Source organism: Cottoperca gobio, chromosome 14, assembly GCF_900634415.1.
Source record: "Cottoperca gobio chromosome 14, fCotGob3.1, whole genome shotgun sequence".
In the NCBI taxonomy this organism is placed as follows: domain Eukaryota; kingdom Metazoa; phylum Chordata; class Actinopteri; order Perciformes; family Bovichtidae; genus Cottoperca; species Cottoperca gobio.
Window position 1 is genome coordinate 17,111,269 of NC_041368.1, and position 144,179 is coordinate 17,255,447.

Here is a 144,179-nt window from a genome sequence, read left to right on the forward strand (position 1 = left end):
ACTTACAGCATGCTTACAAAATGAGATAAGGGGAATATGAGACAGAGAAAATATTCCACTATGTGATTTAACTGTGGCATTTGGACTCTGGCCCTTTAAAAATGGGCTCTATGAAAATCTACACACAAAAGAGATGGAAAATACAGCAAAGATAATATAAAGGGGCATCTGGCCGAGGAAAGGGATCAACACAGGAGATAAAAAAAACTCTGAAAAGGTCATGAGCAGCGCCCCAGTGGTCGAGAAAATTGCCAAAAAGAGCTGCGAGACAAATGCATCTTCAGTCAAGGGGTCAGATAAACAGCATTTGCGACATATATTTCCAAATGGCAATTAGGAGTTAGAGCAAGAGAAATCAGACCACCCACTACAGCACTAAAAGTAAACTTTTCCTTATTTCTTTTAGACGTTGCTTTTGCTTCTTATGGCATTTTAATTACAAGAAGAACCAATTACTGCGCTGTGTCATAATGTAATCTCTAATATTAGAGCGATGCCAACGCCCAGAGGAGGATAAAATGGACACTATTAAATATTGTATTTGTTCTGCTAGTTCAGGTAATCTCAGGAAAAAAATTAATAACACATAATTCAATTTCCATTTATTCCATCCATGAAATTCCATTCTCCAGTTAAAGACCATGTAAAACCTTAAGTTATTATAGTACCCAATGCGTCCTTATCAAGGTGGTGTTCATTCTTAAAAGGATTAGCTAATCTTGTAAAACTAATTCATGAACGCCCCATTCCTAAAATGACTTATTAGAATTATTTCTGCATATGAGTGAACTTTGACCGAATCTTCCCAATCATGGCTATAATTCTGAGCTTTATGTGCTTAGCAAAATCCAGACTGCTATAATGTTGGCTTAAATGTAACAGGAACACGCTCTACTATATACCATTTCACTTTTGTGACTATGAGGGACAACAGTAGCAGCATCATGTGGAACAGTTAACCGATTCTGAAGATGAAGTTGTGAACAGATTTGTGAAGAGCATTTAAGTGTTACTCAAGAAGTAAGTTTAGTCCGTGTTGTGATTATTACATCGGCCATTTATTAGATTCATATAGCATCGCATAAACATAATTACAAACATTGTTGCTGCCGATCCAAAGGGCTCTTGTGTATCCATTTTTAACACAAGTGACCCCAAAGGACATGGAGCTCCAAATGAATTGCCAATATCTGTTTGTGTTTAGTGCTAATTAGCTAATGTTAGCATACTAATACGCTAAACTAAGATGGTTAACGCTGTCCCTAAGTGCAGCCTCACAGAGCCGCTAGCCTGGCTGTAGACCAGGGGTGCCCAAAAGGTCGAGAGTGTAGTGCGGGTAGATCGCGGACCATAGATGATAGCCTACCAGCTCTAGTAGGAGATTTCGACAGCTCTGTCCGGAGGTAAGGGAGTTTCTCCTTGTCAATTTCTAACCGATCTGACCAACATGTTGACTGAGCTTAATTTAGAGCTGCAAGGAAAAGACAAAAACGTGGTCAACAAGATCAGCTCAGTTAATGCTTTCAAACTAAAAATGCAACTTCTGTCCTCAAAGCTGCAGCACCATGATTTGAGGAACTTTCAAAACTTCGCATCAGCGGTGGAGACCCAAGGGAAGGCACGGGCGCAACTTGACAGTGCGCGCGACAAACGGTTTCAAGACTTTGCTTTGTTACATTCATGTGCTTCCAATTTAGAGAAGATATTGAAGTTTGATTCACTCGCTTCAAAAATTGCCGCACTGTTTCACCTGAACTCCTCTGCAGTGGAGGGTGAGATGCTGACACTACAGGCTGACATTCAGCTGAAGAAATTACTCACAGATGAAAAGTAGCCAAACACGAGGAAATGTGCTCCCTCCTTGACTGCATTATTTGAATCTACTTATTTATTATGCGAGTCAGCCTTTTCCCACATGAAGATGATCAAGTCCAAATTCCGATCCACCATGACGGATGATCATTCGGAAGATTGCTTGAGGCTGGCTACCTGCAGTTACTGTTACTATGCAAACCTGGCTGACAAGCCAGTGCAAGTCAGGTAGTGACCAGAAATGTATTGAATTGTGCCATAAGGGTTCATGCAGTGTAGCAAGGTACGCCAACATATATTGTATATTTAAAGTATATTCAGTACATCTATAAATACATATATTTAGCATGTTTTAATACAGGTAGATCATTTTGACCAGCGCACCACAGCTGTAGAATCTTAATCTTGTTTTTCTCGCTGATTCTTGTCATGCGTTTCTTTACTGCCTGCTTTGTGTTTGCTGATGCTGCAGAAATTTGGCTTTTCTTCATCGGTGCTTCCTGGGTGACGTAAACCGCTTTACAGTGCAGACATTCAGCCACGATAGTATGCAACTCACATAAAGCACAAGGCTGATGCTCTGCATTTTGAGCATGTACTCAGTGTACAGTATGGACCTTTAGACCCTGATGGGAATACAGGCAGACGAACAGGAAGATACAGACCTTAACCTGTGGCGGTAGAGGTCTCAACCAAAAACAGAATGGATAATGCTTTCTTTCCTTAAGTGTTTCAGTCATGACACCCTCGAGCAGGGCACTAATGAGGGGAATCAGTAAGGTTTTTAATGCCCCAGCCAAATGGTTACTTCTCCGGTTGCGTCTCATGTTGTCGACTCAGCAAGTACTTCATGAGCTGTGAGATTTCTGGCTTTAAAACTCACTTTTTCAGCCTGATCTCAGATGTTAAGACTTCATTCCTAACTTTAACTTTTTTTTTTTTACATAAACGCATCTGGCTAAACTGCAAAACTACTCGCACAATAACTAATAACCTACTGTGCTCTGAGATCACACTGTGAGTGCAGGTTTTATTCTACACGAGGCAAAACAAATCTAGACATTTTTTGTTAGTATTCTGTTCATCTGTGCCTCTCTCCCAAGGGTGTGAGCGTTGACTTTGGCAGACCACTTTCACTGGAAGAGAAATCATAGGTTTATTTGAAGATGTACAAATAAACAGTGAATACAAACTTCTTTTTCCCAACAGTGTGTGATAAAGTAATTGATATTGCAAAGTACTGGAAGGTTTAAGAGAGAGAGAGAGAGAGAGAAGAGGAAGAGAAGAGGAAGAGAAGAGTGGATGATGTGGTGAGATATAAAATAATGCCGAAAGAAAGGATGAGAAAATAGATGTGATCAGTATCTCCACCAGAGACAAAACGCTTATTCATGCTGGGATAGACACATATCTCTTCAGCAATCCTGCTGTGACTTTGAGGAATCTTTGAAGACCAAACCAAAAGGACATTATAATCACAATGCCATTACACTTTCACTCTGTTTTCAAAGTGTTTTCTAGCTCTGAGTCACAGCTAACCTGACTAATCAAAAGAGACATGAAAGCGTTGCCCCTTTTGAACCAGAGTCATTAGCAGCAGCAACCTCAGGGGCTCAGTGCCATTGCAAACAGTGCACTGTCTAATCGCAGGAATAACGGGCTTGATTTAACCAGAATCCACACACACAGTCCGACAGTTGTGGGAAGTTTTACCCTCAAATTTTAGTGCACCGCTCTCTGTGCTTTGCTGATGTCACCAGCTGGATGTCTGCCTAATGCTGCATTCACAAGGATTCAGGCGGATTCAGACGGAAAACCGGATATTATTTTAGTGCATGAGAGCAGGACGATAAAATTAACGACAGTACCAATGGTTAACCAGATGTTACCTCGCTCCCTCATACAGGAACGCCTCATGAGTGATCTGGACGACGAGAAGCTAATAGCGTTGGTGCAATTTACCTAAAATGATATGATCCGAGCTTGAAATCCTCCCGAGATATTACAAGGAGTTTCATGCATTACTGGATGCATAATGCAATTTTAATTTATTATATTTTGAAACAATGGGACATTACTATAGCAACATATCGTCTTGCATATTTAGTTTTACCGACCTACCATTCTGTCGGACTGTTTCTTACGTGCTGTCCAAAAGGTGTTGGCCAGTCTTCCGTCGCCAGTCTGCCTGAATCCATGTGCGAACAGCTTAGCAGAGCTAAACCAGCTGGCACGATCACGCAGATTTGATGTCTTCAACACGTATTTTTCTGAAAAGTGGCCATTTATGAGACCTTTGCAGTAGTCATTGGTGTTCCTGTCATTATTTTCCCAGGCTTATTTCTTTTTCTTCCCACATAAAAAAGTACAGACGGCTATTTTAGTGTGTCTTCAGTCCAATTAGTTACAAGGGGTTTGTATAATTTGCTATTATTCCTCTTGCCGTCCCACGGTTATTGGTCTTTCAGATGGAAATCATTTCCTGACAGTGTGATGACACACCATTTCCACCAGGTCAGATGAGTTCCTGTGATTATGTAAATCACCAAGGTTGTGTGGATTGGGAGCTCACGCTGGTCAGGAGGTTGGCGAGAGGGATCAGTGCAGTTCAAGGTACTGTCAATGCCAACATTTTGAGTATGCATGTCAGCGTTTGTGTATTATGAACATAATATACATTATTATATACCTGTAAGTGATGCAGTAGTACTTAAGTAGTATAATAAATATAGATAGTTTATTACAGAGTCAATCACCTGCTTTCCTCGTGAGAAAATTGGTATTTCTGCATCAGTATCTTCATGAATGTTTTGGTCCAGCGACATCTGCTGAGAAATGCATTAAGTAAAAGTCAAATCTTAAACAGGTCGAGTCCAATTCCTTCAGAGAAAATAACAAAATATTGTTATAAGAAATAAGAAATAACCTTGGAAATGCACAGAGGTATGCAGACACCCTCGAGTAATAACTTTTATTTTTGCTGCAGAACTAGTAGCTGTACAGTAGGGGACATAAATATAGTAAAGCTACTACTTCTACTCTGCTTATTTCACAAAAATATCTTTGCTCAGATTTAAATATAAATCCTTTTTGAATGTCTTAAGGTGTAAAGAGAATGTAAATATGCATGAGATTACATATGGATATGATCTTTATCCCTCTTGCATGCTCACTCAATCTCTTCTTTCACCAGAAACATGTAAAATTGTAATAATAAGATTAGGTTGAAATATGAAATACACGCACCATTTGTCTCAGTGACGCTGTTGGCGTCCCATTTTCATTTTACCCGTGAAGATGGCATACAGCGAAAGTAGATTGATATTTGACCTAAAAACTCTATAAAGAAAGAAAACAATAATTCATAATATCATGGATAATTGACATTTTGCCTCACTTTCAGTCACCATAAAGTCTACATGGGAGTTTTGAAGCACTACACACACACACACACACACATTCACAATTTTATATTTATAGAGAAATCACAACTGCACAGCAGTGTAGCATTATTACAGATACAACTTACTCTCCATATATTTTACATATATAGTATGAATAAATGATCAATCCAGCCTTTTTCTTTAAAAAGATATGATATGACCCTGGCATTATATTGTTCTCATCTGAATCCTGTAGCGATATAATGACAACCTGTCTTTTTCCCCTCTGGCATTTCTGACCCACCCATGTTGCTCTGCATGCTTCTATTTCCAGGATATTTCCTGCATTATACTTTCCTTCACCACACCGAGGAAATTACAATTCTTTCTACACACGTTCACATATTGTGTTCTAGAAAACACATTTCCCTTCCTCCTATCAACCACACAGCAAGAGAGACAGGTGAGATCTCACCTTTTTCATTGGTTATTTCAAGAGCAGCACTGTAAATGACACTTTTAAAATGCCCACATAAAGACATTAGGTCAGAGGTCAAGTCAGATTTAAGATTTTTGAGGTGGCAGCAGTTTCATGCAAAATGGTGGAAAAGGAGAAAGAAAGGGAGGTGCCGGGGGGGGGGGGGGGGGGGGGGGGGGGGCTGATGTGATGGATGGGCTGACCCGAGGACCAGAAGGCAGTAAAAGGGCATGGAGAGAAAACGGAGGGAAGAAAAGAAAATGGAGAGGAGGGGGATGATACAGATACAAAAGAAAACCGGTGACGCAAAGAAAGGAGGGATGATGGATGGAAGGAGTGAGATAGAGAGGGAGGGACTTGTCCAATTGAATGCTGGTATGGATTTCTCCGTGTTAACAGAATACCTTGTCATGTCTTGCCTGTCTGAGGGCTAAAATCTATCAGATCTATAATCCATCATCTGTTGCAGAAATGACGATCGATACTGCCGCAGCTGGTGGCGGTGGCCTAATTAAAACGGTTTGTGCTTCTGAGTGAGTGAAAAGGTTACACTGAGTCTAAACAATTAGCTAAACAAATGTGAATGGCTCTTTTTTTGCGCTACAAGGTTGAATATTTGCAACCGAAAAGGCTTTCATCTGAATGACATCAAACTGCAAAGCTGCTTTTCAAGTGCTCATGATGCATAATATCAACCCAGTCACTCCACAGTAAAGATGGTTTTCCATTATGATTTCTTTTATTCCTTATTAGAGATTGCTTGTATGATAAAATATATATCATTAATGGAACAACTGTAAAGCTCTTTGTACCTCTTTAGTCTGAAAATGCTATTTCAGATAACTCAAAGTTACTTTATTAGGTGCACCTGCCAACATAAACCTTCAAATAAAACAGCCAATCAACATTGTACTGCTTCCAATAAAGCTTGCCTGCAGTAAAGCTGGTTTGATTGTTGACACTGTGTCAGATGTGTCAACTCCATTGCAGTTTATGAGTCTGCCCATTGAGACGGCGTTATATTGGACTGCATTAAACTTAAAGATGTCTTTTTTGTTACACTCAATAAAAGACTAGCAGAGCCAGTATTCATTATGTAGGTGTGTCAGAGAGTAGCTCAATATCTTGTAAAAAAAAGGAGATTTCCACACACTGCTCTTGAATTCAAGACATTAATAAATCAGTACATCGGCCCCTGCTGACCGCTGTCCACTGACAAAATGACATAGATGACCGGAAAGTTACACTGTGTCAGCAAAAACTGAACAATATAAGCTTCAAAATATTTATTGCAGGGCTGTTGTGTTACAGCTAAGTGTCCCTAGGAATTAAGTTAATATTGGATGAGTCACGATTTACGTCCAATGCCAATGTTTAGTGCCAATGCAGGAATGTAAGGTGCCCTTTATATAGCAAGCAATGTTGGGAATGCGGATGAGCATGTATCACTGCTATGCTGCAGAACGTAGAATGCGTCCTGTCGCAGACCTGAGATGACACAACCACCATCTTTTCTTACCCTTAACCATAGTTTATTAACAATCGTTCCCCTCCTGTACCTTAGTTGCCTTTGCACAGATATTATAGAAAGAGAGATTTTTTTTTAATCATTAAACGTAATATGAAAATGTATATGAGGGTAATAAAGGTTGTCTATTGGATTGCATTGCATTTTATGGAAGTACATACTGTAACACTGTAAACGGATAACTCAGTGTTTTTGCTTCAAACGGGAAACAAAGGAGCACTGTACAGTATGAAGTAAAACATGCTCTTGGGGTTCATTGACTTCCACAATCAATCATGCACTTACCTCTCATTTAAGCAGTGAAATGAATGTCAATCACACCCATTTACATTATGTTTAATCAGTGAATGTCATCAGTTCCACAACGGCTGAGATTTCTTATTTCGAGCACGACCTGGTCTCCGCTGTGAGCAAAAGTGTGAGAGGCAGAGGTGTCTGTGTCCAGAGCAATATAACTAGCTTAGCAGGCTTCTAAAAGGAGCTAATTAGAGCTAAGATGAATGCCCAGCGGGGGAAGAGCCAAGGTTAGGCCCCATCTGGCCCTGTTTCACACAGATAACAACTGCAATAGGCCTTCAGTCGCACCTAAAGATAGCTATGACCTATGCACATGACCCTATGATCAAGTCTTTTTTTCCATCACACACAACTAAATTGTTTTATTTGATGGTGTATTGCTTACATGTGCAAATGCTGTGCAGTGGGCTTTGCTACAAGGTCAACTAGGCTAACTGGGTTGCTCTCAAAGCCTAAAGAAGCAACACATATTAAAGCAGTTCTGAGAATGAGTTCATGGCTCTGACAGAAAGGTCATGAATGCTTTTTGTGTTTAACATGGAAATCCTAAATTAGACATACTAAACTTATTCTAGACGGAGGACTTTTACACAACGTACCGTATTTGTTCCCTCATATAAATGTCCCAATGTGTAACAAAAAGCCTCCCCTTTGAGTACTACTAAGATTTGAAAGAAGTCTCCTTTTATCTGAAAATGATGCTCTATAAATACTTGTCAGGCCATGAGGAGTAAAACAAGCCAGACTGGCCATTTGACTGGCAGCTGGAATAAAGGAGCACACATAATCACTGAGAAAGCGTCCAAGTGACCGTGACAAATACACAATCTGTAAAACAAGAACAGCGGAGGTTTTTATGGTGGGTGTTTGAACAGGGAGGCTGAAAACACATTTGTGTTCCTGCCAGCAGAGACTTGAATTCTCACACAGCCAGATGGCTGGTGTTGGGGCTGTCTTGATTTGTCTATCCCAGGCAGTTAAAATAGATAATTACACACCTTGGTGCCAGAAACTGGCAGCTACACATCAGTTGAAGTGCGTGAGTGTGTCTGCTACACATCGGTTTAAAACGAAATGACGCATCTAGCTGTATGTGGTTAGCTACACTTATTCTAACTTATAATAATTATAGGAAATATTCACAAATGTAAAAGGGTCTCAAAACACAGGTTTCAAAAAACATTCAAACATTTAAAATGTTTTGAAATTGCGATATACAATATGTGTAAGATTGAAACAAGCTCAAAATTCTTTGAATATTTGAGTTGACTAATACTGTATTTCAAGGATAAAATCCACAATGTCTCAACAACCAAACATATGAACTCAACATATAGTTGATATATATACATATAGATATGTTAACGGGTCTGAAAAGTGTGGAAGTGTCGATGTGGAAGTGCCACCTGTATTCTTTCTAATGACCAGCAGGGGGCAACTCTACTGGTCCACGTCCAATTGTATAGAAGTCTATAAGAAAATGATCCAACTTCTTCCCTAATTTATTACCTCAGTAAACATTTTCCTAATGTGTTTATGGTCTCTCTTGCTAGTTTTAGGTCATCTTCAATACAGCATCAATATGCAGAGCAGCAGTAGTCAAAAAAACTATCTACAATACCTTCAATAGAAAAATAGGGGGAAAAAATGTACAATACGTTGCCTTAGGCAGGAAGGAAAGAGAATCGAGCCGTCAAACAGCACATTAAACCACTGCAGGGATAATCTTCAAATGAAAGATATGTCTAAAAGAGGGAAACACGGGTCCCATCTGTTTTTTCTTCCTACAACAAAGGGATTAAGCTATTTTTCATATTAAGCATTGTTCATCTGAGCTCCAGTTTTTTCCACTTCAAACTGTTAGCAATCTTTATTCATGGACGCTGTAAAGCGAAATCAGGCTGCGGGTCAGACATGCGTGTCTCCAAGTCTCCCTATGTGGGGAAACAATACATCCTAATAAGTGACTATCTAGCTGCGAGCACCATCTTTACTATGACTCGTGCATCCCAGGATCTTTATAAGAGCGGAACCCATCGAGCTGAAATGAGCTGCAGGTCAGGAGGTGTTTGGCGTACTTTCCCTGTGGGAGACCGTACAGAGCTTAATAAATGACTTGTTAGCCAGAGGAGGAATCTTATGAAAAGGAATAGAGCGGGGAAACAGCCCATGAGTTCACCACGGTATTGTGCAAAGATCAGGTCTGTGGATAACGAATAAATGAGAAGCTACTGAGAAAATAAGGAGAAATAGGTCAGAGGACATCATATTACATAGGTAGGCTGTATTTTGGAAATGTAATCATTTTGTTGTAGCTTCGTGTTCCAGATGCACTAGAATAGGAAACTTTTTTTTTTAATCAAGAATGTGCGTTAATAAGGAGGTATTTTTTAATTACCATTTTTTTTCAACAATTGCAGGACAAGCCAAAAAGAGGAAACATTAGTATCCATCTCAACAGCACCACGGGTTAAAGCTTAGATTCCCCCCCCCTCTAATGAGACAGCATGTCACGGCCACGCCTTCTGTCACTCCCTGTGTTTCCCCTGTGTCGCCTGCTTGTTTCTCTCACTGCGTATGTGTCTGTGTTGTGGGCGTGTCGCCCCCCTCACTCTCCCTTTATTGCAGTTCAGTCAACTCACCTGCTCCAAGCCTCACTCCTGCCATCCATTAACTCATCAACTCAGCAGTATATCAACCCCAGTCTTCAGCCACTCGTTGCTAGATTGTCTACTCAGCTACAGTGGTAGTTTGCATCTCTGGCTGCTTGAATTGGGGATTCAAGTACATTTGCTTGTGTGATTTTTAGTATTAACTGTGCTACAGGATCCCTGGCTTCCTGTCCACCCGCCTGCCTGCTATCTGCTACCCACTTCACCCTCTGCCTCCACGAGCCGGATGTTCTCTATCCTCCGTCCCCTTTCCCTGGAAACCCCTTCAATGAACCCCCCACCTATTGCTCCAAGTTTGTGTCCTGCATTTGGGTCCTTCCCTTGTTGCACACGTGACACAGCATCTGACATATCACCAGTCGACCCACTGCTCTGTCTCAGTTCTGTGCGAGTCTCAGACGTGAATACAGCAGAAGGGGACAAAAGGCTTCCAGATAGCCCTGATCTGGACATCTGTCTTCCCAGGTGCGGGTCATAATGCCTCTTTATTTTGTAACTCAGAGGAAATAACTCAGCCAATTTTATAAGACCTTCAAGTTCAAACACTTCTTACGTCTCAATGGGCTTTTGTACGAAAATAGTTGCATTTCTACCCATTAGAGATGTGGGAAAACACTCCGAACAAGCTATTAATTAAAGTCTGAGTCGATGAATGTAAGGATGATATATTACTGCATATGCTAGACCACAGGCTGTGGAGCTAGAGGTTGCATTTTGATTAAAAATCTTCCTTAGTCGAGTGCCCAACTACTAGAGCGGGTGCCCAATGTACCAAGGGTGAGTCCTAACCGCAGGGGCCTGGGTTTTGCATCCAACCTGTGGCCCTTTGCTGCATGTCATCCCTTCTCTCTCGTCGCCTTTCCTGTCAATCTGCATCGGGCCTGTCCAATAAAGGCAAAAAGAGCCAAAAAATGAATCTTCAAAATAATATTCTCTGTGTGTGTGCTGTGTACATGTGTGTGACCATAAAAACAAAAAAGAGGATTCTTTATTCCAGGGTGCTACATACGTTTATAAAGTGCATTGTTTAAATGTACTTTTTCTCAACATTGTTTAAGCATTGTTATTATTTTATCTAATTAATTGATATGAATAAAAACAATACAATATGGTGAAATAACTGCTTTGCCATAACTCTACCGTACTTCCATTTCGCACCAACCGTCTCGTATTTCAAAAATGTATCCTTTTTTGAAAACAAATCCTCAAAGTCCGCTTACAGGCTTTTGCGGAGCCTTAAGCTGTATCACACAGTCTTCAATATCATATACTTATCGAGGTGCTGAAAACACAAATCGATTAATCAATTAGTTAAATAATCTACGACTGTTTTGATAATCCCTTAAATCTGCTTTATATCTGTGTAAATCAAATATATTTTGTTTTTGGACTGTTAGTTTGACAAAACAACCTATTGTAGGAGGATATCTTCTTGGAACGTGGGAAGCTGTGATATAATCAGCTTTCCATATATGTTCCATTCCTCTATCGCTTCTATCTGACATTTTATAGACTAAACGATTATTCGGTAAAATAATCAATAGATATTGATAATCATTAGCTGCTCCCCTAAATTATACTAAATGATGCATTAAGGGTAGTATATGATTGCTCTAGTTTATTTTATTTACTCTTGATGGATGCTTATCCACTTGTTTCCATTACGGCTGACGGGAGTCCTCAGTCTGCTATCATGTGATGTTATCTCCCTCAAGGTAAAATGTGTTTTATGCAGAAATGAATTGAGAACCGTGCTGTAGACCTGCTCCCAAACTTATTGGTGACATTTCTAATTCATGTACCTCGCTGCAGTCTCCCCGAGGACATTTCACTTCCTGTCTTTTATTGATATTTATGGTGTGATGCTGTCTGGGTACGGGGACTGTGACAGCTCACTCTCCAAAGCACCACTTGGATTGTTTGCTGCTGAGCGCAAAGCAATAATGTATTTGTCACCCGCTGCCAAACACCATACACTCCACCGTTCATCTTTTCTTGTTCTATTTTCTGAACAAAAAAAGCAAAAAATGTGTCCTACTTTCCCATGGCAGGTACAGAAATATATCGGGGATAAATCAGAAACTCTGGTAAAACTGCAAGTCATTATTACAAAAACAATTGGCTCGGTGTTTTCATTCATGGATGCCGAGGCTGTACATATAAAATGGTCTGGAATGATGTTACAAAAAAGTGAGGCACACCAAATAAATGTCACAAAGCATATTGAAGTTTCAATATTACATGAGCTACAGTGAAGAATGGGCCAATGTACTTCCTCCCCACAAGTAGTCAAGTACACTATTGTTATTTATGTTTAAATTTCACCATGAAAGAAAATCATGTTAAGTGTAATTCCGGTTTATTTTCACAGTTTTGGCTGTCTTTCTCATTGTATACATCGTTATAACATATTTACCATAAGATAAAGTGGCAATACACAACATTTTTTCTTTAACTTATCATTACGGAGTAAATGTTGATTGCACAATGTAATGGCTTTATAATAATGACACCGTCGGCAGTTTAGGATGGTTCCCTGGAGATCCAACAGCGGTACCAACAACAATACCACTTAGGAACAGTTAGGTTATACATTTCTCCTTTAATTAGTAAGATCTAGGAACAGAGCAAGAAACACAAGCAGTAGTAAGACCGTTTTTAATCAAACCCCAGGCTAGCGTAGTTACTTGGAAGAGAAAATGAAGCCGAAACAGTAAAATTATAACTATCCATTATAAACCTTTCATTTCTATTGGACCTAATAGCTCAAATTATGATAATACCAAGAGTCCTTTCAGAGTGGAACTGTCAGAAAACAGCATTTATTATTGTACAGTTGTTTTCCTTTAGTGGAAAAAAGGAAGAAAGAATTGGGCCACTGGGCGTCATTTGACCTGCAATCCTGAGCGCAACACAATCATATCAAAGCCCAGAGATATTCCTGAGGGTTTCATTAAAATATCCATCACGGTTTCCCAGCTTTCTGGTTAAACTTACCATACCTTATACCAGTATTTGTGTGTTCAGTTTCCCTGCCAAATTATATATTATTGAGGACACTTTGATTTAACAACCACACATACTGGCTAATCGTTGGACTGCTTTCTTGGACTTTGTTGTACTGATGCCACCGTGTTACCAGATGTCGGCAGTTGCTTTATTGCTTTGATGAGTAGTTATAGCAGAACAAAGGAAATAAGAACCAGGGAGAAATAAACCCATATTTTCTGTACACTGTAGACATTATTTTACAGACTGAAATCATATTTGCCATCACTCCTTTCATACCTAACATTCAAGCAGGTTTAGGCTAAATATGACTGGTGAAAGGACTGTGCAGATCAATTTCAAATCTATGAAATCATGGACAGATTAAGTAGAAGGCTATTTATAGAGCGTTGTATAAGGGGGCTATTCTCTGTGCGCCATGGTGCATTAGTCACTAACAATAGTTGAAAAGAGTAGATTTGCTGGAGCACAAAGATTGGGACTTCCTCTGTGATGGCTTGAAGTGGAGTCAGACCCGTGACAATGGTGTCACGCCGGCGACCCAAGGCATTCAGATGGAGATCGTACGGTTGTGCCTTGTTAGAAATATTTCTCCTGTAAAAAAAATGAAGCCCTGTCAACAGAAATGCCTGCCCCGTCCCTTCCCGTCTCTTTAGGGTACAGACCTAATCACTGAATACATTAAATGTGATTGGTTGGATTTTGTGCAGATGCATCTAACCTCTATTACATCTCATTCCTGTAATGACTGAGCCAATTTAATTGGATGGATGAAGGCAAGATCTCTGCCACAGTACTCTAATAGTTATGTCCGATTTGTCACCCAGTGGCAGCATGAACACATCACAAGTTGGAGGCGCCTAGGGTTGCTTTGCTAGATAAAAAGCTTCCTTTTTTTCTGTGAGCTTTCTCAGTGTAATCACTAATAAACATAATTGGTGAATCTGGGTCCCTAAGGCAGTCCAGTCTTATATATTTACAAATCAAAACACTTTAAATGTCAAAAGAAATAAGCTTCAGTGTTGGTATGAAAAGACCAAAGACTAAAGCAGTTTGTCTGTTTTATTTAATTTCTGTCAAAGAAATTCAGACAGTTTCCAACAACATCTCTGAAAGCACTTTTCTTTCCAACCAAGTCAAAATGTTTCCATTTTCAGTTCCAGGTATTCTGAGTCTTGGTCTGTGATGTTATGGGGCATTTTACAGTCAGAATATTGCGTGGAAAAAGACTTTTTCACCGTTCTGCTATTTCTTTGTTGCCTAGTAATACCTTCTTGGTGCTGAAAGGATTTGACTGCCATCTCGTCTTTGATCTCCTGAAGATATCAGAACACACAACTGATTCAACATTTGCACATATTTCATGGTATTTGTTTCATTGGAGAAATATGCATTGTGTAGATAGTTGGGTGCAGATAACAACACTGACTTTTAATTATTTTGTTTTTTTTCTCTATTTGTCTCTCCATGTGACTAATTTCCCCTAGTTTTCTAAGCATACATCATAAAAGTAAAGCCTGTGCTTTGCCACAACAATTGGGCATGGCAAGTTTATTTATATAGGATACAAAAACATTAAAAGCATTAAGACGTAGTGCAAAAGAAACACATTATAAAACGGCATTAAATATCAAAAACAATAGAAATAAAAACAAACTAAAGTAGAATAAGACAGGTATAAAACACAATAATACAAGTTACAGTGCAGTGCAAGATATGAATAATTATATGATTTAATAGAAGGTAGTGGCAAACAGAAAAGTCTTCAGTCTTGATTTAAAAGAAGTGAGAGTTGCAGCAGACCTGTAGTTTTCTGGGAGTTTCTTCCAGATGTATGGAGCATACAAACTGAACGCCGCTTCTCCATGTTTAGTTTTGACTCTGGTGACAGAAAGCAGACCCGTCTTTGACGACCTGAGAGTTCTGGATGGTTTGTAATATAGCAGAAGATCAAAAATGTATTTTTGGCCCCAAACCATTCAATGCTTATGAACCAAACGTAGCATTTAAAAGTAAATTATTTGACAAACATGAAGTGAGTGTAAAGACCTCAAAACTGTGATACAGCAGCGTTCTGAATCAGCTGCAGCTGTCTAATCGTTTTTTTAGTGAGACCTGTAAAGACACCGTTACAGTAATTGAGTCTGCTGAAGATGAATGCATGGACAAGTTTTTCCAAATCCTGCTGAGACATAAATCCTTTAATCCTTGATATATTCTTAAAGTGATAGTAGGCTGACTTTGTAACTGTCTTAATGTGACACATTCAGGTCTGAGTCCATGACTACATCTAGACTTCTGTTCTTGTCTGTGGTTTATAACATTGCAGATTGAAGCTGAGCGCTGACTTTTAATCATTCCTCATTGGCTCCAAAAACAATTACCTAAAAAATTGAAGAATATTCTGATATATCCAATCATTGATTTGTTCAATGCACTTCCTCTGTGCTTGTATTAGACCACAGTCCCCTGGTGAAATGGTTATGTACATTTGTGTGTCATCTGCATAGTGACTTATTTTGTTGTTTTCCATAATCTGAGCCAGTGGAAGCATGTAGATGTTAAAGAGATGAAGCCCCAGGATGGAGCCTTGAGAAACTCCACCTGTCATATTTGTCCGCTCAGATGTGTAATTACCTATAGAAACAAAGTAGTCCCTGACCTTTTGGTAGGATTTAAACCAGTTTACTACTGTGCCAGAGAGTCCCACCCAGTTTTCGAGTCAGTCTAGTAATATGTTGTGGTCTACCGTGTCGAATGCAGCGCTGAGATCCAATAATATCAAGACGTAGATTTTGTCACTGTCTGTGTTTAAGCAGATGTCCTTGAAGAGCTTAATAGTAGCATATCTCAGTGCTGTGGTGAGGTCGAAAGCCCGACTACAAAACATCAAAACAGTTGTTTGGAGCCAAGAAGTTGTTCCGCTGTTAAAAAACTACTTTTCAATGACTTTATTAAAGAATTAAGAGGTTTGAAATGGGCCTATAATTGTTCATTAGTGACGTGTCTAGATTGTTCTTTTTAAAAAGTGGATTGATGACTGCAGTTTTCAGGGCTTGTGGGAATACACCTGAGATAAGAGACATGTTTACGATTTGTAGAAGATCTGAGGCCATGCAATTTGAATGTATTTGGGAAAAAGACAGATGGTAGAATATGTGATATGATATGATATGATATAGAATATGATTTCTGATGTTGTTTATTGTTCTTTAGATTATTATAGTTAATTGTATAAAATTGTGTCTGGGTATTTGAATTGATTTGAAGTGGACACAGGGACAGCACATATCCTGTACCTGATATGGAGGCATTGACTGCTTGTCTCATTCTTTGAATTTTGTCAGTGAAGAAGGACGCAAATTCATTGCATGCCCTGGTAAGTAAAAGTTCAGAAGCCACTGACGCAGGAGGGATGGTTAGTCTGTCGACAGTAGCAAACAAGGCACGTGCACTATAATTGTTTTTGGCAATGATGTCAGCGAAAAAAGGACCACCTTGCATTTCTCAGTTCCAGATAATAAAAGCAAAGTCTCTCTTTATAAATGTCATTATGAACCCGGAGATTTGTTTTTCACCATCTGCGTTCTGCCTTTCGAAACTCTTTTTTCCTATTCTTACCCGCATGGCATTTCCTCATGGAGATCTTTTCTTACCAGAGACAGTCTTCTCCTTGGTGGGTGCAATGGCATCAATACCATTTGTAATTGTAGAATTGAAAGGATCTACAAGCTCATTGACTGAAACTCTAGACAGGTCAGGTGTGGAAGAGAAATTCTGAGGGTCATACTTCCTCAAGCTACAGCCTGGAGCGCTGCAAGGCATTCTATTCCATTCACTGCGCTAATATTGACTTTCAATAACATAAGAGTCAGCAATGAGGGAAAAGCAATTCCCATTTCTATTCTGTTATTGCTTCTGACAAGATGAAATGGTTCCACTGACAGCTTGCAGATGTACGCTCTTCAGTAATGTTTTGATGGATGGACAGATGGCAGGGCAGATATTAACTCTATTTGTTATTATTATTTTTGGAGTGAATTGAATTTCAAAGTTAAACATAAAAGTTTTTTTTTAAAGACACCACATTTCTTTTAGATTCAGTCTATTCAATTAAAGTTGACTAAGGCCAAGAGAAATTAAGACAGACATAATTTTCTTCACCCTTAAATGCGTGGGCATCTCTAGAGACCCTGGATATCTCTGCGTTATGTAAGCGCACACCTTGTATGTATTATTGACAATAGCAAAGACAATTCACAATTAGAAAGAGGAAACAACTGAACAAACATAATTAATTGGCAGTTATCTACTAACTAATCCTTACATATTGATTAATTAATACAGAATCTCTGAGACTGTTTTCCAGTAACTCAAAAACTACTTATTAGCAATTTAGCTAATTACTGACCAGATTCAATCATCAAGTAATTTCTAATTAATTCTGACTCATTCGTACTCAGAATTTTGGTTTCCTTATTTTTGCTTAATTGTGGCTAGCTGAAATGTCACAATACATTGTTAAAATAACAAGTGCAACACAGAGCTATCAGATAAATGTCTGACTGACTGCACACAAAATGCAAAAAGCAAGTGTTCAGATGTGGAAAGAGTGTTTGTTTTGTTCACCTTTGACTTAGTAGCAGCTATAGAATGTGTGCTGAACAGTACCGAGGTAAAAGTGCAAAGGTTTACCTCTTGAATGCTATGTAGTAAAAAAGTTACTTCATGTGTTTTCACAATAAAAGGAGCAATGCAGCACGCTGAAATCATTGTGCAGAAGAAACGTGCCCTCATGCAGTGATTACAGTTTGTTAGGATTTGAGCTGACATTCATTTTGGATTTCATACCACCGTATTACAAGTTAGGGAACCGGCTTGACTAATGAGCTCTACGCATGAAGAAGTAACTCATTTGTCTACTTTCTCCTGTCTGCCCTGAGCTGCTGACCCTGGTTTGATGCTTGGGGATTTGAACGTCACTTAATCTCAACAGCCTTCACCTTGCCAACCTAACACAGGCCCCTTTATGCTCCCCACACAGCCACACTCAACGTTCAGGCTTCATACACGAAAATAACTGGACCGCCGTGTTGGCAGGTTCCAGTGTTCTCCACTATTAAAACCACGAGTGGCCTCTTTGGCAGTGGTTAACAGGTACCCATATAAAGAACAGGCTGTTTCCAGATCTCTCTAGTCAGACCCTTTCTACTGCATATTTCTGTTTTTATATGTTGGCTTTCAGGCTTCACACTTTGTAATCATTGGCTGGGCTTAATTTGGACATTGCTGTCACTTGCCCGGGAAGGGGAAAATGGTCTATTTTAGAGTTTTTAGACTGTTAGTTCATTTTCTACAACTGGGAGCTGAACAATGTGACTTTAACCCAGTTTTTTGACCCAGTAATAGTTCAGACAATGTCAATTATGAGTCAGACAATTGCTCATGGGGGTCAATACGTATGAGCAAGTCCTTTATATACTATATACATATACTGGTGTGAGGATAACTAAGGACATTTTAATTTATTTATTTTATTTAGTTGTGTTCTGTGGCTCGGGAGGTAGAGCAGCCGTGCACTAATCAGAAGGTTTAGTCCAGTCTACATGCCAAAGTGTCCTTGGGCAAGATACCAAATACTCTGATGGCAAGATACTGTGCCATTGGTGTGTGCATGTGAGGTTTATCCTTCCTGATGAGCATGTGCCAGCAGTGTGTGTGTATGTATGTGTGTGTGAATAGGTAAATACTGGCTTGTGTTAGAAAGTGCTTGAGTGGTCGCAAAGACTGTAAAAGTGCTACATAAATGTAGGCCATTTACACTTAATCGGGCTCCATGCTGATGCAAGTGATAAAATGACCATACAGGATCTTATAAGCAATATACCCTGTTGTGTACATAAGCCAAAGTAATCAGCTGGTACTGACAGTACACATACAGTACAGTACACACGTGTGTTTTTATTTCACTTTCATAGAACATTACTGAGTAGATTATTTTGGTTAAATTAAATTAATGACAAACAGTACACACTAAAGGTCAAATTCTACATTGACAGTACTGATCTAACATAATTTATTATACAATACAAGACAATACTGATCTGTGTGATACTGTATTTGTTTCCCAGCCATGCCATGCATAGAACAATTAATCACAGTGCTTGCATTAATGAGCATCCTCAATTAATCGCAACTATTTACGTAACCGAGTGTTACATAAATAGTCACAGCCTTGTAGCGTAGCTAACAGGGCCTGGTCACGACGTGTAAAACTAACACTAAATGTATCATGTGCTAATGCACATACACATTAATGGTTACACACACACACACACACACACACACACACGCACACACACACACACACACACACACACACACACACACACACACACACACACGCACACGCACACGCACACAAAACACAAGTTTGCACATACCTCGCTGATTTAAGAGATTTAAAGGTGATTTTGCACTAAATTAATGAAGCATGTTAGATTGAATTCCCACAGGGCACTTTAATTAACACATTAAATATTACAACATGGTGCAATATTAATGTCTCACACGTAATGCTACCCCCACCTACCCCCTCCGCAGTGTATGCCTAAAGGCTGACTTGTATGTGTGTGTGTGTGTGTGTTTATGCATGTACATAGGATATGTTTGTGTGCGTTTATATATATATGAACTACTTTTGAAGATTCATTTCATTGTTCGTACTAATGAGGTGTTGGAAACATGTTTCCTGCAGTTACAACAGACTGCCAATAACACTGCAGAAAAGGCGGCTGATTTTAGTTTTTAATTTAGTTTTGGCACTTGTGAAATTTGGCGTTCTGTCCAGACATGTTTCTGGAACACATTCTGTGGAATAACAATACGGTCCAATATCTAAGGCCTTCAAACAGCGCTAATGACATGCTTTCCTGATTGAGCTGTCATGAGCTGATTGGCTTTGTTGATCTGGAATCAGCAGCGAAGATACACAAGCTGTTGACAGCCAAGGCAGCCAAATATTATGAGCCAACATATCCAAAAATAAACCAGGTCAACAATGAGATAAAAATAGACATTAGTTTAGAGCGTGATTGAAGAATTTACTGTGTACTCTTACAGTGGCCTGTTTGTTAACCTTAGCCCTGCCAGTGAGGTTAAAGTGATATAACTAATCAGATTTATTTGTCTACATCTTATAAACTTTAAAGAAAACATTCAAACAATAAATTAACACCTTAATGCCAATATTACATAGCTGACAATGCTTTATGAAATGTGTCAATGAGTCGTAGCAACAGAGGCTTAGAGTATCTTATCTCCAATGTAGTTTTGCAAGACTTTAAACCCTCTAAGATGTGCTTCTTTAAATATTGACACTAAAGTGCGTCTCTCCTCTTTATTGTTTCCTCAATTAAACCACATTTTAGTCAAATTAAGTTGTAAGTTTGAATTCCTTTTTGATTTTCTTTGACTCAATATGGAGACATTGAGGAGAGATAAAGTTGAAGAACAAAGCGCAGAGAGAGATTCATCCAGCACATCATTATACCTTTATTAAAATACAAATTGGCACTAAGGTGATACATGATCCTGATGGCTTGAAAATAAGTTATGAGAAATATAATAAGTATTAAAATTCACAGGTACATCATTTAAATCAATGCAAATCCTCTGGCGCATGATGCCAGTGTTACTCTTTTCACTAAATTAATGATTTAAATTAAGGCTTTTAGACATTTTATTCAAACACGTTATTATAAGTTGCACATTGTCCTACATTTGACTGATACATTATGCAATCTGGAGTGCGCCACTGGGATAATTACAGACATTTTTTGTGTTTTAATTATAATAAATTAATATATTGATTAATCAAATTTCCATTTAAGTCGTGCATTAAAAAGTTAAAATAAAATTACTTCACAAGTAATTTTGTATTCTGTTTTTAAATGACAAATTATTACAATTGGCCCTAACTAAAGTGGAATTCATTTAAAATGCACTGTTTTCATTGCATTTATTTAACATACATGCCAATCATACTTAGTCTTACAATTAAAATGTCTCCTTTTAACATTCACAGTTTCCATTTCATCACTGCTTTACTGTATAGACGGCTCGCTGTAGTTTAAAGATGTGTCAACTAAAAATGAAATCTCCAGCCTACAGAGCAGCAACAGGAGCTGTGTTTGGCAAGCTGTCATAAGTTGCTGTTATCTGTCCATTCTGTTTACTTCTGTTTCTTCTTTGTGTTCCCATGTGTTCCTTTGAGATACGTCCTTGTAAGGTACAAGTGGTATTGAGGGAGGAGAGAAACTAGCAGATAAAAGAACACTCCCAATTTAAAAATGGCTTCTGAAATGATCAGCGTCTTCAGCTATAAACACCACTACATTTCACAGTGTGTAATTAATCAGAACTAAAAAACATCACTTGTGAATGTGTACTAAAAATGTAATCGATAACAACTCCCCCACTGCTAGGGGAATATGGAATACCAGAGATAATGAAACGTACAATAATAAACCTAAATCCTGCGGTAGACATAAAAGGCATAAAGGCTCCCTGCAGAGTTTTCTTGTAAACAAACACTTCATTATTTACATTCACAGTTTCTAATCAAAATGCATTGTGTGAATGATTAAGACTGTTGAATGGATTTCCTTCCTCATGAAAGATTTGCAAAGCTGAGTTATTAAATATTTGGAGATCTTGCTTTTTATAAAACATTCATGTTCTTCTTCCCTGCCTTCTGATGGTGCAGTGCTACAGCCACCAATTAAGAATAGTGTGAACGCGACGGCGAAATGTACATGTTAATAAAACACGAGATGCATAAAACTGGCACTCTATCATCAAAACACTGCTAGTGGTCACAAAGTTCAACAGAAATGTACAAATTAATCATCCCTTTTTGCAATCAAACATAATGTCAAGAGGGATTTTTAAATGACTTCTTTGATATAGAATTGATCTTTCGGGGGGAAATCTTCTTCGGTTCTTAAGGGTTGTATTGCTGTCTGTTTGATTGACAGTGGAGCCTGGCAGGTTGAGCCTCGGCAGGGGCACGGAGAGACAAAGTAAGCAAACTTGTACTGAAAGCTCTTACAAGCCACAGGAAGACATGTTTTCTGTTAGCATTAGCACTGAAAGGTAAGGACCACACCAAATGACTGAGATAACATTTAGGTTACATTTCTTTTAACTGTTTTGTTGAGCTGCAGCTAACGTTAGCAGTACACTTTCCTCTGGTGGGTATTTGGTCGCTTAAAGAAACAACTCAAGATGTGTCTTTGTATCTGAGACACGAAGGGGACCCACATTAGTGTTACTATTGTTGTGTGTGGCTCTTATGTTATGTCTCAGGCTGCTGAATGGCTTTCAGTCAGTGTTACATTCCTGCAAATACAGTTTCAAATCAAATCATTTGATTGACTGTATGCAAACAGGTACCTCATATACATAGAGGAAAGTTATCTGACATGCTGACTGCTAGAAAGTAATACATACGACCCCTGTTTTATATACATTTCTCCATTTTGGAGAATAATTAATTTTCTTAAAGGAATGCAAAGGACAGAGCAGATGTGTACGCTGTAGCCGAAGAAATAACATTTATTTCAGGTGTAGTTTAACCTTAAGAAAGGACACCTAAAAGACACAGACTGACAGAGAAGGTCAGGGAAATGTCACGTTCAACACTGAACAGATAAATAAATAGCTTAGCAGCTCTCTCATTTTGCAAAGCTCCCTGTGTTATGATTGCTGCTGTTAGCCCTCTAACTGACATGTCTTGTACTGTATATTAAAAAGCTTGCTGTATCTAATATGTGACTTTCATTGCACAGCATGACCTCAAGTAATGTTTAGCTCGGTTCAGTTCACAGAGAGAAAAGAGATAACACATTAAATGTCCTTTTACTAATCTTGCCAATGTGATAGTGGCTCCAGGACACAGCTGAAGCAGGATCAGCCTATTGTGCACAAAGGCTTGTACCATTCATTGCTTCACAATAGCCTGGCAGTGAGCATCATTCAGCAGTGTTGCTGAGAAAATCATCCCGGCTAGTGGCAACAATGGCGATACACACGGCTGATCTGATTGCAGCGCAGGAGCGCTCGCTTCCATCTGTAATGCTGGAAAACAGATCATGTAGCTGGAGCTCTTATCTTGGAGATGGATGCTGACAGGCTCCTCGCACTTCCTCCCGTTTTGTTTTTTTCCTCTCCTAGCTCTTAATTCTTTATTTCCTCCCCTGCACCCTCTCTCCCATTGCCGTCGTTCCTTTCCTCCCTCACTACCTACACCTGCCTCTTGTTGTCTTTATGCTCCTTCTCTTTTTTATTTATCCACAATTTCAGTGAATTATTCTGTTTTCCTCTCTTCAATCTGTACTCCTTCCATCTACCTGGCCTACTTCCAATCTTTCTTTTCCATCTTCTAACCTCTCGCTCCCTCCGCCCATTGCCTCTGCCTTGTTTCCCCTCCCTTTTCTGACCTTTCATCCAAATGTAATACCTGTAACACTCTTTTAACACCTCTCCCTCTCATTTCCATCCACGTCCACACATTTTTAGTTTTATCTAGTCTCTTCATCGCTGACTCAGACCAGATTTAAGAGCCACATGTAGCCCCCATCGCCTGATCTTGAGAAGATAGCTGATCCCACTGATGCTATTTTAAGCCTGTCATGCATGCTCTCCCTCCTCTTCCCTTCTGCTGAAAGCTGGCAGCGACAAAGAGGGACATGAAACATGCATTGTTACCTCACAACCAGAATTTATCTTCATGATTGTGACTTTGAAATCAGTATAATTAATCGTATTGTCAGGGGACAAGCCAGTTCGACAGAAATAGCAGATTTCTCTCCATATGCTGTTACTAAATAGATGATTTAATTGTCTTGAAGTTTTGTCCGAGGACTTGGAGTCGGTAGAAGACCAGTTTTTAATGGTTAATGTGGATTTGGTTAGCAGCTTGTGCTCCATTTCCATCTTGTTTGACTGATTAGTCTCTGGCCCAGTCCCAGTGGCCACTCTGAGAATTGAACCCTCATAGACTTTAATAGAAATGATCAGTGAAAGTGCCTAAAGTGGAAACGGTTGCTTTATGAAGATTAGGACAGTTTGAAATAATTATATTGGGAAGAGGCCTTTCCCTGGTCAGGTAAGTGCAGCTCCATTTATGTTAATAGTCAACATAATCAGGCCTTTATTATAAAAAAAGGACCAGCAACAGTACTTCCTGCTACATACATAACCTTCTTCTATGTATCTTGTTCTTGCCTGCTCTTTCAGTTTGTATTTTTTTGTTCATTATTTCTGCAGCGTTGCAGACTTACAGAACAAAAAGGGCTCAAAAAGTCTGAGTCCATATCCGATAATACACACAGTGCTTATTTTACTATATTACTTTCTTTCTCACCGTATGTTCCCAGTTTTCCCAATGTAGCTGTTCGATTGACATCCTTCGGCAGATGTCTTGCTTCGTTTCCTGTTAGTATAAAACCATAAAGTACAATCATTTATTGTATACTCATAGACAACACTTCACTTTGATGATAGGTAACATGGGAGCTTTGTGGTGAGTGAATACTATACTGTATAGTGTGTATATAAGACATCTTGTGTTTTTGTGTACTGTACTCACCTGTCATTTCCAAGACTGCCTCGCTCACCTACCCAGCTGACAGCTTCCCCCTCGTTGCCGATCACACCGGATCCAATCACTTGCCTGCACAGTTGCCTCTCATTTCCTCATTAGCCTCTCAGTACATACAGTATAGTGGGCACTTTACGCTTGTTATTTGTCAGGTGGTCCACCTGGCCTTATCACTTTAGTTGTCAGTTTGTTGCCAACTGTAAGCTTGACTGATCTTTGAGCGAAGGCTCCTAACTGTCTGCTTGGTCCAAGTTCTGTCATAATCTGTGACGAAGAAAACGCCAAGCTCAATCAATAATAGACAAGTTAAGGTATATATTATATTCATAATCATTTCATATTCATTTGTGATGTAGGATTGCTCCCTTCTTAGTCGACTAATTGGTCGTTTTGGTCTTAGGCGACTTGTCTTTAGTTGTTTTAATGCTTTTTTTTTCATTCTAAATGACTTATTTCAAAGAAACTTAAAGATTAGAAATGATTCTTTCTAAAGAAACTCAGTTTAACAGATCTGTCGATTAAATCAGCTAGTCACCAAATAGTATGAGTGTTTGTCGACGTAGATTTCTTGCCCTATTGTTCACTCGTTCACAACTCTCCATATCGTAAACACTCAATAGTTCATTCCACATAGTGAGAAGCAAATTAATATTTGAATCATCGTCATTTTCTGACATCGCTGATATGTGTAGAGTCGTACAAATGTCTTTTTTTGCACGTATAAAATGGGGAGTATTGCATTGTGGGATAGTGAGCAGAAAGACATGTCAATGGACTTTACTTTTTTCCTTCTATTGTGGGAATTTTTTAGATGGTGCATATTTCACCGACTATACTATAGTAAAGTATAAACTGGGCATTTTATGAAATATGAAGACATCTTGTGTCAAGTAAAAGCCTGATAGGAGTTGCAGGCATTTCATGTTAACAAATAGATAGATGTTCTGCAATCAGCGCCCAATAATATGACTATAAACATTCACAATTTGTAACAATATACAGTAAATCAATGCAGTAGTTTGCGATGACACCGTTTGTTAACTGAAAAGTGGAGCTGATCAGTCATCCGCTCATCTGTGAAGCATTAATCTCAAACGAATAATCAATTTTAAAATGTTACCATCCTTCTTGATAATGTGTCGAGCCCAGAGGATTAGTGACCGCCGCAGCAAAAGATGAGGAAAACTGTGAATGAATACAAGTCGTAGGTCGCTGTACAGAACGTCTTGTTTATTGGTTGTCGTCATACATTTTCAAAATGAGTATATGCTTTGTATCTAAAGATTCTCCGATGATTTGTACTGTCTCTAAAGGCAGACGCGGTAACACCTGGAATACAGGGCAACTCTCACCACAGATGTTTGGCTGTTAACCAACAACATTCCATTTTAATTTCTGAAAATCTACGTTTAATTTTAAGACCAGAAGAACTTTGATAGGCAGGTTTTCAAAATTCAATAATTACCGAAACACTATATCATATTTTCTGACGGATTCATGGTGAAAATCACTCTGTTTCGCAGGAGCTCGGTCACACTGCAGACTTTTTATTTGATAATGTTATACACCTGTGGAGGAACATCAGACACTATCAACACATTTGTGCTTATCTTTTTTTTTTTTTTTTTTTTTTAGTTTTTTTTTTTTTAATGTTAAATATCAGTTTTCGACATAATCGTTTTCACAAGAACAGACTAAGTTAAATCTGTTATATGTTTTGTATACCAACATGCTCACAATGTATCTGAACCATTTTTTCTTTTTCTTTTTAGTGCCAGAACAACATACATAAAACAGACGCCCTTTTTGTTTCAAACAGCATGTGCCAAGTCTACCGTGGTGGCATCAGAATAGTGTGATTTTCTTTGTGGGTCGCAGGCTCATCAAAGGCAAGAGGAAAACAACGGGGCCTGCAGTCATACAGCAGGCTTCACTTGCAGGGCAATGACTATAACTTCAGAAAGGAAAATCACAGACTGTCGTCGGGCACTCCAAGAAAACATACATTGACAAACTCAACATCATTTCAGTCCCTCTTCTTTTTGCACACATCACATTTGACTTAAAACAAAATTGCAGTCATTCTTTATCAATAAAATGTACATCATCTGGTGTTCTTTTTAGGCCCAAAGAACTGAATATCATCTCATGTGCTCTGAAGGTGAAAACTGGTCAGCTTTCTCTCTCATGACGGACACGTTATGTGTGGCCGTGCTGTGCATGTACGGTGATTATTAATATTTATCTCTTTTTCAAATACTTTGTTGTTTGTGTTTTTTTTTTTCTTCTTTATAACTTTATACATTGTGCAAAAACAGCTGTATTCTACTCTAGAAGGCCACCAGGTGTCTTGGTATTCATTTTCCCTCTTTGTCTGTTCAACAGCATTTCTAATCACGACTTGAGACAAATCTGTTTTTTGAAAATGCTCTCAGATAGATTTCCGTGACTGATCGACCTTGTTGTTGAATCATCTCAAAGTAAACAAACCCAGCACATTTTCAAAATGGCAGGCAGAGTCGAGCAAACACAATCCCTAATATCACTTCGCTTAAACTGGGCTGGATATGAACAGCACAAGACTAACTACTGCAGATGTCATAACTTTACAAAGAAATATGCAAAAAGCTATGCAGCAATTCTCTCTTGACTTTCACCTTTAACATAAATCCTGTTTATTCAAACTGTTTACTGTGTTTGTATCATTTGGCCAGATACTAATTGGACTACAAAAACACATTTTATGGGTAAAAGGATAACAAATATTGATACAGTATTTAACGTCTGCATGCTGTTCTCGGAAAGCTTGAAGAAAAAATCAAACGTAGGCAAACTATCATCTGGCCAAAATGCTCAAATTCATCTTTTTCCTCCTATATTCATAAGCGGTATGAAGACCGGCATACATGTAACTTTTAATCATAAGTTCTTGTTGTTTGTAACTGGTCAGCGTGTACTATCATTTTTTTTTAAACAGAAAATCTGTGAAGAAGTGAACACCAGGAAAACTAACAGGGAATACAATACCTGTACAAAGTTTTATATATACAGTATAGTGCAGTCAGTTTTGTTGTTACACGTTGTTATGTATTTACTCCAGCACATGGGATTTAAAGTGTGATGTGATCGTGATGTTCTGTCTCAGCTTTAACTTGTTACAATTTGGTTTGCAAATCATTTACTGTCAACTCTGTCAGGCCGATGCTGCAGAGGTATTCACTTCTTGCTGCTTTTAGGGGCTTCGTGCCTTCAGTCTGGTCCTTAGCAGTAAAGCACACTGATCAGTTGGATCAAGTGGCTCACTTGGCTGGTCAAGTGTTTGGCCATAACAAGTTGCCCTTATGCTCAGAATTGTTGTCGCGCTGCTTTCCCCCCTCCTTATAAGTGTGCGGAGAAAGGGCTGTGAATCTCACACTACTCACCCAATGTAAACACCTTCAAACACAGTTAGAAGCTGAAAGTCAGCACTTTCACCTCGTAGTCATTTCATTTCAAATCCAATGCTCTGCACAGAGCCAGAACAACAAGAACCACATCATTGTCTCAACACTCTCCAACTGCACTGGAGAGAAACAAACGCTTCAGGGTTACGGTTGAACAGTTTGTACCTTTTTGAGTTTTGAACAAACTGTTCTTTTTGTTTTGTTTTATAAGGCCTGAATATATATATATATATATATATATATATATATATATATATATATATATATATATATATATATATATATCTTTAGATGTATTGATTGCAATTCTGCATTGCTGAAATATCTTAGCACTGTCAGACAAATGTGCTGACATCCAGTTTATGACACGGTTTTCTCGGAAAGCAGGTAGCTTATCATTTGTTATAGTGGTAAATATATATAATATGTTATAGGTGTGTATTATATTTCCCCCCCCTTGTCCCTGATGGCCCAACACTCTAAGTGTTAAAACAAGAATGGCTGTATTACATTAGCGTCAGTCTACTGCATCACTAAAAACAATGTAGCAGCAGCACCTCATGGATTTGCATGTTATATACAGAGTATAATACCTTATTCTGTTTAGGTATGAGTTATGGTGTTTATTTACATATAATGTGTCAACTTCAGATGAATGACTTTAAAATGAAAATGTAATATCCCAGCAATGTAGAAAAATAAGTCGTATTCATTGTATTGATATGAGGAAAATGGTTGGTTTGTATCTAGCACCTATTGCAACCATATTAATGTGTACTATAATAAACCACAGCAGACATATGGGCACCACTGAAGATACTATAACTAGAAATGTCTCACCACCCATGAACCACTTGAATACATTATATGGGCAACATAAGGGCATTTGCTAAGCTATTAATTTAAAGGCCTTTAGATAGAAAAATAAGTATAATAGAAGATTTATTTTTCAATTGTCCATTTCTATTAACATATAAGGGATATTTTTGATTAAACTGATCTCTGAATAGGTTTATGCTGTGCATATTTTATTCTTTTGTGCGTGTGTGCTTTTAGTTTACCTTTACAAACTAAAAACCTTGTGCTGTGTAAAAGCTCTGATTGTTTATAAAGCCCATTCTTCTGCACTTTCATAAGCTGCAATAACAATAAATAATGAGAAGCTTTAAATCTGTGAAAATGCTTTCCGCAGCTTCCTCTTTTGTTTTCTTTTATTGTCATTCTACTACCAAGAAGGTCATTCTGAACTTCCATCTATACAAGTCACTTCATCACGATTCACAACTTTCTAACCTGAAGTACATCTTTCTTCGCATTTATCTATCACGCTATTCATAAATACCAAGATATTTACCTGAAGCTGCGTTTAACAAACACGGTTCTGAAAGCAGTTTACTAACTGTATCAACTATTTCCTTTTATGGAAGCATGAACTAAATCGGATCAAATTTGTCTCGTACTTTGAACATAATGACAGTTTCCTCCCACATTACTTTGGACAGCATGCTTTTATTTTTTTGCCCCTCACAGTTAAAGTTAGATTTTCTTTTTTAATATATTTGAATATTGTGAACTCTAATTCTCACTGCATCATGTAGTTGTTTTTGACAATTAGCTGTACAATATGTTGAATTATTTTAACATATGTTCTGTGCTTTACACACATCTCTCCTAAAACAGAGATTGTCATGTCAATATCATCAACTTGTTTAAATAAACAATAAACTAATCTGGCAATGATTGTGTTAAATGGCATTTATCATCCTATTTCTCCATTTAAAACATCACTAAATGTCTGTGTGCTTTTGTCATTTGCAGTGGTCGCCAATTTAATTAGCACTCATCATAATTTCTAAATCGTTCTGATAGTCACACGACTGTATAAGTAGTTTTCCTTGAATTGCACTGTTTTAAAAATAGCTGTCTGCCATCTGTGTTCCTGTAACCACATCACAATACAGAGGCGGGTGTACATAAATGCATGAATGAATAATGGCATTAAATGCGCGACCAGTTTATCTTTGTTAGCGGGCTACAATAATAACTGTAAACAAGAACCACATCTATCAGCTCTTTCACCGGAACCTATCATCAATACCTATCGATCACCGTGTCAGCAGTGAGGGTAGAGAGCATCCGTCTGTGTCGACAGCTCAGCTTGTGTAGCGATCTTGTCCCATTCCGTCTGTATTTACTGTCGGTGTCATATTGAGCCTGCGTTAAATGAACTCACGATTGATCACTTTCTATGTGGGAATGAAGGGATGGTCGTTTTGGTAAAGTAATTGACCAACATGCCTATGGTGTAAATGGAAAAGTGTGTGTGTGTGTGTGTGTGTGTGTGTGTGTGTATAGGTGTGTTACAATGTGACTTTTCTTTATTGAACCTCTCTTTATTGTACTTCCCCATGGTTTGGCCATCAAATCAAATCCTTTACTCTTTTACTTATCCTTCGTACAGTAACCTGGCAATTGCAAAAAATCAACGCAATGCAAGGTTGTGTTATTCACTTGGGCTACGTTTGCAATATAACTGATATTAGAAAGAGGAAATTAATTGTGCTGCTGATGAAATTGTACCTCCTCTCGCCTCAGAAGTGATCAAATGCTACCTTAAAATTAAGTAATTGACCTAGCTGTTTACGCCACCGTGGCAGCAGAGAGCTCTGGGTGTATTTATAGTGAGAGCACTGTCGGGACAGCATGAATTATTAATGGGTCCTGATGCAGATTTATCTGTGACCTCTAGGCCACCTGGGTGCGAACACACACACACACACACACACACACACACACACACACACACACACACAGACACACACAGACATACACAGACACACACACACACACACACACACACACATTCATATACTAAATCCAGTTGTCTTTGTGGACTAAAACTGTGGCTCCTGTGATGGTTTTCCAGGGAGATTATGACAGATGACAGTGCGTGCAGTCCAGTAACCCTCGATAACCCCCATTGTAGCCATGAGCGACCCTTCAGTTGGTTTATCGACGTCTTTCGTCCACTTGAATTGGTCCTCAGGGATAAATTATTCAAAGCTCTGAAGCATTCAGCAAGGTACAGCACATACTTACAGTACATACAGTTGGCCTAAACTACATACACACACATACGCACTACATACGTCAATAAGAGAACAGTCCGATTTGTATGCTTCTTACTAGCTTCTGTGTAGACTTTCAACCTACTGGCATGAAGGAAAAGTTCCCGCAAAAATTGGATTCGAATGAGTTTATTGTAATCTCCCTTTTGTTGCAAAGGTCATGATCAAAAAACATGTAAACTGATCCTTGGCCTCGTGTGTCTGCTCCCTCTGTCCTGCGTGCTGGCTCAGAGGCGGTACTTTCTCAGCAGGTCGGCTTGCCACATGTACTTCCTCTCGGGGAACCTCTCCGGGATCTTGATCTTGCGGAAGTCTTGAATGCACTTATCCAGCTCCTCCTCGGCCGTCATCTTCTCTTTCGCCGGCCTTTTCTTGCAGGTGCTGGTGTCGCGCGAGCTCGCCGTGAGCGTGCGAAGCAAGTCACTCTTGCGCCGCTGTTCGGACTGCTGGAGTATGGCGATGGGGCCCTTTTTCAGCGGCCTGTCCAGGGTTTGGACGTTGGCGTGGGGGTGTGACTGGCGGCTGACTGGGCCGCAGATGACTGTTCCCTGGGGTGAGCTGGCTTCTGACTGACTCTCAGAGCTGGAGGTGGAGAGCTCGTTGAAGGATGTGCAGCTCTCGCCCTCGCCGTCGCCCTTGTGGTTCTTGCAGCAGCAGTCGCATGGAGGGGAGGACCAACGTGATGGACCACCTGGTAAGATATAGAAGCAGAGAGAAGAAGCTAACATTAGTTCATGCACAGCTATTGTTTCCACCTTTTCTTCTTTTCTGGGTCATGACAGAAGAACGAGACAGTGACACAAAGAGAGCCACAATTTAGTCAGACAGGAGAAGAAAGGCAAGTAAGAAGCACTGAAGACAGACAATAAGAACAGTCAGCTGACGCCAAATGCCTATCACCTAGAACAAAGTGATGTGACATCACAGACATCTGGCTTGCTTCCAGTCTAATTATGGAAGTGAGCTGGCGGACTGTGTGACAAGCCTATATTGTTCAGAGAACTACCCTCATAGATCCACGCTGTCACATGAAACAAGTGGAAGAGCTAAGACCATTTGCAAACACACATCGAAGGTCCAGGTGTACATGCTATAAATGTACTTATACAGTAAAACACTGAAGTGCTTCTTTTTAATGAAGGAGGAGCCACAGCAGTACAAATTTAATCATTCTTAACTTTGCAAAGTTTTTTAACTGCACAAGGACATATTGTAGCAATATTGGTACAGATGAACAATGTCTATCAAGTTATTGAGGAATAGAGCCTGGAATGTGGAGCTTAATGCTGCCCCCATCACCAGCCAACTTATTCAAATCAACATGACTGGAAAAACAGTTTTAACCCAAATATAGATGTTAAATTGAAACATAAACTTCAATGAGAACCAGACAGTATTGATGTAGGGATGTGCAGGTCAATAGATGTCTATGTTACATACTGTTTCAGCTGCATTCAAATTAAAATTATATTTCAATTTATAACAGGTCCTAACTTAGATGGCTTAGATTAACAGTATTTAAGAGAAACAGACTTTGAAACCTTTTCTTTCCTTCACATTTTACCCTCTAAAATGTTTTGTAATTCTGTGCAATGCCTGGAATTGAAGTGGCACAGGTCAGAGGAGAGTTTCTATTGAACTGCTTTTCTCTCAAACATACGCTAAGTAGACTGGAGTACCACAACGGCTTTCACCTGACCTGAAGCTCAGCGAGCAGGAATGTGTTTAGAAAAAGTTTTCAGTGTTGATGAAGTTGAGGCGGCTGCCCAGAAGTTGTGGCCTCGACCAATAACGAGACAAATGCAGTGATCCGCGATCACAGCTGAAAGGAATCAATTGCCCAGCCTACCCTCTGTGTGTACAGTGAAAGGATGAAAGACTCACAGGAAACAGTTCAGCACCACACCTCTCACTGCAGGAGGAAGCCATTTATTTTTCATGCTAACCTCCTGAATAATTGAAGATATATCTGTTGCTGATGGACTCCACTCTGTTTAGAGAGGAGAGGGATCAAAACCCTTGAGGCCAACACACACACACACATGTAACGCCCCCCCATTCTGATTTCGAGCCCCGCCTCCTCACACAAAAGCGCAGGCTTCCGCTTTTGATTCATCCTCTCTACTCCATCAAATAGTACCATCGTTTCTTTTCATGTGCTGCTCAGCATTCCACTTCAAACGAGATAGTGCAAGACTATAAATAATGCTGCTTAAAATAAATGCCCCCCCCCCCACCCTGCTTTTACTTCTGTCCTCAGCACCATATTTGGCTTGTTTATAGAGAGGCAGCAGAACAGGAATCCATTCATCCAAGCAATGTGTGTTCCTCGCAGTACCGCTCATAAACAGCGTATCGTAACTATATTTATGTGCAGTATAAATAGAAGAAATATTTCTTGGACAGCTTTGACACCAACTGTTATTCCAAACTGCAGGACTGCACGCACACACACACACGCACCGCACACACACACACACACACACACACACACACACGTACACACACACACACACACACACACACACACACACACACACACACATACACACACACACACACACATACTCACACACATACACACACACACCCTTTGTCACTTATAGCAGATCTGGATCTCTTTTAATTGCCACACTGGCATTTACAGCTTTTACAAGCACAGAACAAGAAATTACCCTATCATGTTATAATAGTGTGATTTTAAGGCACACACACACACACACACACACACACACACACACACACACAATTACAAATGTATCGGCCTCATGCTAAAAATAAGTGTTCGTTATACAGTTGCAAGATAGAGTACGTAACCCCATGATCTATGCAATTATGTCTCTTCCCAACCCTTTGTTTAGGGACACATGAGTTCATTTATGTCACTCTGAATGAATAGCTAGCCCCTCTGATCGATGAGACGCAGACTCGCAATTGGTGTTTTGAAAAATGGCCCCAGACTCCGGTGAATTGCTAAATTTGCCAGTAGCCAATCTGCCTGTCCAAATTACACTAACACGATGAGACGGCTAAAGCTGCTGTAACAAATGTCTTAAAGAGCCTCTTTTCTTTGTGTGTGTGCGTGTGTGTGTGTGTGTGTGTGTGCGTGTGCGTGTGCGTGTGTGTGTGTGTGTGTGTGTGTGTGGCCTTGCATATGTACATTTGATATATGGCTTTCTGATGAAACTTAGTCATTGTATCCACCTCCATGTTGCTCAGTACACTAAGTGTTGACAGTGACTTGCTGCTTTAACCTAACAGGTATTGTGAACAGCTATTAGCCTCGCTAACACTAAAGACCAGGGAGGGATCTGATTCATCAGTTTTGACTAGAAACATTTAGCTTGGTGACGAATTCTCTAGCAAAACAATTCAATTGAGGACACCACTTACAGGGACTTAAAAATCCAACCAATGATAACTGAGATTTGTAAAATAAGTCATTGAGTAGTGTCTCCACTCTCAGCTTTACACAGTGATACTTTAATTATGTTCCCAAAAAGATACATCAGTGTAAAGTGTTGCTGCTTCGTGGCACATGGAGTTATGTTAGTGGTAAAACCAATCTGCTAATTGAAGAGGGAAGAAAAGTGTGAATGGGAAGACCTGCGTTTTTCTCGTCGGTATTTAAATAAGGCCATAACTTTGATTTTGCTATACACAATGCAATATTTTCAACAGTGTCAATTTCACATATTAAGAGTCAAAATGTTTGCCTCAAACATAATATTTCAGGCAACCCCAGTCCAATCTTTCCTCGCCGTAATTTATGATTTGCATTTTGGCAGTGTGCTCTGGAGCTTCAAAATGTACACTGATGGAGCTACCATAATTAAAGGTCAAGGTTTCAGAGTCTAAAGGCTATAGCTGCCACACAAACGGTTTGATTTGAATTATTCTGGGGAGAAATGATGCATCTTATTACTGAGCGGCCCAAAGGGTGCCTGCATCCATCACTCTAGGTGAATATTTATAACTGAAAGTTTGCTTCTTCTTCTGCACCTGAGGTCATTTATACTGCGGGAACTATGTTCATTTCCCCCGCATCATACCTGGGCAATCCACTTATGTTATGTTACACTTACATATGTTACGCGCGACCCTACCTCAGATAAGCGGTAGACGATGGATGGATGGATCTTATGGGACATGATTATTAGAAAAGGACAAACGTCCTAGTGATGGTCATAGACGAGGTATTTTAGCTCTCTAAATGCCAGGAATTTGACAGTTTCTCTCTATGACAGGTAGGTGACACTACTGAATGATGCGCTCACTCAAAAAAATAACCGAAGGTTCATTGTTCATACGAGTCAGGAGATATCTTGGGGACGAGTGTGTCTCCACTTCCTGTCAATCACTCCCACGTGCATGTCAGGAATTTTTGGAAAGATGTAAAATAAATCACTGGAGGCGAGGAGGTGTCGCAGGAGGTGCAGGAGGTGTTCTGCACCCTCAAATGCGGAAACAGCAGCCCAAAGGAAAGAGAAGTGGGCTTGATGCTGGAAGGCAGCAAGCTGAAATCGGGACCCTCAGGCTAAAATTGGACAAGAAAGTGCTTCAGGAGCACTTGCCTTGAGTCTTCAGTAAGGCACTTAATCCCCAACCTGCTCCAGGGACTGACAGAAAAGACTGTGGTTGTACTGAGCTGCTCCTGGGTGAGATTGTGTTTAACTGTATAGATTTGAGGCAGGGTAAAAGCGCATTAATAGCAAACCTATAGTACCTGGAATATACAAAGATTCAGTCCTAATAAGTGATTTAGTCTCACATACGGTCATAAACATTTCTTCATTAAAATACACACTCCCTGACTGTGTTTGTGACGTATGTTTCTTTTATGTCTACTTTCAGATTAAGTAACAAAAGGTAAAGAAAAGAAAGAAAAACTTTTTTGTGGCTCTCTGCTAGTTAGTATGTGTTCATGCACATACATCAGCATGTATGTGTAAATATATCAAAGTGTGTATGTATGGTATAGCTTATGTAGCATGTTGAGAATAAGGTCAGACTTTCCTTCATGCCCGAGTGCATTATTGTCTGGTTGTCTGTGCACGTGGGAATGCGTACGTGTACATGCACATGCATGTAACATGTGAAAGATTATGCATCATAACCAAGAGACTGATGTAGGTCAGTTTGTATGCTTCACTGCAACTTCTTGTCCTCCACATACATCATACATGTTGTAGTGTGGCGTGTGTGTGCGTGTGTGAAGTGTGCACCAACAGCGTGTGTGTGCACGCCTGTGGTCATCCCTCAGTGTGTAAGTGACATTGGCCTTGGAACTATTATCTGTATGCCGTCGGGCAGAGAAAGGGAGGCTGATGTCAGGTGGGGTTCCCATTCGTGTCATCAGAGGTGTCAGACTGTCGGCTGTGCCTCTGGCCAGCATCACTCAGCGCACACACCCTCGCTTTGTGCGTGCGTGTGTGTGTGTGTGTGTGTGTGTGTGTGTGTGTGTGTGTGTGTGTGGCGTTACTACTGTAACGCCACACACACTACTGTACTGTATGTGCAGCAGCTGATTCATTTGATCCCATGTTGTTTCTCTTACAGGGAGGTGGGCAGTAGGTCTGGCTGAAGTCTAATGACTGTCACATGCTATTACAAACACACACACACACACACACACACACACACACGCACACACAATGCTTCCTGACAGGTGCTCCAGGCACTGATGTATTGATCTCAGCAGGGACCTTCACAACTTGTGTTAGCTCTGGCGAGTAAAAAGACCTGGCTGTCTCACACTCCACTCACAATTGAAAAGAATACACACACACACACACACACACACACGCACACGCACACACACACACACACACACACTAAAGAGATCACACACACACAATCAGTACAAACCTAATTTTATATCCACATTTATAACATCCATCATCTATCATTTCTTCACATCAGCCACTAATCAAAACCCTGACATTAAATAGAAATTGGAAAATGTCATGTTATTTTGTTGACTGTTACCACGATGGCTGACGTCACACTTAACATACCTGCAGAATAAGCAGATAGCAGAATTCTCTCGGGCGAGACTTTCTCTCCTTTGCTAGGATTAGCAGAATTTTGCCCCAACCACTGACCTATCTCTAACCATACTACCTATGAACATAAACATAAACGTTTGACTTGTGAAGTGTGTGTCCATCAGTACACACTGGAGGTAAGCACTGACTGAGAACATCAGGAAGCGTCTTTCATTGTGTTATCTTCTTGAATCCCCATTTTATATGAAACACCTCAAACAACTCATGCAGCACGATTCAACTCTTTTGTTCTCAACATATTGCAAGCAGACTCATTGTGTTGGGTTATTGTTGGGGAAAATAAATAATTATGTTTCGTTATTGAGTTGAGTTTCAAAACAAGGGAAAGGCTACAACTGATGGAGTGCGTGGTGGTCACGCAAACGTGAAAGGACTTTTGACACTTGACTGAGTAGATAAACACATGCACAGCATTCATTTCTCCGCTCTTCTCTCTCTATTTTTTCATTATTTTTTCTTTCCTTCTCTGTTTTTTTTCGTCTGCACTTTTCCACTGTTTCTCTTCCTCTCCCCGTATATCTCTCCCTTATCATTCTACTCCTAATGCCTGTATCGATGGGTTGGCGCATCAATGGAAGTGTATGGACGATTGCCTTCTGATTGATTTCTGTCATACAGCCTCTCAGCACTGGGAGGCTGTTCACCGGAGATAAATGATGCTGGCACAACAAAAGCAAATAAACCTCTTCTATCCATCACTCAGTTGTTTTCTGTGTCCCACCTCGACTCTGCCACTGCCTCGCTCCCTACACCTTCTGTCTCTTCCTCAGTCTCTCCCATTCTTATTCCGTCTTTCCCGCTCAGATTGAGGTTTCGCACTTCTTCTCTATCCATTAGTCATTTTCTATTTTTTCTATTTCCTACTTTATTTTTCAGTGTATTCTCTCTCTGTCTCTAACTTTCTGTTCTTCTTATTTGCTTAATTTCGGCAGCCCTAATATAAGGTTCTGTTTCCTTAACCTTTCTAATGCATTAGTTTAATCCATTTTTATAGTTGAATTTTTACTGAACAAACAACAGATTATATCATTTATAATTTCTGGATATAATACAATTTAGCTTAAAGATTTGTGTCATCTGATTCAAGCAAAAATAATGTAAGAACTATATGCAGTCCAACAGTTGTTACAAACCATCAACGTTTATTTATGATGAGGTGTTGCATTTAACTTCTTCTTCTATCCATCCCCCTGAACTGGCCTCTTCTCATCTACCTCTATTCAATCGTTGTGACACACTGTCCTCAGGTGGATTTATATGACATTTAAACACAATTCAGCATGTGGCTATAAAATACCAAATGAACATTTATTTCTCCCTCTAAACATCTATGACTCTGGCCGAACATTAACCTTCATCAGGCACTGCACCAAAGGTCAAGAGGCCCAAAATGTGTAATACATTAATGTCTGTGCCTACCTGTCAGCTGCTCCACATACAGTTAATTGTCCGTACAAATAGTTACCTGTCTACATCTATTCTATCAATACACAACAGTTGTGTAAATCCCTGTGTATGTATGTCCTGATATTGACTTGGCCTTGGTTTCATATCAATAATGCTGTACGTCCATGTATTTATGTTCTCTTGTCTTCTGGATAAGAATGGATCACACTATAGCACATAAGGTCTTTGTCAAAGGGTGCCATAACAACATAAAATGATCAAATATGAAGTACAAGCTCCAAATCATACATACAGATTATACTGTATTTGACAATCAGAATACTAGTGGATTTGATTAATTACCATAGTTTATTGAATACAATTGAAACTCAATAATTAATGGACTCAACCCTCATATGCTATTACTACAATCCCAAGTAGTGTTGCGATGATATGACTGAGTGTTTAGTCTGCACGACCAAAAACAAAATGAAAGACAGAAAGAAAGATAGAAAGAAAGAATGTGTTGCTCCCTTGAGCATCAGAGCGATGTGTAGCACCATAGAGAATCAATCAGAAAAGAGGGAAAATGAGACGCTGGCTGTACCCTGTGTGATTTTCTGGGCATATGAGTCTATTTTCTGGTTCAGAAGTGATGTAAAATGGATTTTATTTGAGTTCAAAAGCTCAGACAAATGCTCTCTGGTCCATAAAGTCAGTCTTATTTTATTGTTTGCAAAGAACCTCCTGCAGCACATTGACACAACTTGAAGTAATCACAGTTTAAACGTAATAAAAATGTGATAATGTGTTTATCTGTGAGGAGATTATCTTTTATTTTATTATATCTTCCAGGGCAAAGAGAGGTCAAAAGAACGGCAACTTAAGTTGGCAGTAATTTAGAGTCTTGCCCAAGGACGCTTCAGCATGACAGATGTTGCTTCAGTCAGGACTCTGAACCTGTGGGAGCCTGTTGTACATCTCAGCTGTCTGCCCTTTAGCTGTGGGAAGAAGTTTGGTCGGTCAGATATTGATTGAACTGTCCCTGGCCCTGGGAATGAATTCTAGACAAAGATGTCAGCTGCCAAATAAAAATTCAGCATATTGAGAATGCAAGAGGCGCCTGTTCCTAAGCAGATTGTTGGTTCCAGCTATATTTGCAAGGTTGGCATAATAGATAATGAAAATGAAGCATTTCTTATCCCTCCCCCTTCCCCTCTCTCTTCTCCTCCGTGTCTTTCTCTTAATGCCGCATAATTAGTCCCTCACAAGGCAGCGTGAAATCATGTGTTTGACTGTTCATCATAAAGCAGCCACTTCGTTTAAGCCAACTTGTTCTCAGCGCTATATTTAAAGGTGCAATGTGTAAGATATGGGCAGAATTTTAATTTAAAACATAAACTAACTTTATCAACAGAATGGGATGGAAGTGTTGAAGAGATATCTACTGAAAATGAGCACGCTAGCTGACTAGCGTAACTGACTACGTCCTGTCTTGTAATACCACTTGTTCCTCTAGAGGCGATAGTGAGTCACTGTAGTGCTAGTTCTCCCTCAGTCAGTCTAGAGAACAAAAAAGTAAAGCTGCCCTGACACGAGCGGACTGGATGACTTATCAATAATACATCCATGATCCTTGTACATTTGATCGTTTGTTTAGACTAAATTCAAAAAGGCAGAAACGAGAAAACAACTCTCACCCTCGCCTTGTCCTCACTGCCGCCAGGAGAGACGTTAGAGCGCTAAGAGGCTCTGGGAGACGGACACACCTCCGTTTGGCAGTTAGCAGTTTGAATTCACCCAGAATGGATCTAATCCAGGTGGGACTCGTCGCTTGATGGACAAACTTTCTGTTGCTTCCATTACAGAGGTGAGACCCAGCGCTCCACTAGCCCGCTGTGACACCAGTGCTGGGGGGATTTCGCCGACCTAATCCGAGCCTCCACAGTTGATAACTGAAGATCGCTCCCCCGCTGTGAAGCAGTAAAACTCAAGTCGTTCCCTCGTCTCTGCCACCCCGGACCCAAGCCAATAAACAAACTATCAAAACGTAATGTTACACGGACCGTACAGCCCCCAGTTAGTGCCACAGTAAACACACAGATGGCTCAGCCACACTAGAAGATCATAAGATAGCAGGTGTTACTTTCACTGGCTCTCAGAGTTTCCGTAGTTGGATGGGTGGCTGGGAAATAATCGTATCAACACGAGAAGAGAGAGTTAGATATCTATAGAATACAATGCAACAAAAAAGAGAATAACTTAGAATACACTACTACAACCTAAATATAAACATATGACAACATACTATAGGAGGCGTTTTCAATATGGCTGTATTTAGAGTGTTTAGAGCCAGTATCAGAGGTGAAATGTTTCCCCCTTTTCTCTATTGAGTAGGTGGCTCGGTACACGCTGCACCTTTTTAGGGGTGAGTGTGCTCCTGCATTCACGCTTGTTTTGTTTTGTGTGCCTGCTTGAGTGAAAATGCATCTCTTCCCTGCAAGCAGGTGTTACATTTTGCTTCCGAGAGTGACACTGTGTGGTGACAGGAGTTTCCATTTCTGGCAGCACATTTCTTTTCATCTTACTGTCTCTCATTCTTTCTGTGTATTGATTTTCCCCACACATCTTCCACCCCTAGTGTCTTTACTGTAAATCTTAGTGTTGCTTACGAAGCCACAGTAATCTAAAACAGTATGTCTATAAATGTATGCAACACATGCCAATGCATGTATAATTCACCATGTTGCAGAGGCACACTGGCAGGCTTTTTTTCCCCTTAGAGATTACAAGAGGTACTTTGGCAAATTGGCGCACGTTCTGAGAACAAATGTGATACCACTGCACACTATTAGTGGCAGGGGAGGTGGAGAACAGAACGAGACGAAGAAGCTGCAAAACAACATATAAGCTAAAAGAGAGTCGGTCATTTTCTAAAGTATGCTTTAAAGTTCTAGATGATTTGAACATGAAAGAAAATGTCCCATTAATGTCTGACATACACCAGAAGTTCCCTAATTGTAACGATGGGGACTTGCATAGTTTGAAACTCTTCAGAGTAGCTGTGCTGATGCAGACACAGTGACATTTTCCTCTTGAAGACCAATCCTGCTGATTACTAATCAAGCCTCTTCTCGCAATTTTCAAAAAGTTTCCGTTTCAGAGTTTCTTTTTGACAGGCACTAGCCTCTGTTGGTATTCATTAATAATACTTGCAAATGATCACTTTCAACCTAACGAATCCAGACTGCTAACATTCATCATGATGCAAATTAATAATCCTTCTCTGAAAAACCACCAACTCTGGTCTGTCTCTAGCAGCTCACACTGAGCGCCAGGCCCTCAGCGCTCACACTGTTACTGTTCTCCTCCAACATGTATTAATATAAGCAGGCTAATTAAAAGAAAAGTTGTAAATATGAAGTCTAAAGCTGTAGCATTTCTTCCATAAATTGTAGAGATGAATTAGTAGCTTTTTCTCCTTATTTGGTCATTCAGAATACATACATACAAAGCAATGTCACAGCCAGCAAGACTTGTTGTTATTGCAGAATAATACATGGTTATTGCAGCCATACATAAAATATGTATTGATTATCAATAAACACACAATTGTCTTGCATTGTTAGTTTGTATTTTGGCTAAGGGGTTCTGTAATTTTGTCTCCATATCTATTCACAACTATCCATCAATCAATCTTACATCTAATATTTCTCCATTGCTACTTAACCCATCCATTTATTAATTATATGTTTATCTCTTCTTACATCTTGATCCCTCAATGAATTTGTGACAGCAAATATTACCTAAAATATTTGTAAGAAGAATGATAAATACCAACAAAACATTGATGCAAATGGTTAAAATGAGAGTTTACAAAATGCTGTTGAAATTATAAAAGCGGGTGAGAAAAATCTATAAATAGCAGTTACAGCATCTCCATCTGCAGTTTACCTGGAAAGTTCCCTTTTTTTTTTTTACTGATTTCAAATATTCATGTGTGAATGTGACTATGTCCCCCATGGGCAAACATGGGTGATTAATGGGAGCCTCTGACCAGGTGATTCTTTACAGTGAGAAAAATAGAGTGGTTTTTAATCTGAAAGCAACCAAGCGAGCAGCCTGAAGCAGCTCGAAATGTTGGCAGCAGTCGAAGGAAATACAGACCACACATGCAGCAGAGTGCTGCGTTATCAATAAATAACATGACTTCACTCTACAGTCGGGGTGGAAGGTGTAAAGAGAAGAAAATATGGCAAGTTCTAAAAAGCGGATTTAGCCAAATTTCCACAACTAGTATTGGTATGATTTTGAAACATTATTTAATTGGGGAAAAAAGCTAACCAAAAGTATGATTTATGTGGTCGTGTTAAAATGACAAAACATTAAAAAATAAAACATGTACACAGAAATATACACAGTGTCCGGTGATAATTTATCTATAATGTCAGCATCAACAAACTGTAATCGGCAAACAATCGCACAAGCATTATCACTGCCCAGCAGAGCGCTCACCAGCCACTATCTCTGTTCCTCTGTCACACACGTTCACTCATTATCCATCTGTTAAACACACACACACACACACACACACACACACATACACGCTTGGGAAGGTTACTTTCAAAACTGTAATTGCTTACAGATTACTGAATGTTTCCTCATGACAGTAATAATCCCAACACTGATGGTTTCAGTCATATCTGGAGGTTTGCAATTCTGTTTGCAAACTCTGGAGTCTTAGGTTAAACGGTGCTCTGTTTCATTTTAATTCCACCGTTATCATCATCTGCAGGATTTATCATCCATTTTTCATCTTTCATAAGATTACTTCATTAATTCTTTTTTCTTTTCTTTTTTCATCATTAGCAAAATCAAGCCTTCTCGTCTCTCATTCTTTTCCTTCTTCCCTTTGGTCACTATCAGTCTCATTTTGTTCGGTTTCCATCATCAATTCTCAATCAATCTCCACCTTTTGTCTGCTCAATCTGTCATCTGACTCCTGTTACCCTCTCTGCCGACATAATCGAGTGCCTTTGCAGACTGCTCTCTCTCTCTCTTTTTTTTTCTTTCTCTCTCTCTCTCTCTCTCTCTCTCTCTCTCTCTCTCTCTCTCTCTCTCTCTCTCTTCATAATAACAATAATGAGTGTCAGCATTGACCTGCCCCTTAGATCCATGAACCAGTACCCAGTATAGTCTGTAAATGATGCACAACTTCAATTACATACAGTACGAACCCTCCTCAATATATAAAAACCATACTTCCTCAGAGGGCCATGTGTCAGTTATACCTACATAGTGGTAGTAGTAGTCTTGTATTCAACAGTATGCAAGAACATGTTCAACACGAATCACAGCTTCCCCTTCTCACACTTTTAGACATCTTTATCCACGAGACTGCGACTGACTGGTGTTTTTGTTTATTGTCATTCTCAGTAGGGAAAAGACACTGTTGTGCAGCAAAATCCCGGGAGGCAGGCTGTCTCTAAGCGGTAATGATAATACTATGTTCTGTTAATTAAGTCACACATCTTGTCCGTTGTAATGTAAGTCAAAACTTTCAAAACACTAGTGATGGCAGGACTGAGCCGCTTGTAACTACAAGGAGGTGAATGTATGGATAATGACAAAGGATTGTTGTTTGTTGGTGCTTAGTTTTAGTACTTTTTTTTTCTGTAATGGTATCTATGTCGTGTATGAACATGACAAATGTATTTTGTTGTTGGTGGATTCACTTCCACAGGAGATCATGAGTAGTCAACCACAGCCGCAAGTGGCTCCTTGAATTTAACAACTCATGGGACGGGCACTAAATTCCCCTGAGGAGTCTGCGACCAGACATCTCAAGTGCCTGAGCAGCGAATACGTCGACCATTTTGTGTCCTTGTGTGCCGACATGTTCATGCCTGAGGAGACGATGAGAAGTGGTGGACTGTCAGGAACAATCCAGGCAGAATATTAGATAATAATAAATTCTAAAAACAAATTGCCAAGATGACTTGTACCGCACCTCTGAATCAAAAGAAAGTCAAAGACCAAAGTTTATATCCAACATAAGCAATTCTGGATTTAGACAGAATCAATGTGGATGTCCGGGATGGATGGTTGGAGTGATGACAACATTGACTGAAAAGTAGAGGAATCAAAAGATTAAGAAAAGGCTGTTGTTGCCTCTGAAAGGTATACAGACTGAAAGGCGTCTGATCAATACAACCTTATCATGGTGTTAAATCCTCTCACGTCCTGGCAGAACTCTCTGTACTTGGCCTCTTTATCTCTGATTCCATCATGCTTTCTTTTTCTCTTGATCTGTTTTACTCTTTTTAAGCGGTCGGCCACATGCTCCAGAAATGTTTTCTCTACCGAGAGGAAGAGCTAAAAGGAAACAGATGCTATGAGCTCTGGAGAGATTTGGTCTTTTCAATTTAGGCGTTTAGGCATGGTTTTACAACGACACCAACTTCTGGTGTTGTCGATCTCCCTCTTTAGTGCTTCATCTCGTGCAGGCAGCTGTGAGAGTGCATGCTTATGAGAGTTTAACATCTCATACCCATGAACTCTGCAAGAACAAAACAATAAATGAACTTGAGAGTTTCTTTTCCCATTTTTCATTCCCCTCTAAGCATGTACTCTATGTTAAGTGCCTCAGTCTGGAGCGTCATCTGTAAAAGGCTCATCGCAGTTGTCCCATTTTACCTGGAGTATTCCCAGCAGGCAGGGTTTAAAGGGAACAGCACAGGACAGGATGTACAAGAAAAAAGCATGGCTGGTGAACCAAAAGCAATAGGATATTCCCTGAGGGGAAGTGACATTCTTTAACTAAACCTACTGTAAATCTCTACATGTTGATGCTTTCTCTTTCTCTGTCTCTCTCCAGCTACCGCACTAAGAGGCCCCTTTGTTCTTCATTTTCTCATTTATTTTGCAGCTTTTCATTTCTGCTTCCCTGCCAGTCATCTATTATGTTGCCCATTTGCAGGCATTTTGTTAAAACTAGAGACATTATTTTGTCTCCCTGTGTGGTCGCTCCGTTTTAAGTCACCACTGATTACGCTCGAGTGCCACTCACGATGAGATGACAAACGGCTGAGAAATGACGGATAAAAGAAAAAAAAGAAACAGCTTGGGCAACTAAAATCCCCATCATGCAAGTGGCTCTAAGTAATGTGTGTGTGTGTGTGTGTGTGTGTGTGTGTGTGTGTGTGTGTGTGTGTGTGTGTGTGTGTGTGTGTGTGTGTGTGTGTGTGTGTGTGTGTGTGAGAGAGTGTTAGTTTGCCTGTCTGGGCAGTTCATCAGTTTTACGCAAATTGTGAACAAATGGGTGTTCAACATTATTTCAAACATCATCATGTAGGCCAGATCTGATGGTGATAATGTCAGTTAGCGCAGTGACAGAGCCGGACTGCTGGTTACCAACCATGGCAGTTCAAAGGCTGCACAGCTTTGAAGCAAACAGCTTTGAAATAGAGCTGGAACAGGAGCGGTTTTGGAGGACTACAAGCTCTGGACAGCTTCCCAGGGGCCTCATTAGGGACTATGCATGATGGGTAGATGGAGGAAGTGGGGCACAGCAACCAAACACACAGACACAACACAAAATCACACACACACAAACACACACACACACACATGCCGTTTCTCTCTGTCTTGCCCACACACATTCATACATACAGAGATGCAGCGAGGGGCGAGTGAGAGTCTTTGAGCATGACAGAGTGCAAAAGTAATTGGCAGTAAAGTGATGTGCTGTGTGCACCAAGCACCATGCAAACCAGTTCAGACAGATACAAAGAAAAAACATTTGAACGTGTCACTTGAAATTTCTTTACAGCAAATGCCAAAGGAGCTCATTGAAACTTAAATGTTTCGTACGCTATGTTGTTATTTTGTCAGTTTAGTTAATTCATTTCATGTGTTCTTGTGTGTGTTGATGGCTGCGCACGTGTATACATCTGTGTGTGCGCGTGTGTGTTGGGCCATTAGCTACAGCAGCTTTGGCTCATCGTGACTTTTAGAGCTTCTCCAGAGTTCAACTCACGCTAAGTGTCATTAAGGCACTCGTCTTTTAACGCAGCTGGCGTGTGTGTACGTTTCAGTTTGTGTGTGTGTGTGAGTGAGTGCGTGCGTGCGTGTGCATATACTGGGAGAAGGCTGTTTTTTTCCGACACACTACATTTAGCTTTTCTCCAGCTGAGTGACGGAGCTCCATATGGTGTCTCTCAGTTTCTACCTCACGCACCCATCACAATGTGTGATTTATTCTTTTTTAATAGGCAGGTCCCCATACACACACACACACACACACACACACACACAGACAGGACACACAACTCATTAATAATGCGGTAAAAAATAAAAGTAAAACAATGTCCCCCTGAAAAGTCACCATTTTCCTTTGAACGACCACATCCGTGAAGTCAACAGAGTAAGCAAATACCTGCTTTCTTACATACTGTCAAGAAAAAGTAATACTTTTTCTAATAAATGACTTGAAGTTGTTTTTGGCTCAGCAAGATGAAGCATGAGTGTTCAGTACCATTTGCTCACAATGTCAAAGATTAAATCCAACCCACATAATCATCTGTTCTCTTTCACACATAATCCATGTCACTCTTCACTTTCAGATATACTTGCTAAAAGACGTGTGTGCGTGAGTATTTCTTTGTTTGTATTTAAACAGGTTTCAAGGGAAATTATTTAAAATGAAAACTACTAGATTAAGACAAAACAAAATCTGGAAACTAAAAATTAATTTGTCCACTGTGGCTAAATATGTTAAATAAATAAAAAATGCATGTGCTAGTACAGTGCTGTTTTGTAAGTTAGTGGCTGAAGATGGTGAGCTGTACACTGTCTGTTAATTGATCTATATAGCTTTACTGTATGTGCAGACTGACTGCAGAGACTCTTTTATCTTCATCTGCGACTGAGAAGAAAAACAGCTCCGAGGTATTTTATGCCTCAAAGCCGCTCGTATAGTTTCCAGTCATGTGCAGTGTAAAAAAGACACACACACATATACTGTATATTCAAATGCATGCTAATGCATATATACTAGTTATTTCTGGCATACAGATTCAGTATACACACAGTTTCCCGCAGGTAAACTCCAACTGTTCAATAACATACAGCCGTTGTCTTGTAATGAGCACAGATGGCGCAGTAGGAGGGTCTGTATTCCTCTCCTCCTCACCAGGGGTAAAGCCATTTACAGTACCTCATACTACTCCTGGCAGCAGCAACATACTCTTAGGGAGGCAGACAAGCAAAACAGCTTTTCTGCTGTTATCAAGGGAAAATCTGGACATGATGACATGTGACATTGTCTGAAATATAGACCCTTTTTCACAGAAGGCATTTTGACATGTCACAGTTGGAAGCACAGGTGTTTATAATAAGTGCTGCTTCAGGTTCATTCGCATGAGTTTTGACTCTTTTCATCTTCCTCTGCAGTGGTTTAACGGCACATGATTGGATAATTAGCGCCACTAACTCTTTATCGCAATACCCCCCCCCCCCCCAAATCCTTTTTTTTTTTTACTTTAACAAACATTTTAGGGATAACACTTCAACCTGCTACAAAACTAAGCAGAACATGACTTCCACGACGGAACGATTTTCTCAAACTTAGGTAGATTTATTGATGAAAAACGTCCCTTACAGTCGTTTGTCTTTCCGCTTTGTTGATGTGTAAGAGAGAAAGATGAAGCTTGCTAAGGCTCGTCAAAAGAATGCAACGTGAATGTTGATTGCAGCAGACAGGTGTCCGTGGCTGCGTTTGCATGTGTGCTTGAAGGATTTCATGTGCCAGATGTCAGCTCCCTCTAGCAATACTTGTGTCTCAGCAGGACAACACGGTGAGTGAAAATCTCTCTGAATCCCTCCGTCTTACTCTTTTACTGTTATTCTCTGTTAACCATATGTTGAGAACTGTCACTGGCCTCGAATTCCAAACACAACTCCCACTCTACCCCTCAACTCTGCAGCCATCCAGCTGTCCGTGAGAGATACACCACGTCCCTAATCTTCTAATTGGTAGGTAGTGTCGGCCATTACCTGAGCGATGACCGAGTGGAATCGATAAGAGGCACAATGCTAAACGATGTGTCTCGCTGTTTCTCTCTCTTTCTCTATTCCTCTCTGTCTATTTCAGCCTTTGCCCATTTTGCCCTTTCTGTTTAAATTCACGGTATCCAAGGCAACAGCCATTCAATCTCAACACGGCGGTGAAATGAACACTCCTTTAATTTGTCTTTATTACTGCGCCGTTGTTCTTTTCCTCGTCGTCTCTCCACATTTCAAACGCTCTCCGTGTGAAACAAGCGAGCCAGGTTTGCAAAATGTGTCTCCGTGCTCCATCAGCTTAGAAGTAATCAATGGAAACCTGTTTCTCAATCAATGCCAGTAATTTACCCCCAGCAGCCCCCACCGCTCTTAAATGATGCATTATTCACTGTGTGTCACCGCATGACATAGAAAGGCCTGTTTGATAAACAGTCGTTTAATAGACTTTGATGACAGATGTGAATGGTGGGAACATGATGCTGGAGAAATGGAGAGAAGAAGTAATTTGAAATGAGCGAGCGAGGGGTCAGATAGCACATGTCTATTTAACAAAATGAGGATATTAATCTTTTAGCCAACAGAGATGGAGACAAACTGACAAAGAGACAGACACAGACAGAAGAAATTATGTCTGTGCTAGTTTCAGGACTGCTTATCATATTCTCTTTCTGCTCAACCCTCTTTTCAGTTTATAATAAGCACATGAATATCATCATCCTCATCATCATCATCATCGTGAACATCAGCGTCATCATCGTACAGTTTACATTCACTTTGAGGTAAATGCAAACGCTCTCAGCGTAGCACCTTATTGTGGGTAAACATTTATCTGTCTTTCTTTGCCATGCTGCACTTCGCACACACCATTTGAATAAAGGCACCTTCATTCCAAGCTGTGTGAATAGACTGAACTTTTTGGACCATTGTCACGTCTGAGCTTCTCGAATATGTTCATGCATATAGAGAAGAAAATGAATAAATTCCCCCGGGTAGAATTATGTAGGGTTGAAAATCTTATTTGAAGCCTGCAGTGAGCAGTCCCGCCAGATTATTCTCCTAAACGGAGGCAGAAAATGGTGACAATCAGTGATTTCTAGCGCAAGGCAGACATTTATAAAGCTCTGTCATGGTCTACCAAATACCAGTAAACAAAAAAATATAATAGATGATGGGTGAGAGTGAGGGGGGAATTCATAAAGTTTATGAAAATGGTTTCATCATGTGGTCAATATCTGTCAACGCTAATGGATTTGACATCTAGTCTAAAAACATAGTAAATATCATAATATGACCTTGATCTTTGTTTAATTAAATCTGGAGAAAAAAAACCCTCAGTCATTTAAATGTCAGAAGAAATATGAAAATAAATAGAGGTGGACTAACCAGATCTGCCGGAATTGGAAAAAAACGATTTAGTTTTCCGCTCCGCATTTACTTAACTTGAGATTTCATCAATCAATCTCCTGGTATGAAACAGCACCGATCCTTCATTACAGATTGTACTCCATATGTTGACGAAACAAACAAGCCAGAGGTGAAAAAGCGTACATGCTTCCCTGCTTTCAAAACAGCATGATAAATAGAGATCTTGAGCACAAGGAGGACTGTAAAATAAGCAGATTTATCCAATATGGCTATTTTAATTTTTTTTACTACCAGAATTACATTTAAACCGTGCATAATATCTCTGCAAGCTAAGAATAGTCTCCTTTATTTGGTACAGGCTGCTGAAATTCCTGCTTGCATGTTGTCTTTTAATGAGGACATTCTCTGACTTTCAGCCCGGTAATCTGTGAATTTTCCTGAAAAGCTCTTACTGTTCTCCAGACCAATTAAAATGGAGCATGCAAAACGGCCTCAAAGGGCCCCTTAGGTAGTCTCGCCCTGTGCTCGACAGGCTCTCTGTCAAAACTTATCTGGCAGAGCAGAAGATATTTACATATTGAGCACAGACACAGATATCATTATACTGATACTGAGCCAGTACTTCTGTATTAAAGAGAGAGAGCGGGGGGTTAATCACAGCGGCTGGATCAGCCCAAAATCACTCTGTAGCACTTGTAACCTACAAAAGCCCTTACTCCATTTTAAAAGCAATGTCACTTATTCAGCTGTACACAGGGGATTTATGTAGCAGAGCCCGTCAGATTCTGTATTAGCATCAGTGTTTAGAACATGCCGACAGAACGTGATGTTCAGTTCATTAAAGCTCGTGTTAATTGAGCTCTAATCGCCTTGTCAAAACTTAACAGTGGATAAATGTTGAGCTCGTGGTGAGTTGACATGTACACTATATATAATCTGCTTCAAACATTGTATTTTGTACATTACGCACTTAAGGTTTGATGTTTGATTGTCTAAATTATCCTCATTATACTTGACGTGACATGATGGATTTGAAGGTCACATTGCAGTTCTGTACTGAAGGTGCAGAAGTGCAATCAAACCTTTCAATCACGGCATTTCTAGCCTAGCTTAGCATAAGGGCTGGAAGCAGGGATAGTAAAACTGGCTAATAAAGTTCAAACTTTTTTTTGCTCAACTCGTACAGAAAGAGAAATGTCAAAACAACATTATATTATTTTATGGAGAGTTGTGTGTTGTAGTTGTTTCTTGGAGACCAACAGCCAGGCACAGTGACACAGTGGGGTTGCCAGGTTTGGTACCATTGTGCCTGTACAAAGACCAAAACGTTATAGCTTGATATACTACACCGAGGTACTAGGTGAAATAGCTCCAAACGTTCGTCTTCCAACAACATGTTCAACACTAAACATTCAAATGTTTCTATTTGGGGAGTGTCTTCAATTCCTTATCAGTAAAAGCATCTGTAGCATGATTCCAGAAAGCCGTAATCGAGACTACAGGTATTATAAAAAAAGGGATTTAAGTGTCTCCATGTAAAATAGGTAAACAGGCGGGGACTGCCGTCTACACACAGTCAGGCCTTCCAGGCTGATGGATGAAATGGCTTACAGAGGACACAAGCGGTGTGACATTGATGGACAGTCTGATATTGCCTCGCTAATCTTGCCTCCACTCAGTCTCTCACAAACTCTCTCTCTCTCACACACACACACACACACACACACACACACACACACACACACACACACACACACACACACACACACACACACACATTTCTGTGTCCCTCTCACTCCTCCATCTCCATCTCCCTCGTTCTTGTGTTCTCAGTTCTGCTCTGACTCATACTTTTTCTCTCTCTGCTCTCTCTCATTTCTCTTTCCTTACTTTATCATCTCTCACTTGTTCATCTCTCCCCACGTCCTTACGGGGTCTTATGATGTCTCATGTTCTGACTGTACTGCCCCTTGATCGCACTCTTTGCTCTGCCTCTCCCCTCAAGTCTGCCGCTGCTCTCTCTGTCCTTGTTTGCACACACCAACATGCTCACAAACACGCAGATTCCTATAATCAATTCACAAGATCAAACAACCGCTACTTTGTGTGAAGGACACGGGGGAAAGACTAAAGATGGAAAGAATAATTCACACAAACACACTCATATGCAAGCAAAATGTAGCCTATTTCTCCTGTAGTGCAATAGATAATTAATTACCACAAGACTTAAATCTATTCGTTTGCATTTGCGGTCTCACTTTCTTTCTGGTTGTCTCCATTTGCTTGTGTGTCTATTAGTCTGTTTGGCTAAATGTCAGTTCTGCAAGACATTAAAGATGCACTCTGTTATGCCCTGGTAGCTAGTTTGACAATAGTTCACCAGTTGGGTCGAATGGCTTCATGCAATGTGAAAGGTGTTGCTTGGGGTGACGAACCCACAGAGAATTATCACTTAACTCTACAGAACCGCAGGTGCCGTAGTAACCTTTTGAAAATGCGTTGCTTCCATTGAGGGGGTTTGATCAATATTTTCCATCCAAAATGGTCCAAACAATATATTTTATTATTTGTTATGCATTCTCTGTCTCTTGTGGTATGTTAAGAAAAACCATATCCTGAGTAAAGATTAAATACTATCATAAATAATCTGGTGAAGACAGCGGAGCATTCAGCAGCTACAGAGCTGGATATTTCTCTCGGGAGCTGGTGAAAAATAAAACGGCGATAAAGGGAAGAGACTGTTGGATTTATTCATCTGATGCCAAGAAACACGATTCCAAATGAATGTTAATGTTAATCTGTGTCTGCTGGACGTGTCAATAGGAAACTGTTGTCCATAACAACTTCATAAAGTGATATTATGTCAGTTTCAGCTTGTTCGCAGCCCCAATAGCAAAAGAAAGGAATGGAAAAGAAAAAGATCTTTGAGCAAATGTAGTCGTCAAGAGAAAATAAATCTTTTATGGTGTTTTTCAGCCACAAAAGAAAATCTTTCTGACATTAGTCACCAAAAGACAATGCTAACCAATGTGTGTTTGCTTCAGCCTTCAAAGGACGGCACCGCAACATTACAAAGAATGAAAAAGCAATGCTTGTACATGTTATTCTTTTGTAACTCTATATCCAGCAGATCATGTCATGCCATTGGTGCTTCCCATCTGTTACCTTTTGTTAATTACTGCGGTTTGTTCAGACTGTCTGCATGTAACATGAGGTTACCATCTGCTGCTATTTGTTGTCTTTAGGCTTCCTCCGCTTCACGCTAACGTTCCCACCCCAGCCAAGTATTTCTTTCCCCTAGAATTTTCACGAGGCTTTGCCTTGAGTTGTAGGGACACATTTAAAAAAGTGCATGGAAACAGTTGGACGTAAAAACTCCTTCATGGAACACACCACCGAGTGAGAAGAGTACAACAAGGGATGTGTGAAGTTTTGTTATTTTGACTCATATCTTGTTTACTTGCCCATTCGCATTAGACACGGGTAGCGTCAGGCACAGTCTTCCAAAAGCATCAGCCATGAGCTTGAGTCTAACCTGAGACTGAAGGTCTGCAGGCTGACTGTAGCCTGTGCCTGTCTCTGCTGTGAAGCACCTCGTCTGCTCCGACTTCCTATCTGTTGCCTGTCTGCCAGCTTGTCTCTCTGCCAGCCGATTAACCTGCATGCTCTTACTGTCACTTGTCTCTCCACATGCCAGGAAGTAATACTTTCTCTCTTTCAAAGAAGAAAAAACGCAGCAATATATGATGGAATATAATAAACACACAGCTAGGCCTAATCTTTTCCGCAGTTTACCTTTTTTCTCTCCTTTCTGTGTCATTTTCTCTTCCGCCCACATAAAGTCTATCACAACATATCTGTCCAACTCTTTTAACTACAGGGAATAGTGCTTTTTTTTCCACTGTGATGCTTTTGTGTTTGCCTTTTGTTTCCCCTCTTACCTGTGACCTCATTCACTATGTGACCTGGTTGTGCAGAAAATGTGAGTATTTCACCCAGCATGTGTTGGAGAAGTGGAAAATAGTGCAGCACTCTAGTGCGACCCGGCTACAGCCCGCTGTTTGATTACAGCAATCAGTCGACAGAGAAAGATGGAGAGAGTTTGTGTGTCCACGTGCACACATGGGGGGGTGGTGGGTCAGACAAAGCAGAACAGACAATCACAGAGGACTCTCAAACACACTCTTCACTCTACTCTTGTGCTCATCTGAAGAACATGTGGGACGAATATCAAAGAGAACACCTGATTCTCCTGAAGAGGAGATAAAACACCAACAAGAACACGTTGAATCCCTACTGGACCACCGTTTATTTCCCTGACTTTGTTTTGGGTCGCCCAGTGTGGGAGGTTTCAGTTTTACGTGAACACGCTCACATGCTCTCTGTCCACAAATCATTGGTTCCCAGTGATGCATTACTGCCCAACTCCAATAACAGCTTGAATGTGGAACACAGGTCAGGTAACCATTCGGGAATTTAAATTGCATCCACTATTGATGGGCACTGGTTGTGTACTGTCTGTGAATAAATGAATGACTGATGATGATGATTTATACTTTCCCGAAATGTACATTTCCCAAGTCATATCAACCTCTCATATCTCTGCACTGCACTGTTGCCGAAGTCCAGTTAACAGAGCTGCATATCAATTTGGATAAAAGACTTTCTTTAAAGGCTATTCTTAGATATCTGCATGACCACACTCGTTTGAAACGCACTAATCTGACCAAACGACTTTGTGAAGCGTAAAGAAGCAATGGAAGTTTCAGCGGTGAGATGAGTTACAAACGTCTGTTAGCAATAGTCTGTCTGGAAGCAGCACTAGAATCAGAATGACTGGATAATGATCTCAGGGACAGAGAGATTGATCCAGTCTTCCATCACTGTAATGGGAGACTACAAGATACCCAAACCACTCTGATTGGGCTCCCTGAAGAAGTGACAGCAAATGTTGGACAATTTCTCCTTCAGACATTAAAGGTCCCAGCAGAGACTTCGATAATGGAGGAACCGCTACATTAAACGACAAGCTCTTCAATAATTCCTGCACATTCCATCAGAAAGGTGCACACAGTTGCTGATGAGACAAGGGACAAGGGTTTTCACATCAAACAGCTGGATCCACAGGGATACAGATTCAGCCTCTAACCACACATTTAGATAGATGTGCAGGATTGCTAATGATAATTAGGCTAATTTAGCTGGAATAAAACGATAACTTCATCTGATCTGTCAGTTGATTTGGTAATAAACGTTCTTCTGCACACATAATTGGGAATGTCCTTGTGTTTATGCAGCTTGACAAGCAAATGGTGGATAAAACAAGCGTCTGATTATTCCAAAAACTCTGCACCAATCGTGGTATTATCGTGGTAAACATAAATATCCCTCCTCTAACTTGATAACCTAACCCAGAAGAGTTTCTGAAGTTACGTTCATATTCACCTAGTTATAATATCAGCATACGATGAGCATCGGTGATCCATTCACCTTTAGATAGTTGTCGTAAAACATTAGCTTGCATTAACTTTATATCTGTGAAATATTACCGTCTGTTTCCCTTTTGAATAACTTATCTTATTTGTTTCCTTTACCATCATCGTGTTACTGGTTGCCTACCAGGGGAGATTACAGGAAGTAGGAAGCATATCAGTGATTGATACTAGTCTGATACATTATTAATTAACAATCAAGAAATATGCATCTTATTCTCTAAAGTTCACCATGAATTACTTTTTGTTTGGAATCTACTTTTGGCTCAATTAGTCGCCTTCCCACACACATCCAGCTGGTCTAGATAAAAAAAAATAAAAACATGTTTTCACTTTCTCTACTCCTTGCTGTCACCGAGCTGAACAGATACAGGAAACACTGTACATCAGAGTTATCTGGTTTCCAGAATATCCAGTTATCCTGATTTTGAAATGAGTTTGATGATCAACTTCTTCTTCCAGGTGTTATGGGAATCTACTAAAGATAATGCATGTAATCTTCATGAATACTAACATAATGATGTAGGTAATAGCATCAATAATTAATCAATTACATACATATTTCATCTTTAAAAAGACACACACAGATGTTTTCCCTATGTGGTTGTGGTTGGTTTCGTCAGTGTGAATGAAGGATGATGTGTTAATGTCAGCTGCACTTTATCATTGATCCTAAATGGTGTCACAAAATGTAATTATTTCCTTATAGTTTTTCTACGATAACTTCAAAAGAATAGGCACCACAATAATCTGTGCCTTCAACAATCAGTGGTCGTGCCTATGGCACTATTGACTGAATAATTTATTTTCACAGGCATCAAATGCATATTTGTCTGTGGATTTTTTTGCTTGTGAATATATGTTGCATGAATCCTATCTAGCATTGTGCCGGGTTCATTTGCAATGCAAATTATTGTCGAGTTCAAGCTTTCAATTTGACATCAAAGACATGGCCGTTTTGCTCATTTCACAGAAAGATGAAGGTGCGTGTGGAAGCTTTCCATTTCTTTCTCTCATAATCACTATCTTATTAACATATACTTAGTGACAACAAAAGTAAGTGGCCTCCATCACGCTCTATTTGCTGCTGTAGCTCACACCATCACCTTCACCATCACTACCTTTGAACTAGCCAGATGCTCACATGAGTCTCATTTGCATAAATGCTTTGCAAACATCCTTGTAATATGCATAATTGATGCACAAAGCCTAAACAACTGCAGCTTCCCAATGAAAGTGAATACAAGCAAATTATATACAGACACCAGAACTTCTAAAATATTTATGTGAAACTAAAAATATCTTGTATACGTGTTTGGGTTGAGTGCTTCATGACAGACTCATTGTACTGTGTGTTGCGTACTACCTTTACTCATTCTACTGTATGTTTTATGGTTTTACACACTTTTTAAGGCTGTGTACTAGTTGTGTTTAACTTTCAGCTTTATAGAGACAACTGATTTTGATCCAGACATGTGAATAACATGTTTCCTATTATATATCTCTCAAGTTGGCACCTGGCACTCTAATTATAACACTTCTCTCTTTCTGCCGTTTCATATGGCTTTCAACACTCTCTGTACATCGTTACCCTTACTTACTGCCTCATGTCACATGTTCATGTTTATCACGCCTCTTCATTCACAACCTTGCTCATTTGTGCAGCAGCTTTTTTTCACCCCTTCACCGTCAAAGTCCATCTGCTGAGTCATTAATGACGGGCTGAAAACAGGCTGAGAAGACTTATTTTGAAAGAAATGTACGCCTGTTTTAACATGTGTTAAAGGTTGCTGCAGTGAAGACCAGGAACTTACGTAGTGTGATTACTTCCACCCATTAACATCATTCAGATAAAACGATTCCCAGCAGCTTGGCATTAAATATATTTGGATAGAAGCCTGTGTAGTAACATTAAAAACCTAATCTAACAGCTACTAAACCTGTTTCACAACTAATTGTTAGTTTTAACTTACTATATGGATTGTGAAGGAAAACTAATTCCAAACCCACTAAAGCAAACCAATTGCATGTACGATTGTATTGTTAATTCACTAGAATTGAATGCATAAGTAAAAAAAGAGTGTCCCTCTTCTCTCCTCATCTTAATACTGCCACATGCCCACTCCTCTCTGGTAAGCCTATGCATCACCCTGATTCCCCAGTACTGCAATAAATTATTTATTCAGAGAGAACTCTATAAATCATGTCAACCTGACCAGCATTGGATGCCTACTGAAAGAGAGAGAGAGAAATATGAACATGTGTGTGTGTGTGTGTGTGTGCGCAGAGAGAATTTGCTTCCCCTGGAACATTGTGACACCCGAGCAGTTAGCGTCAGTGTTGAGCTAACATCTTCCTCTAGAGAAAAACCTGAATGTTGAACAACGTAAGAAAGCCAAACATGAAAGTTTTCGCTGCTAATTCATAAAACAAGGCCAATGTAAAGAGCACATGCAGTTTTATAGGACGATAACACCTGCAGAGGTATATTGGAACGTGTGACAGTTTCAAATATTTAAACTACACATGAATAATTGCTATATTAAAGAGGAAGTTGGAAAAGGTAGGAGAAGAAGACAGAAAGGTAGGAACGCAAGCTAAGTAATCAAAGTTGAACGAGGCAATATTGATGGTGCATCTTTAGAATTAAAGGACTTTGGCTAGCAGAAGTAAGCTGCAAAGGCTAACTTAGCATGACATGCTAACGTTTACCACCACGACTGTGTGATTGCTTCACATGAGAAGCAGTGGAAAACAAATAAAATGAAACACAGTGAGTCTTGTGCATTTGCTCACTGGTGTTAAGATGACTATGTCTAACCTCCTCTCTTAATTTGAGTGGAGATTACTATACCTAACCACTTTATTATGTCCAGGCAGATAAGGTGAATGTATGGCATTTCACTTCGGGTAGATGGTATTTTTATCTTTAAAAGATGTCTTTATTTTTTTTTAAATCCTGTCTAGCATAGTTTTGAAGGTCAACTCTTCAAAAAAGGATCTAAAAGTTTTCTTGAAATTGCTGTGACAATTTGAAACTGTTTAAGTCTCCAGAGAGTACTTTTTTAAACTTTGGAACAAGCGCACTTAAGATGTGAGCCGGGTGACGGTTGATGACAGTGCAGCTCCGTCTGATTGGTGTCACGCACTCTGGGATTTTTGTCAATGCGACGGCAGTGTCACTGTGGCTATAGATAGGTTAGCGGAACTGAGACGACTTAGAGCCCTCGCTCCTCACCTGTCAGCACAGACACAGATGGCAAAACAGACTAAGAGAGATGTAGAGAAAGTGAGAAATTGAAAAAGGGCGTAGAGGCAGATCAGGTGGCTGTCTTTCAAAGTAAGATAAAGATAGATAGGCAGCAGGGACAGAGATGGAAAAGGGAGTGACTATGTCAGCCAAATGAGAACACTGCCATAATTGCGGCAATTACCATCATTAGTTTTGTACTCAGATTCACTTGGCTCATACTCTGCCCACACTCCTGCCAGCCTGCACAATGCCCCTAAAATAGCCCTGTGTTTTAAATTATGCATGGTGATAGAAATAGACGAATTGCAGCAGGACAATTCCCTTCCCTCTCACTGGCATATTGCTGCTTTATAACATTGGAAAACAATGAAAAAGGAGCAGTCTTCTTCTCAGGAACAATCACTTTTCTCAAAACAAAAAGTCCATTTAATAAAACATTTTGGGCCATTATGAGACCCTCATTAGGAAGCATACAATGTTTGAGTGGATACACTCTACAGTACCCACTTTTGATTTATTACTGGTAGAGGAGGTCAAGGATTGCTTCCTGGTTGGATGGGCTCTGGGAAATGGAGTAAAAAATGAAATTGTGTAGGAGAGTGATGATAAAATGTGGGACTGTTTGATATACCCCATCGTGCCAGTACTATTTAAATGTTTGATGGTTGTTTATTACCTACATAACAGCCTCTCACCGGTGTCATTACTAACGAAGTGCGCACCACTTCATGCTGTCATTCAGTTTCCAAATAACATAAAATCCAGGCTAGGTAACCCATAAAGAAGATGTTGTTAGAGCTCAGTAACGTGTGGGCTTTTTCAAACTTTTTCACTGCAACAGCTGCCTGCCTGGTAACAATGCTAATGAGAGTGAACCAAAATAGTAAACTTGCCGTCCGTAAAACCAAAACAATGACGCAAGATGCAATAAAGACAGCGTGACAGTCGAGTGGAGCTGAGTTGTCGTATAATTCACTATGAGGAGGCACCTTTCACATACAGTACACAGAGTCATTTTAACCATTGTTAACATAAAAGTATTGATTAGGGTACTTCATCATGAAAAAAACCTTCAACTAAACTAATCTCCATGATGTTTTGTGGCCTAAATGTAATCCTTACCCCTACAGCTGAACTAATAACTATAAATAATGAACAAGTCGTTTTCCACCACGATAACGTTTAATAACTTGTCATGTCTCAAGGCCTTTACAGGGAAAGAAAGGTGGTCATTGTTATAGTTAAGTTCCAGTAAAACACCCATTTAATGTTTACTAAATAATATAAATAAAATGTAGGACATCTGTAAAATCATTCTAGAGGTTACCAGAAAAAAATAAAGGAATTTCATGTCGGAGACGGGGCTTAACATTCACCATGTCTGAAATAATCCTGTAAAGTAAGCTTAGAAGGGAGCTGGCATTACTAAACTGAAATCTTAGATTGTTGTTTACCACTCAGTGTGGCGTATGTTGTCTCCTGTTGCGTATGACTCACACTGTTTTCTTTGCTTAGCTTGAAAACAGAGTTTCCCCCGGGACAATGTGAACATTTTGCATCCTGCTTCTTGTAAACTAGTCGTATCATTCTTCAGGCCTCTGCAGCTGTTTGTCACAGACGGGCAACATCACAGAGAATGGATTGTGGCCGCTGAAAGCACCATGAATTGTGCATCACGTGCAACCGCTATCTGCCCCATAAGGTCCGATTCACCAAAGATATTGCTTTAAATATGTTACAGTGCAAACACGCCCCATCATGGAGTTTTGCAGCTGAGTGCATTTTGCCATTTGTTTGCATCAGATTACAATTATCGATGTGGCAATGTATAAATGCTGCCTTTGCACAAAGACCACAGTATGAATGCAGAACTATGGCAGAGAGAAAAAGAAAAAGAAAAAGTTCAGGGTGCGAGCTACAGGTCCTGACTGATGAGGTACATAGGCATTCTTTAAAACTTTCAGGCAAGGAATTTACAACATGACAGAGAGAAACTGTATTTGGCATTTAATATGTCATGATCACTGGCAAGTCTGGGCGTGACGCCGAAATGCACTTCATTACCACCAACTCTCTGAACACGCTAGTAATTTCACTGTTATATTTATACAATTTATACTGTAACTGTATGTGGCTATAGTACTGATTTGTGTAAATTGGAGTGTTTTTTGCAATGAGGATCATCTGCATAGAAAGAGACCAATTTTGCTGCAAATGTGTGCAAGTAGCACAGGAGCATCGAGACGCTATATGGTTGGCAATTTTTCGTCCACCTTTAGGCTCAAAAGCCGTGCAATTCAGGCAAGTAAAGCAGCTTGATGAACCAAGTTTATTCTCAACGCGCTACTTAAAAAAATGATTGAAAGACATTTGCAAGTATTAACTGGAAAATAGCATGCACTGCCCCTCCCCCGAATGACTCATTACAGAGGACTTTTCAAAAAGAACAGGCTATGTATGTTTGTGTTTATATTGTGTTTTTGTTTTTTTTATTGCCCCAGCCTGTGCTGTTACAGCAGAGTGCCTTTCAAAGAGCGCTCATTAAGAATGCAAATAATGCTTGGTTCACTTCAGGACCAAGAGGCCTGAGAGCAAGGAGGGAGGCAGAGGGAGAGAGGTTTTCATATCCCTTCAAAATAGAGTGTGTGAGAGAGAAAAGGGAGGAGACAGGAAATAAATGGAGAAACAAACGTTGAAAAAAAAGGATCCAGCAAATGAGAGGGAAAAAAAATTAAAAATTAAAAAAGGGAAATGGGGGGAAATGAAAAAAAGAGAGAGAGGGGCAGAGCACACACACTTTAACACACCATTGGAATTGTTCATTTACAGAGGAAGTGGCTTAGAGGCACAGATATTGTGTTTGTAACGATGGCACCAATTTAAATTGCTCAAGGTATTTTCCATTTAGATGTACTGTGTATTCATGTGCTTCGCCCAGTTGTTAGTTCTGCGATATGAGACATGGTTCACTCTACTGTGTAGGTGCAGTATGTTCACTCTTAAGTGCCCTCTTTTCTGTGGTCATGCACCCACACACTCTTGATGATTATAGTGTTTATTAGTGTTGCTGCAAATGGCAATTCAATCGTTAGATACTGACTTCCTCACATCCTCTTCACCCACAGAATTATAACTTTTGTTGCTCTTGGCATTCATTTACATTCATCCATCCATTTTTTATACTTGCTCCTTATCTACTTCATGGTTGCAGGTTTTTAAATGTTTTGGATTCCTTTATGTGAGGCCATGGCAGGTGACTTAATATGAAAAAAAATCTCCTTTTCAGTGCTTGTGTTCATACGTTTTTTTCATCTGGAGTGCCGACCAACTCCACAAACTGAAATAAGACGACCCAGTTAGTGTTTTTGTGGGCTGCCTCTGTCAGAAATCATGGGATTCAACAAGCCATTCAGATTTTGCTTCCCTTCCTATGTCACACACAGGTTAATTAGAATATGAGTATCTCCACCCACAGCTGGAAAAGTACCTTTACAAAGGTGCGCTAATATTTTTCTCACAAGCCAATCTGAGCAGACTGGGCTTTTTCGGCAGGGGGCCTTAAAGAGACAGGTGCTGAAATAGAGCGATTCAGACAGTATGAGAAAGCTGAACCTGAAAATGAGCATATGTCCCCTTTAAATTCTGGAAATTGGATGTAGCACTAAGAGTGGGAATGACACTTTAAATGCAAGTCTAAACTTTAATGTTTGTATTTTAGTTGTAGTAGTTAGGCATGTTTATTGTATTCTATTTTACATTGTGTATTGCATTTAATCCTGTGTAATGCCTGTCAGTCAGTCAGTGGGCAAGAATACTTTGACCAAACTCTGAGAGCCGGTCAAAATACAAACTATAAAACAAACACGAAACATGGCTGTAATATTTACAAGCGAGTCAGGCAGCTGTACTTCTTCTCCCTCTGGTCTGAGAGCAGACTGGAGCTACAGTGACTCACTATCGCCTCTAGAGGAACAAGTGGTATTACAAGACTGGACGGAGCAGGGCTCGGCAGTTAGTTTGTTAATGTATTTTATCTCCGTACAAAATGCCGATACCTCTTCATATTCTGTTGATAATGTTAGTTCATTGTTTTAATGTTTTAATGTTGTGGCATATCTTACACATTGAACCTTGACGAAAGAAGAAATATCCTTCTAATTGTTCTCATCATACTACTCTCTACCTCTCAATTACTTTCTCGTGAACTCACTGGTTAATGTTTATGTGGAATGTAACCAGCCTTTCTAAATGGTATTTAAACTACTTTACGTCTCTTCGATGTCATTGCAACAAACAGTACATTGCAGTAGAGTATTTTCTGACTGAACTGCATTTGCTATCACATATCAGCAGTGTAGCATTCTAGCATCATTCAATCATTTTGACAGCAGACTAATTATAAAATGATTGCCAGTCTTTATCAGCCTATACACTGCATTGTTACAGTTGCCAGTGGATTTCACAGGAAATCTGATGGATTGATTCACAGAAAAGGACCCTGTTTATTCAATACATTTAGCATTTCTCACAAACGTTTCTCCCAAAACAAGATAGTGGAATGTGTAAAAGGCTAATGGAAAAACCCCTTTCCAGCTTGTTTACCTCTGATAGCAAAAGCGCAAACTTGCATAGAAAAAGTCATCTTTACAGCAGGTTTAATGGGACATTGTGTTAATTATAGAACATACTCACTCAGTGCTGTAGCACCACCAGACCTAATTATTTAATGTAAAAACAAATCCTCAATGCTTCACCCTTTAATTAAAGACTGCTTGTAAAGAAAGCACAATTACAAAGAAAACGTTATGTCTTTATTGGAATAGATTTACTTTCACTGCCTTGTCATGCTAAATACATGGTTGATATAGGACCTCCATTTGTGCAGGTGTGTGTGTTTGTGTGTGTGTGTGTGTGTGTGTGTGTGTGTGTGTGTGTGTGTGTGTGTGTGTGCACTTTACAAGCTTAGGCCATTTATCAGAAAGTGGCCAAGACCCAGATCAATGATGAGAACATTTAGAAAATTGAATGAGCTCTTCCTTCACCGGGCTTGAACATGAAAATTGATTTTTGTGAGGCAACTACTGCTGGTTATAATGATGTTTTCACTGCAGTAAAAGAAGTAAAGGGAGTGTGTGTTTGTGTGTGTGAGTGAGTGAGCGAGTGCATGCGTCCGTGTGTGTGTTGTGTGAGGGAGGGAGGCCATCGACTAGCTTCATAAGACTGAGTAAACCTACCACTGTGATTCGGTCTCCCCTGAGTCATCTTCTTGCTAACCTCTCCACAGCTCTGCCGAGAGGCGGGCCCTGAGCTCATCTCTAGCCCGGCACACTTGGGGTACATCTGCAGACACTGCCTCCACTGCTCATATAACATCCTCCTTGACCCCAATATGCTGCCCTGAAGAAGCTATCAGCGGACCTGGGGAAGCGAGGTTGCAGTGATAATGGTAAGCGTTCAGATAACACACCTGCAGGTTTGCTTGATGAGCCATGCAGGTCTTTTTTTTTCCATTTGTCTCCCCCTCTGTCTTTCACGCTTTTTGCCCAGCTGTAGCTCACTATCTGTTTGTCTCCCTCGGTTCTTCGTTCCGTCTTAGCTCTCTTCCCTCATATTCCTTCATTTATTTCTTTCCCTTTGTTCCTTCCTTTTTCTTTTGGCCTTGATGCTTACTTGCTTACTCCTTGTCACCAATGAGAGAGGTGGAATCAGAGGGGTTATTTTAGGACGCACTTAACCTTCTTAAGTTCATGTTTTCTGTTGATGCAATTAGTAAGGAGAGGAATGAAGCAACAGCTGAGCGTAACAGGAACACCATTTAAACAGCTGCCACTGCAAAGCTAGATATCAGTGTTTATGTAATTGGAACAGTGCGCCTTTGTAATTGGCTTGCCTTCCTCAGAATATTACAGGCAAATTGGAAAACTGACTAAAATACAAAGAGAAAGTAATAGGACTGTTTATAGCAATTATCTTTGTGTGTAATTCACAGTGGCACACAAATAGATGCGTTCTGATGCCTCTGCATGCAGTCTTTTATTTGGGTATGCATACAAGCATACAATATGTTTAGGTATACAGTGTACAAGCAGACTTAAATGGGTCAAAGAGCCGTTGATGGATGTGTAGAAATAAACAACACCACCTGAACTTCTTGCCTGTGTTGTACCAGCCTCCTCAGCTCACCTCCTGTGCTTCATCTCTGCTCTCCATAGATGACAGGAGCTGCTGACTCCTTTGGCATGCATTAGCATTCAGACAACCACCTTCCACCTTATCTGCTGTCAAAACAGCCACCTCTAACTTCCACAGAGAAACACTTTGACCACACATCAATGACAAGCCTCCTTATCATTGGCCTAAACAAGCTTGGTGCATGTCAAAACTGTGGACAGCGGGAGACCGGGAGCTAGAGAAAAGAAAAGGAGAGCGGCCTCTGCAGAGAGAGCCAGAAAAACCCGCAGAGAAACAGAGACAAAGTGAGAGCAGGGAGTGTATCTGACTGACATTTCTAGCGCTGATATTTTGCTATGTGAGGAGACCTAGAGGGAATGGAATTGGAGAATCGTCCATTCCTCCTCTCTACACCCACACATTCCCTCTCTAACATTTGTTTGGGGCATCTTCGCAATGGCTTGCCTGGACCAATCAGGCATTCATGGGGTTGAGGAGTTGTCATAGAGTGGCTCAGAAACACAGAGCAAGAAACGGAGACAGAGAAACGGTGCGAGACAGAGGGGAGAGAGTGAGAGACGGATTAAGACAAAGAGACAACTCAAGTGATGGCAGAACAATTGCGAGGGGGTCTAAGGGCTTGTCATGATGAAGCACACATCTTGTGTCACCGCAGGGGGCAGTACCAGGGCTGTAAAATGTGCAAACCTGCTATCCATAGACACTACATGGTGTAGGGAGAAAGCCTGAGAAGTGCTTTGGATGCCTTGTTACTACAACATGCCCAACAGTAGAACACAATGCCTTTATGTGAGAGTAAACAGTCCTGTCTGTCAATATCCGCTGTGTGACCACTGCAGCTCCACAGTATGTTCCCTCTTTCTTTGATTTTGAAACTCTGTTTTTTAACCCACTGCTTCTTATCAATCTGAATTAAATTGAAATGCTCTGTGTTAGTAGTATATTGACAACAACTCTCAAACTGATTGATGATAATATTACAGCAAGTACTTTACTTCCATGAACTTGAGGGGAGCACAGAGAGAGATTAAAAAAAGTAGATGCTGACTATTTGTCCAAAAAAACCTGAATCCTACACTTCCCATAATGCAACTCAAAATTATATTTATTTTAACGATGGTGAAAGGTATAATCATTCAAACTTCACCCCCCCCCCCAGTTTGTAACACAGCTTCCTGTTATTACTTTGTAATTTGCTCAGACAACCCTGGTAATATTCTCTCAGACTTGATATATCTCCCTCCAGAGCCACAAAAAACTTTATACAACAATTTTCACATGCTGAGTAGTACAAATTGTGATGAGTAAACACATTTCGATGTGTACAATCAGCAGAATTCCCCCTCTAGAAACCACACAGGTTGTCCACCAGAGAAATTGGAGCCAATCTCAGCTATGGTCCCCTTGTTTCATTGCTGCAGAATTATTTTATGTGTGTCCCAGAAAAAAGGAGATGCTCAGGCTACAATTTTGTATCACTGGGAAAACATCAGGACTGGGGGTCTTGTGTGTGTTGACTAAATGTATAATAGCCTTAGAAGCCAGACTCATGAAGACACAAGAGGGCTCTTATGAGACGTTGACTAACTGAATATGATCCTGTGTATGCAGAATTAATGTTGATGCTCCTTTTATTTGTTTTTATTTCAGTTGATGCTCAGCTGTCCGACTCTTATCATCTCGGCAAACTGCTGACGGTGATCAATAGATACAGCATGAGTTTTCCCCGGCCTATGAACCCCTTGCCTCTAAAGTGTCCACCCTCTCTTCTCTTCTCTTCATTTCTTCCCTCCCATATATGTTGTATCAGCAAAGTAAATATACTGGCGGTGATTGAGAGTTTAAAGGTCATCGACAGTCCTTGCAGAAACGTGCTAGGGGTGGGGGTGGAGGGCTAAATGTCATTCGCAGTGTAGCCATTGCATTGCCAGAGGCGAGGTCACGAGGTCTGATGAAAACAAATCCATCACTTTGCTGTCCGGGTAACAGGCCAGAGAGCTGAAGGGCTACAGGGGTGCAGAAGGGCTTTAGATTTTGGAGGCAGAGGGAGGCATGGGAAGGGATGAAAGGAGAATGTGTATGTGTGTGTGTGTGTGTGTGTGTGTGTGTGTGTGTGTGTGTGTGTGTGTGTGTGTGTGTGTGTGTGTGTGTGTGTGTGCTTGTGTGCTGGTGGAATGATGCTAAGCAAGGCTGAGCTGGCCAAAGAAGGCAGCAGGCTAGAGGATGTTTAAAGTAAGGGATGAAGAGGGATGGAGATTATCACAGCCTAGCCACAGTCTTCTGCCTGTGATCAGAGTTCTCTATGATCCACAATATGGGATAACAAGGGAAAACATTACCAAAAAACGCTCCAAAACACTATTCAAACACACGTTATATTTTCAGAGAAAACACATCTATGTCTGTCAGAGATCAAAGAGCATGGCACACATTCACACACACATTTCTTTTACATAATAATGCTCAATGTCTCAGCCCAGGGCTTTGCTAAGATTGGTTTATTACGCACTATTTAACGCTGCCAAGAGGCTTGGCGACATTGCAATTCCCATTGGACAAACAATGTCTGAAGGCAGTGCAAAGCGATTCTTCCAGTGATTACGTGTAGAACAGGACTGTTTAGATCAAGTGTGTCATTTCCAAATCAAAAGTGTTAGCAGTGTATTAGCTATAGGGTTCCACCAATAGTGTTTAAGATAGAAGTCTGATGCAGATAGTATTGTACTGAAGCTGCTGATTGATCAATATCTTAAATATTCATTGTTCTTTCAGAGAACTGTATTCTGGTCCGTGTGGAAAAGCCTCTGAAGCATCATTTTACATGAAGTAGGCTCCTCCCTGAAACCTGGCACTTCTTAGCCTCCACACGTGTAAAAGAATAGCAGTGCATGTTGTGGAAAATTGGAATCAATGACTTGCGGCCAGATTGGACCCTTTGGCGACGTGTGTTTGAAACCCCAGGTTTAGATGTTCTTCAACGTGACACTTATCTCTTACCATTGTCTACCAGCTGCATCTCTTCTGCATGTGCACTGTACAATACTTTGAGCTCTGACATTGCTGGAAGGCATCTTTGGAAAAGAGAATTTCTAGTGATCATTAAGGTATCCCATTATCACTATTGAAGGAATATGACTGTACATCTCTATGACCATTCCACAGAAAGCAGATTTATGATTTGTAAAGCATTCCAGCAGAAATGCTTTACAAATCATAATTATGAAATGTGTGTTGGTGACAAATGAAGGAGAGAAGGGGTTGTACAGCTCATACAGGAAGCACATGAAGGAATATAATACAGAGGCTTTCCTCACTGTTGTTTTACACATTGGTAAATAAGTGTGGATAGACCAAACTCTACATTTCTACAGATGAACTACAAGGCATTTTATTAAGTCAAAATCTACCTGCATAATCTTGGATATAGGCCTAAATGCTTAGTTACTCCGGGTGGCAAACTTCATTCTGATATCTGATTGGTCAAGAGTGCTGACTCCATCAAGTCCCAAGAAGTTTAGCCAGACAGTGTAATTGCTAATCGTTCAAGCTTGAGACACACCTAACAAGGCATGCCCTGCGCCTTGAGTACACGCCATTCTCAGAGGCTCTCTGACTATAGTGAAAGTGATATGCTGTCCCCTGATACCACAATGATGTACATCTTGCTGCAGCTTCTAACAAGCTAATGGGCTGAGTGTGGAAAAGGATGGAGAACAGCCTACACTCTGACGAGTGCGGATAAAGAAAAACCCAGAGAGACTGAGGTAGTGGCGGTGGTGAGAAGGAAATATGAAAGTGAGGGGGAGAAAATTGGAGACAGAAAGAAATGGAGTGAGAGAGACAATGTGAGCGAGATGAAGTGACAAAGGGGAAGAAATTGAAAGATTCTGAAGGAAAAATAAAGTGAGATGTGCAACAGTGTTAGTAGTAGTAAGAGAGTGAGAGGGATGAGGAAAGAAAGGGAGCGAGATAGAGAGGCAAACGGTAATTATAAAGATTGAAGTCGGGTGAGGGAGACACAGGAAAAAAAGAGAGATGGTAAAAGGAACTGAGATAGGGTGTTTGGGCGAGAGAGAAACTGTGAAAGCGCTAAGAGGTTGAGCGGAAAAGCCATTTAGAGCTCTAATCAGATTGCTATTGAATGTGCAGGAATTAGACTTTGGCCCCGAAGCCGTCTTGGCTACGACCAGACACACTCAGCATCCAACACCCAAGTACAGTTGGATCGGTGTCAGCCAGACAACACGCTGGCTAAGAACACCCCAGTAACCAGTCGCATGTGTGTGTGTGTTCGTTTGTATGTGTGTGTGTGTGTGTGTGTGTGTGTGTGTGTGTGTGTGTGTGTGTGTGTGTGTGTGTGTGTGTGTGTGTGTGTGTATGCACATGAAATTGGAGGAATACATTAGGATTGTCAAGTGAATCAATGCCGTTTCTGTGTTTGTGCATGCCTCTATGTTTTTCTATTTGTGTGTGTGTGTGTGTGTGTGTGTGTGTGTGTGTGTGTGTGTGTGTGTGTGTGTGTGTGTGTGTGTGTGTGTGTGCGTGTATGTGTGTGTGTGTGTGTGTGTGTGTGTGTGTGTGTGTTGTGCAATGAGAACACTCCTGGGGAGATTAGCGGATTATATAAATTAGTTTAGCGTATTTGTAATGCTTGTGTTGGAATGGAGATAAGACGCTAGCTGTGGAGTACATTGTCCTTAAATGTGCAGGAAATAACTAGAGTAACATGGAATTCAATTTATTCACCGCTCAGTGTTATTAATATTACAAAAGGGAGTCTTGTACAGTATGCATTTTTGCAAAAGACTCAAGTAAAGCAGTAGCAATGAATGAAAATTCTTTATGAATTCTGTAGTTATTTTTAATTACCAGATATAATGTTGCTAATGCTTTCTGTAAACGGTTGATAAATAAAGTACTTCTTTTCATACAGCACACTATATTATTGGTCATGTTCTGTAGCAGTAGCTGGAAGTGTTATTATTTTTGTCTTTTCCCTGTCTGCACAATTTCTAGGCTGACGACCCTTCCCATCATGTCCTATCTGTCTGAAGCCCAGCCCAGGACGGGACGCTCAGCAACGGGAATTATTTTCGACACAATTCACTGTCAGAGCAAATTGCTGCAGTGGGCTGAACTTCAGTATCGTGGATGATGGAAAAGGAGAAAGGATAATGAGGATACGGACACAATGGGAAAGACGGGTGAAGAAGGACAGACAGAGAGGATGATTGGGTATTAGAAAGCCACAGCTGGGCGTTGATAAGGACAGAAAACAAGCAGACATTTAGAGAAACATGGACGAAAGATTGGAGTGGCAGGTGAGAGAAACAAAAAGAGAAAAGTTAACAGAAGGGCGAAAACAAATTACATATAACCACAAGTGAGTAAGCAGCTTTGTTGATTCTTGTTCACTGAATCAACTTGTAGATTGACGGACAGACAGTTGGGGGTGTTGACTCTCAGCTATAGTCTACTTTGTTTCCACACTATAGCCGTTTGAAATTGACTGACTGAAATGTTGGTACATATTGTGTGTGTGTGTGTGTGTGTGTGTGTGTGTGTGTGTGTGTGTGTGTGTGTGTGTGTGTGTGTGTGTGTGTGCGTGCGTGTGTGTGTGTGTGACAGTGGAGGAGTGGATGGTGTTGAATGAGGAGGCGGTGTGCCGTTCCTCAGCATGTGAGTGAATGTGGGAACAGAAATACATCCAACTGATGAGATCTCAGTACGTTCTCTCTCTTCCTCTCTCTTCTTCTTTCTGTGTGTAACCTGACTACTTTGATGTGCGTGAGACTCTGAGGAAAAAACTTCAGCACCTTCCAAAGGCCCCAAACTGGGGAAGAAATGTTTGAAGAGAGAAGGCAAACTTGCTTAATGGTGTGTGGGTGAGTGGGAAGCACAGATTCTCGCTATAAAAGCGAAAGGATTTCTATTCTGTAACATAAATGCGGTGAAATCCATGATATAATTATATTGCTCATCTGAAACCTATTTTAATATTATCATTATGCTTGAATGTAACAGTAAATGCTTCACAATATGTGTGTGTGTGTGTGTGTGTGTGTGTGTGTGTGTGTGTGTGTGTGTGTACGTGTGCTCACACACCTCCCCACACACACATTCCGACACAAGATGCAGAAGGTTTGAATGTTTAGACACTACGAAGTGAGACAGCATTTGAATGTTTCAGCACCACGGAGAGAGACGGTTTGAATATTTCAGCACCACGGAGAGAGACAGAGAGCAGGAGATAAAGGAGCTGTGCTCCAATTCCAAACTACAAAGAAATTTCAAATGGAGTTTAAAGCATGTAGTGCATTCACATGGGTAAAAAAAATGATAATATGATGTCAGCGATGTCATCCATGCCATAAGACACTGACACGCTGATTTCACTGAGTCCCATTATAAAGCGTGAGAAGTCTGAACGTAGCATGAAACCTCAAAGATTTTTCTAGCACCAGCATCTTGAAGGAAATTAAAAGATGGAAAATAATTACCCACAGTACAATAATCTAGCATGCTAATAAGTTAATAGCCTTTAAGCATGAGAATCTCCAAAAAAAAGAAACTGAATTCTCAGTGTTCATTTAATCTAGCGCTCTTGTTCTTTCATCCAGCGTCGTCCATTAGCATCTGGGCTGTGACACGTATAAACATTTGCGACAGAAGTGACAGCATTTTACTTCATAGTCATTGTCTCATTTCAAATGAAAGGGTGTGGAGTACAAAGCCCACACGACAAAACAATCACTATCCTTTCAGGAAATGTAATTGACTAAAATAACAGCAATAGACATGTCTGTACTCCCAGAAGTGTGTTCTTATTATTAAAATTGACTATATCTGCATGTAAAGGCTACCAAAACGATAGATGTTATTCATTCATCTAATGAAGCATTGTGGTCTCATTGTGACTCAGATGTATGCATTCGTGCTGTCATGCATTCACACACACACCCTCCACAACACTTGACCTCCGTGCCAAATTTCAGCGTCCTCGGGTCCAAAACTGTGGCCACCAAAGGGAGGTAAAACATTCTGTGGACCGACTGACGGACATAGCGATCTGCCGGTCGCAGCTAATAAACAAGGAAGATAAAAGAAAGTAAGGATGTCTCTCTCCGGATGCCTCCTCTCCACATTGCTGGTTGTTAAATCTTTACTTTCCACTGATGTAGGTCAGCCTTCAGATCTGCCCCTCTGAAGTAAACATGAGTGGGTGATAACTTAAAGTTTCATGTTATGCCAGGTCGCATATGTCTAAGTTCATTATGCCTTCATCCTGCATGGCAAGTTAAGGTGCTTGTCCCTCTGGGGAGTGAGAGCACTCTCCTCTTGTTTGGGTCAGCTTTGTACTTCTATGTCCTGCACCTGTCCCCTTTGCCTTACCGGACATCTGCTTTGAGGCAGCGTGCTAAAGAGCACTGGACTGTCACTGAAGAATCTGCATCGCTGTCGATCAAAATGGGACTCTGGGTCCCTGCAACGCGGTCTGGTAACATTTGAAAATCAACACGGCATCATATCCTAGGAACATTAACTGTGACCTATAAAGGTTGAAAACTGTTGGCATCACAGTAACTAAATATCCATAAACTTTACATAAGGAGCTTTACAGAAAATCCTGTAGGGGCTTTCTCTGTGTTTCAGTTGTTTCAGTAAACATCTCATTAAAGATGCTATTTGTTGTGTATGTTGTAGCAAGAAGCACCAAGAAGCAGATTAAAAAACAATGGTACGTGTAAAGAAATTGTTTCAAACATGGTGCATTTAAATATCTTTTATACATTATATTTTTTTACTGTAGTTTACTGTGTTAACATGTTGTGAAGCTTTCTACATTTCAGAAGGATAATATTGTACTTTGTGTATTTCACTACATGTATCTGATGGCCTTAGTTACACTAGTTTACAATGACTGCTTTTACATTTTACTGGTAATTAATTAACTTAAATAATGTTTTTACTTCATTAGCAATTCTAATGACCACCAGTGTTAATGCTGCTCGTACATAAGATTTATATCACTGATTGTTGGCCAATGCAGGAAGCCAGGTGTTAGATTGCTTAATAGATGCAGTTTTTCAGGAAATGGCTCATTAGAAAATGTGCTGTCACCACCACGCCGTCTGTTGACGCACATTCTCACACAGCACGGCGAGGAGCTGATATACAAGTTCCTCATCTACATTATAGCAAACATTGAATTTCAAAAGTTTCCTTCTGTGCATTAAGAGCAAAGAAGACGTATTCCGAGACATGCTATATATCAACGTAAGCCTCAAAGCCTCAAACAGTCTTTCAAATCAAAGTCTTTGAAGTATTATAAACAGGAGTCGAAACAAAAGCTTTACTGTTGTCTGAATAAAGTTGCAGGTGACTGGGCTGCGAGACAGAATCTCAGTCATGTGGGGTTAAACATATCAAGCAACACAGTGACTCCTGCTTATTCCTTTTAAATGGGTCATTGTTCCATTTAAACTTTTCCTTGATCATAATAGCACCCAGTTGGTATTTCTAGTTTGTTTTACCCTCAGGTGTGACCTAAAGGTGAGACGGGTGGTTTCACTCAAGGTGCCCTTGAGCAAGGCACATCGCCTCCATTTGCTGCAGTGATGCTGCTCAGTAATGAGTTGTTGTTCTGGAAAACTCCCCAAGGTGATGGTATGAATATAAAGTGTTTTGCTGTAAAGAGCACGCTTAAGGAGGAATATTAAGATTAATTTCCTGGATAAATGAATGTTGCTGATTATAAAGGGACGACGGTTTCGCTCACTCTTCACTGTTCTAGAGAGAGGATTCACCCTCCAGTCTCAAAGGCTATCGGTGGTATTTTGTTTAAAAGAAATGTAAACTCTCTCTGTCTCTGCGTGTCTCTCTCTCCTTCTTGTTGAGAGCGGTGTCTAATTAATTAATAGCATGCAATTGCTTCCACCCAGAGTTCTCTATTGTGTATAACGCCAAGTCTCTGTAGCAATTATATTTCCTATGGTATTGTCAGAGAAATGATTGAGCATTAGCCACATAGCTTATTATATTCTTTTATGTGTTCTAATTCTCTCGGAAATTCATCTTCAGAGCTTTAATGTTGTGTATTATGTTAAGTGCTGGTGGCGTGTGCACGTGTGTTTTACAAGAATGCAAAATTAAACCTCAAATAATTGAAAACATTGAATAGATTATCACCTTATGTCATGTCCCGTCAGATTATTTAATGTTAAGTCATGTATTTATGTTATAGTTTAGTTCATGTTCAGTGTTTAATATGTCTCAGGTCACGTTATGTTAAGTTACCGTCACTCTTGTCTAGTGACGTCTTGTACTTCCTGTTCTGTTTTGAAACTCACCTTTCCCTCTCGTTCCACGTCACTTAACTTCCTGCCTTTGTGTGTTTTCCCGCTTCTGCGATCGTCTGCTCTGCCCCTGATTGTTGTCACCTGTGTCCCCTTACCTTATGTATAAATAGTCCTGTCTCCCCTTGTCTTGTGCCAGTTCGTCTTGTAAACTTAATTAAGTGTATGTGTCTTGTTAATGTGATTTTGGATTAAAAGATCTTTTTTGTTTGAACGTCGCTGTTTGAGTCGTGTATTTTGGATCCTAAGTGTTTTCTTTCTGCGGTTCGTGACACCTTATAAAGTTGAAATGGTAAACTTGTTGCCGATTGCAGCAGACTCCGGCATGATGAATGTAGGGTTTGATACTCGTCCTCCTTTTAGCTCTGTTTTAGTCCGACTCCTGAGAGACATATTCAGCTCTTTAGCTGCTAAATGTTCCACTATATTCACCAGCGAGTCGCTAACTTTCTCTCCCTGTTGTTTTTTTTGTTGATGAAAAACGCTGTCTGCTGCTGATAGAAAGCTGTGATGAGAGCCGTGGGGGTGAATCAAAACACTGAAGTTGCAGGTTGTAAAACAAAATCAATGAGTTGAAAGATAATTAAAAGCTTTATATTGCTGAGGGGAACTGCAGAGTCAGATGATTAGTCTTTGTGGGTTCTTCACTATGAGCAACACCTTCAAATGACACACAGTTATTTGACCCATTGTTACTACAGTATACACATTTAAATACTAAACACTACCTGTTGGATCATTCACTTTGCAGTCTCTGTGGTACAATGTTCATCTTTACTAAATGTGCTCTTCGTTCACACATCACCACGTACTGAGGGTGATGCATAGCTGTACCCCTTTTCTAACTGACGATGTCCTTGATAAATATATGATGTTGACAAACAGTTCAGAGTTAGCAGGCTGACTCAGTTATAGCCAAATTATGTACAAATGTGTCTTAAACTTCTTAAGCAATGATTGTTTTTCATGTATGGGTTGATTATGTATTTTATGCATTACCACTGCAAATGCAACAAAGACTTCTCTGAGGGGATAAGAAAGATGAAATTAAGGTATTTAGGTATAAAATTGAATCAAATCGTAGCACATTAGGAAATACTGTATATGCATATATATATATACACACACATATATATATATTTATACATATCTGTTGTGTTTTACCTATGTTTGTCAGTGCAGTCCCTGCCCCCAGAGCAGAGCAGGGGAGCTTCTTCACTGGAGGAGATGCCAATATTTTGGAAATTAATATTAGCAGACCCAGGCAAAATTAGCCCCTATTAAAAGTTACATTCCTTTTAGAGTGCTCAAAATAGCCTAATGCCAGATTGATTTTTAATATATGATCATGGATTTATGTAACAAGCCTGACGGCGCCAAGGGGCCACTGCCTGTGATCTCTTCTGACAATGCATGGCCATCTGGTAATTCTCCATTATTTAGGAGAAGTGCATAAAGTGCATTCCTCAGTTCGGTATGTATTTACTTTGAGCTGTAATAAACATCATGCAGCAAAGTCAAAGTAAAATGCAGAAGACATGAAGCACAAACCTGCAAATTCCATGCTTGACCGAATGCACCTTTGACAGAGCTGCTGTGAGACATTTTCACTTTAACTCCCTTAAATCCAAGTGACAGCTGGTAAGACTGGCCTTTAAGAGAAAAGCCTCATGTTCGGTCCAACAGCCTTCATCGAGTGTCGTTAAAAGATAGACTCTCTCTCATAGAGCACTCTGGACAAGATTATATGGAAGTTGTACAAAATGTCTCAAGCGTGTCTTTTCGTGGCACTATGGACTTAAACTGTGGCCTAACATTCATCAAATGTGGTCATCCAGTCACTCACCGACGTCAGGCAGACAGTCTGCGTATACAATCATGGGCTAACATGCAAATGAGTTTGTCCATTCGGGGCAGTGGCTTGTGTAGTTGTGTGCTTTTATGCAAATCCAGTTCACATGAAATGCATTAGTTGAAACAACCTTTTAGTTCAGAAGACATCACACGATCAGTAAATGCGGCGGTGAGGAGGACGCATACAGTAATTACAGCGTGCATGTTTCTTGCTGGCATGGACTGACTGAGGAGATAGGCTAACAGCATACAGAGCATTAGGTTCACTGTGAGATTTCTTTAAAAAAATAAAAGATCAGTACTCGCTCTTTAATTCATTGTACAAGCAGTGAATTTAATGGCCTACTTAATCAGTTGCCAATTACATGTGAAGCAACATGTCAAGAAATTGGAAATATATGAGAGCCGTCAGAGTGCATAATAGCTTTCCATTTTACCATAGCAATTTACTGATTACAGGTGTATGCTTTAGGATGAAGTATTGCACTGTTTCTACAGGACTATCAAATTCAATATCTACTCTCAATCCAATATCTGCCTCTTTCCCGGAGTCGCTCTCTTTCCTTACAGAGCACCTTGCAATCAATTATACAAAAACGGCTCTATGAATTAAAGAGAGCAGAACATGCTTTCCTATTCAATTAAATAATAAAGCACTCGGCACCATTGGGGCTGGCAGTTATATGATGCTTTTTATGATGCTAATGTGTATTTATTGCATAAGACATATTGTATTTTTGCATTAAAGTGAAATTATGTCTTCATATCTTAGCATTCAACTTTCAGTGAGGCGGAGAGCGAATTAGCTTGAGTTTAGTAATATGACTGTTAACCAGGTATTTTACTGGTGTTTTGAAAGCTTCAACACAATGAAGGCAGTCTGAAAATGCATCTGCAGCTTTCCTGACACTTGATTTATCAGCGATCAGCATGAATCCCTGCTGTTCACCTCCTGCAGCAGATGTTCACGTTTGGCTTTAGGAATTTGTTAACTTTGAACATGTGTGGCTGACGCTTGTTTCCAGCATCCTTTATTTTGTAGGGCTTGTATGACATTATCAGACGTTGTGTCTACTTCTGATTATACTCAAGCTTAATATTATGAGACACTGCTAGTGTAAGCTGTTATTGTGTAGTGACAGAATTTACACAAAACTGGTATACAAAAAAACATCTTTAATCATTCATTCAAACTGAGATTCTCCCTCAACAACTCTTTCTAACAGCGTGCTTCCTTATGTACCAGGCAATCATCCTTTCTGTTCATTTCGATTCTGGGCCCCCAAGGTGGATGCTGCAAAATCAGGATGAAACAACCATACTATACATCTCTTTCACTGTATGCTCTGAAGCTAAAGGTTCCCAGAGCACATTGAGACACACATAAATTCAATTCAATAGAGAATTCCATTTGGGACCAGGCATCTCCCGGAGCCATAAGCACTAGTATCATAATGTACAAAAGACACGGAGTACGTTTCAGCCAGAACAATCACGACTTCAAAGGCCCCCACCCTGAAAGCAACTGTGAAAAATCATTTTCTGGCAAACCTCAAGGTCATGCCTCTCTGAGAGGTTCTATACCAAAGATTTTCTTATGGATGCTTTCAGCCTGCCTTAAAATGAACACGGGTGAAAACAAGACTCATCAATTGCTCTTTTTATCTTCCCCATTTTCACAATGTCCTCCTGGATCCCTGATCATCAGGCGTACGAAGTGGAGGAACAATTTAAATCTTCAAGCGACCTTTGAGGGCAGTGCATAGATGAAGTTGTACTTTTCAAACTTTGTGACTCTCTCTCAACCGTGAATCAATGTTTCAGATGAGATGTTGTAAAGGTCATGTCTCTCAGGTGACCTGACAGTTGCCATTTGACAACAACTCTCTTGGTTACATACAAGTCCTTGCTGGTCTTCAACGTCTTCATATCTGTATGTAAAATGCGGTGTATAAAAAGGCAAATTTTGTGTATATTCTGATACATAAGGTAAATAGAGTACACATAGTGTCTCCTTAGTGGAGAAAGTGCTTCACAATTTGCCTCTAATTCACAAATTCAGTCTCACAGACTTATGGCAGCAGACCTACAAGGTGCCCAACCATCAGAGGCAATATGGGATTCAGTATCTTGTTCAAGGACACGTAAACATGTGGAAAGGAAGATCCAGTATCGATCAACAAATCAACATATTACTATGCTCTCTACCTCCTACAGCCGCTCCACTTATATGTACATTATATAGAACATGTACAATATAGACACACTGTTGTAATATTAGATAGCATTGTGTGTCTGTCTTTCTGTGTTAGTGCATTTGCATTTATGTCTGTCTCTCTGCAATGTACATGTGAATTCTTATATATCTATGTGTGTGTGTGTGTGTGTGTGTGTGTGTGTGTATGTATGTGTGTGTGTGTATGTGTGTGTGTGCATACAGTGTGTGCAAGTGTGCGCTGCGGAGTCTCCAGAGGCACTGCCAGCCAATAGCTTCCCTGTCAGAGTGCTGCCTTATCTGATGATCCACGTGAAGAAGCGGTGAAAGCCAGCTGGTGGTGAAAGCCACGAGTGGAAATGTCGCTTGATAATACCAGATCAGATCCCTCTCTTTCATAACACATGACCTTGCAATTTATGCTTCATATAATGCTGAGGATGCGTGAGGGAAACTTCCATGAGAGACAATTTATATAAATTGGCTTGGGCAGATGTTTGTGTGAACTCAAACAAAAACAACTAAAGGGTAGAAGTGAATGAGTAATTCTCTCACCCACTGCTGAGGTGCCTTTGAGAATTGCTTGTACCTCATCATAACAGCCCCAGTGGAATGTCTTTGATGCAAATGGCAGAAGTTTGTTTGCACCCAGCAGCTAATAAAACAAGGCAATCCTAAAAAGTTACAGCTGCCTTGGTGTTAAGTATTAAATAGAAACGGTGCACAACTTTCTTTTTTAAAGCCAGCCGGCAGAATTCAAAATCCCCAAGCAACTCTAGCTAGACAGCAACATCCCATCATGCACTTTGAGCAGCTAAGTGACAGTGAGTGACTGGTCAAGGAGCTGATGTTAGTCCAGCGGTCACATAATTCACAAACTAACAGCAGGTCAAACAGACTACACAGCTAAGCAGTTACAACGACTTTGAAAACATGAAATCTACAATATATCTTTTTTTGGAAATCTACCTTGACGTTAAATTTGTACAATAATTTTGACCTACAGTTACCTCGTGATTTCACTAAAAACACCGCGGTAAAGTTGAATCTGTGAATGTTTGATTTGTTACATTTTAAAATACTTTATTAATGTGACATCTTGAATAAGATATTATTAGATTGCATCTTTAATATTGCATCAGTGACATAATAAAATATGTATCCATACAGGAGAAACAAAATGAGCAAAAGTTGCAGCCAGTCAGTTCCAAAGTTGCTTAAGTCATCATATCCTGCCGTAGAGGCTTCAATCACCTGGCCTCGCCAAAATGAAGTCGTAGTGACTCGCATTTATCACACCGCAACTAAGTTGATCACAGGAAGTCCTCCGCTCAGCGTGAATGCACAAAGTCATCATTTCAGTTGGCTGCTAGCTGTGTGCAGTATATGAGAGGCATCCATTCACATTAGCACCCCACCCACTCATACCACATCACTCACACTCTCTCTGGGCTTCTCCATATTGATAATGGATTCCTGTCTTACCGTAAGCATTAGAGTGTGTGTGTGTGTGTGTGTGTGTGTGTGTGTGTGTGTGTGTGTGTGTGTGTGTGTGTGTGTGTGTGTGTGTGTGTGTGTGTGTACTCAGTAGTGAGCAATGTGTTCCCAAAATGTCCTGCCTCATTTTCTGGATGTTTGGATTGCAGCGTTGAGGGTTTTGATTTCAATATCAGGACGTCACCGTGACTCCTCCTGTGGTCATTCGTGTGTCTGACTCGCATGAAAACACATGAATTCATGCGAGCACAGGTGCAACCATGACATAGAGATGTAGTAAATGCAAACAGACAGGCCTGAAACATGACTGACACAATCTCCTGGTCAGTTATTTAGTGTATGATACAGACAGACGCACGCAGGCTGACAATTTCATCCTGAGATTGAAGGTTACAGTAGGAGCCATTGCTATCTGTGTTAGGGGGAAGACGGGGATAAACTACTGCCATAGAGATAGAATACCGACATGTTTAAGTTGCATTTAAAAGTCATTATGTTGGAGCAGTAACATAACACAATTCACAAAGCAAACCAACAAAAATGTACTTAAAGAAAGAAAAATAACAGAAATGCCCGGATATCAAACGATGACATTGTACCAGGGCCGTTGTTCTGAGCATACTTGTAATCAGAGTTGAGATGTGTCTGCATTTTTGCTAATAAGTCAAGTTCATTCTCAAAAGGTAATGGGGTCCACCACGGCTGTGGCTGTATAAAGCAGTCAGAATGAAGCAAGGATCTTGATTAAGCAATCAATGTGCTTTCCAACCCTTATTGATCGCGGGCTTTGTGTAGTGAGGTAGCTTCAGGTAGCATTTGTACTTCTTATTGTCAGACTTGTTATGTAACGCTTCTTTTTTTTTTTATGATCAAAATGTATGCAGCATCGACTTTATGCAAATTCATTGTGTTTTTTTTTTTATCCAGGTATTCTTTTTCCTCATCAAAACCTGGCACCTACATTACCCACAATGCAACTTGACCGCCAATCTCAAGTTGGAGATTTTATTTGTTTTACATTTGCAATAATAGTTTCCAAGACCTGTAAACAGACATGGTGTCTGAAATCAGCACACGTCCCCTTTAAGGAGCCACACCAAGGATCTCAGGCTACAGTACATGTGTAGGGTATGCAGCTATGCCTACACCTCAGAAATGTAGCTACACATTGGAGCTATGTGTCTTCAGAGAAACCATGTGGAAACTGCAAAGAATCGAGCATCTTGGGCTGCTTGTGTTTTCTTTTACATGTTTTAGATGACAACATCACGCAGGTTGAAGAAAGGCTTAGTAATCTCCTTTCCAGTAACACTAGACATCATTTTGTTCCAAAGTCACAACCTCGCTCTCCAGGAATGTAAACACAAGTTATTTCGGGGTGTATAAAAGCAAGATAAGGTTTTGAAGAGGTACAACACATTTGTGTGTGTGTGTGTGTGTGTGTGTGTGTGTGTGTGTGTGTGTGTGTGTGTGTGTGTTGCAGTGCTATTGAAATGCAACACTCACATATAAATCAATTCCTATACCGGAGGCATCTATTGTTGAACCGCCGTACACTGAGACACACAAATATAATTCAGTTTACTTAACAGGATGTGTGGGCTTACCCTTAAGAAAGGGCGGAGGAGCTCGGAAAGCGGAGAGGAGCTTGGTAGGTTGGAGGTACTACGTATTCCAGCTTGCCTGAAAAACACTTTAGTATCACACCTTCGAAGGGCTGGAAGACATGGGTGGAGAAAAGGGCTTCAAGGCTGCGTGTATAGTTTGCTTCAGTAGATGTAAGGGTGGATGGATGGATCTATTTAGATGCATGCTGGGTCTTCTTGTCCCGTAACAATTCTTGATGGTGTGTCGGTATGTGTATGACAGAGTCAGAGAAAAAATGTGCATCTAGGTTTGCATGTCAAAGGTCGTTCTTACCTAAAACACTGAAGCCACCAGGGACTCAACATGCCTTAGGTCAACATTAGCTCCGCTATGTCAAAGGTTGATGGTCAGAGGTATGCAGAGGTCACTTTCCTTCAGGGTGAGTCATGCAGAGATTGCTTTCTGTAGCAGGAATAGATTTTCCCCTGTGTGTTCATGCAGGGTTTTACACCAGCGATAAAGGCTCTAAGATCACACTGGGGTCACCAGATTATAAATTACAATTTCTCTATACCAAAATAATAGCTTCATGTAGTAAAAAGCCAAAGCTGATGAGGTTGTTTTGCAGTGGAAGGTGCCTCAGGGTGTAAATGAGCTAAAATACAGAAACATAACCTTTAACAGTCGCCAGAGGGAACCTGAGAAATTGTTCAAAATGTGACCTTTTTTCTACGACTCTTTTCTCTCTCTTTTCACACTGCGCAGCGGTGTCTTCTAATTGAGAATAGAATACACCAAACAAAGCACCCAGCCTCAATTACAAATGACTCCCAGTCCCACTCATCCTTCTTGTGCTGACCTTTAGAGGTTTATTTTACGGTCGGTTAGGCCAAGTATTTATGTTATATATATAAGAGCAGCAAACGGCCTACAAGTGCATCTACTGTGCTGAGAGTGACTCCATTTGGAGTGCTCTTGCTTGCTTTGAGTTTCTCCCTCTCTCTCTCTCTCTTTGGTTGTAAGTAATAGCCAAGATATGAGGATCTAGTCAAGAATCAGCTGAATAAAATGAAGCCAATATTGTAGAGTGAGAGAGAGGAGCAGAAAATAAAATGCAACAGAATAAAAAAGGACCAGTTGCGCTGTTGTTTTGGCTGCTGTTGATTTTACTCCTCAGGCGCTTGAAGCGAGAAAGACATAGAGACACAAAGCAAATAAAGAGAAACAGGAGGATAAAGACATTGAAAGCAATGGTTACAACCGTTATAGAAAATGAGAGCCATATCACAGCAAACTCAATCTCTTGCAGGAAGAAAAAAACGGAGAAGTGGCAGATACAGAAAGAAGGGCAGATAGAAAGAGACAAAGGCCGGGAGCAGTGAAAACAGCACTAACCAAACACTCCACTCCAGCTGCCAGAGAGAGAGAGAGAGGGAAGAAAGAGAGGGATAGAGGAGGGTTAATGAGAGAAAGGGCTAGAGAGTGAAACTCAGAGCCGTAAGAGCAGTGATAGCAACAGTGGTCTAAAAAATCTGCCAGCAGCTTGAGCACTGGCAGCAATAGCACTCTGTGCACTCCAGGAGAGAGGTTTGAGATCAGCGAAACACCAGCCAGAGATTGTTCACGGAAGACATAAGCCTGAGTTCTCTGCGCAACACCTTCATGCTTTAAATGCTCCAGAGAAAACCCCAAACATATCTGATGTGCACAACTGGCAGATAGTCAAATGCTCAAAGCAACATCAGAATGAGAACAAGAAGGTGGGACCCAAGAAAAAAAAGAAAAAAACTGGAAAAAAAACACGCTTTTGGCTTACATACTTGACGCCCACTTGTAGATTTCAATCCAAAACATATTTCTAGGTTGCCGGTGAGCCAAATCTAAGCGTATATTTGTATTTTTGCAAACCTGTTTGTTATCCACAGATTTGTTCACACTCTCTGTCTGTCTCCACTGTTCATAGCTTTTAACATGTTAATAACTGATAACTTTGCAACACCAACAGGATACACTGGTTATGGTGTGTGTGTGTGTGTGTGTGTGTGTGTGTGTGTGTGTGTGTGTGTGTGTGTGTGTGTGTGTGTGTGTGTGTGTGAGATGCTCTTCTTGCTGCTATACTTCCTTCTACAGTCACATCCTGTTTTCATTTCTGCTCTTTTAAATGTTTTCTCTCGTATAGCACATACTGCAATGTGCCATTTGGTGTCAAATAATATATTACTTGCTGGACGCTTTCTTAGCGAATGCCCAGAAGGCCCATGTGGTGTATCTAACAGCACAGCATTGTGATGCTCTAAGTGTTACAGCAAGAACACAAACCACCTGATCATTGAAGGGAGCTGGGAATCGAAAACCAAACACGGGCAAAGCTAATGCCCTTGAGGAATTAAGGCATTAACAGATGAGCCAACAAAACTTTGAAAAGATTTAGATTTCCAAAGCAAACTCTCCTCAGCAAACGCACCCTGAATATTTATTCTGAATCTTCAGTTTTGGCTCACTGGTTGACTAACTTAATATGAAAAATGTTCTTTGTTTGTTCTTGAGCCTATTTTTGGTTTGTTTGCCTGCACAATGTAGCACATCTCTTGCTCTAAAAAAAAAGAGGCAAAGTACCTTCAGGATTGGGACTTTAAACTGGATGGACATGCGTGAAAGAGAGGTGAAGCTGGGTGACGTAGAGAAGGAAGAGGAGAGAAGGACCTCTTCAAAGAGTGAGTGATGTTTTAGGGTGGAGGCAAAGTGACATTTGTTATTGGGTGTTGCATGCGAACCGGAGAGTGAGATCTAAAAAGGCCGGTGTCCTCTATTCCACCTCACACACACTCAAGAAAATGCACATGCAACACACACAAAGTTCTAATCAAGATTAATGAGATTTGCTCTTCAACGAGGACATGTCATTACATTATGAAACAACTACATTATTGCTCTGATCCCACCGTTTTAACTGTCAGTGTCAGTGTAGTGTGTGTGTGTGTGTTTACTTACTATGCATGTGCATGAAAGAGGGAACCTCGATGATTAAAAGGGATCGTTGCACCTAAATGTCAGCCTGTAACGGCTTTAATTGGCTAAATGAGTTTCTGAGGTGATGGATGTTGATAATTGTCTTGCTCCATTTGCTTGGTTCTCGTCCCAGCACACACGAGCACGTACAAATGAGGCGTGCCGCACTCCAGAGACCAGATCTAGACTCTCAGGGGCAAATTCATAAAGAATGGATTGCGGCCGCTGATAGCAACGAGAATTGGCGTATCTCTTGCAACCGCTATCCGCCCTGTCTCAAGTTCCATAATGTCCATAAAGGTCTGAAGCTGAGTGCAATTTGCCCCTTTTTCTGCGTCGGATTCCAATTATCCAGGTGGCAAAGTATAAATGTTGACTTTGCACCAAGAACTCAGTAGCAATAGCAGAGAGAACATTTGTAATTTCAAGCTACAGGTCCTCACCGACAAGGTGCAGAGGCATTCCTTAAACCCTCCGCCAAGGAGTTTAAACGTGACAGAGAGAAACCGTATATGGGATTTAATATCCCAGTCTTCTGAATGTGCTTCAGTTACCAACAACTCTCTGAAGACCCTAATAATTCCACTGTAACTGTGACTATTAGCACTGATCTTTGCGATTTGGATTGTTTTTGCAAGGATGCTCATTTGCATAGAAAGTGGCCAATTTTGCACAAAATGAATGTATATTACCTCATTTAAATAAGTGCAAATAGCACAGAACTACCAAGATTGATTTCACAATTTCTTTATGTTATATTTGTGCAGGTTAAGCGGCTGCAGAAGCTGCACAATCCTTTAGTGAATTGTATGTATTTGTATGTAATTGTATGAAGTGTATGCTATGGCTAGAGATTTCATGCAGACACAAACATATGTCTTAAGATTGTAAAACTATTGGTTTGTGTTTGCACATTGGCTGTGTTGCCATCGAGAGACACAATGCTTACTAATCCCTCCAAAGCTTTGGCCAGGTTAATCTCGCGTTAAACAATGTGTCTCTAGACTCGACTGTGCTGTCTGATCGTATCTGCATAATGTGTGTGAGCGTGTGTGTGTGTGTGTGAGCGAGTATACGTCCTGCCGTGTGTTTATGCCCCCTGATGCACTTGCTGTTGTCCTGCAAATCCAATTTACCAACAGACCTCCTATCTGCAGACCATAATCACACAGGTTCACAGCCGACACATCATTATGTACACACAGCTAATACAGACTTGTGTAGTTAGGGGGCCATAATACAGGTAGTATGTGTACAGAGGACCCCAGGTAGCAACCCATTACCTTAGCAAACAAACAGCCGGGCCCTCTGTGTGGCTGCCACGGGTTGCGCAGTCCTCTGTGAAGAGCACTCAATTATTCATTACACCATGAATAGTAAACAGCAGTGCTGGCTGGATGGGATGATAGCGGATCTCTTATTTTCTATAAATCATCAACGCTACGAGACAGAAAACACAAAAGTCATTGAACACAAAACTCTTAAGATCCACTGGACGTTTGATGAAGCGCAGCCGGATGCCACCAAACAATCTGATGCGTCATATCCATCAGCTCATGTCGTAACCAAGTCGTTCTTCAGTGTTTGCACTCTTACATGTGTAATGAAGTCATTGAATTGATTGTGTTTCGAGTGCATTAGACGATGAAACTGGTGAAATGTTCATGGTGTGAAAATCTGTTATCCAATGTCTCAAAAACTTGAATAGTTCTAGTGCAGCCAACTCCCCATGAGTTCTGGCATAGCTTGCAAATGTGCAACGTGTGAAATCAAACTATTGTTCAAATGTGAATAACAAAAAAAAAGAGCAAATATCAAATCCATAATTATCTGTTATCTCAGTCAAACTTGGTAAGCACAAGAGGCCATGTCTTGTACTCCAGTGGGGGGAGTTCCCACAATGCATTGTTCATCTGACACACTACATGTCCAGTTTGTAAATTAAACTATAGTTGTTTTCTTTGCTAACGCCAAATGAATACAACTAATGAGCCACGTCACCAAACCATCTGAGAAGTATTCTGAGAAGTATTGTGTGGGTGGAAAGATATTGGATAAACGTTATCTTCTATTTCTGACTTTGATGACATGCAACTGTGTTACATTGCGTCGTGTGCAAACCCAGGGTGTGCCTGCATGGCGTGCCTATTGCTACAGTATATGTGTGTGTGTTTTAATGGACAGGGAGCTTCACAGCCACTTAGGAATTAAATGGTGATGACAGTATGCTCTAGCAAGCAGCCGAGTACTCTGAAATGACACCGAGGGATTACTAATGAGACACAGTATTGGGGGTTTTGAATAATCCTCTGCAGTAGCATAAGTTGAGGTACCGTCTGGTATCATGCTAAAGACTATTTAACTTTTTTGAAACCGAGAATACAGTCCTTTGTGATTATCAAAAATGTGTCCTCAAGTGTTTCCTTTCTCGTTCAGGCACAAATGTTGAAAATGAATTAAAAAAAGTTGTATATCTTTGTATGACCTTTATTGGTATCCCTTCCTGTGTCAATAATGACAGCGAATAAATATGCAAACCGCCCCTTTACTAGATGTTATATTTGTATGAAACATCAGAACACATTTTATCACAAGTTACCACTGGTGGTTTGAGTAATTTCCTCCGGAGTTAATTTCCTCTGGAGTTGCTATATTAGTGCCCCCATCTTTCTTAATGGACATAAAGACTTCATTGCCACTTACAAATGAAATGCTACTGACATTCTGCCCTAGGAAGCTATAAAGCACTGTGGAATGAAATTACATCGGTATGACCATATGCTTGATCAAGCTGTGGACCACTGCTGTGTGAGTGACAATGTGTGATTCTAATGAGGCACAGAGGAAAACAGAGCGATCCAAAACACCAGCAAACTGTGATGTTTCATCATGAAGTTTAAGTACTAATAGTCTGAATATTGACCAACTGTTTCATCAGTCACTATATCTTCAGACTGATGAATGAAGGGGCTGCTAGAGCTAACTGAGGAGAGAACAAGAAAGAAGAAAAACGCCAGTGAAGCAAAGACTCAGCCCAAAACACGCACATAAACATTTACTGCAAAAACACTTGACAGTCTTTGTTGGACAACACTGCAATCAGAAGTTAGGTATTTAAACTTACATTATTCTCTGACTTTCCCCAACAGGATGTATGTCCTCCTTTGCATCAGATCCTCTATTTGAGAAATTTTAACAAATGGCAGCCGGCATTTATCTGAACTGTGACATGCATTAGGCGATGCAATTACTGATGTGATGGGAATTCTGTGCATCCTTTACATGGTGTTTCCAGCCAATCTGGGTTTTGCGCATATCGGGGGCTTTTAAAGCACTGATGCATTGCAGCAGCCAGCCGGTGTGTTGTGCGCGTGAAGAGGCTCTCCACCTGCAGCTTCTGTCATTATGGAGACGCTCCACACCTCGTCGCACAGCAGAGCACTTATTCCAACACAACAGGGGAAGAGCACCAGCAATATATAAACTGGGCCTACCACCGCAGAGAGAAGAGAGTGTCAAGAGTCACAGAGGAGGAGAAAAATGGGCTGATAGACGGCAAGGAGAGGAGGGAGTCACAGAGGGCTTAGTGGAGCTTGTTGTTGATGCTCCGTTGTTCACTGTCTTTCTCTCTCTCTCTCTCTCTCGCTCTCTCTCTCTCAATCTCTTCCCATATCCTCCAGAGTCTGGGGATTATGGGAATCTACGCTACACTAAGGTTCCAGGGGAGAAGGTCAAGGGGAGGCTAGACAAATAAGAAATTATATCTTCCTTCCATACTGTATGACCTGTTAGCCCTTTATACATTGGTTCTTCTATAGGGGAGGACCCCTTACGTTTATACAACCCTACCTATATCTATATCTGAAGAATTTTCCCAGTGTAAAGCACTGAGGAGGGGATAGGGTCCTCTGCGCTTTCATTTCATTACAACTCTGTGTTCTTGACTCAGTCAAAAGTCCTCGCCTACAGCTTGTACAAATTGCAGCATCTATGATTCTTACTGGGAACAAAAGGCAAGTTCACACCAGTTGTATCTACCTATAATAACTCTCAAAAGCAATATATCACTACGCAGCAACAAGATGCAAAATCATTTGTAAATAGAGACAACTACATAGAGTACTTACCAAAACCATCTGCAAACTGTCACCCAAGTTGTCTTTTGATATCTTACCATTCAACGCAATTTCTAGTCTTTGGGTCAGGATTCCAAATGGATATTTGATTAAAAGAAATTCCAATTTCAAGTCAAGTATGTATAAAATTAAGAGTTTCTATATTTTAAAACGTTTTAAATCAACTGAATAATGTAAAACAAAAAGGCAACAGTAAACAAAAAGTGCCAAAAATAAATGGTACACAAAATAAAACTTGTACTTTGTGTGATATCTTTTAACAAATCACACAACATGCTTGACACAACTTTGAATTGCTGAGTAGGATTACTGTCCATCAGCAGCAATATCTACTTATCTTATCTACTATTATCTACTAGCTTCTTCTATAGAAATGAATCAATTTGTGGAAGTTGTGAATCGATTCACAATCTGAGAAGATAAGAAACTCCATTCTGACTTGAATCAATTTCCCCCCGACCCCTCTGTAGTAGCATCTGGCATTATAGTATATAGTATAGAAGAATTGTAATAGTACGTGGTGGTCAAAGAAGTAGCATCATCAGTAGTCATAGGAACAGAAGCAGTAGTAAGAAGAATAGCAGTATTTTTCTCTTCTCTCATACATCAAACAGTGTTCTCCACCTGCTCCTCTCTCCTTCCTTTTTGTCTCAGCCTGTATAATGCAGAGTGGAGGTGTGTGGCGGTGGACTCCACTGTGGAGCTGAGGCCAGGGTAGCAGCTGTCCCTATCAAGACTCTCCTCAGAGCTGTCATGGCCTGTCTGCTCCTCGGCTAATCACTTCCTACAGGCCTGCAGCCTGGGACCGCCGCTGCTAATGTCGTCACCGGCGACAGGACGAGCGTGATGTAGTTTCGTATGGGGATGAGTGTGTGTATGTCTGCAAGTGGGAGTATGTGTGTGAGGGGTCGGTCGGTGTGCAGGTGTGTTTAGCCAGCGGCTCAACGGGTGTGCAAATGCCTCAGGTAGTGCAACATGGGTCACGCATTACACACACACACACACACACACACACACACACACACACACACACACACAGACCATCGTCATTACCACAGCCCCTTTATTCCCACCTGCCAAAACACATTTGCTACACAAGGAGTTACCCATCTGTGTGTAACAAGCTAATGGCACGGTGTGTGACATGCTCATATGAATATGGCCATTTGTAATGACACGCACTTCACTCTGGCATGTTCAGCTGAGCTAAAAAAAAAATGAAATAAAAAAAAGCCTGGGGGAAATACATCCTGAGCCAAAAAATTTGATTTTCCATCCTCTCAGCAGACTTTCAAAATGTTTCCCTTTTTTGTGCCACACAGATGATGTTGTGTGATGGTTTTGTTGGCTCCGTCAGGCCCTGCGGTGAATATCACAGAACCAACTGTCAACAGTGATGATTAATTATCAGTCACACCAACCATGCAACAAATTGGTAAATACATTTGCCTTCTGGGGTTTCAGAGACCACCCTGAATTTGAATAGCCACAAACAGAGGAAGTATGGATTGATAGGCCCAATCAGAGTGTGGATTCCAGGGCAATAGATAACAAGCAAAACGAGGATTGAAAGAGAAGGTGGTTCAGGCTTTGGGCAAGAAAAACATGAATCTTGTAAGTGGAAGTTAGCAAAGTTGCGTCAGTCAAATTGGAAATGGAAAATGTACTACCCTAAATATATAGCTCTATTATAGAGGCCACATGAAGAAATGGATGTCTCTCAAATATATAATAATGAGATACATTAAACAAAGATGTAGCTTTCTGTGACACATTGACCTTTTAACTGTAACGTTTAGCCTGGACACATACGTTAGGATCAATAGCAGATGACTCGCAACCAATAATGCTAAAGGTAGCTTACTTGTACATGATGTATCCACTGTTCAGCAAATCAAATGTATTCAAAGTACAAATGTGTGATACAGTATGTGGCCAAAAAGGGAAGGGATGCAAATTACACCTATATGTGGTTGTTTTGCATCCCATTACAAAAATAATTGACACTAATATGATGCCAAACTGTCTCCACTCTTCTGGGAGAGCTTTTCACAAGATTGTGGAACCTTTGCTCCATTTCGGCCACAACAGCATTAGTGAGGTTGGCCACTGATGCTGCGAAAAAGCCTGGGTCGCAGCTAACGTTCCAATTATTTCTTAAATGTTTAGTGAGGTTAGGGTCAACGCAAGATGGGAAAATAAGTTCTTTAAGAACAGTCTCTTTGTGCACAGGAGCATTGTCAAGTGGGAAAAGGTAAAAAGCTCAATGTTATCAACATGGACAAGGCCTTGGGACTGCCAATATGGCCAATAAAGGACCAACAAATAAGAAAGACAGACTCACTGGCATTTGCATAATAAGGAGAGGCACAAACAAAAGAGGCACACAAAATGCCTAAAATGTAGAATGAGAAAGCCGAAGATGAAGGTAAATAAACAATCATGGAGATGGACAGGCAGACAGACAGAGAAATGAATAAGAAGGGAGACAGGAGGCGTGACGGAGCAGTGAGGCATGTAAAGGCAACTGGTGCCGCCGCGCTGCTCCTTGGCCCTGCAGCGCACAGAGCAAAGTAAAGCTGGAAAGAGGGAGGGCGGGAACCAAAACGAGAGTGAAAATTCAGGTATGATTGACTACAGCAAAACGAGGAGACATGAAAGGAGAAGAGGGAGAGAAAAGACAAAGAGGGCGAGGAAGAGGGTGGGTGGGGAGAAGGGAAAGACAAGCGCGCCAAAAAAGTGAGCAGATAAACAAGAGTGACTACATTTAATCCACTGGGTGGCTGCAACATTTAGTAACACACTACCTGCACGATTCTGTGTGTGTATGCATGCTAATCCTGTGTTCATGTGTGTTTGTGTGTGTGCTTGTGTGCACACCTGCATCTGTGATTATGCCTGGTTACCTGAATTTGTTTGCACGCTTTTGCCTCCGCGTGAGTGTGTGTGTTTAGGCTTTTGTGTAACTGTGTGTGTTGAAGTATAGGACTAACACATCTGCCACTGTGCCCTCACCTTTAAATGTGCGCCCTCTAACAAGCTGAACATTTATCAACAAAGCCAGGAAGCAGTTGTTGTTTGCCAGTAAGCAAGAAGTGTGTGTGTATGTGTGTGTGTGTGTGTGTGTGTGTGTGTGTGTGTGTGTGTGTGTGTGTGTGTGTGTGTGTGTGTGTGTGTGTGTGTGTGTGTGTGTGTGAAGCCAGACGAGAGATTCACTGTCATCTGTTTTGTTTTTAATTTTTGCTATTTACAAATGTTTCATGTGATCATTTGATTTATCTGATTTCTGGGGCTGGTCGTGGCGTTCCCTAACGTGGTGGTGAATGCATGGCTCAGTGGTTTCTAACCAGCGGTCCTGACTCCCATGCAAGTCATTACAAAGAAACTTTTGGAACAAGATGAATAAAAGATATTTTAGGAATGTGAAGAATTTTACAGATAATGCTAAGACGTCCTAAAACACAACTCTTTTTTGAGACGCAAACAACAAACAACAAACTATCCTTTTAAGGATGTTTGCATATCGACCCATAACTGATTTTATTTGCCAAACGTCTGGACACGTGGGCGCTGAAATGAGACAGCAACGCCAGTAGAACCGTCTGCGTAAGATGTCCTTCTCCTTGAACTGAAGAATGCTTCTTATGAATATGAAACAGTGTCCACTGCATCAGTTGCCAAAAGTAACACAATTATCTGATAAGATTTGAGTTTGGATAAGAGGGTTTAGGCCCACAAGGGAAGTTACATAGTGTCTAGATACAGTATTCAAATGAAACCCACACTTACTCAGTACTGAATATTTCATACATAAGTGTTACCAGACAGAGACGTCTGTGTCCAACCTCATTTATCCAATTGTAGTCTTTTTAATTGCAAATAAACCTTCTTTTTTTTTTTAACCACTGTGCCTATGAGAGAAAATATTGCTCTATGGTATTAGAGAATATCATGCTAGCTGCCTTGACACATTGATCTCAGTGCTGGCAGTTTCTTAAGTATTCATTTGCAGCAAAAGTCAGCATATTGTGCATTGCTGTATCTCATTTATGTAACAATACTTGATTTAATGTTGGATTTTAACAGAGAAAACCACAAATGTCCACATTGTTGTTAAAATGGTTTGACTGTAGCTGTGGGAACTACATCTATGACCCAAACAGGGTCCAGTAGTATTTCCATGTACAAGCCATGCAAAAAAAATAACATTTCATAGGGCTTGTGTGGGAAGAAATACATATTTTCAGAAGAGGTGCAACTATCTTTAAGAGCCAAATGGTTCTGATCTATTACAGCTTATTATGCTTTTTGTGGTGATATGTCTGGCACCTACTCATTCTTCTACAGTATGAGGTCAGACGCTATCAATGTGGGTCTCCATTATGGTTTACGTATAGAAAATAAAGAGTTGTTTTTATTTTCAGAGGCCTGTTCATGGCATCTCAAAAATGGCCACTGCTTCTGATTCAGGGGTTATTCCAAGTGCAGTTCTGTCTTATAACATCCAAACAGGAACTAAGAACCTGAGCACATTTACAGCATCACCTACACTCTTTTATGACAGCTATCATAGAGTTTGCAACTGATTACACACGGTCAGGTCAGAGAATATGGATTATGTTGTTGCATCAAAAACATTTTTACGGAAGCTAATTCAAATGTCACGATTGCCAGACTCCTACCATCTAGTGAGCAAAGATGGAGAAATGGAAGGAATAGGAAAAGCCAGAAGGAAATGCAAGAAGTTGAAAGGAGGAGATGGGTGAAAGCAGAGAGGAGGTGGAGTAGAAAATTGCACCGAGATTAGAATTGGCGAGCGTTGACAAATCATTGCTCTGACGATTGCCGTAGCTCAGATGGGAGTGAAATTATTAAAAATCTGGTTAAATCTTGTAAAATATAAAATAGCCTCCAAGACGTACCGAATGTTGCAACATGCTGTAATAAGTTTGAACACACTGAACATGAAGTAGCCTGTCAGATATGTGTTTGCTGCTAAGGTTTCATCGCTACCAGGGAGACATAGCAACACCTTGGCTTAACCAGGAGTGATCTCTAATTGTTATTTTTCCACCAACCTCACAGAAAACTTCAGACACTAATAGAGTGTGTAAATTCGACTCGGTGTTTGTGTTTGCAGTTTAACATGTACATGTACAATGCTGTTTCTTAAAACCTTTTGGCCCCGTCCAAGTAAAAAAGAAAGTGACAAAATGAAGGAACTATAGGTCATAGAAACAGGTGGAAGCAGCTCTGATCACAGTGTTCAGTACACCCACATCATCCAGAAGAGGGGTTGTCCTTTGCAAGAACCGCCCATCCACCCCAATAAACCAGATGTCTCTCGCACACAGGGTCAGTAAAACAAGTGCGCCTTCTAGCGGTCATCTCAACTTTGTGTGCGCACGTGAATGTTGACCTGCTGTAATAAAATCAAAGGTGTCACTTACGGCAGAAGACGTATTCTGTGTAACTGGACCAGATCTTGTCCTCTGTGTGCTGGTTGACAAACGAGGCTGTGACTGACGAGTTGCAGGCCACCATTTGGAAACCACACTCCGACAGCATGTCAAAAGACCTCTCCAGGTGCTTGAACTTGAGGTAATACCGGGAGGTGTACCGATCCAGGGTCCTGTCCGGGTCCCGGCTTTCGTTCAGGGTCTCCCCGAAAACTTCTTTGGCGAGTGCCACCCGCCCGCATATCAATATCCGAGGCACCCTCCGGAACTTGGCGTCGGTCTGACTCTCTCGGCCCATGGTGCATGACCCCCGGTACCCCACTGTGATGAAGCCGCTTTTTCTGTCCGCGGGGACGAGAGAGGGAGGCGGACACTGCCGGTGGTCGCTGCCCTGGGACCCATCTTCATAGTCGCTGTGGAAGAAGTCATCCGGGCTGTGCTTGATATCGTCAGGGGTCAGGAGCTTAACTAAGTCGGGCAGCTGGAAGTACTCCGCCTCTTTCCTGAGCCTCCCTTTCTCCGGGAAGTGGTCCGGGAGGACGACTTGCTTGTCTCGGAGGTAGTCCAACACATACCGGAATAAAAACCCGTCTCTGTCGATGAAATAACGGCCCTTGGGGTCTCTCGCCAAGTCGTTAGATGTATCTTTTTTGGAGGAGAATAGCTTGCCGAGTAATGAATTCGGGGTGCCCACCAAAGTTGAGTGACGCGTGTAATAAACCTGCCCCCCTACGTTTAATTCAACAACATCTGGGAAACTGTTCTGAACTGAAGCTTGCTCTTTGGGGTTAGTCCTACAGTTTCCACTCAGCGCCATCGTTTCCGTCATGAACAGCTACAAACAGGCTACACACCTATTTCTACAGCAAAGAAAGAAAAGAAAACGACGGATCAGGATTTTTAAAAGTTCCTAAGCGGTGTCCTCCGTTATTCTGTGTTGATGCAGGGCTTCCAACTTCATCCCACAACAAACTGAATAAGCATATTTAATCGATCCATGGCCATGTTCACCTACCAGTCTTTAGCAGTTTTCGAAAATGGGGGGGGGGATTGCAGTCCGGGGCGTTCCTCTGTGGATGTTAAATTAAAAGGCTGAGATGGGTGACTTGGAGGACGAAGGAATCAGTGCTGCGAGAGAAGAGAAATGTATCCGGGCACATCCAAGCCTTGAATCAGTGGCTAATTTAAGAGCAGTAAGGGAGGGGGTGCTGTAAGAAGCCTATAGCACCGAATGAAACTTGTCTTGCTTGCCTTTTTGATACTAGAAGTAGTATTTTCCAACAAATAGAAATCCTTCTGCGAAAAGAGAAAGTCCAACAACTTATTTTAGGATATAGTCCAAACAGGAGAAGGGGCTGATGTGCTGTCACTCTCTCTTCAACTTCCCTTGAACATCGGCAGTTTTTCCGGGCTGTGCAGACCAGTGGGAGGAGGCAGGATGCCTTTCGGAGGCGAGAAACTTCGCAGAGATTGCACACGCAAGCCTCGGGAGTCCTGTAAGGGTTGTGTCTGTAGCCTGTCCCTACAAATATGTCGCCTGATCCGGACTGAATTCAACTAAGTCCCCTTCTCGAAAAAACATATCTTATTTGCTGTGTTATAGATGTGTAAAAAAAAATAAAAAATCTAGATTCTTTCTCTTTTTTTTCAGAGCAGCGGAGAGGACCGACCCGCTGCTGCTGGCTGCTTTTACCGGGAGCTGTCCGCGGTGCTGAAACGAGCATCTCACCCCCTCTCCTCCTCACCCTACCTTCCACACTCCCCTCCCCTACAGAGCTGGGTGGTGTCTTCACGGCTGCTCCCCCCCTCTTGCAAACACACACACACACACACACACACACACACACACACACACACACACACACACACACACACACACACACACACACAGACGGGTTACTAAAAGCGTATGGGCCGATTCCAGGCTGCTGGGTGGGAAAAACAAAGGTCTCTAAATGATTGCCAGGAACCATTGAACAGAAAGCTGTCCTATTGTCAGAGAAGCCCCCAGTATTCATATACTGTACACCACACATAGGTTTGGTAGGTTTGGTATATAAATGTATATAATTTATAATTTTACCCCCAACTATATGCAAATGTGGAAAGGTTAAATAACGGTATGCACCTGTTTAAAAATGTAGTTTTAGGCCTTCACAGCAATTACAGTCCATAGTTCTGGAATTGCTGCATTCATCTTTGTGCCATTATTATAATAAACTAAATGCTCTCAATGCTGCAATTTGACCCCCAGCTGGAAATCATTTGCATGACATTTAGTTGGAATATGTAAATACAGAACATTATTTTAGTTTCCACAGTTCCAACTCTGGGTATTGTTCCCAGTTTTGCATTTTGACTGCAACAATGTTTGTAGCTTTAAGCCCTTTTACTAAATTAAAATCTCTTAAGGTAAATGCTATCTTCAAGACCCAGATAAATGGCTGTAACTGGCAGTGAGTTGTAACATTATGTGACGTTTTTGTCATGGGCTTCGTAAGATGAGCAACAGTGCCTCCCACTGTTTGTATTGTGACATGCCAAGACTTCTTATTTCAACACTGGACAGATCCTCACAGAGAAAGGGATTGAATTAGTGCACAATAGTGGTTTTATTTATCAAATATACTTAAAAACACAAACATTATATGAATTTTCTATTTCATTTTTCGTTCAATTTGACCAAGATTGCTCTTTCCCTGCTATATCATGCTTCACACACATGACAAATAAAGTAATAATAAAAATACTCGAGGTTATGAGACACAAGTGACCAGATGATCTTGATTTACAGGATTAGATTTCTACATAAATCAGTTTGCGATCAATCAAAAACAAGACAACTAGTAGTTCGAGTTTAATCTTTAGTCTCACAAACTTACACTATCAGCTCCAGCTACTGGGACAAAACAGGGCTTGTATTATTAAATACAAATATTGTAAGAGAAAGTATAAAATATACAAAGTCTGCTGAATCTCAGTGAGTCTAGTTCATACTAAACAGTGTTCTCATTACAGCTTTTTTCCTGCAAGCAGCGTTTAGTTTCCTTTGGCTTTCATCTGTCCACTTTTAAACAACCTTGCCTCGAGAAAAACTGCATTTTTTGTCATTCCTTCTCTAGCTGTGTTCCACTGCCTTTCTCTTTAAATGTCAGAATACATTTTTAGTTTTTTTAGCCTTCTATTAACTGTAGCTTACACATATATATATATATATATATATATATATATATATATATAGAGAGAGAGAGAGAGAGAGAGAGAGAGAGAGAGAGAGAGAGAGAGAGAGAGAGAGAGAGCGAGAGAGAGAGAGAGAGAGTACAGAAATCAATAGTTTTTTGGGGGGGGGGGAAATCGGCAAGCTACACTGTAACTCCTGTCAAGGAGCCCTTCCTGTATGTAGCCTGAATTATAAAACACTCTTCTACTCCGTCCCTATGTATATGTATATATCACACTGGATACATATTTAAAATCCTAACATTCCTCCCAGAATCCCCTGACTCTTCAATTTGATGTTAATCGACACTCTGATTACAAATGCAAGTAGTAAATATTGATGCCCGTATTTGGTGTGTAGAGTTTCAAAGAAATATAAACAGGAAGGGGAAACATTTTCAAATTTGAAACTCATGGTTATTCTAAAGTTGCAGCTCAGTATGACACCCACCAACACTGAACAATATACAGCACATGCTTTATAGAATTAGTGATACAAAGGAGGTAAATAATCTGTGTCAGCCAGTGTATTGATAGTGTTTCTTGTATCAAATGTCCATGCAATTGGAGACACCTAACCTCTGAACTCTAAAATCAATCCCTCCCTCACTATTCACAATACACACATCTCAAATGGAGCAAGAGCGTGAGGGACAGATATAGAGAAGAGATGAGCCTGACTGGTACTTGAGCAGTCACCTGGAAGTAGGCCACGCTGGTATCTTCATCACACATACATTTAGCGACTACACCGCTCCCTGCTGCGCTGCTATTTATAGGCCAGATGATTGACACAATTCATTTAAACTCAACTTTCTCTGTACCCATAGAGCACTTAGTTCAATGGTCTAAAAGCTTTAAAAACAACACCCAGCAGGAGCAGCACCAGAGCCTGACAACACAGTCCTCCATGGTTCCTGCTTGCATTTGGCAATATATCAAGATAAACTGAAACACATCCTAGTAAAAAGTTATTTGAAAATACATTTTGGAAAATCAGATTTCCCATTTACTCAGTGAAAGAAGAATCCCAGAGCTAAAAGGACAGACACATTTACATGGAACAGGCTGTGACGTTTATTTTAGTTTCTTGGTGCCTTTGCTGTATTAGATCTTTGAAAGCTAATTTTAGTTCCATAGTAGTCAATATAAAACATATGATAAAATATTTACTCCAAAAGCCCAGCAGCAAGATTAATCATTTATCATTTCTCCAAGAGAGTCGCTATATCAGAGAGGTTTCTAATTTTTACACATGCAAAAGTTATCCGCCTCTTACACTGCAAATAAAATCACGAGCACATCGCTTCCTTGATGAAGATCAACCCGCAGCAGCACTCATTTTCTTCCTGTGCAGTGCAGAGAAAACTATTAAAGGGAATTTAAGGCTGGTCACAGATGGTTGAAATAAACAGCATACTACTTCCACTTCCATCTCTGATTACAGCCACTCTGAATGATGCCAGGCCTTAGATGGGAAATGTGCTAGTACAGCAGGCAGACATTCAATGCATAAATTATGTTGACTCAGAAAGTATTTACCAAAATAAGTTGCTATGTGAGCCTCAGCTATGCCCTAAACATGGACGTGTATTTCTTATTTAAACTTGGTCAGCTATGTATAATTTTCTAACAGGGCAGCAACTTTCAATGTCAGTTTCGAATTTTGATAAAAAAGGGTTTGCAGGGAAAAATGTTGTTGAATATGAGAGAAACCGTGCAGTGCGTGCGTTGTTTGAATGAGAGCTAGAGAGTACTATCTTATAATAAGGACCATGACATCAAGCATAGCCGTCATCAGGTGTCTCAGTATGCTCTTCATTTCATTTTGTTCTCACATTGGTGAGACGCTGGTGTCCATATTTGATTCAAAGACTTTAGGATCAAAATCAATCCAATCACAGACTGTAAGACTTTTTCTGTAGCACTTACAGCGTGTAATACAGTGAACACATTAACTATCCCTTCTACTCGGCCACTAAACTGTATTATTTCACATAATATAGAATGAACAAAATTGGCCAGTTTGCCAAACACATACATATGAAAACAACAACACATGTATACAGTATATAGCACAAACTAAACAAAAACCCACTGGCAGGATGGAGAGAGAGAGAGAGAGAGAGAGAGAGAGAGAGAGAGAGAGAGAGAGAGAGAGAGAGAGAGAGAGAGAGAGGGAGAGAGAAAGAAGGAGGGAGGGAGGGAGGGACGGACAGACAGACAGACAGACAGACAGACAGAGAGATAGATGGACAGACAGACAGACAGACAGACAGACAGACAGAGAGATATATATATAGATATAGATAGATAGATAGATAGATAGATAGATAGATAGATAGAGAGATAGATAGATAGATAGATAGATAGATAGATAGATAGATAGATAGATAGATAGATAGATAGATAGATAGATAGATAGATACTTTATTGATCCCGAGGGAAATGTCTCAACCCCTCTTACTCCAGTCGAGACTTCAAACCAGACCGAGGTTGTACTGTGGGCAGCTTCCAGAAGTGAATGTGTGTGAGTGTGATGCGGGCATTCCTGCAAAAGGGAGCATTGCTCTCAGTGAAACCTGCCTTTAGGAAAGCAGCAAAATGCGTAAAAATACAATAAAATCAAATGAACAATTAAAACAAGAATACATAATCACTGTGTTGAACAGCTGCTTTCTACATAACTTACATTAAGTGATTGCTTTGTATTTCTAAGCAGATGCAGTTCTTGTGTCAGGGAATCTTCTATTTGGTAATTATTTTAGGAAGTCCACAAATGAACGCAACATCTTTCTTGAAAACTACATTTGTGTTTTTTAATCATTTAAAAAAAAAATACCCTGCTGATGCTCAGTGCTCATTAAATCATCTTAGCTGGCTTTTAACTGGACTTTAACTTATTGAGCAGGTACACTCCAACACCTCCAGCAACTAACGCAATGAGTCATCAACCACAAATGTGTCTTCAAAGACTGCTCGGCCAGGTTTTCATCTTATTATAGAAGTCTACCAATGAACTCATAATCATTAAAAAGCTCATTTTCTCTGCAGTATTGATCATCAAACATAAACTCCATGAAGTCCTTTTGGGAATCAGCAACAAGTCCCAATGCCCCAGATTGGGTATAAAAACAAGATATTTTTAGCTGATTCCTGCAAACATAGAGCCTCTTAACTCATATGTGCTGCAGGAGTCCGTCAGTTAAACTGAGACAGTAGATTTAGTCGGTACGCTGTAATCATAACATCTCAAATGATGTCTTCAGTATCTATACACAGTGTCCTCAAAGTTATTTCCTTGGTGGCTCAAAACAGACCAAATGCCAGCAGACTGAGAAATTGGAGGCATATTTATTGTGAACGTTACAATGGGATATTCTCTTGGGGACTGAGCAACACATTTACAATATCTCTGGATTTCTGCATGATTCGTCAGGTTAAAGAAAATGGGGTTTTCGCATTAGTGCCTCTCAATCCCCTCTGCATCCACTCTCTGCACAGGTCGCTTTCCATGCTAAACTAAGTCCACTGCTCTCCCTGTAGTCAAGGCTATTTAACAGGAGGACCACTAAACATTAAGGGCTTTGGCAGCCGGAGCAGCGGGGGGTTGTGGTGAGGGACAGACAAGCGGCTCCTGAAGCCAGGATAAGTATAAGCCTGCAAGACACCACAGAGAGCCGGCAAGTTGGACGTCTCAGCTTGTCTCAGGCCAACAACACAGCAGCAGAGCTGTCATCCCACTCACTGAAACTGACTCTTCAGGTGTGTTGTGTGTGTGTGTGTGTGTGTGTGTGTGTGTGTGTGTGTTGTACTGTGTGCTGGTGAAAGCATCAAGAATGAGGGTGTATCCTTGGAGCCAAGTCTAAACGGAGAAGGGAAATGTGTTACTCTTACTCTTGTGTTCGTATGTTACTTTTAATTCGTGGAGCTGACGGCAAAGGCGATGATAGACGATGATGCTAAATTAGACTCAGACCATTTCCATAATGTTTTTGTTTGTTCGTGGGCACAGACACAATCGATAACTTGTGATGTTCAGTGTTTGCATATCTGCTTGAAGGTAGTATGAAATGATCTTATCTTTTTGCAACTTGGTTTTAAACAGTTCTGCATGTGAGATATTGTTCTTGTTGACAAAAATATTTGTATTAATTTTGTCGTGTACATAAATCCTACTTTTGTACATACATTAAGTATTCACTTAAAGGGTTTACTGTGTTCAGTGTGTTACTCAGATGCATATTTATATTCTTTTGTAGCCTTATTGCTTGATTTTACTTGGAAATTATACTATATATACTTAATTTACTATACTATAGCTTTTACTATGAAGGAGTCAAGATGTGTCAAAACGCTGATCCAAGAAAATGGTCATAGGTGCAAAGCTTTCCCTTCCTTACATACATCCAGACATTCACTTATTAAAACAGGTGTACAGGACGTTTCCCTTCAGTTTTGAACAAGGAAGTAGACTTGTTTACTGATAGAAAAGCTAACTACAGGATACCCGAAAAGCCGCAGATAATTAATGCATCCATCAAATATTTTAACCTTTTATCCTGTCAAGGGTTGCAGGGTATGGAGCTTATCCCAGCATGCTCTGGGTCAGAGGCAGGGTACCTTCAGGCACAACTGATAAAACACAAGAAGATTACAGTTAAAAGTCCCTTCAATCTATGATTTTCTTTATTTTTCAAGCACATAGTTGTGATATAAGTCTCGTGTGTGGACACAGAGTACTTGAGGGAGAAACGAGTAAAATCATTATCTTCTTTACAAATCATTTCAAGACGACCGGCATCTATGTTTAAATTTCCGTCTCCAACTATCTGAGACTGTTGATGATTATATACATGACAGGAACGTTGTTGGGAAATGATTACAATGCGCTTGGCGGATGGATTGTAGTGCAACAATCAGTTGTTTGTATTTTTTGGCCCACCATATCAGACACATTTACTCTTCCTTTCTGCAACTTGTGTTTTCAGTAAAAACATAATTGTGGGTTTTAGAAAAAGACAGTAGCAGAAAGTGTGCTGACAAGTGATAATAACATATCAGACCTAATATTCCTCTCCAGTTTTATTACAAGGGAAATAGCCCATTTGCACTCAGATGAGATGATCAAACTTATACGCAGTGTTACAAACAGGAGGTTTCGTGTGCATCTTACAGTACAGTAGCTGGCGTTTGATTTAATTTGCACCATGTGGGACTCAGAAAGCAGTTGGCCAGGATCAAGTTGTGGGAGTAGTGAAAGGATGCGAGGGGGCGGAATATCTGACAGCTCCACGGCGAAGGGAAATAATCTCTGTTCTTTTGTTTGAAAAAAAAACAATAGAAATCCATTGAGTCAGAGTGTGTGTAAGTGTATACTGACTCATCTTTCTTTCTGGATTGCATCAGGCCAATGTGAGCCGGGATGAGCATGTACTATAGAGTCATTCGGTCGGATCCGTGCCAGCACGTTATACATTTGCAGCATTTTTGTTGTTCACTCGTTCAATAACATGTCACGTAACCTAACCTAACCAGTGTACATGTTCTCATTTTAATGTAGAGCTTGAGGATTCATTATGCAATTTGAAAACACATTCATATTAAACTCGGTGCTGCGCTAGTTGCATTTAAAGTAACCCGTGTTATTGAATTGTGTTATGTTTGGTTGTGCTGGTGTCTAATGAAGTGCTTGAGGTGACGCACATGTTGTAGTGCCATTCAGCTGGAAGGATGACAACGTTTGTGTTGTCCAAATGATAAACACTGTCATGGGCTTTTAGAGGTGTCTGTTTGTACCTAAAAAATACATTTTAGGTTAGATAAGTCAACCAGCTTTGAAACAGCTTGAAAGAAATGACATTGAGGCAGATTGTTGCCTGCCTTAAACATAAAAAATCCTGAAATGAGAAAAACTGTACTTGAAACAAACGGATCACCTCACATTGACAGCCTCTTTCCTGGTACAAGAACAAAACATCCTGAAAGCTAAAGACTTTTTTTTTGCCCTTCCATTCCCTCCATCTCTGACGCCACTCCTTGCCGGTGAACAAGTTCTCCAAGCCTAAAGGGATCTTAACCCTGTTGATTTGGCAAACCATGCAGATGAGATGTTGCTAAGCATCGGTTTTCCCTCTGCCAACGTAAAGGCCATGTGGGAACACTGTGGAGGGGCGTATAACTGTGCTAGTTTAGTGCAGGAGTCAGCTCTCCTGTGGTGTGAGTTTCTGCCTCTGTGAGCGTGTAGGGTTAGTGTGTTTGTGTGTGAGTGTGTGTGTGTGTGTGTGTGTGTGTGTGTGTGTGTGTGTGTGTGTGTGTGTGTGACATTGCACCCCTCTCTCTCTCTCTCTCTCTCTCTCTCTCTCTCTCTCTCTCGCTCTGTTTCCCTCCCTCCACTATGTTTTATGCTTTACTCTGTGGCTCTTGGGATTAAAGGGTTGTTTCCACAGGTCCTAAATGTGTGAAATATCTCTTGATGGGGCCAAATCTCCAAAATCCCTTAGTACCGTAAAACCCATTTAAAGGTGTTATATCCAATTTTACCCTTCAGCTAATACCATCAGCATTTTGCTATAAATACTTCAAAGGATCTTCAATACTGTATAAAATGCAAATGTGTTGCTGAAGTACAGGAAATGTATATTCTCACCTAGGGCTGTCACAATATCACTACAGGATAACCTTGGCCAAAATAATTCACAATAACCATTTTATTCAGATAGAACATTAGTAAAATAAATATATAATAATGCTAAGACAAATTAATCTTTAACTTTGTTTCTTTTTCCACAAACGAATTACACTCATTTGTGTGTGGTCCTTAGGGGAGGTCAATATGTTAATATAAACATGATATCAAAGTTTCATATTTCTACTTATTTCATTTATATATCACCGTTATCGTCGACAGCAGTATCTCGTGACACCCCTGTACTCACCTATATTGCAACATGTTTCCGACTGCCCTTACATCCACTACATCATTCTAAAACTGAGAAACAATACAGTATAAAGTGAGATGAATAAAGTGAGCAATCAAGAACGGCATGAAGCTCTCTGCACACACAGGGAAATTAACAACCGTTGTCAGTATGAGAAAGTGAAGGCGACAGATAGTGAGTCGAGGATGTATAATTGAATGTTTGGTGGGTCTCTGTTCACTCCTGTCGCCACTAATTTCATCAGGAAAGAAGAACGTCCAGTGGGGAGTCACCCCAAGCAAAGTAAAACAGGGAATTACAAGTCTCGGCTCTGTCTGCAGCTAATTTGCACTTTGAAATACATCTAACAAACTGTGCATGTCAGGAGTTGCTGTACTCTGGAGTTCCTGTTTGTCAACCCCAAATATTGTGATATTCGATGATATTCATGGTTCTTTAACATGTGTGGTTTTAATTCCTTGTTTTATCTAATTCTCGTTGATGCTGTGAAATAGATATCGTGCAGCTGGTTAGCGGAAATTCTTCCAGCTATCTAAAAAAATAGAAAAGGTTAGCTTCAGGTCTTGTGTCGCTCCCACAGATGTCCAGACTCATCTTATAGCAGGCAATGACATTCAGTCATACAGGGAGAAATCCATCATCAAAGGACATTTATTTCTCCATTGACAGCAGCTTTAATAATACAACAATGCAACAGAGCCTCAAGACACTGCATGGCTGTCATTTTCTCTCAACTTACGTCCATTTAAAGAAAAGAAATGCAGCTGAAGGCAACACGATCATACCTGTTCTCAAAGGATTGTGAAATGGCATTCTGGGAAATATAGGATGAAGTAGAAATAGAGGAGGCCGTTTGAGGGGAAGTGAGTAGACCGACAGAAGAAATTGCAACACTTCATCTTAACTTCTGAAACTTCTGATGTGTTAAACATCATTAAGTGATGATATAAATCCATGTGAGAGCATCTGAGGGAGGATTTTCTTGCACTTAGTGGCCAGACTGATGATCAGATTATGTAAGTCCCAAAAGAAATATCCGCCTCCTTGTGTTGGACCCACTCTTACCCCCGTCACGTCATTAGTTTCAGTTAGACAGAAGAGAGGAGCATTTCAGACGGTGAACTTTACAATTAGACTGATGATATTGGCCTTTTGTCAGCCTGTTCAGATCAAATATTTATTTATATACTGTAATTGAGTGTGCATGAAAATGTGATATTAATATTCTTGTTATTATTATTGTTATTAAGAGCAACAGCAGTACTGTAGATGCACTTGTGGTTTCTGTATTTACTATCATTATAAGGAATACATATGAAACACTTAAACCTTGTGAAAATTGTTGGTTTAAAGATATTGCATATTGGCACAAAGTATTTTTTATTAGCATTTCTCTATCAAAACAAATTGATCTTGGCATCATCCTTGATGCTAAAATTAATCTCAATTGATTGACAACTTAAGAACTTTAATGACATGAGATTTTAATTGTAAAATGTTGATTTTGCTATAAACAACAACCCCCAAGATGCTGTCAAGTGCAAACAATATTGACTTTCTTTCATCCGATCTGCAATAACAAAATTACAACAGCGTTGACTCACTGGGCCAAAGCCAATATCTGTCCAGCATGACATATCTTGCAGGGGATAGAATCAGTATGGCCAAAAGTTGTAACAAAAGTTAACGAGACTGGGAGGAGAAAGTTGGCAGAGCGGCTGTTAGGGTGGGATGGAAGGAGAATGAGAGCCAAAGCCATGCAACTGTTTTTAATTTGAGACTTATTTTAGAAGCCTCTAAATGTGTTTTGACATGTAGAACACTCGTGGGTTGACTGGTGCTGTCCCTGATGCCAACCAGAGGCAGATAAGAAGAGGATGGCAAAACTCCACAGAATCAGTTCTGTATCAGGGCTTACGTTTCAGAATCGAAGGTTTAAACCTGCATGTGTTCATTTGGAGAAGAAAATAGACTAAGAAGCAAAGCATGGTCATTTCTATGAAACCCAGTTTTAAAATCTATATTATGCACATTTTGTCTCTTCTTGATTCAGCACAAATTGCTCAAAAATAATTTGATTCCTTACAAAATAACACATTCATTGTTTACCTGATTTCTGTTGACTGTCATTTTGTCAGTAACCGTTAAATCGCCAGAGGGTTGAAATCTCATTTTGGAACAAACAAACTTCACAAACTCCTCAGCTGTTGATTGATATTTTAGTTCTCACGTAGCTCCCTCACAGAGGGAAGAAAGCTGCTTCAGAGAAAATAATCTGCTTCCTTGACACATGCCTGCCTGGTGTGAGTGTGGTTTGTATTAGCTTTCTACCTTTTAGTATGAGTGACTTGTGCTTGGTGTGTTTTGGTTGTGTCTGTTTGTTTGTTTCCTTGTCCTCCTCTTGTCCTCTCTCTATCTCCCTACTTAAATCCTGCTCCAACGGCCAGTCTCTGCTGGATCGTTGCCATACATGGAGAACCTGCCAGTCTCATCTACTCATCCAACCATCCCGCCAGCTCTCATCCCCGGAGCCTCCTTTTCCCCACCACAGCCTACGCCAGCCCGCTGGGTTGGTTTCCTACCTAATAAAAGACTTAACCCTTCACCCACCTGCGTGTCCCAGCGTCTGCATTTAGGTCCAGCGTCAGTAACCCTGACAGACTCTGCATGTACCAGATGCCTACTAATGCATGATCTGTGCAGCATATCAATGGGGTTACAGGAAATTCAATTAGATTAATGAATGGAATTGATTTAATCTTGTAAATGTTCGGAGGAAATGTGTGCATTAATTGTGTGTGTTTTGTGTTCATTCACATGTTCAATATGTTGGGTGCAGAGAGCGAAGAAATATCTTCAATCTGCCTCATTTTTGCCCGAAAAAAGATTTAATAAGATAGTTGGCTTTTTCCTCTCTCCTTGAGCCTTGAGAGGCGGAGAGTGAAATCTTAATTGGGGGTACAGTAGGTGGTTGGAGATGAGGGGTTGCTGCAACAGAGGAAATTCAGTAGTTTTAATCCACTCATCCACCCCGGCAGTGGCAGCAGGATTACAGCATGAGACTTTATAAGAGAAGCCAATTACAACAGCATATGGCAATATACTACCCTAAATGAAATTACCCTCTCTGGCACTTTTCAATTTTCTTTCATTAAGTGGATTAAGAAGAAAGACATGTTCTTCAAATTTAGAAATTATTAAAAGTCTAAAGGAAGATGAGATGCAATGGTGGGGAGGAGACTAATTTCTGCTTGATGAGTCATGGCTGTTTGCTGTAGGAATTCGTGTTTTTTGCATCAAATTGATTTTTCACCTCATGAGGCAGAGAAATTATCCATATCGGGCCTGCACAGATGAATTGTTTGTTAATAACATTTCTTTGTTTGTTGGTTTTTTTCTCACCCACCCCCACTTTTCTCGTGTCATGAGTTGCATTTGCCTGTTCTTCTTTTGGAACAAGTGATTAAACATAGAGGCTGGAATCTAGTTGCCTCCAACAGGAAACAAAATGTGACTGATGGTTGCAAAGTTGTTTGGCAATAAAAGGTCCTTGAACATCCTGTGGCCTTTCTGTTGCATCTGTTTTGTGCAGCACTGACCAAAATGCTTCTCTATGTATTGTGGCCCTGAGACCCATAACTTAAAGTTTCTCTGTCAAATACGGAAGAGTATTATATGTCTCCTCTGAATAATGGCTCACTTTTCCACCATGCCTTTTTTCCAATGTATTATTTTTCCCATTTCTAAAAGATCGTGTAACTCCAAGCTAGGAGCAGAGCCAAGCCTGTATAATTTAGTTCCTTTTCACACTGCACCAGTTAATCTATGGCCAAAAGTCAAACATGTTATTGTTACAGATGCCAGAGCTGTTTTTGTTTCAGCACTGAGGCAGAAACAATCTAGTTTTAATAAGCCCTGGGAATAGGATACCAGGATTGTAGTTTTCACAGATGTGACAGAAGAACATTGGTATGAGTTTCCCAGTTTTCCACTATCACGAAAAGTCCATTTGGTCATTTTATATTTACCATATGTCTTTACCATCTGAATTCATAAGTATTTTGTTGTTCTTGTTAGCTATTTATTTTTAAAATATTAAGATTACAAAGAATTAAAGAGAATGAACAAGGATTCTTTTCTTTCTGTTACTCATTTGTACTGATCCATTTATTAAAGCTCAAACACACATCTGCGATGCTGTCAGCATCTCATTCCTTCCGTCCCTATTTCCTCTCAGCAGAGGTCATCAGCCTATTATTTTACATTATCTGTCATCATCAGAGGATTGAAGCACCTGCAGTATGTGATGGGAGTGATTGTTCTGCTCCTCTGCATCCTGATGAAAGGGACTACCTTTGTTCTTACCAGAAGCCCATCGCTTGTCCTTTTAAATCATCTTCTACCCTCTGTCTCTATTTGTTACTATTAGACCCTGGAGTTTTCAAACTATGGGTCTAAACCTTGCAGGGTTTCAGCCCTACTTCTGGAGAGTAAAACAGGCAGTAATTAAAGATGTCTAACCATATATCTTTGTGAATTCAACATATTTTTTTCCTCCAAAACTTAAATGTGTTTATAATCATAGTGAAAGGAAGCACTAAATATTTCTAATAAGGCGATGAGTGGCTGGAAGACCGCGGTAGATCAACTGTGCTGGGATAAGTTGATTGTAGACAGGTGAGCAGATTGGAGTTGATGGGTTGAATGAGATCAGCTGCTGAAGTTTTAGGCCTCGCCCATGCCACACACACACACACACACACACACACACACACACACACACACACACACACACACACACACACACACACACACACAAAGAGACAGGGAAAACATGGACCGGAGAACACTAGCGATACAGATGGGATCGTGACAGCGTCCCTTGTAAAATGTAAAATAGATTGCAAGTGTTTGTTTTTCATGAGGGTAATCCATAACACTAGAACGTCAAAGTACTTTAAGAAGTGATTTGCACTGCTTGCATAATGTCTCCCCATTCTCTGTATAAAAAAACATAACTTTTAAATCAGGTCAGAGGAGGTCGCGAAGGTTTATATCGTTCAGCACTGCATTCAACCATAAAGCTGTAGTACTACAATGCATACATATAATTGTACTTATTATTTGTATCCATTCATACAGTAGCCCAGCTTTTACATTCATACAGTTTGTGACTATCATGTAGGTATAATACTATCATGTAATACCACTAGTAGACTGTGCCCTATATATAATTTTCTTTAAAGGGCAATTTGCCAATGTCCCTAACGGCTATTCATTCCAGTGTCAACAGTCATGATGTATAGTCAAGTTAAATAGAGAAGATGATATCAAGTTAACCAGACTAAGGCAGGGGCATTGTAGGATAGGAGATGTACAGTGATGAAACTGTTCAACATGACATGCTTCAATGCTGAAAGGCAGATCTTGTTGTGGGCAGTGACCAAGTTAGAAGTAGAGACTTACTCCATGAAGACTGGGGAGAATAAAAGCCAAATTGCTCGGAAAGTAATTGCCCTTTATCCTCCGAAAGGCCTGTATCAAATGATTTAGGCATGAGTGTATAAAGAACTAGTGACAATTCCATCCAGAGGGAGGCAGCAATGCGCCGACCTCCTGCCATACAATCCACAAAGAAGTAGAAGAAGAAGAACAACAACAAGTCTCCAGCTTCCCGTTTGCTACGTATCATCCCGGAAGATTTACCTTTCTCCTGACACGTAGCAGCTGCAACCAAGTTTGCAGGGCTCTGGGTAGATTTGTCAAACACCGGTAAGTGTTAGCATTTCCAATGTTTTATACCTTAATAATAATCATCATGAAAGACAAGTTAAATGGTATATTAAAGCCTCCTCCGCTGACATTATGCATGCCAGGTCTACACAACTGTTAAAGCTAGCATTAGCTAACCAACTAGCAACAGAGTTAACGGTACGTTAGCAACTCAAAGATAATTAGCTATTGTTGTATTTTGACAAGACTACTTAACCTTATAGGTGGTTGTGATTGTCTAATCATTTTATACAGTAAATAATAACAATACTATACTCATAATTGACTAACAACATACAAGTGTGTCTTTGTTTTGTGTTTGAAGCTGACTACGCTAGCTACTTTAGCTCACTGTTTGTATTAAAGTCACACGGAGGTAACGTTGCCGTTAATGCTATCCTTACTAACAGTAGCTAGACAATGCAATACTTATAAGAGTCAATTAATTATATCACGTAAATTAACGTTTTTGGCACGGCCCGTACGTTTATCCATGTAACGTTTTCATGAACGTTTATAGCGGATTTCACTTGTGTATGGACTGTAGTAATGTTATCATTTTAATGTCTTTACTGGCACCCGTAACTTCACTTACAGGCTGATTTTGCACAAAACCCAGATGTTTAACGGTATAATGTTAATGTATTGATCAAGTAACTCTGTCAAATATGCTGTCTGTTTTAACTTGTGACAGTCTTTGTTGTTTTGATTATAAAAGTGTTGATTTTTGCACCTAAACAAAAGCCATTGTAGACTGATCTTTTTCTAGATAATCTACATCCTATTGTTTTAGCCAACTGGACTACCTATTAAAAAGCAATTTATCATTTGTATATTGATCTCTGTACCACCTCACTGTAAACCAAAATCGACCTGGCTGATGAGTTGTGTTCCTGTTTCTTCCACTGTGTTTCCAACAGAGAGAGAGATGTCAGGGTTTGACAGTTTCAACACAGACTTTTACCAGTCGAGCTACAGTGTAGATGACCAAAACCAGGCAGGCCAGGGCTACAGCAACGCTGAAACCCCCTACAAGTAAGTGAAGAAAGCCTACATTACCTGGTGCTCCCTCAGCTGTAAACACTTCCAAGAGAGCAACATTATTTTTCCTTGATGTGCCATTTCAGCAGCTGAACACATACCTGCCTACATTTTATTTGGCTGGCCGAATACCTTTTATTTGACATATTTTAAGTGTATTTGTGATTAAGGTGAACTGCAAGTTTGCATTGTTTTTCTGCTTTAAAAAAATGTCACTACTGCCTAATTGAACGCAGCTTGCAATTTGTAGTAGAAATAGGCAGTTTGAGAAATAGTTTTATGTCCTTTTCAGTCAAAGGGCACTGTTGAGCAATATCATTTTGTGTTTCCCAGGCCGTACGATGGTCAGTACGACTACTCCCAGCCCATGGCCTACTCTGCCCCAGGGGTGATGCAGCCCCAGCAGCCATACACAGGACAAATCTTCCAGCCCACACAGACATACACCCCATCCCCGTCACAATCCATGTATAGTAGCAGCTTCGATGATGAGCCGCCGCTGCTAGAAGGTAGGCAAACCCAAATGTGTAGTCTATGTGCCTCTTTGGCTCTCATACGGCTTCTCTCACTTCTTTTATAGTATTTCACATTCAGGAGTGCAGGGATTTTGCAAGTGAACTGTCTCGTTCAGCACTGTCAACAATACACACAGCACATTTCACTATGTGTATTGTTAACTGCTAAAATTACTTGTTGTTATTATTCTGTCAGTTGGTTGCTAATGCTAGTTTTTTAATTGATGAAACATTTTTCAGAGTTGGTCACAGCTTCCTTAACCTCTTACTGTGTGGACGGCCCGCCCGGAGTTTCATTTTGCCGTATGTTGTGTACAGTCCACCACGCTGGATGTGGTACCCATGACCTACCTCATTAGAAAGCTTAGAATCTCGAGATCATAATCACAACAGCAGGTACAATCAGCTCCTCAAACTAGCAAGCAAACTCAAAATCATAACTTTGAGCCAACTCTCCTATGAAGCCTCATAATAATCCTGTAATCAGTAATAATCCAAGAAAAAAACTCCTGTGTCATTGCCAAAGGTCTAATACATCGAGTCCAGTAAAAACAATATTGATCATCAACATCATCACATCGATAAAAGCCCGTAAAACAGCTGTTGCATATTTTGAAATTAGCTGATCAATGTGTGTTATTCCCTGTTTATACTCTGTAAAAACTTTATTCCAGCGCATGCAGTGCTGTGTGTCTGATTCCAAAATGGAGATCAGCCTCCAAGCATTCGATTGACACCTCATTTGAGCCAATCGGAGCTCCTATGCCTTAGCTGCAGCCTTCAATAGCCAATGAGTGTCAACTTGATAAGGAAGTGCCAGCCCCTCTTCTTTTGTTTACAAACCGTAGCCAATAGCAACCGAGTCTCCCGATGATTGGCGTATCGTGTAGCCAATGAAATGCTGAACATTTAGTGTCTTCAATATGTTTTCTTTTTTACAAATGTTATTGTATATATTTTATTATATTCAAGTTCAGAAGAAAATACAAAAAAAAAATCACATGTGTGTTTATACTTCACTTACTCTGTGTCTTTACTACTAACAGGGAATATTGGTATATAATAGTTATTTATGAGCAATACAAATAATATTTTATTAATAAATATTATAATATCTCCAAATTGCACAGCTTAGAAACGGCCTGGTGTTACTCTTAGAAAAACCTCTAATATGTTGTGTTTTTGTTCTGAAATTTGAACCTGAACTTGGATAATACTTGATGCTATGTTCCTGTCGTGTTTTCCAGCTATAGTCATCTTCAGGCATCATTTTCAACAAAAAATGTTCTTCAAATTCAGTATATTCAGTGCCAGATGGACTTGGAGTAATTCTGACTGTAAGAACAATAAGATAGTTATCTTTTGAATGAGACCAAAACCATACATATGGTGCAAATGGTTGAAGAGCAGCTTTTAATTTACTTTGGGTATGCCGTTTTTAGGTATTTCCGGGTAAATTCCCCCACACTGTAAGAGGTTAAACTGCAAATTGATATGACTAGCTTTTGGAACTATTTCAAGTTACTTATAAAATAATAGTGATCCTGGTGAAATCGGTTTACAGTATAATTTCAAGGACTTGAACCTAAGATCTGTTTTTAAGGCGTGATATTGAAGTTTCATTCAACAGTTGGAGGCGCTAGCAGAGTCCAAAAGTCTATTATAGCTGCAAGAAGGTTTTTATAGAATAGAAATGCTTGTCATAGTCATACACACTGAGCAACACTGACCTGTTAATTATATTGTGTTGTGGATTTAATCTTTGGACCGAGCCATCCAGGGTTCCATGTACGATAGTTTCACAGAAATGTATGTCATTTAAACAAAACAAAAAATCTAGAGACTATATCACTTTGACAGAGCTGAAACCACTTTGACCTAGATGTCAAGCTCCATTGCTCTCACTGTGTCTATCCGTGTGCTTGTGTGTACACAAGTCTTAGTATCAAAATGACAACTGAGCTGTGGTAAATGCACTGAGAAATTAAAATGTTGATGATCACTCAAAACAACTCCCACTCTTAAGACTGAGTGACCTAGAAAGGTGAAGAGACACCCTCGCATCCTTTTGCAAAGCGCTGACTTAAAAGTCTGAGCATTCCTGTAAGAGAGATGGTTTTTTTTGCTTGTTACAGTAAAGGCCTTATGTTTATATAGCAAACAAGTTGCACCTGCTGTATGTCCTTGCATCCCTCCCATGCTTTGTTCTGTCCTTATCCTTTTGAATGTTCCTACACAACCATTGTAAGATTAATTGTACCATTTTTTTCCTACCTATGTTTGATCATAGTTCTTGTATCGAATGTTTCTGATGTGTGTTTTCTTTGTCTTAGAATTAGGGATCAACTTTGACCACATCTGGCAGAAGACGCTGACGGTCCTCCATCCGATGAAGGTAGCAGATGGCAGCATCATGAATGAGACAGACCTGGCTGGCCCCATGGTCTTCTGTTTGGCCTTCGGAGCAACACTTCTCCTGGTAAATCATTCGGTTGACGTCCTGACATCATGCAACCACATGTATACACATCTGAACACCACACTTTACAGCTGTCATGTTAATGTGTGTCCATATATATATATATATATATATATATCTGACTGTGTGGTATCTTTTTTCCCTTTCTGTTAACAGACTGGTAAGATCCAGTTTGGCTACGTGTACGGTATCAGTGCAATCGGCTGCCTTGGCATGTACTGCCTCCTCAACCTAATGAGTATGACGGGCGTCTCCTTCGGCTGTGTGGCCAGCGTTCTGGGATACTGCCTCCTCCCCATGATCCTCCTCTCCACCTTTGGAGTCCTCCTCTCTTTACAGTGAGTACACAGAAAAAACAGGAAGGTTTATGAGTGTAAATATAATCTGTAAATCAAGCAAAGGCTTTTATTTGTGTACGGGCCGCACTGCTAGACACTGTTTATCACTAGACACCAGGGGTGTAACGGTACACAGAAGTGACGGTTCGGTGTGAGTTTGTTACAGCGGGAAAGAGACGAATGCATAAGGATAGTTGCTTTTCATTTATTTCGAATAAAAGGTAGCGCAAGTGTCAAAGACGGACACAATCCTCGTGGTGGGCATTTTGCCCACTGGCCACTTTGGTGTACTTTTTTTCATTTTTAAAAATAAGGACGCACGGACACTGAACCAGCACTTTCTCAATAGGCTATGAAACTGAAAAGCAGCTCTAATGCTATGAAACTGAAAACACAAAATACGGGTTGCTTTTTTTCTCGTCCTGTTCCGCCACATCTGTGTTATGCTATCAAAGGTGCGATGGCATGTTCGATGCTGTTTTTCATTCTCATACGCTACAACGGTGGAGCAACGCCGACGCACTGTCCACCACTCTCTCTCTCAGTTGCTTTTGCAGCTGTCCGGGAACCCGCAGGCGGGTCTTCCAACTCCCGCTTTTCTTTTGAACTGGCCACAGTGTGACTAACTCGCACACCAGTAACGGCGTACGGCTAATAATTTCCAGGCGGAACTCAGCCACGTGCACCGGACCGTGCCGGTTTGGCACAAACACAAACCGTTACAGCCCTGCTAGACACAGTCAGGTAGTTTTTAATTGTTCAGTTGTTGTGTTAGTATTGTACGACTTTCAAATAAGCTTTACGTGTGATGATGTGTAGGATTATGTAACTTGTGTTGCATATTTGAAAGGAGTTTCGCAAATAGCGAAAACAAAGTGTTTTAGAATTGAAATAGCTGTATATTTAACTATTAAAACAGTGAAAGGTAACTTCCTGTCTCCTTCTTGTCCTCTTTAGGGGCTTGGTGGGAATTATACTAACGGCAGCTATCATTGGCTGGTGCAGTCTCTCGGCATCAAAGATCTTCATCTCGGCGTTGGCCATGGATGGGCAGCAGCTGTTGGTTGCTTACCCGTGTGCTCTCTTATATGGAGTCTTTGCACTTATTTCTGTCTTCTAAAAAAAGAAATCACAAAGTAACAGTTTAAAATAACCGCTCTCCATTTTCTGTAATTTCAGTCTAATTAGTGTCAGTGTAATTATTGGCTAATTACACTGTTATTGCAGAAAAATGGGAGCTCCTGTCTAAAACTGCACCACGTTTTTTTTTCTTTTATAAGCGTCTCTCACTACATTCCGACTTGACCATCTGCAGGCTTGGGTGTATTATCTCACTCATTGCCTCTACCCCTCATACATCTTAAAGGAAAGGACTGTCAAATAAACCTGGTGAAAAATAACTCTCCCGTGGACCATGTTGAGCCTTGAGCGGCCAAGTACAGTCCTATGATTTTTAAGGACATGAAGGGCAAGGAAGTGAGCAATTAGTTCTCACAATGAAAACTCGAAGAGACAATTTAATTTAGACACAGACAGGAAAAGATTCCTCAATTTTTCAAGGACCGATAACCCGACTCTCAGCAGCCTAATTTGGAGCCAGTGGAAAATGATTTTTGCAAAAGCTGTTGTGAGCTGTTTCTGTAAAACGCCTTTTAGATTCTACAGCTGCAAGACTGAAGGGAAACACCCACTTTCCTTCTGCACAAGACTACGGTATCTCATTCCACTTCTCCACCCAGAGAAGGTGGAGGAAGACAGGGTGGGGGGGATATCCTGCTCTCCATCTTCTTTTTCTCCAGGATTGAGGAGTCGTCATAAATCTCATCATTCGCTCATCACAGCAGTGATCGGAAACCTTGATGTAAAAACAGCAGCTCTGCTTTATCTTCTTATGTATTGTGTTATTATATTCTCCAGAGATTCATTTGAGTTGTTCTGCTTTTCAAGAAGAAAAACACTGTTTGCACAAAAGCATTGTTCTAATTTTCATAACCATTTGATTAGATATTTGAGAATGAATAGTCTGTGAGATACTGTATATTTTTCGAGGACCAGATATGTCTTTGGGTTGTTTGCATTCTTTAATCTTACTTTTAGTCTCCTCACTTTGTATGCTTTGATGTGTCATCTGTTGTTCAAGTCTTCATATGCACATTAAAGTTGTCTTTGAAACTTTATTATGCCTTGTGATATATTTAAAGGTACATCGTAAGGTCAAGCAGATGATTAAAGAGGTATCCCCTCAGTTAAAGAGACTGACGAATGACCCGCGGACCTATAGCTGTTTGCTGTGTGCACTGGAACGAGCGGGTTTATGATGCATAATGACAGTTTTTAACAACCTGGGGAGATTTTATCACAGCAGGTTGGTAGATCAAAGGAAATAATCTACATACTTTGATCCACTTTTATATTGCTTCATAGGTCTGTGAGACATTCAAGGTATAAAATGAGCTTTGTAATTATATGAAAAGTAATGTGAGGGCCGTGCTAACCACACTTCACCTCTCCTGCGTCACCCCAAAGAACATTTCCATTAAATTTAGTGCAGTATGTGTTGACGAGTGCAGCATGCTTGTTAGTAAAGACATCCTTCTTTACATATATAGATGGCAGGATTCTTCCATAATGGTGTAATTATGTTAAAACGGCACTTTGTGTAATTTCTGTGTTTATGTTTAAATGCTTAATTGTTACTGAAAATCGCTGACCTTGGCGAAAGTTTGTCTGAAATTGTTAATTTATCCAGTGAAAATACATGACCTCAAGGTCAGCTGTGTTTGGCAGACTACAAAAAACACAACGCCAACTTTTCATGAGCTGACGTATGAAGGAGACTGTTTAGTTTACAGGGGAGGAAAAAACATTACTTCACTCTTGTTTCAAGTAAAGCTTTAAAAATGCAAGAACTCTCATAATCTAAAATTGGAAAGTTGACGAGAAGAAATATAGAATTTTATGGTTGGAACACAATCCTCTTCCAAGTATTCCATCCACGAACATAGACAAAACATATACACAGAGGGGCTTCTTAAAGGGACGATAAACCACTTAGGAGGAATGAATAATTCAAAAGTGAAAATGAAGTGCTTTTTCCATTCCAACAAACTCGACATGGAGGAGATACTTTGCATTTCAAGCAAACCTAACGAGAGCAGTCTGCGCTCACAGGCCGCTCTCTCTCTCGTATGATATATATATATATATATATATATATATATATCCTCTGTATGTATAATCTGTTTTGCAAGTAGATTTAAAAATTATTTAAAATCAACCTGTATTTAGTGTCTCTTAGATTATTTTATATATGAAGATGTGTCACACTTTCTTTCTTTCTTTTTTATAGGGATTTATTTTTCTTTATTTCTATATAGAACAATGCTTGTATATGTCATGAATTGCTTTTCCAATTCGTTTTATATATACACACACACACACACACACTCACACTCTGCTGGGTGTCTACATCGCTTAAAAATGATTCAGCAGTTCTGCGTCTCCTCAGCTCTGGGGATCTCCGAAAGATGTTTTGGTGTACGATAGAAAGGAACAGGATGTTGACATTCACACATTTGTGTGTGTGTGTACAGTTTCTGGTTTCAGCCAGTTTGCAGTCGGATTTCAATATCTTGCATCTGGATTCACTCAGGGGTATCTCCCATTTTCCAAAATTCCATATTTAATCCACGTCACCACCTGATTGTCCTGACATCCCACAGGTGCTGAAGGGAACATTTAAGTTACATTTCCTCTGGTTTTGTTCAGGTAAAAAAATAAATAAAAAAGGTGTGACTCATTTCCTGTGTGTAAAATAGTTTAAAACTGTTAAAGGGAAAATGAATAAATGTTATTTAAAAATCATATTACTCTCAAAATTTGATCAGCGTTTCTTATTTCAGAGACGTTTTAATATATGAAGTTTAGCCCTCATATTTTATATTAACAGGTTGTTACATTAGTGTTCAGGATCGGCTTTTCGTGTGACGGCAAAAAGCCGTATGCAAACATAAAGGTTCTCCGAGACGATGCTATGGTACAGAGTGAGCAGAAAATGTCTGAACTGATGGTGTTTTAAACTTTTGTTTTTTAAGAGAACGCTGCTTTTCAGTCAAATTTATAATGCATTAAAAAATACAATGGACACATTTAGATGCACTGACTTGGCCTCAACACACTACAGAAATCCCTACAGTACTGAATGTACAGAAAAGTGTAGTTCTACATCTGAACAAAAATGCAATAAATAAGCATTTGATTACTCATGTTTGCAGCTGTTGTTCTATTTTAGTATTTTATCTTTCCACGGGGCCGATATGGTTTCAGAATTTGCTGAATGTTTTTGCTGTGAGCTTTAGCAGCTGCAGGACATCCTATCCACAATACTTTGGCAATACCACCTCTTAAACTTGGGTTTAATGGAGTTTTCACACCTTCCAGTTATAACAGGTGACGAGTCAATTATTCATTGTGTTCACAACACAGCGGATGCAAGTATTATATAATATATATATTATATAATACTCCATGTGTAGTATTTACTGTTCTAAAAGTTATGGAAATCTGGATGGGAGCCCGACTGATGTTGAAATGACAAAATCAGCACCAAGAGAGAGAAGAGCTGCGTCTTAATGTTTTCCATCACCTCCTGGAACATTTGCACCCAAGCGCCTCCAGGTGACAGTGTTGAGTTACACATAGTCTCTCCCCTTGGCTGATTGAATTTTGTTTTTGCTGTGTTCATTGGATACCGTCTGGCATTTACCTTGGAGGCATGACTACATCCCCACATCTTTTTTTTCTTTTACTTCCCTACAGTCATTATCAGGAAATGTATGGCTCACTTTGGATCAGATCTAAATCTAACCAGTCCAGTCTAACCCACCCAACTCACTGCTCTGTTTATGTTTGTTTGGCTCCTTTTAACATGAGTAGCGGGAACATGACATTTGCTGGTCACAATTTGTAAGTGCCTCAAGTATCCCATATTTGCATACTATAGTTTCACCGTGGGTGGGCCCAAACAGTCCTGAATGTTGTCCCTGTGAACGCCTATTGCACAATATAACAACATTGATGTTGCTACATTTAAGTGAGATTAATGGGAAAACTGCAATTAAAAAATAAATAAAAATATTGATTTCAAGTTTTTTTTCAATTTTAAGTCCTGGAAATAAAATTATTTTGAGTCAGTCATCAAAAATGCTCATCAGCATTACCAGCTGTTTTAGGAATAGCTGACTAGTTGACTGGTCTGCTTGTCGCTGGAGGATGAGGGCCACTGTACCATTATGTTATCTAATGGAGAATAATCTCGCCTCCATCTGGCCGGCCTGAGCCACAGTCTGTTCTGCCCAGCAAGCTGGCCCGGCTGACTGGTGAGTAGCAGCTAATGATGAAAGCGTCTCCTGCTCTGTTGGATAGAAATGCGTGGAGCGAGACAAGCTGTAGGGATAAAGGCGGAGAGGAGGGCAACAGACGGGAGTTGTACTAAACACTAAAAGAAGAAAAAAAAATACATAATCCAAATTCTTAGTTACAAAACGGCATAAAATGAGATTTGCACTAATGAATGGTGAATCTGGCATGAGCAGGTTATAGATGCACCTTCACAGCATTAATATATGTTTATCACAATATACATTGATGCCCCATGAATTTGGTGGAGATGAAGCTACTTTAGACTACTGCTGTTTGAATTCTTTTTTTATGACATTTTAAATGTCTTTTTAATGTGAGCTCATACAGTCATGAGCTTAACATAACATTACGTGACATTAATCTGAGTAAAGATTACAATATCTATATTTACTGAGTTACAGTATGGCACATTTTCCTCTTCCAGTTTTACTATACCATCTTTCTTCCATTGCATTATATCGCTTAAGCTAAATTACACTATGAGTTTTAAAATATGTAACGTAGACAGACAATATTTTCAGGTCTTTTTTTTCTAGATCTGCAAAAAGTGTGTTTTAAAATTGTAATTTAGGGCTTGAATATTTTAAAGCTGCACTAATCAATATTTGTTAAACACAATTAATACAGGTTTTGATGTGGAAGATGTCGCTGATATTACTACATTACATTGTCCCACAGTTATAGTTCCATTATAGATCATTTGGCTTTTCCAAACTCCGCTCTCATCAGACTCGTTTCCAGCCAAATGTTGAATTTGTTTAGAACAAACAGAAGAACAGTTGTTTAGTTCACTTTGTGCAGCGATATTATCTATACATAGAAATGTATCAGTGGAAGAAAGACACGGGAATTCACAGTTTAGCTGATAAATGAATGCATTGACTCGAAGCTCACTATAATTTGTGTGACCTAAAACGACAATGTCAAGATTTCCCATCCAAAAAATGCATTAGACATTTTAATTAGGATTGTCTAATGTTTTAAACAATGTATGAATGATTTAGAATATGCTATAATAACAAGAATACTACTCAAAGGGGCTTTGACAATAAACAAACCTCATCGCAACAGGAGTGAATCGTACAGTCGCACCGTCCACTCTATTCTAAGTACTGTGATGTGTCTTCATTATTTAGTAAAAAAAAAAAAAGGTGAGAAGCTGTTTCTGTTTTTAAATGGCGGACAGCAGGAGATGTAGCCGGATAGCATAATGAATGTAGCCTGTGTACGTGATGCGTTACAAAAAGCCTCGCAGCAATGAGGCTGATTAGGATGTTATCTTCACCGAGCGAGCAGACGAGCGACAGGTGGAAATGTAACGATTGGTATTCAACAACGCGGCGCCGCTTTCTACTGCATCTGCAAAGCCAACAGCACATGAATATTCACAGAGCAACTGTTAGCACAGCACTGAGTGTGATTTGCTCCCGCACTTCATTAGGCTAATTGTCCCCCCTCATTGCACCGCGGCCTCTTCTAACAGTTGATTCAGAACTCAATGAACCAACACAAACACTGCAAGGGACGATCAGCAGACTCCAACTTAGTGTGTGTGTGTGTGTGTGTGTGTGTGTATTCATGGGCGTGTGTGCATGTACTGCTCTACAAGCATTACATGTCATGTATGTGCTTCTGTGTACATACAGTATGTTTGTGTGTTTCTTGCTCACAATAATAATGCTCAGCTTGACGGATCTTTTATAAGATGTGGATCTCATCACAAAAACACATACGTGCATAAACTAAACATGTCAGAGGACACAAATACACAGAGAGACGCGTACACATTACACGTGCTCTGCTTTTCCACATGCATACGTACAGAAACAGACACAATGTACGCAGCGTAGGCTCTTAAAAAAAAAAAGCACAGCAATTATGGTCAAGCCATATTGTTTTTAGAACATTATTGTCCAGTTGCATGCATACTGCCGCTAACTATAGCCTGCCATCATGTTACTCTAACTGCAGCTGGACTCGACAATATTTTTCACGTATGGATGTTTGAGAACAAAACCTTCCATATGTGAAAAGAAGAAAATGTCATGACGATTATATTTCTGAAATGATGGTGAAGATGTAGATTAACTCATCTCACTTTAGAACAAATCAGACGTGGATATTGACTGTAGGCCAAGACAGCGTTATGTGTCATAGCAGGACAATAAAGAGGTTTAACTGATTGTATTAATGGATGCATTCAGTTTAAGTGTTCTCGGGCCCTGGCATCATGCATGTCTAATGGTAAAAGACAGAAGGCAAAGACGAGGGTTTAACAGCACAATGACCCGTCAAGCCTCAATGGTGACTCGAAGGGCTCTCTGAGAGCGCAGACCTCCGCCAACACCGTTTTTATACGTGAACAACAACATGTGTATCCGCCCAGTGATTCGGATCCACTCCAAAAGGTAATGGCTTCTTCCTTGACCCATGCTACACTCTTTCACCAAGTTTCTCCAAAAAAACTGGGGCAAAAACAGACAAAACAAACTGAACTGAAAACATATTACAGCGATTATTAAAACTGGGCAGAGAAAATCTAACTTTTACTAGACAACTGCATAAGAAGGCATTGTTGCAGGTAGCACAAAACATCGGTTATTGATACCTTTTATCTAAACAGAAAAAACAACTATATTTAGTTTCCCAATTATGTTTGAGTGCAGTGTTTAAGAGATTCTACTTCAGCTAAATTGCGGATGAATTTAGCTGAAATAACTCAAACTAAATTATTTTTCAAGATATAACCTGAGTTGCATAGATTTTTAGGTGTTCATTTTACAGATAGAAATGTATGAGATTTAACTTGCGAGACTCCATTCCCCTTCTCGAAACTCCCTGTGGTGCATAGAAGCATTTACTCCAGAGAAGAGCTACTTCAGTCCTTCAGTCCCTACGCTGCCTACACTTGAGTCTTCACAATGTGTGTTAGTGTGTCTCCACCAAACAAGGTGTTTACTGTGGCAAAGGAAAGGAAATAATTAATAAAGCATTGAACAGATTTTGAATGTATCATGAAAAGATAACTAAATGGAAATGAAACCCAAACAGAGAAATAAAAAAGATAAAGTAGAGCACAGATGCTGAGTGAGCTGAGCAATGTCGGGTGGATGACAAAGGACTATTTTAAGCACAGTATTACATAATAATTTGTGTAATATAGCTGTGTTATTATGTAAAAGCTTTACCCATAACTGTTTAGCTTTTACTTGCATAACACTAAGAATTTAGTATGACAATAATGCTCTCATTACAGACCATTTTAGTATTTTCTGTTTAGCCTCTCATTAATCTGCTGGAATGAAATGATTTTACTGTTCACTTTGGGAAAGGGAAATTATGTGCAGCATCAGATTAGAGCAGCTACAAAGACTGGAAACCCATCTGGTCTTGCTGGGGGCGTTCTTATTCAATATGCATGACATAAGCATAATAATTCAGAGCATCAGCATACCACAGCAAGCAGCAACTCGGATGACATCATTCCATATTTGTGCTTTCATTAGTAGAAATGTGACTCATCATTTATATTCCATTCTTGAGTTTTTTACCCTAATTTCTATGGTACCTACGCCGATTTATGAGAATTAGTGCCGCACATAAAAAATGCATCTGACTTTGTATATTTTGTGGATAATAGTCTTCCTTTAAACAACCTAGCATTTCTCATTTATATTTTAAATCTAAGACACTAGGGTTGCCATTATTTATGCCGGTGTCTCTTTTTACTTGCAGTAACGGACATTACAAAATATAAATTTACTTAATCACGTTGCCTATTCATTTATTAATAAAAGCTATTGCACCCTGTTTATAGACAGGGTTGTGTTTCTCTATCTTATGCAATAGCCCGGCGTACGATCTAAATCGCAGATATAGGTACAAAGTGAATGAACAGGCTAAATAATAATAATAATAATAATAATAATAATAAATGCATCACAACAACGGTACGACCCTGAATTTGAAATATTTCATCTTACATAGCACAAATGTAGTGCAACATGGCCTCCAGAAGAAATTGTATCTAATATTTAAGCATGCACATGTCACGTTGCGGAGAGCACAGCGCTTTTTCAGTCTCTGGATTAATTACAGTTTGCCCCTAAGGGATGAAATTTTACTGTAATTCTTTTTTGTCACAGCCTGCCCATCATATAGCAGTCAGATGTATACTGCTCAGTGGGGTAAAGATAACATCATGATTATTTCATGAGTCATCAGCTCAGCAGTTAAAAGTAGCGCATGCACTGGCAGTAGTTTCAAACACTCCCTCCTTTCCTCCAGGATCCTGGAAGTAATTGGCAGCACGTCGGGGAGCTGCAGAGGGGACCTATGGACCTTATCGCAACTCAAAGGGGGAGAGCTCGAGCAGAAGAAAGGAATCCTGAAGGGTGCCTTGTATAACCTTGTGGCTTTAACTATTTATAAAATGGCCAGTGGAAGACATAATGCTGGGTTTGAGACGCTGGACCATTACAGATGAAGACAGGTCAGAGAGAAAAGACAGAATATGTGAGATTAATAGAACATCAAGTATCGTCTACAGCCTACTGCAAGACAGATGGTATAAAGTCAACCATTGTTGCAAGTTCAGCTTTCAACTGGATAGAGCTCCTATCACTGCGCTATTTTGTCAGCTAGAACAGCAGTAACCGACCTTTTTGCACCACGGACCGAGGGGGCAGGCATAACAAAACACACAATAAAGTGCAAAATTTATCATTTAATTACATAGATATTGTAAATGTAATTATTCCATCTTTTATTATGCACTTTATTTATATTATTATTACATTGTAATATATGTAATATATCATTTGTGTTTAGCTTGTTAGCTTAGAAGTGGTCATTTTTCAAAATAAAATACCCTGCAGTAAATAAAATGTTACCAAAAAAAAAAAAGTTAACTTTATATTCTTTCTGTGCGGCCCCCGTACCAAATGATCCACGGCCCGGTACTGGTCCACAGCCCGGTGGTAGGTTCTGCATGTTACCTTTGCTGGCACCAAAAATCAATTTAGGGCATCAACAGGGAGAAGAAATACGGCCTCTTAAGGGGGAGGTGGTATATTTAGCCTGATAATAAACTTGTACAGTATTTCTATGTAGCCTTATCTTAGTATTCATTGATCTGGGGTCCTAAGTCCAGAGTCGGGTAAGTCTTGTTGGCATATTATGTAAATAGGACCCCTTTACACGAGTCAGTAACATGCGTTTCATTTGCAGATTGTTGTGCATATAATATAACCCAATGACCTGCAAACCTACACTGGCTACAATCATACAAACAACTTTTGTTTTTGTAATTCCAGGAAAGCTCATAGTGAAATGTAAATAACCCACACGCAAGTGTTGGCCATTTGTTTCCAGTATGGCAAGGGGCGTGAGGCATTCAAATATGACAACCAATCAAAGTGTGTGCTCTGAAGCTCAGCAGATAATGCACAATGAATGGAGAGTTTCCAGACTGCAGTGGAAACAGATCACTGTGCCAGGAAGTTGGCATTTGCTTCAGATAAAGAGTTTGTGAATGGACTTACTTTATTAAATCTGTTGAGTTTTCTGATCAATTGACTTGGACAGATGTTTAACTTGAGTAAAAGTAATTATACTACAGTGTATAAATACTTTGTTACAAGTATTCAAATTGTACTTAAAGTACAAAAAGTAGAAGTTATCATTCAACGGCCCATTTAATAATAATATTTGTTATATTATTGCACTATATTTATTGATGCATTAATGTGTTGGATAATTATCTAATATAATTAAAACATGAGAAATGATTTGAAGATTATATTTTGTATTATTAATCTGAATCTTATTATAAAAAGTAACTAAAGCTGTCAAATAAATATAGTGAAGTAAAAAGTACAATATTTGCCTCTGAGATGTAGTGGAGTACAAGTATAAAGTAGCAGAACATGGAAATACTCAAGTAAAGTACAAGTACCTCAAAATTTCACTTAAGTACAGAACTTGAGCAAATGTATTAAGTTCTGATTAGCTATTCAGGTAGCTAATCGTGCCCTGTAGTTATACGTCAGGACTTAAACGCACCTTGAAAACGTTTCCTCCTAGAACTCAAAGACCCACTATATAAAGAACGCACATGGTATTATGTGCTGTAGGGATCGTATGCACTTTTCAAATTGCAAACCAGCATGTACAGACTAGAAGTAACCACGGACAAATGTAATTATGATAATCATTTGACTGGTTCACTTCCTCATCATTATCCCTTTCTCTCTCCTCACAGTACTGTACAGGCAGTGCCTCTCTCTGTCTTGCCATGCATGCATGATGCACAACTTAATACCAAATTAGATCATTTTGCTCTGATTGTTAGGGCACTAATTACACAGAGCAGGGAGTTACTGCCGCAAGAGCAAAGTAGGCAATTACATGTGTCATGGCATCAGAACAGTGGACAGTAGGTCACATGATGTATGGTCACTGCATCATCATACTTTTGAGTGAACGACTGATTTTGGGGGTTTTGATATTAAAGTGAACATGAATGGAGGGAGGCCTGGGGGCTAGTTTAGGGTTCAGGGGCCTCATTACTGAAACTTCCCAGGTTGGAAATTCTTATCTCAGTTGAAGATAACATTTAGTATTTTTGGTATTACAGAAACATGTTTCCTAACTGCATTAAGGTAAAGATTCTATCTTATTATAGGTAATAAGCTATCTGCAGAACCGTCCTAACTTAGTGATTTCCAACGTTATTCTAAATTAGGACGGCCTAAATTCAAAATAACAGTTGTTAGATCTGTATGCCAATGACAAGATGAAGATGGGGAACAACGTAAACATCAACAAATTCAGATCGAAAGGCAATTAAAACCGTATGATGACCCTTTAACCACCTAATGTGTGCACATATTAGGTGCATTTATTTAGGTTTTCTTAAGTTAAGATACGACAGGAGGTCTAAAACAGGAGAGCACACAGCCAAGCATTCAGGAAATGCTTCTGCGATAGAAAGATATAATTTTTCTTATCTTTGAAACTGAATATAGGACAAGCAGGATCTTTTATTTTTCTGTAATGAGGCCCCTGGAGAACAACTTACAAGTGCTGCGACACTCACACATGAAACACTTCACTTGTTGTGACATGTATCCAACGCACCGTTTGTTATATGGCGGGCTACGTTAAGGCCCCTGCCAAGTCTTTTGCTCTGCCGAGCTGCACTGCTCTGGTATGCTAGTTTCGTGTGACACTGCTGCTGCCGCTACTGAATACTTGTTGCATTTCATAAGCAAGCTCGCCTGCCAACAGTCTGATGATGTCACCTCAGGAAGGCTTTGGGGAGGAGATAGTCTTGCTTGTGTGCCGCATGTCTGTTCGTCATATCAACTGTCGGCCTCAAATGCCTCAATGTGAAGCAAAGTTTCCCTCTTCTGCTGTGGGCAGTTTGGGGCCCCAGCGACAAATGGTTTATTGTTCACTGTGTCCCTAAGGGATCCACTGCTTCAATTCCCCCAAGATAACGCCAGTGTTGGTGCATCACGCATATTGTGAATTGATGTCTTGGCTCATTGTTGTCGGTGTTTGTATTGGTCTTGGTGTCTTTGGCTCTTGTGCTGCTGCTGTCTTCCTATGTGCTGCATTCACATTGGTTTTAAGTCATTCATTAAAGTGTTTCTTTTATTTAATCTTATTTAGTCTCATTGAGATTAAGATCTCATTTCCAATAGAGGCCTGAAAACAAGAAATATTCACAAGAACACAAACAACAAAACAAAACAACACAACTACACAATGGACAGGGAATTTAAATCATACAAAACAACATAAATACAAGTTGTTTCTTCTTAAAGCTTTAATTGAATGTCTTCATTTCTTTTAGTGGCTGAGCGTATGTTCCCTACCCTTGTCAGAGGTGCTTTGATGGGGATAGGGCCACAACGCTCACTTTTTCTCATAGTAGCTTGGGTTAGGCTCTCTATTTAATGTGTGTATCGAGACACAAGTATATTATTTGTGTGAACGTATGCAGGGAGGGAAATGGTCAGATCCTAGCCAGCAAATATCAACTCTATACATAGTATATTCTGTATTCACATAATACATTCAAACCTTCTCTCTGTTAATATTTGGACTAAGCACTACAATATCCTCTCTGTCCACTTAACACTCAGATTAGAAGCACTCATCCTTCTATCTTGGGGCAAATTGTGCAACACATCCTTCATAACAACTGTGTACAACCTGGAGTAGGCATGGGAACATTCTCTCTGGCTGCATCCTAATGGCAGATTAAAACACTATGGGTCTAATTGATGCTAATAAACACAACTGATTACTCCTCCTAGATAAACAAGCTTCTCATTAGTGCAGAAATTAGCCAGGTAATGAAACCCTTGTTTTTTGGATGACTTCTCAATGTCATAAATGATATAAGGGAAGGGACAGATCAAGATAAAATACTTAGGAAACAGGGACATCTCTGAACAAAGGACGCATGAGGAAATGTCTTGACTCTGTACGGGGCTTTTATTTTGAAGAAGGGATTTGTTGGGTTCTTTGTATTTCAAGGAGTGTGAATTACAAAGCAAGAGTGCTTACTCACATTAAAGAAGATTTTGAATAAACAAACCTTGCCTACACAAATTTGGTGGATTGTCAATAAAGGGTGTCAGATACCTTTGACACAAATATAGCAAAGTTGTCATATCAGAAGCACGTTTGTTCATGTGGTGCAAATATGACCTGACTGCTTACGCGGGTAGTATGCTTTGACTGACTTTACGTTTAAGTGTGGTTTCAGTTTGTTTTTGCCGAGACGCCACTTTGGTGTCTTGAGCATCCTTTTCCCGTTTGTTACATTCACAGTTCATTGAGAAGTGGTAATAGTAACTCACCATAGAGAAATGTGTGACATGTTTTATCACTAAGAAATAGTTGTGACTGACCTGAAGCTTTGTTCCCATCAATTCAGTTTTATAACTGTTGTTTATCGTACAAACAAGTTTTTTATTTAAATTGTGATGTTTTTTAACTCGGAAATCAACCTTCTTATTATGCACAGGCAGAATCAGACATGATGTGTTACACATACTTTTAGTGCATAAAGGATAAAAGTGCATATCCATGTTTCATGTTTAAAGTCTTAAACTCCTCAAGAATGTAAACACTTCCTAAAAGCTGCATTGGGTTTAGCATTCATCTCAATGTGTCAGAGCTGAACTATTGCGACTATGTGCATCAACACACACACACACACACCAAATGATTACCATCAAACAATAATCTACATTCATGACGTCCTGAAGAAATGTTTATATTTTATTTTAGAAATACGCACACACATGGGGATGTAAAAGTTTGTACAACCTGAAGCTAATTTTAGTGGAGAGAAAGAGAGAGAGAGAGAGAGGGGGGCAGGAGGAACATAATGGAAAGAGCTGGAGTTCCTGATTAGTTCTGAGGCTGAGCTGTCAACATACACACACACACACACACTCCACACTTGCGGTTTATCGTGTACATTGCTAGCTATTTTACAGTGTGCAGTGTTTACATTGGCTGTTTGTTGTGAATAAACAAATCCAGCAGCCAAACTTCCAGAACTTACAAAAACACAGACATACTGAACAAACAACAGAAAGAAGAAAAAAAAAAACAGATATTTGAAGACGCATTTGAAAGTCAAAGAACAGTTTTTAAAGTCAGGCTGAAATAGCAACACGTGGTCATTTCATTTAAGAGCATCAGATGAAAATAATGTATGAATGTGTTGGAACTGGTGGAGTTGAGTAAGAGAAGCAGTTTAGTCAATGATGGAAATGGTGGTGTAAAATGTCATTGCGTCACTCACATCACGTCACCATCATCCCAGAATACCTCCAACCCCTCCCTCCTGCATCAATCTCACTCACTCTTTGATGACTAATATATGAGATCTGCACATCTATAATGCAACAGATAGCATGTACAGAGGAGAGAAAAACCGTGACATACCACAAAACTTGACTTTATAACATTATAAACGTGCCATCATGCATTATTATTACATATTAATCAATATGTAATAATAATAAGTATTTTTGAAAACCACTCCAATAATTCTAATCTAAATCTAATTACAGAAATGTAACAAGAAGTGAGGTGTGCATATATAATGCACAACGTGACATTTCCTTCACTTTCTCAAGGTTTCTCACTTCCAACATTTGAATGCACTGCTGAGATGAGGGCTCACTCATTAATACCCTTTTGAAGCAGTATGTGAACACCCACCTCCTTTTATTTCAATAGATCCTTCAATTGCACAGAACTCTGTCAAGTGCCTCTCATCGCCTGCTTCCAATGTTATCACAGATTACATGGCCGTTATCGATCGTCATTGGGAGCATCATATTGAGTTAGTGTGCTACTCTGCCTAGTAATTGGCTCAGTAGGCCGTTATCAGCTATTGGTAAGCTGGATCACTGCAGGGAGGTTAACATTACATTACATTTTTACATTACAGCTCATTTAGCTGATGCTTTTGTCCAAAGCGACTTACAATAAGTGCAAACAATCATGAGGATACAACTCTGAGCAGCAGGAATCTTGCAAGTACATTCACTTCAAATAGGTGAAATCAGTGCAGAACAATAGCTACAAATAAGCTAAACAATAGTGCAACATACAGAAACAATAGAATATGGATTAAACTATTAGCTACAAATAACCCAAACCAATATAAGTGCAACATAACAACTGATATAATGTCCATTTTGAGCTGATAATATTCCTAATGGGTTCTCTCATCCTGCTAGCATTAGATGTAGGCAGTGATGTAGTGGAGACTACAGCAACTGCCAATACAAAACAACACAATTACAGTATACATTTAAGATCTACACATCTAAAGGACAACCCAGCAACTTTAGCAGTCAAATACTTTTATTGAAATACTTATTTGTGATACTGAGTGTAGCTGCTAGTTACAAATACATGGCTTCAGCCAGACACTCCATCTGTAGAGGACTGGTATGACGTGAACTAATCACTTTCTCCATGAAGCTGCAGATGTGAGGACATTTTGGAGAAGTGGAAAATGTATGTTTCCCCATAATGCATTTCTTTCACTTAGATTTGTTTATTTTTCATTTTATTTTTAATCCCAATTAAAAATAAATAAAAACATGTTCTATTTTTGCGTATATTTACATTGTGAAAACCTGAAATCAATCTGTAATTAACTAAGTATCTACCTAAAGTTGACTGTGAATGGCTGCTGTTATGTGATCCCGTGCGTGTGTGTGTGTGTGTGTGCGTGTGTTCTGACTCTGTTTGAATGTGTGTGAATGGGTGAATGCTGACATGTGTTGTAAAGCGCTTTGAGTGATTGCACAGATTGGAAAAGCGCTATATAAATGACGTCCAATTAACAGAAAAAACAGAACATCCTAACATTTCAGAAGTTGGAGCCAGCAGACGTCTGGCATTTCTAATTAATACATAAATGATCTTCAAACCGCAACCTTCTGATTGGTAGAAATAATCAACGACATTGCATTTGCATTATACTGAACCCCAAATTGCTCTGAGCGCATGTGAATGTTCATCGCTCCTGATGAGATGGTGGCACCTTGTATAGTAGCTTCTGCCATCTGTGTATGAATGGGTGACAGCTTGTGTTGTGAAGCACTTTGAGAGGCCGCTAAGACTAGAAAAGCGTTAAATAAATGTAGTCCATTTACCATTTCATTATTTCAGCATTATTACTTTAATTCAACTTACCGCACATGAGTCTGATTCTACTGACCGTAAGTGAAAGGGTTACTTTGGAGGATAATGGTGTGCAAACCGAGTACAGGTGGGTTCATCCTCACATGCAGCCATGTTTGTGTCCACTCAGAACTCTTCCACGTATGAGTGTTAAAAGACAGTACTCTCTCTCTCTCTCTCTCTCTCTCTCTCTCTCTCTCTCTCTCTCTCTCTCTCTCAGTGTTTGCTAAGAGCAAGTCAGCTGCTGTGCACATACCCCTCTCCCTCTCTTTATCTCGCTGAAACGTATTTCTTTTGGGTTCTTGTGAAGGATGTGGGCCGCATTTGGCAACCAGGGCCTTATGATTCAGAGAGCGTAGACAAGCGCCTCTGGCAGAATGCGGTTGACTCAGATCCTTTGGTTGGAAAGAATTGTGATGTATTTCATTTTGCTGTAATATCTGTGAAACCTGAGGTTGGTGCTTTTAAAACAACATCTGCAGGCATTTCAGATAACATCTTGTTGCTTTCAACTGTTTTAACTGGACATTTCTTTTTAACACGACGATGACGGTTAATTGCCGGGATGCTGCTGCAGTTTTATAACTTTGGTAATTTGTAAGCAATGCTTAAACATCACGTTAGCTAAACCCTCGCCTGACATGTGCATGTATGTGTGTGTGCGTGTAGCACTTTGAGTGTGTGAGCCAGTGTGTGCTCCCTTTTTTGTGAACACAACTCTACACTAAGCCGAGTCCTGAGTCCTCACTGTACATCATGCACTTAGCACACGATAGGTCGACCCCCAAAAGGTCACAACACAGCATGTATCCATGGTGACAGCTTTGGGAGGAGAACAACAAGCTGGAATCAGAGCTGCAAACTGAACTAAATCATCACACAAACGTACGTGTGAAGAGAAAAACATATGCATCGCACACCGCTGTGAGGAAGATCTTGGAGGCTCTCTATGAGTCTAACGAGATGGAAGAAGGTGGTTGGACCTGAAGGCCCTGCTGAGATCATATTTTCATTCTTCACTTTTATCCTCAGTGAGCTGCACAGAGTGGAGGGACCAGCAGACGCGTTCGCTTTATATCCACGTGTTTTTTTTTTATAGACTTTAGTAATTGAAAAGACGTGTCAACTCTTCCCCCAAATCCTCGTATTAAACAATGATTTCACTTTGTGATCTCAGCTACTGGGCGAGCACAGCCATCAGACTGGATAAATACTACAAATTGAACGCACTTTACGTTGCCATGGTTACAACAAACTGTTTGGCTTTTAAGGTGCCGATCACTAATCCGAATATACACAACAGGAAACAATGGATCTGTTTGCAAAAATGTTCATCTTTACGTTCATTTTCAATCCTTCCCATGTCAGCGTAAATAAAACGGTTAGATTATATAAAAGTATGTTTTCACTTCCCTTTGCGGATAATTGACAGCAGTTATCAACACATTAACACAAAACCCTCGAAGGCTTCATTGAATCTGGACCACAATCAATCCCTTCTTATTCCCCGGAGGCCTGTTTATGTCCTGTTAATACAAGCTCACACAGGAAATACTTTATCTTATGCCAACAAAATCCTCCTGCCACACAAGCAAAACCTTGCGGGTAGCAGTTAGCAGAACAAGTGTTTGTTTCCCTCCCCCCCCAAAAAAAATCTGCATCCAAAGGATATGCTCTCTAACAAACATAACCCTCTCCCATCATTTTTTGAGGTAGGTGTTTTTGAAAGGGTCGTCTTTATTTAGACGCAGCGGCCGTGGAACCTCTATAATCCATTTACATCGAACTGAGGATTTGTCACCCGATCCTGTTTCTCTCTTGCATAAAAGAAGAAGAGAGTGGGATCTCTCTCTCTCTCTCTCTGATTGCCAGGTGAATGAGAGCCATGCTGTTAAATAGAACATTCGTGCGCCACATATATGCTGTGAAAACAACAGCTGGCTAAACCCTCAAAACAAAATCATCAAATAACCTAATGACGGTTCCACAAATGAGACGGCATCGTCAAAATTATCAACACCGAGCGTTCCCTCCTGACCTTATATTCACAGGTGTAATACTGATGAAAGCTGCTCTCGTAATAAAAAACTTGGCTTATTAATCAACATCTGAAATACATGTACATGGCTCCTGTCTGTGCTGTTGTGACTAGAAAACTAATCATTCATTACTAAATTTGATCTATTTTGAACGCCAGCTTGTTTATCAGCAAACCGTCTAACACCTATTACCTCGGCTGGAATTACTTACACATGCAAAAGAAAGTTGGTAAAATAGAGAACATTTAATTGACTGTATGAATAGCTTGCCTCTATGTTCCTTTTACTGTATGTTGTCCAATACACTTCCAGTTTATTTGTGAGTAAAAGTATATATTATATATATATATTTTATATATTCTCGAACATCAGTTTGGATAATAAAGACATAAATAAAGAAATAAATACATTTTTAACATACACATGTAGTGTTGCAATAATAATAACAATAATAATAATAATAAGTACTCCATATTTAAAAAAATATTTTACATTATAAATTCTTAAAATATTAATTCTCAAAAAGTGATAAAAACAAATGATACCATAACTTATGTCATTGCAATAAAAAAAGTTTATTTTTTGTCCTGCCTTGTTACCTAGTGATAATATTACTCTGCTCCACACTTATTAATTTTATTATTACACATCCTTCCTAACTTCTTGTCTTCTTCCCTTGTACTTACACATGTATAGGCACCGAGTTGGTATTTTATTACCGTATTACTGGAATTTATAGGCTAATTACAATTTTCTTTGAATTATTCATCTAGATAACAGGTGAGGAAGGTAATCCACGCAAAGCATGTTGAGACTGTTAAAGGTATAAAAGACCGTAAACCTGAATTTGTTCAGGCAGAAACTGCAGATTGAGGTATTTCTTCACTAAACCTTGATGATAACACAAGCTGAGGCTGCAGTGAGAGTTGTAAAAGAACTGTCTGTGGATAACTCAAGGGCTTCTTGAAACATGATTGAATGGAAATATAAAAGTACAAACAAGGGAGCAGTTCACATGTAAAGAAAGAAATAAACTAAAACTGTAGCAAACTGTTGTTTTCTCAGAGAGTCTGGTGCAAATAGAGTATCAGGTCAAGATAACTACACAAGTATAAAGTTACAGAAGCTTTACAATAAGGCAGACTTTTAAAGAGTTCAGCTCAGATAACCAGTCTGAACATGTACAGCGCAGTATCACCACTATACCCAGGTCATTTACACTCAGCACACCTGTCATCGTGAGCCTCTTTGGTCAAAGGTGAAGATTTATGACCTTATGCTTAAAATGTATCACTTGAACAAAATGTCAAAAACATCAAACCGCAGAGCGCTGCTTCCAAACATGTATTTAAAACTAGGCCTACATCCATTTATCTTGCATCATTTGTATTGACTGTGATTACTTTCGGCCTGATTGTAGGTCATGCATCCCTTTCAGCAGCATTCCAGTGAATTATCTAAAAAAACACACATACTGTTTTTTGTTTTGTTTTGCCAGGGGGTGCAGCTGATTCCAAAACCAGCGTCTATTTTGAGGACATTTACTTCCCTATAGATTGGAAGTTCAATTAATGAATTGTCAGATTGTCAGAGATCTCTTCAGATGAACTGTATGCTCCCTGACTGTTTCAAAAGGCCTTTGTATGGCTCCTTAGGACAGTTGACAGTTAAAAGAACAAAGAAGACGTAAGGATTTAAAGTAGCTATAACAACCGCTCCTGGAGGATTGAAGTGACTACATTATTAAGGGCTGTCAAGGGTTGGCTTGCCGTGAACGAGTTGGAGTAAGTACAGGCAAGCTTTTAGAGGTCACTAAAGGGACCACAGTGTTGAAAAGGAATTCCACTTATTCTAAACATCAAAGTGTGTTTACAGATCTTAGGAAATACAGCTGCATATGTGACAAATTGATGTTGTAAAGCCTTTTGTTGCTCCAGGTGGATCACCGTGATCTGGAGAATTGCCTCAAGTTGTGTCATCTGGCGTGACATCGGTTGGCGCAGAAGCCCACAAGTTAAAATAAGAAAGAAATATTAGCTTGAGGCAACATTAGCCGCTACTAGCATAACACACCTGAATCTCTGTTTTGAATGTTGCATTGTGGGAGATGTAGGTGCCACGTTTTAATGAAAGAGAAGGCACGGAATGAAAGATACATCTCTGGTTCATCGATTTTTATCCTTTTTTATAAATCTGCCAATTAATAGAGTCTAACTGCTGCACTGAAGGTGTTGCCTTTCGTCTGACTATACAACAAGAAGATCTTTAGGAGAAACTACTGTTGCTTACTCATCACGGCTCTTTTGAATGCACAGCGGCAGACGCAGTTGCCTGTTTCCCCCCCCCCCCCCCCCCCCTCCAGAAGTATATAATAGCACAGTAAGCATACCAGACTCATTCCTATCTTTTATGTGTTTACCTGCTCACACATTTACTGTTCCGTCTCATCCTCCAGTGTGTGTTTGTGTGTAAGTACAAAGGTAGGAGGAACACACACTTAATAACTTTCACAATCACATGCAACACATGCCATTTCAGATGTAACATCAGATATACAGAAATCCAAATTGAGTTTTCTGCAGCAGAATAAAAAGAACAGTCTGTTCTTATGTTGCATTTAATACAACCCTTAAAACGCTGTGCTTTGATGAGGAGACAAACATTACTTTAGTTCTCATTGGGAATGTCAGCAACAACAGGCTTCCCTTATCTGTCACTAACATAATGATGCAGATATGACATGCAGGGCACACTGAATGTGACTCATTCTTCTTCATGTCCCTTTCCCTCTTTTGAAACCTTAGTGTCTTTGTTTCTTTTTGGCTGTACAATATATCTGATTAAAAGTTGCACCACTAGTGATTCAACGGTTTGCTCATTGGGAATGTAAACAGCACGTCCACCTCAGCTAACCTCCTTCTGACGGTGTGTCCTGATAAAACATTTGAAAAGCAACTTTACAACTCTGTTCAGTTCTTTTATGATGATAGGAGATCTATTAGCAGCCTACAAATTTGATTAACTCATTCATTCAACCTTTATTTAAATCTCGAAGAATCACTGAGGGCATGCCCTCATTTTAAATGGTGTCGAGAGTACAATTAAAACAGAATAAGTACACACAATAAATAATTGACGAGAATTACAACTAAAAGAGAATAACTTAACAGCACAGAATGAGTGGCGACACATGTCTGAGACACAGTAGATCATTTTTAGATATTATGGCATGTTTAAAATGGCACTTTGACAAAGAACTATGTGTCCTGAATACACTGGGGGTCAACACAGTTTCTGTACTAACACACCGTTGGCTTGGATTCACTCACACAGAAAGCTCAACATTGTTGAGTTAGATCGTCTTCTAAGAGTTTTTGGGGCAGCGAAAAACTCAATTCTGCCAATTCTGTTTTTGCGGCTGGCAAACCTGTCCACTCTGCAGCCACTTTGTTCTCAGCTAATTGGTGTTTGTAAGGCTGATCTCTTCTAAAACCCTCTTCTGCCGCTAATAGATCATATTGCCTTGTCAGCTATTGAATCCAAAGGTCACTATGATTAGTTGATTTGAAGGTAGCTTCACACCTTGCTCTCTATGCAAAGCAGATACTGACACTGAAGATCTTTTGGCCTTACTTTTAAGGCAGGGAGTCAAGTTTTTAAGCGTTATTAGAACATCTGTATCTCAGATATGGTTGTGCTTTTTTTATTTTTTTATGCTAAGTCTGACATTCGCTAGGCTCGACCAGTTTACTATAGTACAGCACATTAATACTTACAGTCCACTTAATGTACTATAATAACACAGGGTGTGCTAAAGTTATTGTGCTATCAGCTGTGCTATCAAACAGCTATCTGCTGCGAGCTTGTGTGATGGTGACGGTGGCCTTCAAAAGCTCTGCTCAAACACACATTATATATAAAACTAATGTATTGTTAAAATATGTTGAGAGAAAAAGCATTGGATGGTTTCTTTGCTAAGTTAATACATTTTTTTAAAGTATATATACATAGATATTTTCACAAAACTGTACAGGCAACACAATGACATCCATAAAAGTGCAATTTAGCACACAAAATTAAACTTGTAACATAAAAAAAATCAGAATTCGTATATTTATTGTGACGTCCAAAAATAACTTTCCATAAAGTGACACAGTGGCAACATAATTTATATTTATGATTATCTAAACCCTCTGTTGTCATATCTTATTGTTTTACCAGCAGAACGCCCTCCCATGCATCATGTTCGCAGCATATTTGGTTTCAGATCATTTAAGACATCCGTTTGAGATGTTTCCAGTCAAAATGAAAAAAGCTTTTATGGTTTGATTTCTTGTAAATTTCTAGACTTTTAAGCACATATTGTTCAGATGAAAACATGTTATATATCCCATGCTGCGACCTCCAAACCAAGGGTATCGTGGTTTTCTTGTTTTAGCTCCAACATTGAGAAATAGTCACCTCCTCAGTGTCTCAGTAAACACATTTTTGTGTAGACTTGCATTTTTTTTTAAACTTTTGACTGAAGCAGGACTTTTTCCCACATTGCAAGTTGTGCAATAATGGTGATTTATTAATGAGATGTTTCCCAATATTTCATTCATGGGCACTCATTTTCTATGTGTTTGGAATCGATATGTTCTGTGACATAAGCACATGTAATGATGCTGTAGAGGCATTTAGAGCAATATAAAAACAACGCTCAGCCTCTGGAATAAATTATTCTAACATGCTGAGAAGTGAGATAGTTTGTGCTTGAAGTGCTAAAACCATCCTTTTCCTAAGGATATGATGAAAATATGGATTGACTTTTTTTCAACCTGTTGGAGTAATTTGACATGAATAGATTTCCTGTGATTGTCACTGGTTCACAGTTATAAATGACACTCCTCCTGTCTTTTGGAAGAACATGTCTCTGCTATATTGTGTCTATTTCAAAGGCTTGGTAAATTAAAAAATGTTGCTGAGAGAATACTTCATCCAATGCAAATAACAGCTGAGCTCATGGATCAGTTCTGATAAGCCTTGATTATATTTGGGTCAGATTATTTTATGTCAAGATGGGGCTTTCTATTGATGTCTATTATATGCTTCAAGGTTGTTTGGGCTGTTTGTACACACAAACAATGCAATAACTTGTTTTTGTTCCGTCTAGAAATCCTTCCTCTCTGTGTCATTTTTATCCTTCCTCCTGTGGACGTTTCCGACTCATTGTCTCGCTCAGCGTTAGAAATACCAAAGAGTGTGAACTGCCTGTTAACCTTTTAAAAAGTTTGTACTTCCTTCTCTTCTGTACTTTCTTCTTCTAAAAAAAGTATTCCTTCCTCACTGCACTTCCTGTGTTATGTCAGACATAACTCAGTTATGTTACGTAAGTCCTGCTGTGTGCATATTACCAATCCATGAGGGGGGAAGAGTGTAACTTTTGAGAAACTTCCTTTTTAGACTTTTCTGTCTTTGACCTGAGAGATGACCTTTGTTGCACTGTAATATGTGTATGTTAATGTACATGGACATTTCCGCTCAGTCAAAAAACAGGGTATATAACTTTAAAGAGCACAATACCAAATAATAATCTTTAGTTATAACGCTGCATTAACCTTTGCAAACCACACTTTAAAAAAAGTTACAATTAAAAGTGTCACAAAACTTCATAAACAGCACACAGATGGAAGATTAATTGTTATAGGACAAACATGTAAATTAATCACAACTGCTAAGAAAGTCGACCACTGTACGTATTGATAAATGACAACCAAATCAACAACAAGGTGTTCATTTGTGCACAAGGAAAGAAGAAAAGAGATGCTGAGGGAGAAACCAAAACTTGGTCACTGAAAGTAATGAATGTCAAGACTGAGGATGACATTATTGTTCATATTCTTCACACTATCAACTAAGAATAACGGCAGCAGCAGCAGCAACTATATTGCTGTATATTATCTTTTCCATTTGCTCTGGCGATGTAAGAAAAAGGGGCAATAGCTTGAGCCTACTCGCTCTGCAGCCCAATTACAAATCAGGGCTTGAACAAAAGGCCTGTGGTCTCACCAGTCGCTTGTTCATTGGACTGAGTTTGGCAAGCGGTCAGCCTGCAAGCTTAAGATTTTTAGCAAAAGGCGAGTAAAAACTAATTTGTTTCCAGCCACTAACACAACGGACTTCTCTGCTTTCTTTTTCTAAAATGACCTTCATTGACATTAAACTAAAAACTCAAAGAGTTTGGAAATGAGAAAGAGGAAAGGATAGTCCAGCAGATCCACATTTGTTGCATCTCATTCCCCATGTTTCTCCATCCTCAGTTCCTTTAAAGCATCTAATAAAGACAGAAAATATTCAAGAAATACTTTGAATTGAAAGGAATTGCAATCGATGCATATTCACATGTAGTTGTCTCTACAGCAGCACATTCAATAAAAATAGTGCAACCTACTATGCATACAGAGCAAGGTGTATTACACAACCTCTGTAACATACATATCCATGCATTCCCAGTTGCACATACATGCACATGAAGCAGCACACGTCCAGTGTTTTTATTATTTATCGGTAAATAGGATCACCCATTGTCACCCGGCATTAAAAACTCACAGTGTTCCCTGAGATGTTTTGAGAACAGTGTGGTGTTCTCAGGCCTTGGGGAGCTTCTGCCTCTCTCCAGCCACACTAGCTCTTAATGAGACATCCACATGCACAGGACACACTCTGCTCCTTCTAATCGAATGACTTGCATGTAGGGCCACACCTGCCTCCCCCCCCCCCTTTTTCCTTTTCCTTTTCCTTATTTCTTCTTCTGGCCTGTTGGTTTGCGTATGCCCATCCTTGTTTCTCTTCTTGCAGATGGAACAGCATGGTCGTCTGCACCTGTCTGCACAGCCTGGACTTTCCACTTCCCTTGCTCTCCTGTTCTTCTTTATCATCGGTTGCCTCGCACATAACTCAAATGACTCATTTTTGCTGCTCCACTGAGTTGTCATCAGGAAAACGTATTTCTAACTGAAGATCACTAGTGAAGGTGACCAACAATAATAGTGTGGTCACTGAAAGGTCACTCGTCACTTCCTGTTGTACTCAAGTAACCCTTTAAATGCATTAAAAGGATTGGGACTATCCTAAAGGATCATAATTGAACTAGCAAAGTCTATTTATAAAGAACAATGTTGCGCCTCCTGTCCTGTCATGTTTCAAATACTGCAATTTGCATGCATTCATAGCTATTAAGATGATCAATTAATAACTTGACTATTTTATCTATGTAGGGGGCTTACCTTGATTAGAAATGAGAGGTTTAGACTTCAAGTTTCAGGATGGCTACTGGCTGTCAGCCTGCCCTTTGACCCCTGACGACAGTGAAAAACACTACGCCCTATGTTTTTTTGCTTCCTATTTACAACTCTGCTTTGTTAAGAGTGAAGAATCTGAGCCCGAGGGATGATGAATGTCCATGATTTCAAAGTGCTGAAGGCGGTTTTGTTTGGAGTCCGTTCTTCCCTTGACAGGACGCTTATAGTTCAAATCTGGCTGTTCTTCCTCTTTTTTTCACTAGCTCCCTGTATGCTTCTTGTTTCTCAATGTAAGTATGATTCTCATTTTCATTTTGACCTAGAAATAACTCTGAATAAATGACAATTACCGGTTTCATATGTCTCTCTGACATACAACAATTTACCATCTGTCTCTAAGCATTGTCAGTGGTCTGCTTTAGTGTGGATTAGGTAGATTAAGACCTCACACGATCAAAAACTGTTTAATTGTTATAAAAAAATAGGACTCCATATCTGCGTTAAAAACAATGAACAATAATAACATAATATAACAATGAAACCTTGGATTCTAATAACCTAATCGTGATTACACGCTTTCAATTAGAGAAAAATAGAACTGCCTTCCTCTTCAGAATCCTATTTGACCCTCAAAGGACCCCATAAGGGACACGTACTTTGGGAACTAAAAACTAGGAGTTTGTACTCCTTGGTTTGGTGGTGGAAGAGGCTGTAGCAGAATATACATTACTACTTATTGCTGGGTTCTCAATCCCACCCTGTGCTGGGCTACGGAGACAGGTTTTGACAGATTCCCCAGCAGAGAGAGTTTCAGTAGGGATAGGGGCGGCAAGTGTCAAACTAACAGCTGCGTCAAGCTGCCATGGATACACAGAAGGTGACAGGAAGCTAAGCTTATCTGCTCTAAAATAAAAGCAAAAAAGATCGCTTTGACAAACAGAACAGTATAACAAAAACTAAATGTTACCGTCTGTTTTGACAAATCTGGCCACTGTGCTAAATGGCACTGCTTCAAGAGAGTTCCGAACTTTAATTTCCCTGTATATAAGTAGGCTAACCGTGTAACTATTGTGACAGTTGCAACAACAAAGCTTTTATTCTGAAAGTACAAGACGGAAGTGACCCACTTGTTTCATTTAGCTTGACACGTTTCACTAACTGTCCGCCCTGCCCTGCCTGAGTTTGCAGTTGAGTGCGCCAGGGCTGCACGGCTGTATTATATAACTTTAACGTAGGCTACTCACGGGTTTAATGGCGCAAGAGCAGAATATCACGCCGCAGATCTGTGGATTCATTGCGGAATTATCCTGAAATTGCGAGTGAGTCAGCGATCGATCACTTTTTCCTCATACCGGCGACGTGCGCTAAAAGTTATCGACAGATCGGCGAAACGGCGCACACGGTGGATCTCGACAGCTCCAGCTCGGTCCGCGACGTTGTTGACTTTAGTTAAAAAAAGAGTTGATATTGCAGACGATGTTTTCCTGCCGTACGGGGAAAAAGGTGGCAACAAATCCATCTGACATTTCACCACGCATCGTTACAGCAAGGAAGGGGTTTTATTCGAGAGCTTGACTGTGTGGACATTGTGTTATTGCTCACATTTTCCCAACTTGGACTGACAGGAGATGACCTTACCGGGGGAGTGCTTTATTCTTTCACTACAGGTAGGGTATGTTTATAATGATGCAACCACTTGTTATATTGCTGGGTAAATGTAGAGAGAGGCAAACGCTGGTTGTTTCCCCGAGGTAGGCCGGCGATGAGCGTCCCCGGTACTGCGTGGTAGGCGCACTGACAGCCCTGCACCGTGCGAGCCACTGACAGTAGCCGATCCCCACCAGCGCTCATAAAAAACAGTCTTATTTGTGTGTAAGAAAGAGAAAATGTTTCACAAATTGTAGGTTATTAGCCTCTCCGCCTATAGGCGTGTTATCGGTGCTAGTTCCCCTGTCAGCCAACAGGTTGCAGTAATGCTTTAATGATGTGTTGTGTGTTTGGTGGGAAAAGTACAGTAAACTATAGCCAGTCAGGAAACGCCAAACTGTTCAAACTTATACCGAGGTCCTTCATTAGCTACAACAACGACCTCAATTAGAAAAGAGTGCGCTATATAGTTTGAATGCAGTAGCCTATTGATTACATTAAAGTGGTGAAACATATGAGCAAAACAGAAATCTTTCTAATTCTCCACCAGGGTAGTAAAAAATCATCATTCCTCATTTTTGTAGAGAAACCTTTGAGAGTCCTACAGGACACCACAAGTCCTTGGACCGCACTTTTAACAACACAGCAAAGGAAGTGCTATAAACTGCTGCTGATACAGCACCATATATCTTATATATGCTGTATGTAATCATGTCTTCTATGAAGAATGTCACGGCCGCTACTTGAGGCAACAAACTATTACAATGGAGCCAATCGGCTGCAATGCATTGATCGGAAATTCACAGGAAATTATCCAGTCGTCTTTAACTCATTTGCACTGCCTTATTCAAAGGTAACAGTTTTTTTAATTTGACATTTACTGCATTTAATTGGCAGACAAAGTTCAGCATGCTCTGAGAGATGTAGGTCTGTTTTGTAATTTAATCAGTCTAACTTTGCTACAAGTGACAGCTTGCCTGGTAACTTCTTTTCTGCCCCTCCAGATATCGCAGCTATCGTTGTTAATGATCAACAGTTACATTTGTGAGCTTCAGAACCCTTACTTGCATAGAGCCTTCTTTTGCAGAGGTGGCTGCCCCCGGGAATTTACATGCATTCATTTAATTTGGTTATATATTACTTAAATTTCTAGTTTCGTAAATGTGGTTTTGACTGAATTGTAAATTTTCTCTCTCTTGCAAATAGAGATAGGCAGTTATCGTTGACTGCTGCAAATGCTCAGAGGCCCATAGTGGGTTAATCTCTTTAGACAGATGTATGTTGTTGCACACATGATTTGCTGTATGTTGGACTGTCAGTGACTCTGCCTGTTACACAAGTTATGCCTGGGCATATCTTGCACTACTTGACGCTTGAGTTGAGGGCACAGTTCAAAGAAATA

General features: G+C 40.0%; 3 protein-coding genes across 5 annotated transcripts in view; 2 read left to right on the top strand and 1 right to left on the bottom strand.

Moving 5' to 3' along the window:
• Positions 1-28,552: 28,552 nt before the first annotated feature.
• kctd16b (potassium channel tetramerization domain containing 16b) lies at positions 28,553-96,076 on the bottom strand. Its single transcript, XM_029447831.1, has 2 exons — positions 94,341-96,076; positions 28,553-32,106 (listed from the first exon to the last, which is right to left on the bottom strand). Exons 1-2 carry the CDS (start codon positions 95,176-95,178, stop codon positions 31,643-31,645), a joined length of 1,302 nt encoding a protein of 433 aa, XP_029303691.1. The 5' UTR covers positions 95,179-96,076; the 3' UTR covers positions 28,553-31,642.
• Positions 96,077-110,121: 14,045 nt separating this feature from the next.
• On the top strand, positions 110,122-116,831 carry yipf5 (Yip1 domain family, member 5). The gene is made up of 6 exons (XM_029448999.1): positions 110,122-110,281; positions 111,202-111,316; positions 111,656-111,831; positions 114,171-114,316; positions 114,473-114,654; positions 115,612-116,831. Exons 2-6 carry the CDS (start codon positions 111,210-111,212, stop codon positions 115,772-115,774), a joined length of 774 nt encoding a protein of 257 aa, XP_029304859.1. The 5' UTR covers positions 110,122-110,281; positions 111,202-111,209; the 3' UTR covers positions 115,775-116,831.
• Positions 116,832-142,328: 25,497 nt separating this feature from the next.
• Positions 142,329-144,179, top strand: part of LOC115019262 (glucocorticoid receptor-like) — a 68,568-nt gene continuing 66,717 nt past the window's right edge. For all 3 annotated transcript variants that reach the window (XM_029448741.1, XM_029448742.1, XM_029448743.1), the window contains exon 1: positions 142,329-142,797. In XM_029448741.1, the coding sequence (XP_029304601.1) occupies positions 142,759-142,797 (39 nt within the window). In that variant the 5' untranslated portion in view covers positions 142,329-142,758. The remainder of the gene's footprint in view (positions 142,798-144,179) is intronic.

What these genes read in the sequence shown, in the direction of transcription:
- kctd16b (XM_029447831.1), bottom strand. Translation starts at nt 95,178, where the DNA reads ATGACGGAAACGATGGCGCTGAGTGGAAACTGTAGGACTAACCCCAAA. An exon ending in CACAGAATACGTCTTCTGCC is followed by an intron (nt 32,107 to 94,340) that starts GTAAGTGACACC and finishes ATATCTTACCAG; the next exon opens with GTGGTCCATCACGTTGGTCC.
- yipf5 (XM_029448999.1), top strand. Translation starts at nt 111,210, where the DNA reads ATGTCAGGGTTTGACAGTTTCAACACAGACTTTTACCAGTCGAGCTAC. An exon ending in AACGCTGAAACCCCCTACAA is followed by an intron (nt 111,317 to 111,655) that starts GTAAGTGAAGAA and finishes TGTGTTTCCCAG; the next exon opens with GCCGTACGATGGTCAGTACG. An exon ending in TGAGCCGCCGCTGCTAGAAG is followed by an intron (nt 111,832 to 114,170) that starts GTAGGCAAACCC and finishes TCTTTGTCTTAG; the next exon opens with AATTAGGGATCAACTTTGAC.